The sequence below is a fragment of the Molothrus ater genome, chromosome 17, assembly GCF_012460135.2.
Source record: "Molothrus ater isolate BHLD 08-10-18 breed brown headed cowbird chromosome 17, BPBGC_Mater_1.1, whole genome shotgun sequence".
Lineage (NCBI taxonomy): Eukaryota > Metazoa > Chordata > Aves > Passeriformes > Icteridae > Molothrus > Molothrus ater.
Genome location: NC_050494.2, coordinates 3,148,477 through 3,270,372, shown reverse-complemented (window position 1 = coordinate 3,270,372; position 121,896 = coordinate 3,148,477). Strand labels below are relative to the sequence as shown.

The following is a 121,896-nucleotide window of genomic DNA, read 5'->3' as shown; positions in this document are numbered from 1 at the left end:
CTACCTTCAGACTTTACAGCTGTAGCTGATTCTCTGTTCTTTCTGTTTCTAAAGCCTGCTTTTCCAGCTTTCTGAAAATATTACCTTTACTATTTCCCACATTCCTCCACCCCACAAATCTCCCAGACTTCTCTCCAAAGCAGGGTGGGAGGGCAGGGACCTTTCTGTTGGGGGTACAGAGAGGATGGCACTGGGAACCCAGACTGGGGAGGTGTAGCAGCAACCCTGAGTGCTGGATGGAAAGATTGACTATGGCTGGGGCTTGCATTCAGGGCAGGTGCTGGGGCTGCAAAAATCTCTCTGCAGCCTCGGCTGTGTGCCCAGGCTGAAGCCACATGCCCAAAGCAGCCTCTGGTGCTGCTATTCTGGCTGTGACAGAGCCTGTGCCACATCCAGCCTGGCACAGCACTGCACAGCTGATCCTTAACCACTCCCTGCCTCAGTTTCCCCCACTACAGCAGCCCCAAGTTACTCTGGGGTGTAAGAGGTGCTGAATAGGGAATAAACATCAAACCCTGCAGCCACTGGCCCTGGTTCTCCAGGGTAGAAACCTCATTGCACTGTGGATGTCAGCAGCTAAGTGGCTTTTCCTTGAGCTGGCATGGCCCCAGAGTGTCCTGTTCTCATCTTGGGCAGCCCATGGTGGTGCTGCCAGGATGGAGGTGTGCTCCAGGCTGTACACAGCACCTCTGGGTGCTGTCTGGCTAAAATGGTGTGCAGGAAACCCAGCAACCTCTCTGTTGAGAGATTATGAACTCGGCCTAGCCACAAAACCAGCTCCCATACCAAGGTGAGGAGTTCAGGAGCAGAACGTGGAGGATCAAGCCCCAGGGTCCTTCCCCTTCCAGACAGTGTGTCTGGGAGAAGCTAAACCAGAGCTGAGTGAGAAGTTGGGATGTTCCAGCTGGAAAAGGCAGCAGCCACAGACATCCCACCAAGCAGCAGCTCTGCTGGCATGGTGGGAGGCAGGAGCAATGGGATCGAGTGCTCAGGTGCAGGAGGAACTGGCAGAGCTCTCATTCCTCAGCTCCCCACTGGAGCAGGCAGAGCAGGCTGGGAGAGCTGTGCTGCCTTCCCAAGCTGCAGGCTCTCACTCTGCCTTTGTACTCGCCTGACAATACAGGAATAAAAATAACCAGGCTGCATTTGCAGAGAGATAAAAGTGAAGTTTGCCTTTTGTGTCTGTCCGGGCAGTGGGACAGCAGCACCAATGGAGCTGTGTGGACATGACACATGGGAATTTCTGACATATCTTTTCCCACTCTGACCTTGACAGACACAATAAAAAGGGGCTTTGCAGCGTGCACAGAGCCACTCAGTCCTAGCACCAAGGTCAGTAATACAGAGCATGTCTGTGTGCACGCGTGTCCCCTGTACTAACCCGCTTCACCCTGGCAGGGTGGCTGATCCCAGAGGACAGGGGCTGGCTCTGCTGCCACAGGGGAGGGTGGGACAGACCTGGATCATGAGCATTTTTGCTGAGGATTGTGTGTTTTGCCGAGTTGTGGCTCCATCCGTGATGGTTGTGGCGTTCCAGAGCTTTTCAGGATGGCACTGCATTAGATGGATATTAAGAAGCACAGTCATAAAAGTGCTTTTCCAAGCAGCTGCCACAGCAGCCTTCTAGAAGGGTCTTCCCAGGGATAATACACCCAGCCTTGCTTTTATCTTGCTGCAGTATCACTCAGCAGAACAGCCCTGGGTCTCTGTGCAGGGCACCAGCGAGTCTGTAGAGCTGGGATGAGTTTTAGCTGAGCTTATCAAGGAAAGGGCTGTTATTGACAATCTCACCTAAAGTGGGAATGTGGATTTTGACAGCAAAGTGATTCCAGCTCACCCAGCTGGGACTTCCAATGGGGGGATGACAGCATCAGAAGGGAAAGTATCATTAATTGTCTCATTAATGTAATTTTTATCAGCTAGCATTGTTGTCCCTGTCTTCTCTCACTCCCTAAAATCAAAATCTTGTTTGGTGACCATGTCACTCGTGGTTCTCAACCCATCAGTGGGCACCTTCCCCATGCACTGACCCCTTGTCCTTCCCTCCTTTCAGTGCTCAGGTGTCTTTCACTCTTCCTCTGCTGCTGCCAAGTCTCCCTCAGATCGACAGGATGTCTCTGCTGGACATGAGCGAGTTTGGGGAGGCTGCTCCGTACCTCCGGAAAAGCTACACGGAGCAGCTGAAGCTTCAGACCATGCCGTTCGATGGTAAGAGAGAGCCCCGGGCTGCCGAGCCCACCCGGGTGTATCCCTGAGCCCAGCCCGGGTGTATCCCCGAGCCCAGCCCGGTGTGTCCCCGAGCACAGCCCAGGTGTGTCCCCGAGCCCAGCCCAGCCCAGCCCAGCCCAGGTGTGTCCCCGAGCCCAACCCAGCCCAGGTGTGTCCCTGAGCCCAGCCCAGGTGTGTCCCCGAGCCTGCCCTGCTGCCGTGGCTCTCTCCGGAGTCATCCCTGCCCCTCTCCCTGTGCTGCTCCTCAAGGCATCACAGGCACTGCAGAATTCCTTCCCCCAGCACCCTGGAGGACTCAAGTGAGAAAAGCAGGCTTTTGACTTTCCCCTGGTTTGATGAGGTGTGTGGGGAGGTGATCCTCCATCTCCCCTGACCCTGAGGGGCAGGAGTGCTGGGGGGCTGGTATCAAAGCCTTCTGCAGCTCTTTCAGTTTGGAGGTGTCCTCTCTGTCCCAGCCACCCTGCTCTTCCATGGCTTGGGATCCAGGGCCCAACTTGTTCCCTGCAGTTTGGCAGAAGAGAAGGGTTTTGCTTCCTCACACTGTCCTCTTCTCATGACAGTCTGAGTGTAGGCACACATGAGGCAGCAGATTTCTGTCAGGCTAGAAGCTGACCCCATCAAAGTAAAAAACTGCCAAACACAAAAAAGGCAAAGAAATCCCAGCTCCTATGACCAAGAACATAGGAAGGAATAATCACTGTCCTTCCACATTATCAAACTGCATTTATGTGGCTTTCCGTTGACAATTTCACATGGTCTCCTACATAACAACCTGTATTATGTTCCTTTCCTTTCCTTTCCTTCCTTTCCTTTCCTTTCCCCATGTCTCCTCCAGGAAAGAAGCGAGCTTGGATCCCAGATGAGAAAGAAGCCTATATTGAAGTGGAAATAAAAGAAAGCTCTGGTGGCAAAGTCACTGTGGAAACCAAAGATAAGGAAGTAAGCAAATACCTTTCCTTTTCCAAGGGAGAGCAAATGTGTGTGGAGGGGGATACGTGTGACAGGATCACGTCTGAAGCCATGAGCTCTTGCTGATAACCCTGATCAGTCGTGCCCCGGGGGGACACACACGGCAGTGTCAGCACACGTAGGCCAGTTCCTTGCCAAGAGTGGCACCAGTTCAGCATCTCCCACCGAGAGGTTGCTGTCACAGCCCTGTGGGACACACCGAGAGCACGGTGGGGCTGGCCAGCACAGCTCCTGCATGGGGGAGCAGCCCCAGCACAGCCCTTTGTGATGCTGAACCAGTGCCCGGCTCATCCCAGAGCCTGGAACAGGTAAGGGGCCAGCTGGCCAATTCCTGCTCCTTTTAGCCCAGATTTGCAGTGGGGTGAGCTGTTGGGAGGACAGGTAAGGGGCCAGCTGGCCAATTCCTGCTCCTTTCAGCCCAGATTTGCAGTGGGGTGAGCTGTTGGGAGGGCAGGTAAGGGGCCAGCTGGCCAATTCCTGCTCCTTTTAGCCCAGATTTGCGGTGGGGTAAGCTGTTGGGAGGACAGGTAAGGGGCCAGCTGGCCAATTCCTACTCCTTTTAGCCCAGATTTGCGGTGGGGTGAGCTGTTGGGAGGACAGGTAAGGGGCCAGCTGGCCAATTCCTGCTCCTTTTAGCCCAGATTTGCGGTGGGGTGAGCTGTTGGGAGGACAGGCTATGACGGGCAGAGAGGCTCCAGCTTTCCGCAGCAAAGCAAGCAAGGACCAGCTGGTATTTGTCAAGATAATATCCAGTGCAATTAGCTGCAAATGAGCTTAATTAATCTTCCTTTCTTCACTATGGAAGTCTCATGACCCTGCAACTTCACTGCAGAGCACACTGGTAGGAAACTGGGGGAAAAGAACAAGGACCTCAACCGGCAGTAGGTGATAGACTTTATTCTTTCTATTTCTTCTCTAGTCAGAATAGCACTAAGAAGAGTTTGTGCCTGCTAAATGTGAAAAAAGAGATATATAATTGTTTTTGAAAAGTGTCAAGGCTTTGAAAATATTTTTGTCAGAATTTTGGAAAGCAAGTAAAGAGATTTGCTCTCTCCAAAGTGAAATTTGTCATAGAGGAGTTATAAATTTTAGAAGTTTCTTCAGATGTTTAGAACACCTTCCAATTCTGAGAACAGAGCAGTTTCTAAACCCTTTTTTGCTGTTTCCTCTTGAAACTGTCTTTTTATTGATTTGTCATGGATTTACAAAATCAAAAACTATATCAGCTTTCCCTGGATAAGCATTTCCAGCAGAAAGTTTTGAAACATAAAGCCCTCCCTTATCCTTCTGTGTACCCTCCTGCTTTTAACACCTGGTGCCTTTTAACACCACGTGCTTCACCTTCACCCATAAAAAAGATAAACCTCTGAAAGATTTAATTTAGTCTTTATTAACAAGACCATTTGCTAAATCCAGCTTCTCCATCCAGGCCAGATAGGTAATGTGATATTTTCCCCGTGCTTGGTCTCATGGGATTAAATAAATCCAGTTTTAAGTGATGGAGTACAGGCTTCAGCTGTTTGCCCAAATAACCAGCGATGTCTTTGGAGCAAAGGACAGCACTGTCATGGGCTTTTAGGCTGGGAAGGAGAACAGAGGAGATGGGAGTGTCAAGCACATTTTGGGGGAATAACCTGGACCCCTCTGTCAGGCTCAGCAACAACAACCTGAGCTCAGGCTCAACCCTCTCCCTGAGGAGGGAACAAGCTGGGTGTGCTTGTCCCAGCTGGGCTTTGTGGCTGGGTGCTGCTGGGGCTGTCCTGGGCCTGCCACCCAGAACACTGGGCAGCCCTGCCAGGATGACAGCAGGCACAGGCCCCAAGGCTGTCCCCAGCACAGCACTGTCAGTGTTGTGTCCCCACCTGGCAGGTTTAGGGCAGAGGGTGCTCGGTGAGGACTGGGGTCCCTCTGACGCGTCCCCCTCCTCTGACAGACACGTGTGGTGAAGGAGGACGAGGTGCAGCCCATGAACCCGCCCAAGTTTGACATGATTGAGGACATGGCCATGCTGACACACCTCAACGAGGCCTCTGTGCTCTACAACCTGAAGCGCCGCTACTCCCACTGGATGATCTACGTAAGCCCACAGCACCCATGGGGTGGGGTGGGGGGAGGTCAGGGAGCATTGGGACACCCCTCATCTACCCGTGTTCCCCCTGCAGACCTACTCGGGGCTCTTCTGTGTCACCATCAACCCCTACAAGTGGCTGCCGGTGTACACGGCGCCCGTGGTGGCAGCCTACAAGGGCAAGCGGCGCTCGGAGGCACCTCCGCACATCTACTCCATCGCCGACAACGCCTACAACGACATGCTCCGCAGTAAGCCCTGCCTGGGGGACCCCATCCCGGCCAGCCCGGGCTCCTGGCACTCGGCAGCGCTGCCCTAACACCGGCTCCTTCTCTTGCAGACCGTGAAAACCAGTCCATGCTCATCACGTAAGTGTCCCTGCGTCTCCTCGCCCTGCCCCGAGACCCTCCGTGCTGTGCTCTGTGCCCTGTGCCCGGAGCAGCCCCCCCGGCAGTGTCCCCTCCCCATGCCGGCAGCTGTCACCCTTGCCCCGCCACCGTGCCAGGTGACAAAGCCCCGCGCGGGCCAGGCTCCCCCGCACCCCGACAGCTGCGGGAGCGCCCCGAGCCCCAGCACCCTCCGGGGGAAAGCAGAGATGGAGGCCAAGGCCGCAGCGAGACGGTGGCCGGAGGGAGAAGGGTGATGTGGGAGGGTGGAGGCCAGGTTGATTTCAAGTGACATCTAGATAAGGGCTATATAAAGGACTCTAAAGGACCCTCCGCCGCTGCCAGGAGCCAGGGACATTTTTAGCCTCGGCCATGGCCTAATTAGGAAAGGCAGGGGCTGCGGAGAGATGCTTGGCGAGTGTCCGGTGGCGGCCCCGCTCCCCGCGGCTCTTTGTGCTCCGGGATTACAATGGCACAGCAGCACTAACTATAGGGATGAGCTCAGCCCCCGGCAGCGGGCACCCTGCACCCCAGCACCGTGCCCCTGCTGCCATCCCCACCGTGCCCCAGCGAGGCCGGCCGTGCTCAGAGCCCCCGGCCTGATCCCGGACAGCTGCAGCCCCCGGGCCGCAGCTGAGCCCTGCCGGGACACACGGACAGCCCGGAGCTGCTGTGGCCCCCAAGGGACACACGGACAGCCCGGAGCTGGTGCGGCTCCCAAGGGACACACGGACAGCCCGGAGCTGCTGTGGCTCCCAAGGGACACACGGACAGCCCGGAGCTGCTGTGGCCCCCAAGGGACACACGGACAGCCCGGAGCTGCTGTGGCTCCCAAGGGACACACGGACAGCCCGGAGCTGCTGTGGCTCCGAGGGCAAACCCCAAACACAAGCACCGCTGTGGGCTGGGGGGTGAGCGAGAGCTGCAGCCTCGCCATCCTCCGAGGCTTGGCTTGTCTGGGATGGTTGTGCCTGTTCTTTGCCTCATGCCCTTATCTGTGTATTTCTGTTACTCTAAGTGGAGAATTTGTGCCTGTTCTTTGCCTCATGCCCTTATCTGTGTATTTCTGTCACTCTAAGCGGAGAATCTGGTGCTGGTAAGACTGTAAACACCAAGCGGGTCATTCAGTACTTTGCCATTGTCGCAGCCTTGGGCGACACACCGGGCAAGAAATTAGTAAGATCTTCTTTTCAAACAAGTTCTTGTTGTTTTCTTCCTTTTTTTTTTTTTTTTTTAATTTTTTTTCCCCTGCCTTCCCCTTTCTTCTTACTTTTTCTTCCTCAACTTTTTGCATTTTGGTCTGACCCACCCAGGGCTTGGCTTTTCCCTGACTTTTGAACAAGCAAGGCTTGAAATTATTCTGCTCAAGGGGAAATGGATTTTTTTTTTTTTTTTAATGTGGCTGCTCAATCCATGCAGCCTGGAAGAGGTGCTTCAGTTGTTCTCTTTCTCTTCTCTTCCTCTTTCAACACCCCAGTGATCCTCTTAAGGAACACTAAAGGGATGAAGTAAACCTTCCATTTCTCACCTTGCCTCTTTTAAGCCTTGCTTTTCAGCATTTTCTCCTTTTTTTCCCCTCCTTTTGTTGATTTTGACCCTTTTCTACCTCGTGCTTTTCTTGCTCTTGTTTTGAATCTTGCTTTTCTTTGATGCTGGTTATTTTTGAGCTGCCCTTGCAATTGCTTATTTCTTCTGGATACTTTGAGGCTCCAGCCTGCTTTCCCCTCGAGGAAGCAAACTGGTTGCTTTAGGTATCAGACAAGCAATACTTCAGCATTATTTTCTTTCCTCTCAAGTTTGAATTTAACAGTTCTTGCTTTTTGATGCATTTCTTTATTTTCTTGAGCTAATCTATTTAACAACTTTTTGGCCTCTCCTATAAAGTTTAATCCTCCGAGGTTTTTTTTTTTTTTTTCTCTTGGACTTTTTTTTTGGCACTAAATGGTCATGCCCTGCTTTTCTGACCATGCTTCTTGTGGTTCTTTCCTGGCTTTTCTGGATTTCTAAAGATAATTTTCTCTCCTTTCTCTAGGCAGCTCTTGCCACTAAAACTGGGGTAAGTGTTGTGGTCTCTTTAATGCTGAGGACAGAGTTCTGCTGCACCACAGATCTGTGATGGGGTGATGTGTGGGGCCTCCTCCTTAGGTCTGGGAGCAGCACCTGGGCAGTGTTTATTTCTCCTCTTGGCTTTGTATCTGCCTCCTTCCCACAGCTGGAAGCTTTGCTGTTTCATCTCTTTCTGCCTTTCTGACTCCAACTCTCCTTCAAGGGATAATTACTCTGGATAGAAACATTCATTTCTATCCAGAGCTGATGTCCTTGCCTGGGGGACATTTCTGAGGTGTTTGCTCCAAGGAAACCCAGCAAAGGTTCAGCCCCCGGGGCTCCCAACGCCCCAAGGGCTCAGTCACACATCCTTGGTTTCTCTGAGCCTTCAGCTGGTGCACACCCTTGCCTGGGGATGTTCATCATCACATGAGTGCCCACTGGGACAAACAGGGTGAGGCAGCTCAGGGGCTGAACCTGTGGGTCTTGGGGCTGCCCAGACCAGGCTGAATTTAGAGATAAGAGCTCAAGGGATACTCAGGTGTGTTGGTAACTGTGATGCACAGCTGCTCCCTGTCTCCTTTGCCCTTCACACAGCTGGAGCTGCAGAGGTGGGGAGCAGTTGTGGTTCCAGCATTGGAAAGAGGGTGGCTCTGAGTGGGCAGAGCCCAGAGCTGGTGATCCCCACCTGAGGAAAGCCCTGTGGATTGGAATGTGTCAGAGTATGGGCAAAGCTCTCATGAAAAGTCCTGCAGGTGTCTGTGCCACCAAACTCTGTAGCAGGTGTCAAACCCCACCCTCCTTCGTGTGGTGTAGCAGTCTCTTGCTCCTCTCCTCAAATCCTTCTCCTGCTTTACCTGCATTAGGCAGAGGGTGTCTCTTTATCTTTGAGCAGAGAAACACACAGCAGGAAAACAAGGTTAGGAGAGGATTCATCTTGGGGCTTGCTCAGGAGAGCCCCAGTATTCCCAGCAGATCATTCCAGCTGGCACTTGTGGTGTATTCCCATCACACTGGGACCCTGCAATGCTGTCGGTGTAGGGACCTTGTTTCACAAAGTGCTGTTTATGTGAGCTCTCCTAGACTTTGGTTTGGTGGAAGAGGAAATGCCTGATGCCAGAGAGCCTGAAATGATTCAGCCTGTTGTGACAACACGAGCTTGCTCTTGGTTTACATAGTGTAGCTCCTAAGAAAGGGGGCAAGGACTGCTGTGTGCAGAGGGGACAGCAGCCTGGGGCTGGTGCCAGCTCTGTGGCCCTCTCCTCACCAGTTTGGGTGAGGAGAAGGCCTCAGAGGGCACTGCTGCAAACCCCAGCTGTGCTGATAAATGGAGATGCCTCGGGGGCAGCAGGTCCCAGGCACAGCTGAGGAGAGCAGCAAGCAGCCCCTGGCCCTGCTCCTGCTCTTGGTGACAGGTCCCCTCTGGCTGTGTGACACACCCTTTGCTTTTGTTCCCCAGGGCACCCTCGAGGATCAAATCATCGAGGCTAACCCAGCCATGGAGGCTTTTGGCAATGCCAAAACCATAAGAAACGACAACTCCTCGCGTTTTGTGAGTGGGGCAGGGAGCTGTGGCTGCTGGCTGGGCTGCATGCACAGTGGGTGGCACTGTGGCCTTGTGCCCTGGGAGCCACAGGCACGTGGCAGGGAGCAGGGGCTGCTTCCCAGTGGCACTGGACCACCGGAGTTTTTCTGGTTTTTCAGGGCAGCAAATGGTGGCCAGCACGAATGGCCCTGGTGTCACAGCCTGTGACATCCCAAGGCTCAGAGGGACACTGAGCACAGCCTGGGGTGCTCTGGGACAGACAAGTGTGTCCCTTCCAGGAAGCAGCACCGTTTTTGCTGAGCCCAGCCTGGCTCTGCTGTGCCTGGAGGGCAGGGAGGCACTGCTGGGGGAGACCCTGAGCCCAGCACGGAGCAGGGGCTGCAGGCAGGCTCTGTGTCACAGAATGGTTCAGTGGTAAGAATAGACCTGAGGACAGGGGTTTATCTGCTGTCAGTGAAATTTCTGCCTGCCTGGTATTTAAACCCTCGGGCAATGCTCTTTGAGCTTCTTCACATTACAAAGCAGAGAGCTTCACCCCTTTAGAGAGTTCAGTAAATTGCCTGGCATCAGCAGAAGCTCAAGAAGTGGGAAATGAATTCAGTTTCTAGGGGCTGTTCAGAGCTGTAGCTCTGAAGGCAAGCCCAGCACTTACCTCCTGTGGGTGTTTTCAGGGCAAGTTCATCCGGATCCACTTTGGTCCCTCAGGGAAATTGGCCTCTGCAGACATTGACATCTGTGAGTAGCTGCCCTGGGGAGGGAATTCATCCCACCAATTTGTGCTCAGCTCTGGGAAGGGACAAGCCCTGCTCTGATCCCTCTGCTCTACTTCATTCTAGATCTTCTGGAAAAATCCAGAGTGATTTTCCAGCAACCCAAAGAGCGGAGCTACCACATCTTCTACCAGATCCTGTCTGGGAAGAAACCAGAGCTGCAAGGTAAGGCAGCCAAAGGTGCAGCACAGCCCTTAGAGCAGGATGGCCTGAAAGCAGCCTCAGAGTGCTCTGTTGTCAGCCTTGGGGTCCACAGGAATGAGCAGACCCAGCTCACCATGCAGGTTCTGCCCTTGGATGCTTTGCTAGCAGTGCAGGATCATGGGAGTGGTGGAATTTAGGGTGGAAGGGATTTCAAGAGGCCATCTAGCCCAGCCTCCATTGTCCTCACAGGCTGAGAAGCCAGACTAAAGCCCTTTCTGCCACTGTGTAGGAGCAGAGGTCACTCAGGGTCTATCTGCAAGGTGGGATTGTGCTTTGCAAAGCTGCCTTGCACAGAGTCCTCGTGGGGCTGTGGGTACAGCACTGACCTCAGCGTGTGCAGGCTGCACATTTACTCATTTTGGGATGGAGGGAAGTGTTGTGCAGCCTCTCAGCCAGTGAGATGACCTGTTCCAGGTGAGCTGGGACACAGCTGCCCAGCTCTCTCTGGGCACTGGTGTAGATGTGATCCTCAGGACAGCTCCACCTGATCTGAGTTTGTGCTGGGGCAGCTCTGAGCAGCCTCCTGGTGCCACATCCCACTCAGGAAGCCTTTCCCCACGCTGAAGGATGGCTGGCACAGCCCCTGGGGTGGTCAGCTCTTGGCTGAGGGCTCCTGAGCTTGGTGCTGAACAGCACCTTATTAGGCAGGTCTGAGGGAGCAGTAATCTTATCTGGAGTCACAAGGGCATGGTGGCCACTTCTAAATCAGTCTGCAGCCAGGCCATGTCCCAAGATAGCAAGCAGGAGGCAAGCACAGAAGAGGTGGACCCACGTGTGGACCTGCCTGTGCTGCAAGAGGCCGTTCCTCCCCCAGCTGGTGAGGCTGGGGAAGCCTTCCTGCTCCATCTGTGTGCAGGGCTGTCCCTCTGTCCAGGCACGTCCCTGCCAGGCTGGCCTCACCCTCTGCATGTCCTCCCCCTGCAGATATGCTGCTGCTGTCCCTCAACCCCTACGACTACCACTTCTGCTCCCAGGGGGTGACAACGGTGGACAACCTGGATGACGGCGAGGAGCTCATGGCCACTGATGTATGTGCACAGCCCTAGGGCCTGGGGAGGGCACAGCCTTCCTCTGGGCAGCTCTGGGGCTGTGCTCTGCCTTCCCTCTTGAAATCAGTTGGGATTTCCCTCTGTGTGTCCCTGTTTAAATCCGTTGGGATTTCCCTATGGATCATTGGTGGCTGTTGGGAGCCTCCAGGAAGGGGCAGAGCGACTCTGATCTGCACCAACAGTCCTCATCCAGGCAGGGAAGGGAGAGTCATTCCCTGCATCAGGAAGGGCCTGAGGCACATGGGCACTTCCCATAGTGCCCATAAAAAAGAAGATCCTAGAATCATTACATTTGGAAAAGACCCCCAAGACCATAGAGTCCAACCTGATTTATCCCCACCCTGACACCCAGCCCAGAGCACTGAGTGCCATGTCCAGCCCTTCCTTGGACACCTCCAGGGATGGGGACTCCAGCCCTGCCCTGGACAGCCCCTGCCAATGCCTGACAACTCTTTCTGTGAGGAAATTCCTCCTGATGTCCAACCTGAACCAGCTTGAGGCCGTTCCTTCCCAGTCCTGTCCCTGTTCCCTGGGAGCAGAGCTTGACCCCCCTGGCTGCCCCCTCCTGTCAGGGAGCTGTAGAGATCAGTCAGGTCTCCTCCTGAGCCCTCAGCTTGGAGCACCTCCTCCTTGTGGATGCTGAGCCAGTCGTTTGCCTTTCAAATGGGTCTTGTGGGAGCTGGAGCCACATTCAAACGCCATGGACAGGCTTCCTTGGTTAGGTGCCCAGCAGAGAGGGCACCCTGCCCAGCCCCAGGACAGGGAGGGTACCTTAGGAGATAGTGGGAGGAGGAACCAACCCTCACCTCAGCGTGGTGAATTTGTTCTGTCTCTACTGCTTTGTGTCTCCTCAGCACGCCATGGACATCCTGGGCTTCAGCAGCGATGAGAAATACGGCTCCTATAAAATAGTGGGGGCCATCATGCACTTTGGGAACATGAAATTCAAGCAAAAGCAGCGGGAAGAGCAGGCAGAGGCTGATGGCACTGAAAGTGAGTGGGGCTCTGGGCTCCAGTGCAGGAGCAATGGGGGTAGGACGGTCAGGACAGACAGACACGAGAGATCTCTGCAGCCAGGGCTGGAACTTGGGGTTATTGCAAAGGGCCTGGGGGCAGGGCCCTGCTGGGAGCTGCCAAACACAGCTCAGAGCAGGACTGAGAGAAGTGAAAAGGGTGGGAAAGAGAAAGAAGGCAAGAGAGTGGTGAAGAGGATGAGAGAGCGAGGAAGAGTAAAAGAGAGTGAGGTTCCCATTACAATACAATAAATCTTCTGTGTTGAATATTCTCATTCTCACTAACCAATCTAGTACAAGATACAAATCCTACAGCATTTCCATACAGCCTATAAGAATCATTACATCACCATCCTGTGCTACATTTTAAACCCTAAAAACTCCTCTTTGGGCCCCTTCTGCCCAGCCAGTGGGGTCTGCTCTGAGCCTTGGGCCTGTCTGCAAGCAGAGGGTGTTGTTCCATCAAAAGGGGATCACCTTCAGCTGGCCACACCATTGTTTTCCAGTTGTTCAGTAACTGAGGGATCTCAAAGCTGCTTTCATTTCAATCTCACTTATAGTTTCCATATTCTCAAAATCTTTTGCCAGATAATCATATTGATAAGGCTTTCCTGTTTCATCTTCCCCAACACTCCAGAGCTGCCCAGATTGGGGTAACTCCCCCTGCCTGGCCTGTGGAGGTCAGGGACCCTGATCCCCTGATCCCTCACTGACTTAGGCCCTGTGGGGGTGCTCCAAGGGCTTGGCCTTGAGCAGGAATATTTGGGACAATCTCTCTGCAAGGTGGCCTCATCTGCATCAGACTTGTCTCAGCAGCATCCCAGGGTGTCACAGCCCTGCTGGGCTTCATCTTGTGCAGTCTCCTCCTGCTCTTCACCTCCTGCACTTCAATGGACAGCGTTCTAGCCAGGCTGGAGCGGGACCTGCTCAGCTCACAGCCTCCTGAAGAGCTGTTAGAGTAGGACACAATCACTGTCCAACACTTTCCCTGGTTTGTTGCTCAGCAAAATCCAGTGCAATGCACAGATCTAAGAACAGACAGAGTGCAGAGCAAACCTGAAGGGAGAGGGTGACTTTCCAGCACATGGGAGAGTGAGAAGGGGGAGCTCTGGCATGTACTCTGAAGGTTGCAGCAGGGATCCAGCAGAAATGATCACCTGGATCAGTCTTTGTCACGTTAACATTCATGAAGGAAAAGTTCTCTGTGCCTCAGGAGTGGCAACACAGCCTTTAGCTGCTACCTGGTCATTAATGAAGGTTTTGATAAGGCACTGATTTCCCTGCAGAGGTGATTTGCTAGCTACAATCTGCTATCAGGAGTTTATGAAAGACAAGCACCTCTCTTCTGGTCAATTCAAATCTGCTGTGTGGAAATTCAAACCTCCACTGGAAAATGCATAGAGAATCCCAGATCAATAAGGCTAAAACCTGATAAGCACCTGATAAGGTGCAGCAGGCCTCCAAACAGTAACTTCTCAGTCAGAAAGTTAAACTTTAAAGCATCATAGACTATCCAAGATGGAAAATCACATTAGACACTGGAGGAGGTGGAAAAAACAGTGTGGTTAGCACTGATCATCACAGGAGCAGGTCATTTTTTATTTTGGTTCCTTTCCCCCTTCCCAGACCCTCCTTGCAGGCTCCTCATGCCTTTGTGCTGCCTTCCAGGTGCTGACAAAGCTGCCTATCTCATGGGAATCAGCTCAGCTGAACTCATCAAGGGGCTGCTCCATCCTCGTGTCAAAGTGGGCAATGAGTACGTGACCAAAGGGCAGAACGTGGAGCAGGTGAGTGACAGGACAGCAGGACACTGGGCTGCCACTGGTGCTTCAGTTCACTGTCTTGGGTGTAGGAGGAGATCCAGAGCAGCAGGAGAAGGTGAATCCACAGTTCTTGGCTTTTAAGAGCAGGGGAAATGGGTGGCAGAGCTGGCTGATAGCTTTGCACAGTAACCAAGGCTGGAGATTGAATCTGGTGTCTTTGAAATGCAGGTTGGATCCCAGCCAGAGCAGGTCCAGGTACTGTGGATCTGCTTCAGAGACAGTCACACTCTTGAGAAGAGTTCAGCCCTGAAAATTAGAAAACTCTGGATATCTAAACACTCATCTGAGTTGATCTTGTAGAAGACTCAAATGCTCCAAACACGTGTCTTGTCAGATTCCAGCCACACCCCAGCTGGGAACCCAGACCTGGCCTGAGTAGTGCAAGCCAGTCCTTGAGCAAAGTTCAGGAGGAACTTAGCAGCTGGTGTCCTATCCAAAGTGGGCTGTAGGCACAAGGCTTCTGAAAATGTCATTTTAAACTGAATTTATATCCTAAGACCTTGGAGGCAAGATAGGCCTGGTAGGCAGGAACACACTTGTGTGGAATGCAAAACAATTTTGGAGCTTGTGCTATAACCATAAACTCCTTGGATGTGTCTGTCCATCCTTTGTGTGCCAGGAGGAGCTCTCTGTCAGCCTGTGGCTCCTGCAGGAGCAGGGAGAAGCTCACTTGTGGTGGTTTGCACAGGGGTCCAGGATGAGGGAAGAGACGAGAATGTTGACTCTATGTTTCAGAAGGCTGATTCATTATTTTATGATATATATTATAGTAAAACTATACTAAAAGAATAGAAGAAGGCATTTCATCAGAAGGCTAGTAATGAATAGAAAAGAATGCAATGATAATAAAATCTTGTGACTGACCAGAGAGTCTGAGACAGCTGACTGTGATTGGCCATTAATTATAAACAATCACAGGAGATCAATCACAGATCCACCTGTTGCATTCCACAGCAGCAGATAATCATTGTTTACATTTAAGGAAAGGATTTTTCATAACCATGTGTGCTCTGGGCTTTGCTTTGCAGGTGCTGTACGCTGTGGGGGCCCTGGCTAAAGCCACCTATGACCGCATGTTCAAGTGGCTGGTGGCCCGCATCAACAAGACCCTGGACACCAAGCTGGCCAGGCAGTTCTTCATTGGGGTGCTGGACATTGCAGGCTTTGAGATCTTTGATGTGAGTTCTGCAGGCCCCTGCAGTGGGTTCAGGGAGTTCAGTCCCCTGGGGTTTGAGAGCTCCTCTAAGAAGGTGCTGGCCTTGATGAGAAGAGGGGCTCTTGTCTGGATTGATGTATCTGGAGCGAGCAGGAATGATTGAACACTGCTGTGGGCACATCTCTAGTGATTGCTGGCTACCTGCTGTGGCAGCCACACAGCTGAGCCTGGCAGGATTCACCCTTCAGACCCAGGCAAAGCACAAGAGTGAATCCCTGCCTGTCACTATAGGACACGAAATAACACGAAGTGCACACACAGCTCTCCCAGGGTGAAAAGAGCACTTTTAATTTCTGACTCCAACATTTATAGATTTCCAAAAGTGACAGTGGATTGGAGGGTGACAGTGCCACCTCCCCAATGACACCGGACAAACCAACAGTCCATCAAATTTCTCCTCCTCCAGAAAAGAATGCAAAACAATGAGTTATTTACAGAAAGTGTGTGAGAAAGTTCATTAGAAGAATGTAAACATCAGAAGGCTTAGAAAATCTTAAAAAAACAGGGTGACACCTTCCCTTCTGGAGCTTCTCCTTTTGACTCACATCTGCTTTTTTCTTGCAGTTCAACAGCTTTGAGCAGCTGTGCATTAACTTCACCAATGAGAAACTGCAACAGTTCTTCAACCACCACATGTTTGTCCTGGAGCAGGAGGAATACAAGAAGGAAGGCATTGAATGGGTCTTCATTGACTTTGGCCTGGACCTGCAGGCCTGCATTGACCTGATTGAGAAGGTAGAGTGTGAGGCAGGGCACAGAAATGGTACTGCTGGGGGACAGTTTGTTTGCAAAGGCTGCAACAGAGAGGTGCTCTGCTACCAAAATTTAATTATTCCCTTCCAGGTCAGTGGCAAGTGCCCAACATTTTTTTCCCAATACTTACAGCTCAGAGCCTCCAGCCCCTTGAGATCTTTTCCACACAAATTTTGACTTTATGAAAACATGGAAATTCTGTTTCTACCCACTGGGGAGCCACAAAACCTGGTGCAGCCTTTTCCTCCAGAGAGCAATCATCTCTTCCCCTTTCTTCCTACCCACTTACAGCCCATCAGTGCCTCTTGAGCATTCACTGATTCAGAGCAGCTTGTAGAAAATATTTCCACCATTGCATGAAAGAAACCCTTTTTAATTTTTTTTGAAAAGGAGCAATCCTGGAGAGGATCCCTCCTTCTCAACAATCTGTTGGACTAGGGCAAACTGCCATGTCTTGCAGGCCTGGCCAGTCCCACATGGAGGTCAGGTGCAGCCTGGAATATGCCAATGACAGCCTGCCCCCATGGCCAGTGTCTTGCACCTGGGCTAGGATGGGATCTCCCCAGCATCCCTGTTTTGGGATGGGACGTGGCAACACCGAGCTCAGTCCTCTTGATCCCCCCTCTCCCTGCAGCCCATGGGAATCCTGTCCATCCTGGAAGAGGAGTGCATGTTCCCCAAAGCCTCTGACATGACCTTCAAGTCCAAGCTCTACGACAACCACATTGGGAAGTCGCCCAACTTCCAGAAGCCGCGGCCGGACAAGAAGCGCAAGTACGAGGCGCACTTTGAGGTGGTGCACTACGCTGGTGTGGTACGTCCCCAACAGCTCCTCCCAGCCCCCACAGCTCCCCCTGGGCAGGGACAGGGCTGGCCTGACCTTTCCTGTCCTGGGACAGGTGCCATACAACATCGTGGGGTGGCTGGACAAGAACAAGGACCCCCTGAACGAGACAGTGGTGTCCGTCTTCCAGAAATCCCAGAACAAGCTCCTGGCCTCCCTCTATGAGAACTATGTGGGCTCTGCTTCAGGTGAGGAACCCCCCCACCCTGTTTTTTACCTCAGTCCTCTTCTCTTCTCTTCTCTTCTCTTCTCTTCTCTTCTCTTCTCTTCTCTTCTCTTCTCTTCTCTTCTCTTCTCTTCTCTTCTCTTCTCTTCTCTTCTCTTCTCTTCTCTTCTCTTCTCTTCTCTTCTCTTCTCTTCTCTTCTCTTCTCTTCTCTTCTCTTCTCTTCTCTTCTCTTCTCTTCTCTCCTCTCCTCTCCTCTCCTCTCCTCTCCTCTCCTCTCCTCTCCTCTCCTCTCCTCTCCTCTCCTCTCCTCTCCTCTCCTCTCCTCTCCTCTCCTCTCCTCTCCTCTCCTCTCCTCTCCTCTCCTCTCCTCTCCTCTCCTCTCCTCTCCTCTCCTCTCCTCTCCTCTCCTCTCCTCTCCTCTCCTCTCCTCTCCTCTCCTCTCCTCTCCTCTCCTCTCCTCTCCTCTCCTCTCCTCTCCTCTCCTCTCCTCTCCTCTCCTCTCCTCTCCTCTCCTCTCCTCTCCTCTCCTCTCCTCTCCTCTCCTCTCCTCTCCTCTCCTCTCCTCTCCTCCCAGATGTTGGTGCAGCATCCCTGTCCCCAGCAGCCCAGGCAAAGGGAAAATCCACACTGATCCCTAAAATCCAAGTTGGTGGGTGCTGGTTTAAGGGCTTGTGTGGGGTAGTAGGGTTGTTGTGGTGGCCCTGTGACTTTGGGAGTGTGAAGGGGTGTCTTGCTACCAGGAGCTGAGGAGCAACACCCAGAGCTGGGTGCTGTGGGAGGTGGCTGCTGGGTGTTTGTGGTGGTCAGTGTCTTTGTTTTGCAGCAGGGCACAATCACCTCTGCTTTAGAGACAGCAAGGGCTGTGGGAATTTTAGGGGTGTTTGGGGATGCCCCTGAGTCCTTCAAGGCAGGCAGATGTTTTTCCTGATGTAAGTAATCAATATTTCAACCCAACAGAGGAACCTCACAAGCCAGGGACCAAGGAGAAACGTAAGAAGGCAGCTTCCTTCCAAACAGTGTCACAGCTGCACAAGGTGAGAGCCAGTCCCTCATCCAGGGCCATGAGGGGAACCTGCTGAGGGTCCCACCAGCAGTCACACTTCCCTGCCAAGACTTGGTTTCTTGCATTTCCTGGGCCCTGAAGGAGCGTGAGAGCTCCTGAGGGACACCACCAGACCAAAGCCCCCAACTCCCTGTCACCCCTGGCCAAGGGGGCTGTGCCTGGCAGAGTCCCAGCCCTGTCCCCATGCTCCCAGGGCAGGACAGGAGGCTCCAGGCTGGCAGAGCTCCCTTCCCCTGGAGCTGGGCTCGTGCTGCTCCTGCCCTCGTGATGCTTGTGGCAGCTCCTCCACCTCTGAGAGAGAGGCAGTTAAGACTTGTAGTGATGTTTAGATAATTAATTCCATGAACATCACTTTAAGTCTGTGCTACTTCTCTCCTCATTCCTGTCAGCTGGAAGGACAGAAGACAATGGAGCAGGATCTTGCAGGTCTCTGGGCAGGCAGCTCCCTGTGCTGGGGGGTGACCTGGCCCATTTGACAGCTCAGGATGTCACACAGCTCCATCCCATACTCACCACTGGGGTTACTGGTCCAGCCCAGAGCTCAACAACTGGAAAGCAGCACAGAGGGTTGTGTCCTGCCATGACAGCCTTGTGACAGGGCAAAGGTCACAGCCCTGAGGCTGCCAGAGCTCCAGGAGTTTGGAGAGCACTCCCAGGCATAGAGGGGGTTGTTGGGGTGTCTGTGCAGGGCCTGGAGCTGGACTGGATGATCTTTGTGGGTTCCTTCCAACTCTGGATATTCTGTGATTCGTTGCCAAGGTGCTTGCAGAAGGCAGCTCCTGTTGAGGGAAAAGTGTGACTTTCTTCCTTTTGGATAAGTCACAGGCCTTGGGGAAAGGTGTCTGTGGTGAGGAGGTGCCCCATGGTGATGTGGAGCTCTTCCCTGAGCATGTCCTGGACAGGCTGAGCCTGTACAAGCAGGGGAAGGCAGCTGGAAAGATCAAGGGTAGAGCTGCCTTGGAGAGAAAAGGAGGAGCAGTCTGGCACAGCAGTTCCTCTGCCACAGCCAAAGGGGGTGAAGCAGTGTGGAAGTGCAGGGAAATCCTGCACATCCTGACATTCTCTGTCTGCAGCCAGTGTGGACACCAGCACTGGAACTGCAGGGTGCTGAGCACAGAGCTCTGTTCCAGGAATATGCTCAGTCCTGTGTCCCTGGCTCTCCCCTGCAGCAAAACTTTACCTACAAATGCTTGGGAAGCATCTGGCACTGCAAAATTCTGTAGCACAGCAAAACCTGCCAGTGCCATCTGGCCTGTGTGCCAGCCCAGCCCCCTCTGCCATGGGGACAGTGTCCCACCCTGGCAGGAGGCTCTGACCCTGCCCCAGGTGGGGATGTCCCTGCCAGGATAGCAGGAGGAAATTCCCTTTCTCCTGCCATAAGGGGCTCTCAGGGTCTGCTCCCTCCCTGCCTGTGGGGGAAAGGAGCTGGAGAGACAGAGAAGCATTGCAGGGAAGCAGAGCTGTCCCCTCACCCTGCGTGTGCCCCTGCAGGAGAACCTCAACAAGCTGATGACCAACCTGCGCTCCACCCAGCCCCACTTCGTGCGCTGCATCATCCCCAACGAGACAAAGACCCCAGGTATGGGACAGCTCAGGGGGCTGGGGATGTCTGGGAACTGGCAGGGATCCTTGCACCCACCCTCTCCCCAGCCCTCTTCATACTGCACTGAGCCCTGACCCCAGTGCTGAAACTCCTGTGAGCCAGATCAATCTCCTCTGCTGGGGAGAATGAGCTTTGCCAGGCTCCCATTTTGGGTGTGCAGCCTGGCACTTGGCATGAATGCACACCCAAAATGGGATGCACAGCAGGCAGGGATGAGTCTTCCAGGCCGAGTTCCACCATGCAAGGCCCAGGCTGCAGCGCTGGTGCTCAGCACACACCTGCAGGACAGGCCAACAGCCATGTTCAAACCACAGGATGTTCCCAGGGTTCACACCCAGGCTGCAGCTGCATTTCCTCTGTCTTCTTGGGCTGAGCACGTGCTCTGTGTGTGTCCTGCCCCTCAGGAGCCATGGATTCCTTCCTGGTGCTGCACCAGCTGCGCTGCAATGGAGTCCTGGAAGGGATCCGCATCTGCCGCAAGGGCTTCCCCAACAGGATCCTCTACGCAGAGTTCAAGCAGCGGTAACGCCCTCCTCTTCCTCACCCAGCACGTGTTTCCAGGGCAGACAGACTTGTCCTGGCTCTGAGCTGCTCCCCAGCTTGTGCAGAGCTGCTGTGACCCCCCAGTGCCCGTCCAGTTTGGGATAGCTCTGCTGCTGGCTCTGGGGTGCCAGGCCTGGAGAGTTTGGGATGGGATCTGGGTGTTTGAGGTGCTGCTGCAGGGGGAAGGTGGCAAGGCTCATGTCACTCTTGTGCTGAGAAAAACACAGGAACAGGCAGGAGGCAGTGTTGTAGAAAGAGTGTCTTGGTTTGGAAAGCCAGGTGTGTCTGCTAAGGAAGGCAGGAGCCTCCCCTGAAATGGAAAATGCAAACCCTCCCCCCCCCCCCCGAATTGCTATCAATTTTAAATTAAGGGGCTCTCAGGCAAAAATATGGGAGCAGGAAATAACAGTTCTTTAATAGGGAAGAAAAAAAATAAAAAGGTAAAATAAACAATGCAGTAAACTAAACCAACACTGCCAGAGTCAGAACCCAGCCTGACACCCTGTGGGTCAGGCTGGTGGCAGCAGAACCATTGGAATTGTGGCTCAGCCCTCCTGCAGTGTCAGGGCTGGTTCTGCTGGAGCAAGGGGATCCTGTAGAGAAGGATGGATTCTTCCTCTGAAGATCCAGTGGAAGAAGAACTGCTGTTCCTCTGGGGAATCCAGTGCAGAAGCTGTGCTGGTGTCTCAAAACCTCTGGATTATATCTGGGTAGGAATGCTTGGCTCCTCCCTCTGGGCTCACATCTCCCAATGGGATGCTGTAGTTCTTATCAGCCATGCAGGGACATTCCATAGCTGTTATCAGCAGGTGTCCCCCTGAGGGAGGAGTGATTGTGGTCACTCAAAGAGAGAGATAAGGCAAACTGCCCACTTGACAAAAGATAATCTGCCATACAGATGGTGATAGAATACATCTTGCCTTGCAATCGGGAACAAAGAGCAAAGAAGGTTTTATTCAAGAAAATCTGGTGGTTTTTATAGAGTGAGACAATAGATTTTATTTGATTGGCTAACTAATAAAAACATCTTCCTCACACACTGTTTTTGAGAAGAACAGACAGATGAAGTAGAAAAACACCACCTGCAGATTATTTATACTTAAAAAGTTATCACATCTTTACAACTTCCTAAAAATTCTCACAAGCTGCTGTGAGAAACACTTGCTGTTTCTCTGTCCCATGGCATCCACAGGCTCAGGCTTCTCTGATCCTGGCTCACATTTCTCTCTGCCCTTGGGATGGATCCTCAGGGTTCTCACCTCAGGGTCCCATCCATGCTGCCTAATGAGGACAGTGGTGTCCTGGCACAGTCTCCCTGATGTTCAGGGACTAAAATCTGCCAGGGTTCCCTGGTGCCTGCAATCCTGTGCCCTGGAGCAGCTGGTTCACACCCAGCTCCAGCCTGTGGTGCAGCCCCATGGCCCCAGTGGGCACTGGCATGCCTGGGGCTCTGGGGTGATGCTGGTGCTGCAGTCCTCTTGCATGGCCTCCCTCTGCTTTCCCCACAGCTACCGTATCCTCAATCCAGCAGCCATTCCAGAAGACAAGTTTGTGGACAGCAGGAAGGCCACAGAGAAGCTGCTGAGCTCCCTGGAACTGGACCATGCCCAGTACAAGTTTGGTCACACCAAGGTGAGAGAGGGCAGCTGATCCTTGGCAGGGAGAAGTTTCCCCTGCTGTTACTCTCTGTGCCTGGCCACAGCCCTGCTGCAGCCCTGCACTCTGCAGGGTCTGTGTGGCCCTTGAAGGGACTCAGGAGGGCAGAGGAAGGTGCAGGCTGGGAAGAGAAAGAGCAGCTCTGAGCAGGTCACTGCTGCCTGACCTCGTCCCACCCAAACATCATCTTGTCCCTGCTGGGGAGATGATGTGCTCAGGGCAGGTCTGGTTCCTGTGCCATGTGTGGGGGCAGCTCCATGTTTCCCTAGCAGGCTGTGTTACTCTGTCCTTCTGCTGGTGACTCCACTCTCTTGCCCACAGGTGTTTTTCAAGGCTGGTTTGCTGGGCTTGCTGGAGGAGATGCGAGATGAACGTCTGGCCAAGGTCCTGACAATGCTCCAGGCCAGGATCCGGGGGTACCTCATGCGTGTGGAGTATCAGAAGATCATCAGCAGGAGGTAGAGGTGTGGGGGCAAAAGGCAGAACTTTGTGTCTCCTTGTCTCTTCTGCACATGTCTGTGGGTTTGATCTGTGGGGTTTGCCTGTGTCTGGCATCCTGAGGGATGGAGACAAACCTGGAAGAGGTCTGGCATGGCCCTGGTAGGGAGGATCTAGGTGTGGGAGCCTCTGGTTTGCACTGGAAGATTCAGAGGGAGGCAGAGTGAGGAGAGCTGAGATCCAAGGCACCCCACCCAGCCCAGCAGGGCCAGTACAGTGTGCAGACAGTGTCCCATTCATTCACCATTCTGCCATTTGTCCAGCTGGTGGAGAATGGAGCCAAATCCAGGCCTGCAGAAGCCAGGATGGGACATGGGGAATGTCCACCCCTGATGATGCTGTGCTTGTATTCCCCCAGGGACGCCCTCTACACCATCCAGTGGAACATCCGTGCCTTCAACGCTGTCAAGAACTGGTCCTGGATGAAGCTGTTCTTCAAGATCAAGCCTTTACTCAAGTCTGCTCAGACTGAGAAGGAAATGTCCAACCTGAAGGAGGAATTCCAGAAGCTGAAGGAGGCTCTGGAGAAGTCTGAGGCTAAGAGGAAGGAGCTGGAAGAGAAGCAAGTCTCCATGATCCAGGAGAAGCACGACCTGGCTCTGCAGCTGCAGGCAGTGAGTGCCTCACCCTCTCTCTGGGGTGTTAAGACAGTGCAGGATCCATGGGTAAAAGTAGGAGCAGAATATCCTAGAACCCTCCTTCAGCCTCTTGCAGTTCTGAAGCTCCCTCATTGTCACAATCTGTCTGAAACACAACCTAAGACTGCAGAACTGAAGTACCATCCCATGCTGGGGCTGCCACAGGGATTTGTGATCCCCTGGCTCTAGGAAGGGTGCTCTCCTCACAGGGTGGTGGGAGGGGATGGCAATGTTTTCTTGCCAAATTTTCTGCTGGTTTTTTTTTTTTTTTTTTTTTTGTCCTTCCTCTGGAAACACTGAGCTGCTCTTTGGCCCTGGTTAGTGAGTGGTTGAACCTTGATGACAGGCACTGACTGGAGCTGTACCTTTTGTACACCTGAGCACCTCAGGCTTGCTCTGCCCCTTCCACAAGGAGAAGGGCAGGACAGCAGGGCTGAGAGCAGAGTGCTGGGGCAGAGGGAGAGCACTGCTCTCCTGTGCCTCTCCCAGGAGCAGGACAACCTGGCAGATGCAGAGGAGCGCTGTGACCTGCTCATCAAGTCCAAGATCCAGCTGGAGGCCAAGGTGAAGGAGCTGCTGGAGCGTGTGGAGGATGAGGAGGAGATAAGCTCAGAGCTCACCGCCAAGAAGCGCAAGCTGGAGGATGAGTGTGCAGAGCTGAAGAAGGACATTGATGACCTGGAGATCACACTGGCCAAGGTGGAGAAGGAGAAACACGCCACAGAGAACAAGGTAACCAAGCACCCTGCAGGGGCCAGCCTCAGTGCCTGTGGGGACACCAGAGGAGCATCTGGGATAAGGCTGCTGGTGTGGGGAAACTGGGGCAGGGCAGAGGAAAAGGGGAGTGTGAGAGGGAAAAACCCCTCTGTGTCCTGCCTCATTGCCCAGAGGGCTGTAGGCAGATGGTTCTGTGCTGTGGCAAGTGATCTGAGGCATGGAAAACCCACCTGGTGGGGCCAGCCTGACTGAGGGAAGAGGAGCTGGCTGCTGGTGGGGAGCAGAGCTGGTGTTGCCCATGGATGGACTCCTGCCTTGCCAGGGTCAGGCTGCTGGAGCAGCTTTGCACCTCCCTCTGAGATGCTCTCTACTTTTGTCCTCACTGATGCAGGTTAAAAACCTGATTGAGGAGATGGCTGGTCTGGATGAGATCATTGCCAAGCTGACAAAGGAGAAGAAAGCCCTGCAGGAGGCCCATCAGCAGGCCCTGGATGACCTACAGGCTGAAGAGGACAAGGTCAACACACTGACCAAAGCCAAGGTCAAACTGGAGCAGCAAGTGGATGATGTGAGTCACAGGCCAGTGAGAATAAAGCAAGAGAGGTTTGAGTCACATCTCCAGGAGAGCCCAAAGGCTGTCCCTGAGTGGCATCTGGAGTGTGGGATTGTTACAAGATCCCCCTTTAATATGACCAGTTGATGAATAATCCCATTGACAAACTACCCCCAAAACAAGAGGTGGTGTAGAGCACCTCATGGAGAGCAGTCCTGGGCTGAGGGAGTGGGACTGGAGACCAGCTGGGAAACACCTCTGGCCTCCAGGGGATTGCTGAAGTTCCCACAGCAGTGGACATGGGTAAGGGGAGGCTACAGAAGGTCCTTTCCCTCCTTACCCCACCTCCCTTGGTTCTCCAGCTGGAAAGTTCTCTTGAGCAAGAAAAGAAGGTCCGCATGGACCTGGAGAGAGCCAAGAGGAAGCTTGAAGGAGACCTGAAGCTGTCACAAGAGTCTGTCATGGATCTGGAGAATGACAAACAGCAGCTGGATGAGAAGCTCAAGAAGTGAGTGTGTGACAGGTGCCTGGGCTCTGGGCACCTCTAAAGCCAGCAGATTTAGTGTGGTCTCTGCAGGGGCAGCTGGGCTGTGGCTGTGTCATCCTCCTCTGGGCACTGCTGTGTGACCAGCCCAGGCACAGTGAGGGCTTGGATTTCCTGGGCACTTTGCAGAGAGGCTGAGGAACTTATGACAGGCTCACAGACCAGGGCTCACAGACCTTCCTTTGTCCATGGGGCTGGACAGGAGGGACCTACCTGGCAGGATCCAGCACACTGCTGGGCCTCAGCTGCAAGCACAGCCTTCAGTCGTGTCCCATTCTCACTGGGGAACTGGAAAACACCTTGGGACCTCAGAGGGAAACCCTCAGAACCAGCTCTCTGCCAATTTGGCTACTTGAGCCCTTCCTGTGAGCCTTCCATGAGCTGCTGCTTATCCCTTCAGTCCCTTTCCATTGTAGGCTTGTTCATCCTCTACCCTGTAGAGTGCAGGGAAATTTAGGAGCCAGAAGGACCTGTCAGGACAGTGTTTGTCTGATCAGAGGCTCTGTCTGTACAGGAAAGACTTTGAGATGAGTCAGCTGAACTCAAGGATTGAAGATGGGCAAGTGATGGAGGCCCAGCTGCAGAAGAAGATCAAGGAGGTCCAGGTATGGTGGGAAGAACTGTTCTTACATCCTGGGAGTCCATAATTTCCATCAAATGTGATGTGCAGGGGAATCTGCATGAGCCAGTCCCTCTCTGAGCACAGGGGCATCCCCTTGGAAAAAGCTGGCATGAGTAGCAGGAGCCAAGCCCTCTGCCAAAATGTGGTGGGTTGAAAATTAAAGAATGAGCTATTGAGGTGAACACTATCACCAGCCTGAGGAACAGCTTCCAGGATGTAGTTCCTTGTCCAAAATAAAACCTTTAATCCAGTAACCAAACTCTGAAAATCCAAATCTAGGTCACTGGGCTTCTTCCTATCAGAGACAGGTCCCCAGAATCATGAAAGTTCCCATAAACAGAAGCTAATGCCAGCTGGATCCTGATGGCAGGGACAGAGGAGAGCAGGAGCTCCAAACATGCTACCAAGGAGCACCTGCCTTCCAAAACAGCCCAAGACTGGTGGCTTTTTGCCTCCCATCATCATCAGAGATGCTCTCCACTGCGGAGAGCAGAGATGCTGTATAGGAATGGGGAGTGACAAAACTGTCCTTTGTCTCCTAAAAAGGGAAAAAAGCCCAGAAGTTTCTCTCCTCAATTAGGTAAAAAGACACCTCATAGGACCTGGGGACCTTCACCTCAAACTTAAGGATGGCCAATTGGACAGGAGCCAAAAAGTCCTGCCTGGGCAATTTACTAGAAAAAGAAGTGAACAAAGAAACCAATTGCTTTTGTGGGGTGTTTCACCAGGGGCAAGAACCTCTTGCACCTGGCTCGGTTTTTCTCTGTAAAGAGTTTTGTTATTTTGCCTTTTATTAAAACTTTTCTGTTTCCAACACTGCCACAGAAGCCATCCTGCTGATTTTATGCCTCCAAAGCTAGCTGAGCTATCTTGGGTGTGATATAAATCTCCAAGATATAAATCTCCAGCATTGATCTATGGTCTCTTCGAGCTAGACAAGACCTAGCTGGAAGAGACCATGTATCAATGCTGGAGCTTCACCCAGATCTTGGAGCACCTGCCCTTTTCTGTGTGTGCAGGCACGCGTGGAGGAGCTGGAGGAGGAGCTGGAGGCCGAGCGAGCCGCCAGGGCCAAGGTGGAGAAGCAGCGGGCAGAGGCGTCGCGGGAGCTGGAGGAGCTGAGCGAGCGGCTGGAGGAGGCGGGCGGCAGCACGGCCACGCAGCTGGAGCTCAACAAGAAGAGGGAGGCCGAGTTCCTGAAGCTGAGGAGGGACCTGGAGGAGGCCACGCTGCAGCACGAGGCCACGGCGGCCGCGCTGAGGAAGAAGCACGCGGACAGCGTGGCCGAGCTGAGCGAGCGCATCGACGGCCTGCAGCGCGTCAAGCAGAAACTGGAGAAGGAGAAGAGCGAGATGAAGATGGAGATTGATGATCTGTCCTCCAATGTTGAGTACATCACCAAGAGCAAGGTGGGTCCTTGTGAAAAACGCCCATCACTTGGTTTTAAAATTTTAAAAGTTTCATAGTAATAAAATGGTTATAAAAATGTCAGAACCCAGGAAATTCCTCTGACTGCCCTAGAAGACTCGAGACCCTGCCAAGAGGCTCAGAGACCTTGGCACAGAGCCCAAGACCCCTGTGCCTTTGATCTGGACCCATGGAAAAAACAATTACCAACCTTTATATGAGAAGTCAAGAAAGTTTAAGTAGAATAATAGTTAGTTTGTCACGAGGTGAAAAACAGATTTTTGAGGTTTTTAGAATGGGGGCTCAGGGTCCCAAGATGGAAGAATTTACGTGTGCCTTGTCCTTTTTCCTTCTTCTTCCTAGTCTTCATCTTCTAGGTGATATTGGCACTTTTAGATTGGTTTAGAGTAGAAACTCACTGTCTAACATAAGTGATAGGTATTAAGAAGTTATTGTAAATAGTGTACACGTAGTTTTTAGTATAAAAAGATAACACTGCCCCAAGGATGGGCAGTGTGCATCAACCTGATCTGCTAGACAGACCTTGGTGGGTTGGAGAAAGAATTTTATAGATAAGAAACAATAAACAGCCTTGAGAACAAGAACAGAAGATTTCTGACTCCTTCTTTGACTGCCAGGCTGAGAAAAGAGACTTTCTAACGCATCTCAAGGTCACTCTGACCAGCAGAGATTCCGAGATAAAAATAGCAATATAATTAGAGTAATAAAAATTTTGGACAATTTGGATTAGGACAATATGAGACAACAGAAACAAAGAGTTACAGGCAGTCCGAGTACCTTTTGCTGGGCAACATAAGCGTGAAAAAGGACCCATGTTAACAGAGGATTAACCCTTAAAAGCAACAGCCTGTTGCATATTCATACACCTCATAGATGATGCATGAATTCCATTCAAACACAGGATTCTGTCTGGTCAGTGTCAGCTTCTTCCTCTGAATCCTAATGGCATCTTCATGGCTGAGTGAGGCAAGAAGTTCATTTCTTCTGATAATGGGGCAATAAATTCTCTTTCTCTGAAAGATTTAGATGTCCTGTGGCTGCTGTCTCAGTGCAAGTCCTTTCTTTAGAAAAGAAGTATCCTACATAGCATAGTTTCTATTTTAACCTTATGTTATAACCTAAAACTATATTTAACACACTACTTAAGAAAATTAAAACAGCATAACTTTCTAACACATATAATATTCATTTTAATATTTGCAAAAAGCCAATCATAAAATACACATTTTTCACAGTCCTGGTTCTCCAGGGGGCTGGTTGGTCTCTCCTGTGGACACCAGTGCAGCTGGGTGCTGTAGTGGTGTTCACAGGGGTCCCAGGACGAGGGAAGAGATGAGAATGTTGACTCCATGTTTCAGAAGGCTGATTTATTATTTTATGATATATATTATATTAAAAGAAAATGATGTATTAAACTATACTAAAAGAATAGACGAAAGGATTTAATCAGAAGGCTTGAAAGGAATAGAAAGGAATGATAACAAAAGCTCATAACTCTCAGAGAGTCCGAGCCAGCTGACTGTGATTGGCCATTAATTAGAAACACCAACATGGACCTGTTGCATTCCACAGCAGCAGATAATAATTATTTACATTTTGTTTCTGAGGCCTCTCAGCTTCTCAGGAGAAAAAATCCTACCAAAAGGATTTTTCATAAAATATGTCTGTGACAGGGCGCAGTGTGACCAGCGCAGCCTTGTCCATTGGGTGGTGTCACTGTGCCATGACCAAGCCCTTGTAGCTTGTCCCTATGTCACTACAGGATGCTTTAGTTGTCCTAGTCAAGTCTGGAGGCTCTGGGCAGGCATTTCCTGGGCAGCTTGGCTGCAGTGAGCCACTGTTAGCTTGGCAGCGAGCTCTGGCAGGCTCCTGCTCTCTGCCTTGCCTGCCCATAGGACGTGCCTGGCAGGGCAGGGTATCCCAGGCTGGGAGATGTTGCTCTGTGCAGAGCTGAACTCAGCCAGGCTGTGCTTGGTGCCCGCAGGCCAACGCAGAGAAGCTGTGCCGCACCTACGAGGACCAGCTGAACGAGGCCAAGGCCAGAGTGGATGAGCTGCAGCGGCAGCTGACGGACGTGAACGCGCAGCGGGGCCGGCTGCAGACCGAGAACGGTGAGCGGGCACAAAGCAGGGGCACCCGGCTGCCTCAGAGTGCTCTGAGCCTGGCTGTGAGCGGGGTTCAGCCAGGCAGGCTGTCCTCTGTGACCGTGCTCACAGGGGTCGAGGATGAGGGAAGAGACGAGGATCTGACTCCATGGTTCAGAAGGCTGATTTATTATTTTATGATATATATTATATTAAAACTATACTAAAAGAATAGAAGAAAGGATTTCATCAGAAGGCTAGCTAAGAATAGAAAAAGAAGGAATGATAACAAAGGCTTGTGGCTCAGACAGAGAGTCCGAGCCAGCTGACTGTGATTGGCCATTAATTAAAAACAACCCCATGAGACCAATCCCAGATGCACCTGTTGCATTCCACAGCAGCAGATAACCATTGGTTACATTTTGTTCCTGAGGCCTCTCAGCTTCTCAGGAGGAAAAATCCTAAGGAAAGGATTTTTCATAAAAGATGGCTGTGACAGTCCTCCTCCTCCATGGAGGGAAGAGCTTGGTGTGCCTCAGGAGGGATTCCTCGCTGGCATCCTTTGTCTTTAACTGGGTGCACCTCTGCCCAGCTTGCCCTGGTGGGGGGACAGCTGGAGGCCACAGGCTCTGGGGGAGTGTGGGCTAGTGCAGATTGCAGCCCTACAGTCCTGAAGTAGCAGTTTTGGCTGTGTTTGAACCCAGGGGAGCTTACCCGGCTGCTGGAGGAGAAGGAGTCCTTCATCAACCAGCTGAGCCGGGGCAAGGTCTCGTTCACACAGAGCATTGAGGAACTCAAGAGGCAGCTGGAGGAAGAGACCAAGGTGAGGTTTCAGGGCATGGCCAGTCTCTGAGGGACACTGTGGCAGTGCCCCTTGGACTGGGGAGGTGGGACATACCCTGCACACAGGGCAGCTCTTCACCTGGGAGGAACAGCAGTTCCCTGCTGCTGCTCCCAGTCCTGGTGCCATGGCCTGTGTCCTGGAGCCCAGAATCAGCAGCTCCTCTCTCTTCCTCAGGGCAAGAATGCCCTGGCCCATGCCCTGCAGGCCTCGCGGCACGACTGTGACCTGCTGCGGGAGCAGTACGAGGAGGAGGGGGAGGCCAAGAGCGAGCTCCAGAGGAACTTGTCCAAAGCCAATGCTGAGGTGGCCCAGTGGAGAACCAAGTACGAGACTGATGCCATCCAGAGGACTGAGGAGCTGGAGGAAGCCAAGTAAGTCCCATGGCACAAGTCAGGTCCTTGTAGGTGGTGACTTTCTGTTCAGCAGTGGGGCTCTCACAGACCTGGGGTGACACAGAACGCTCCTATTGTAAAATTAGAATTAGGGCACCTCTGATGAAGGAAGAGAAAATTGTGCATTTGACTCTATGTTTTTAGAAGGTCAATTTATTACTTTATTATACTATAGAATTCTATATTACATTACATTACATCTAAACATACATATAATTCTATATTACATTACATCTAAATAGAATATCTATTTTATATTACATTACATTACGTCTGCTAAGTACTCAACTCTATTTTACTGCACAGCATCTCATGACTGTCAGCTGACAGTCCCAACACACACACACACACACGTGTGGTGTTTGTGAGGTCCCTAGGATGAGGTGAGAGATGAGAATGTGTCTCCATGTTCTCAGAAGGCTGATTTATTATTTTATGATAGATATTACATTACATTACATTACATTATGCTATATTATGCTATACTAAAACTATACTAAAGAAAGAGAAAGGATACACAAGAAGGCTTAACGGGAACGAATAATAAAAACTCATCACTCCTCAGAGCCTTGACACAGCTGGACCATGATTGGTCATTAAATTAAAACAATTCACATGTTTGGATGAACAATTTCCAGACCACATTCCAGAGCAGCAAAACATGGAGAAGCTGAGGCTTCTCATCTTCCCAGGAGAAGAAATCCTGGCAAAGGGATTTTTCAGAAAATATGACAGTGACACGCATGGATTTAATTGGTCAGTGAATTAAAACACTTACACGAGGATCTAATTACTAATTCCCTCAGGTAAACAATCTTTCACAAGGTTGTTCACAATTCTACTTGTGAACAACACAGGCACAGCAAATAAGAACTGTTTTTCTTTTCTCTGAGCTTCAGAGAACACGAATCTCAGAATATCTTTGGGGAGTTGTGCCTTACATTTCTCTATGAGGAGAAATGTGGCGACACCTGCCTGGATGGGAGGCTGTGGGGTGGGATGGCAGCAGGCAGGAGCGCTCACCCCGGGGCCATGGCAGGAAGAAGTTGGCCACACGGCTGCAGGAGGCAGAGGAGGCCATGGAGGCCGCCCACGCCAAGTGCTCCTCTCTGGAGAAGACCAAGCACCGCCTGCAGACCGAGATCGAGGACCTGTCGGTGGAGCTGGAGCGCGCCAACTCGGCCTGTGCCGCCCTGGACAAGAAGCAGAGGAACTTTGACAGGATCCTGGCAGAGTGGAGGCAGAAGCACGAGGAGAGCCAGGTGGAGCTGGAGGCGTCGCAGAAGGAGGCGCGCAGCCTGAGCACGGAGCTCTTCAAGCTCAAGAACGCCTACGAGGAGTCCCTGGACAACCTGGAGACCCTTAAGAGGGAGAACAAGAACCTGCAGGGTAGGACTGGGCTCAGACACCCCCAGGCTCCTGCCGTGTCCTCAGACACGTGGGATTGGGTCCCTTGTTGGCCAGGAGAGGCCTTGCTGCTCAGCCCATCCCCTGCAGGGATGCAGCTGCCCTGCTGGGATGCCAGTGTGTGTCCTGCCCTTGTGCTGGGCACACTCTGGGAGGACTGGCAGAGCCACTGCTCCTGTCCCCAGATGACTCCTGTTCCCAAATGGTGCTGCCAAGTGCCATGATGCTGCCTTGGGGGTGTTGCTGTTGGACAGACAGCTCTCCCCAGGTCCCTAATGCCTCTTCTGTGCTCTCTCCCAGACTGCAGACATGTTCCCAAGCACAGCCTTGGCTGCTCTTTGAGGGTCTGAGGGACATCAGCTGAGCCTGGGCAGGGGGATGGGGACATCACTTGTACAGGGCTGATCCCACAAACTCCTTCCTGACAAAACTCCTTCTGTCCCTGGCAGAGGAAATTGCTGATTTGACTGACCAGATCAGTCTGGGAGGCAAAACCATCCATGAGCTGGAGAAGGTGAAGAAAGTGCTGGAGAGTGAGAAGAGTGACATCCAGGCAGCTCTGGAGGAGGCTGAGGTGAGTCCTTGTTTCCCCTATGTTCCTGCTGCCCTCAGGAGCCACTGGCCCACCCTGGAGCTCTGGTTGTATGGGGTGACAGTCCTTAGCCAGGCTGTGACCCCTGGCAATCCCATTCATGGGGGTCCTGCAACCACTGCAGGCCCTGGGGTGGCTCCACCTGCTCTGCCCCCCATAGCAATGGGCTGGGGGACAAAGCCAGGGTGCGATGGGTGGCCAGGGGAGCCCCATTCCCAGGAACCACCTTCCCATGGCTGAGCTGTCTCTAGGGAGCCCTGGAGCATGAGGAGAGCAAGACCCTGCGCATCCAGCTGGAGCTGAACCAGATCAAGGCTGAGATGGACAGGAAGCTGGCGGAGAAGGACGAGGAGTTTGAGAACCTGAGGTGTGTGGGGTGAGGGGACAGTCTGGGACGTGGCTGCAGGGGCAGAGCTGGCACTGTGGCCCTGGCAGGGCTGGGTGTCCCCAGGGGATGTGGCTGCAGGGGCAGAGCTGGCACCGTGGCCCTGGCAGGGCTGGGTGTCCCCAGGGGATGTGGCTGCAGGGGCAGGGCTGGGTGTCCCCAGGGGACGTGGCTGATGCATGGCCTGTCCTGCAGGCGGAACCACCAGCGCGCCATGGACTCCATGCAGGCCTCGCTGGATGCTGAGGCCCGGGCCAAGAACGAGGCTGTGAGGCTGAGGAAGAAGATGGAGGGGGACCTGAACGAGATGGAGATCCAGCTGAACCACGCCAACCGCCAGGCTGCCGAGTTCCAGAAGCTGGGCCGCCAGCTCCAGGCCCAGATCAAGGTTGGGACAGACTCGGTGCCGTCCCTGCTGCCAGCCCGGCTCCTGGCTGTCCCCAGTGACCCCACGCTGCCCCACAGGACCTGCAGATGGAGCTGGATGACACCCAGCGCCACAATGATGACCTGAAGGAGCAGGTGGGTGCCCTGGAGCGCCGCAGCAACCTGCTGGTGGCAGAGGTGGAGGAGCTGCGGGCGGCGCTGGAGCAGGCCGAGAGGAGCAGGAAGCTGGCAGAGCAGGAGCTGCTGGAGAGCACCGAGAGGGTCACCCTGCTCCACTCCCAGGTGAGGAGGCGCTGCCAAGTCCTCTGTCTGCACTGGTGAGTCTGTCCAGCCGTGGTGAGTGACCAGCCCTGGTCACACTGCACCTGCTCTCTGTGCAGAACATGGGTCTGATCAACCAGAAGAAGAAGCTGGAGGCAGATGTCTCCCAGCTGAGCGGCGAGGTGGAGGACGCGGTGCAGGAGTGTCGCAACGCCGAGGAGAAGGCAAAGAAGGCCATCACAGATGTAAGAGAGTGGTGGGGACTGCTGGTGGGTGTCACACCTCCACTGAGCCCTGGTCTGGCAGGGCTGCCTGGCCCTGAGGTGATGTCCCCCTGCTCTTGGTCTTGCAGGCTGCCATGATGGCAGAGGAGCTGAAGAAGGAGCAGGACACAAGCGCACACCTGGAGCGCATGAAGAAGAACATGGAGCAGACCATCAAGGACCTGCAGATGCGGCTGGACGAGGCAGAGCAGATTGCCCTCAAGGGGGGCAAGAAGCAGATCCAGAAGCTGGAGGCCAGGGTGAGACAGTAGGGGCAGATCCCTGGCTGTGTTCTTCAGGAGCCAACTCCTGGGGCTGCCCCAGTCCCTGTGGCACCAGACTCTGCCCCATGCCTCTGAGGACAGGTGGTGCCTCTGGAGGACCAGGGGACAGTCCTCAAGCTCTGCCAGGCTGGGCCCTGCTCAGGATGGTTTTAGCCTCTACTGTGGCTTCTCTGAGCTGGGAAAGTGGCTTGGCTTTAGCTGGGCTGGCACTGGTGCTTGGGAGCCAAGTGCTGAGCCAGTCTGTGTCCCCTGCAGGTGCGGGAGCTGGAGGGAGAGCTGGATGGGGAGCAGAAGAAGATGGCAGAGGCCCAGAAGGGCATTCGCAAGTACGAGCGCAGGATCAAGGAGCTGAGCTACCAGGTACAGCAGCTCTGGACACAGGTGCAGCCCTGGTCCAGCAGCACCTGGCACAATCCTCTCTGCTTGGCCTCATGTTATCCCAGAACCCACCCACAAAGCCCAGCCCAGCCTGGGCTGCTTCTGGGCTCCATGTGGGCAATGACAACTGCACAAGCTTCTCCCTGTCACAACTGGATCCTTCTGCCCATTTCCCTGCACCTCCTGAACTGGCTGATGCGACACAAGGGGGGACCAAGGGACAGGTGCTGTGACACCAGGCTGGGTTGGTGGGGCAGGTTGATGCTGTGTTTGTCACCTGGCAACACTGGGACTCTGATAAAGGTGGAGGTGAGGGGCTGCTGGGGTCTGGCTAAGGGAGCTGGGGCACTTGCAGGCTGAGGAAGACCGGAAGAACCTGGCTCGGATGCAGGACCTGATTGACAAGCTGCAGAGCAAGGTCAAGAGCTACAAGCGCCAGTTTGAGGAGGCAGTAAGTGCCCGTCACTGCTCTGGGACAGGGGACAGGGCTGTCCCTCCCTGGGACTGCCTCCATGGCTGCAATGTCCCTGCTGTCCCCTGTGCCCCATGCACCCTCCCCTCCTCTCCCCCTCCCCAGGAGCAGCAGGCCAACTCCAACCTGGTGAAGTACCGCAAGGTGCAGCACGAGCTGGACGACGCCGAGGAACGCGCCGACATCGCCGAGAGCCAGGTCAACAAACTGCGTGCCCGCAGCAGGGACGTGGTCATGTCCAAGGTGGGCACCCCTGGAATGGGAGTGTGGGGAGCTGGGCACGGCTCCTGCCAGCCCTGGAGCCACAGCCACGCCCAGCTGTGGCACTGCTGCCTCACCTCCCACTGATGCTGGGGCTGAAGGGTGGCAGAGTGCTCTGTGCCTCTGGATCCCTCCTCTCACCAAAGCCCTTTGGGGATTTTTTCCAGCATTAAGAGCCTGGCTGTCCTGTCCTGTCCTGTCCCAGCTGCTGCTGTAGTTTGGAGGTGAGTGGCTGCAACAGTCACTATCAGCTTTGCATTGCAGAAATAAATGTAGATTACCAGGACTGGCTCTGTTGTGTGTCACAGGGGAACCAGGGCCTGGCCTCTGCCCCTGGGGTCTTGGGGAGCATCTTCACAGGGAGACACAGGCAGGAGAGAAGCTCAGTCCTCTCTCTCCCAGCTCTATGGCCCTGGCTTGGGGTGGGTTTTGGGAAAAGAGCCCTTTCCTCATCCTTCCCCACCAGAACACATCTCTACCTGCACGGGAGCAGAGCTGAGGCATGAGGCACACCAGACCTCAGCCACTACTGCTGAGAACGTAACACCCCCTACTACAGCCCTGGAGGGGGTTATGGCTTTGGCAAAGGCACTGGAAAGAAAAGACACCTCCACTCATTTCTTTAAAATAGATTTCTTTAATAGTTTCCATTTAATATGATTATTTGCAGTTAGCAAATCGGCATTAATCAGGGCAGCACGAACCTCAGCAATCCACGGGGACAGTGCACACTTCCAGAGGTATTTGTTAGTGCCAGGGGTCCCACCTCCCTCCCAGCCCACCTCCATGGGTCTGGTCCCTCTCACCATGAGGTTGTTGTGGCATCTGGCACGGACAGACATCCCAAAGGAACGTGGCCCCAGCTGGGATTTGCCTGTCACCCTCTGTGCACTGGGGCAGAGCCTTTTCCCTGGAGCCCAGCACGCTCCACCCCTGGAGGAGCTGCCCAGGGTTTCTGCCCTGTGCCCTTCTCTGCCCAGTCAGCCCAAAAGCAAAGCCCAGCCTGTGCACCCAGGCCTGGGTGGACCCCCAGAGATGGTGTAGGCTCAGCTCAGCTTCCCCCAGGCCCATGGGCAAGGCCAGAGGCAGCTGGGCCCCAAACTGTCTTTAAAACACAGGGGAGTGAGACTGCAGGGTTACAGCAGCAGTCAGTGGATGCACCCATTAACTACACTGTGGAAAAGGCATCCCTTAACTTAAAAGCCTTTTAATTTGAAGCATTTATTTTAAGTGTACATCTATTACAGTTAAGAAGAAGCAAAGATACACCAAAAACACAAATACCCAAGAACAAAAAAAGTACAGATGAGAAAGAAATGAGCTGAGGGGAGGGAGGGGCAGGGTGGGGGTGACCTGGTGAGGAACAGAGGTGAAGCTGCCATGGCAAGAAGCTCCCCAGGGTACCCTCACCAGAGCAGGGTGCAGCTCCCAGGGAGGGGACACCAGGAACCTCAGGAGTTGCTGCAAGGCTCCAGCTTTATGCACAAGCTCAGCAGCTCTGACCAGCCTGTGAGCCCACAGCAGGACACTGAGGAGTAGGAGAAGAGAAAGGAGAAGGGAGATGCTCAGAGATAAGTCCTACTCCTGGGGCTGGAGCCTCCTTCACTCCTCCAGCCCCAGCACAGGGAGCCTCAGGGTGGGTTTCATGCTGCTGGCAACAATGAGACGAAAGGCTGCAGCTCTGGGACATCCTCATCCCTCTGGAGCCTGGACAGAGCCAAAGTCATCTCGTCAAATAAATTAGAAAATGTTAAAAAAATTCAGATGTGGTTTCAAAACTGATTTCTTTTAGCTCTAGCTGCAAGACATGTTTCTGACTTAAATGTAGTGGCTTAAGTATAGTGTATCTCGTTCCTGGGTATTGGAATGTGTTGGAGCAACATGGTGTTGGTGAGCAGGCAGGGCACATGCAGGTTTGGCAATCAAGACTGCCAAAACCCCATTCCCCCTTCCCAACATATCCTACAAAGTTACTTTCAACCAGGAGTGTTTATTCCCAGCATTTAACACATTCTGATTAAAACAGATCCAGGAAAAAACGGACATCTCCAGTAAATATTGCACTTTCAAGATTAATGTATGTGTTGATAGTAGGGGCTGAAAGCAGAGACTGACATAAGACTTCCAGGCATAGCAGGTTAACATCAAGAGCAATGGTCCTGAAAAGGATTTTAAAACCAGATTAGTTACCCAAGAAGGGACAAGCCACAAGTTTAAAAAATTAGTACATTTTAATGCTAGTGCTCCATGAAAAAGCCAACCCCTGTTGCAATTCCACCACTGCTGAAATGTCTCTGTTCTCCAGCACTGCAAACGCCTCCGGATGGGAAGGATGTGCAGGAAGGACAGCAGGAGCAGAGGTTCTCTCCTAATGCACAGATAGATTTAGTACCAAATGATCCAAAAGGCGATGGTAAAGAGGTGACTGGAGCTGGGGCTCTCAGGAATTAAAAGCACACACACGCACACACACTCATGCTCTAACCAAGCCCAAAGCCCTGATTCCAAAGCCCGGCGGAAGAGTTAACACCTGCAGGGAGTCCTCGTGGTGGCTTTGCACGTGGCTGGTGGTGGGGTCCTGCTCAGATGGGCTCCTTGGACCTCACACTTGGAGGGCAATTGCTGTGCTTTTCAACTTGCTTGTCCTGGCAGCCCTGAGAGAGCCACACCTCAACGGGCACATGCAGAGAAGAGAACCCTCATGTCAGCAAAACCCGTTCTGCCAGCCCTGCCGGACTGGGAGAGAGGGAAAAAAAAATAATACAGGCTGGTTTGTGCAGGTGATTAATTTTATCCCAGAACAACTGGAAGATACATCCCTGAATGTGTTGCCCAGAGAGCTGTCCGAGTCTCAGAGGTCAGAGCTGGGGGCTGGCAGGGGCGGGACGACGCTCCGCAGCTCCGAGCTGCACACACACACTACACAGCGTATCCCTGAAAATCCCCGCGCTGAGAGGGACCCTCCGAGCTGCCCATCAGAAGCTGGAGGTGGGAATTACTCCTCGGAGAAGTCTCTGTCAATGTCCATGTACGCCTCGTCGATGTAGCTGACTATGGCACAGGGGGACGTCCGGTCCGGACTGAGCAGTATCGAAACAGTCTCTTTCCAGTAGGTAAAACTAATACAGGAGCTCTGTGGGCACAGATAACAGGGGGGTCAGACAGCAGGGAACACCTCCCAAAGCTGAAAGTCACTCCCTGTTCAGCCTGAGCTGCCCAGCCCCACAGTGTGACCAACACTTTGGGCTCCCCACTCTGCCCTCCCTCCCTGGGTGTTGAAGAGCTGCACTCTCTACACTCTCCAGATACAGACAAGGACCCCCAGTGCCTCTGGCAGCTGCTAAGAGGAGCACAGGGTCACCCCAGCCTGCCTGGGCCAGTACACCCATAATCCAAACTTGTCCTCTGCTGTCCAGTCCAAACACACAAACTGGGACCCTGTGGTGCCGCAGATAAGCCAATGCTGGAAGTAGCTCCTGCTCCTGAGAGCACAAAAACCAACACACTCCCTGCTCACACCCCTTCCTCATTATTCCCTCAGAGCCAAAGGGCCACCCCAGCAGCCCAACATCAGACATGTGTCCCCCACATAACTGGACACTTGGTTATTCCTACCCACCAGGACCCAGGACAAGCCAGCTCTGGCACAGAAACCTGCAGGCTGCTCCCTTGGCTTCCAGCAGCTCCATCAGATAATCTTGCTGCACTGTTTGCAACACCAGGAAGAGGGAACAGTCTGGCTAAGGTGCTAACTACTCTGGGAACTGCATTCTGTCCTGCCTCCCCCTCCCTGGCCATCCTGCCAGCCCTGCCTCTCCACCCCACTCAGCACTGGCAAGTCTCACTTCTGTGTGCTGCAGCCAGGACCTCAGGCTCTGTTTCTGGGGAAGCTCAGCATGTGCCTCGTGGCAGCCTGAGCTGTGAAAAGCACCACAGAGCTACACTGGGGGCAGAACTTCCTTCCTTCTTTCCCTTCCCAAGCTCCCATTTTTGCCAGGGGACTGGCAGACAGGTGTTGCTGTGATCAGCTGCTGCCATACTAAGAGGGTCACATACATTTTCTAAGCAGGTGCTGTCTTTATCCTTGTTGAGGTAATGCTGCTGCCAGAATCGCAGGAGGCTGTGGAAGTTGTTCAGGATGAAGCCAGGGTATTTTTCTGTGTATTCCATCTGTTGCAAGGTGCGCAGATAAAAAGGGAGTTTTTCTTTCCTTCGGGCCAGCATTAGGATAACTAAACTCGTGTTCAAACAACTCACATTTTCCTGGAAGTAAAAATGACACAGCAAAAAAAAAATCTAAATACCAAGACAGCTGTTGTATACATGTTGCTATAAAACAAGCCTGTGGAAAGCACACAGTGGAAGTGTTCTTGCAAGGAAAAAGGGATTTGGGTGTCCTCCAGGGAAAGGAGGCTCAGCCCTGCTCACCACTGCAGTCCCAGTCAGGCAAGTGCAAGGTCCCTGGCAGCTCTTTACCTGTGTGAGTGTCTGTACATGGATAATGTTGATGAGACGGAAGAGGAAGGACATTCTCATGGACATCTGGGACATGTAGGACAAGAGGCGGCACTCGGACAGCACCTCTGCAACTGCAGCAAGAGGAGAAACACAACCACCAGGTGTTAGAGTGTCACAGACACATTTATGAAAAATCTTTTCATTAAGATTTTTTCTCCTCAGAAGCTGAGAGGTCTCAGAGGAAAAGAAAAACAATAATTATCTGCTGCTGTGGAATGCAACAGGTGCATCTGGGATTGGTCTCATGTGGTTGTTCTTAATTAATGGCCAATCACAGTCCAGCTTATCTCAGACTGTCTGGCCAATCACAAGATTTTATTATCATTTCCATTCCTTTCAAGCCTTCTGATGAAATCCTTTCTTCTATTCTTTTAATATACTTTTAATATATCATTTTCTTTTAATATAATATATATCATAAAATAATAAATCAGCCTTCTGAAACATGGAGTCAAGATTCTCATCTCTTCTCTCGTCCTGGGACCCCTGCAAACACCACCACATTATAGCAGCTTCTTTGAGCCAGGTCTCATAAGCTCTTGGAGGTCTATAACACACCCAAGATAGCTCAGCTACCTTTAGAGGCATAAAAATCAGGAGGATGGCTTCTGTTACAGTGCTGGAAACAAAAAGGTTTAATAAAAGGCAAAATAACAAACAGAGAAAGATTGAGCTAGGTGCAGGAGGTCTTTGCTCCTGGTGAAACACCCCACAAAAGCCATTGGTTTCTTTGTTCACTTCTTTTTCTAGCAAATTGCCCAGGCAGGACTTTTTGGCTCCTGTCCAATTGGCCATCCTTAAGTTTGAGGGGAAGTCCCCCAGGTCCTATGAGGTGGCTTTTCACCTCATTGAGGAGAGAAACTTCTGGGCTTCTTTCCTTTTTGAGGGGACAAAGAATACTTTTGTCACTCTGTCAGCAGGAGGCACACTCCTATATCCAGGGGCTGCAGGTTCAGACACATTGATCCAAGCACCAAGGGCAGTAAGAACTGGTGCTCAAACTTTCAGGGGTGTCAAAGCCCAGATTTACATTAACCATCATCAGCACTGAACACCCCCCAGTCCCACCCCACTGCTTCCTGCTCACCTTTAGCATCAGACTGATTCTCAAAGCGGTCCAGGGACAGCGTGATGCAGCGAACCAGCATGTTTGAGTCCACCAGAGAGCTGTTGATCTGATTTAAAAATATCTGGAACTGAACAGAAACACTTTTTAGTGTTGAATTTCAAAGATCTAAATATACTCAGGGTCATTACCTTTTGTTATCTCTAACAAGGTAAGAGGAGACACTGCTCCCAACTCTGCCTCACCCCACCCAAGCCAACACTGGCACTGAGGGCTGACAAAAGGATCACTTAAAAACACTATGGAATGGAAAAATGCCATCCTGACATCCCTAAAATCTCTTTTGAAGCTATGGCACTCCAATGAAAGTGAGATTTCATACACTAATTGTTCTGAAAGAGGGGGAATTCCTGCAGCTCCATATTTTCCTGAACTAATTTTGTACAAGCACACAGCACTAGGGAGGAACACAGTGAGGGAGTCACACAGAATGAGAGCTAACCCCAGCCAGAGATCAATAAACAGGAAACACAGAGGAAATATAAAGACATTCTCTAGAATGTTTGAGTTCATTTACTAGAGAAAAACCCTCAAAATAAATACAGCTTTCTTTTAAATACATTTATACATCCCTTCTCCAAAGCCTACCAGACCTAACAGCAATGAGAGAAAAATTACAGCAACAAAAGCAAGAGTATAAGGCCATTCAGAACCCACCCACCAGCTGATGTTAAATGTCCAAAGTGCACAAGAGCACGAAACCACTTTGTATAGAGCTGCCCAATGATGTGCAGCTCAATTTTATAGTTAATTACATAAGCCACAGCTTCTTAAAGTGTCTCTAAATTCAAATAACATGAAATATCTACATCTGTTTGCAGTATCAAGTATTTTAAGCCTTATTCATGAAGGAATTCCAACTGCAAGCTCCAGTAAATGTTTTTTGGAGCTGTCTCAATGTCCACAACTATTACTAAACCACAAATCTGGCAACTGCACAGGAAATGTTCTGCTACCCTTGAGCCTGACCTTAGGCCTGCCTGATCATGGAACAGGGCAATGTTTGCTGACCAGCTCAGCACTCACTGTCTCAGGACAGCTGGAGCACTGCTGAAAACACCGAGGGGCTTTGGCAACTCAGCCCTTAATGTTTATTGTGCCCCAAGCTCTGAAACCACACCAAACCCAAATGAATCCAAGTTTTAGTGCTATGTTTGGTTATAAAAGGGTGTAATTTGAGCCAAAGGGGGCAGCTCTTACAAATATTTACCTTCTCATCTGTATTGATGTATTTGTTGAACCTCTTGAATGCATCAATATTGAATTTCATCAGCTCTCCCAGAAGGTCAAAGTAACTCTGAAGCACATCCCGTGACTTGCACTCACTATCAACAATGCAGTAGAGAATATGCTGGCAGGGAAGGAAAACATGTTAGTGCCATAGCTTAGACCAAGCCAGCAGCACAACACAGACTCTGATTTAATCAATATTTAAAGCATTTATCTGCAAGTTCTTGGGTGACTGAATGCCACAGCACCAAACTAAAGACAACAATTCAGATGAGTATCCTGTTAAAATGAGTTCCCAGTGATGCAGGTTACACAAGTGGCCACACCTGGCTGCCACAAGCAGAATTCACAGGTATTTTCTGTAAGTGTTCCCAGTATTTGTCACAGTTACACAGGAATAAGGGGCAGTTTTTCATTTGTTATTATTATTGCTGCATCCATTGTGATTTCTCCAGTAAACTGCGATCCTGACTTATCTCCCTGAGTGTTAATTCCCCCACTACTGCAGGGGGCAGCTTGAGTGGCCTTCACCTCTCTGCTAAGCCCATCATAATATTTAACACTACATTTTTATCCTCTTTTGGTTCACTGCAGATAAATCCTTCTTGATTGCTATGGAGGATGCCTGACATAAATTTACTTACCTCCAGGAGCCCTCTCTTGAGGAGGAACATCTGGTCTGCATAGGAGGTGGTGCCTCGCAGAAAACTTTCAACTGCCCTTGCTTGCCAAAACCTGAGAAAAATAAGAAAGGAGGTGTTAGTTTTGGGGCAAGGGAAGTGCTTGATCACAACTGCAATTTAAATCCAGTTTCCTGAACTGTTTCACTCCATTCTGAAGCTGGAGTCAGACCTGTTGGTCCTGCAGAAAATCACTGGCTGTGATTTCTTCACATCTGCACTGCCACCACAGCACAACAAAGCCAGAACTTTCCACTGCCTATTCTCCAACATTCTCAGCAGCTCTAAGCTGGACAAAACCAAAGCTACATCCCAGGGGTCTCAAACACTTCCTCAGAGGCAAAGTGAACCCACCTGAAGGAGGATTCTGCTGGCTCCTTCTTCATGACCTGAAGCAGTCTGGTCAGCAAACCTCTCTTCCCATCACAGACAAGGCTCCTGCAGCAGGTGAGAAATCACAGCTGAGTGGAAGGGCTGGGCAAGCACTGAGCACTGAATTCAGTCACTGCTCCAGAGCTTTTGATGATCCAATCTCAGTATTGAAGTACACAGTACAAATATTGTGCTAGTTCTACCAGCAGAGGAGTTCTCCTCACTGCCATTGGTAAATACCTGCAATATCTGCAACATGACTTCCAAATAAGTCCAAAATAAAAACTTACTCTCCAAATTTTAATAATTTCAGAAATACCAATTCACACCTTGTGTGAATCAAGAAAAAAATACTACATTTGAGCTTAGGAATGAAAGAAACCCCCTTTTCCCCCTCAAAAAATGTAAAGGGAAGTCTAAATTCCATTTAGGTGGCAGAGCAGATATGGAAAGCTGTGTGCTACATTAGGCTGTACAACTGCAATTTTACTTGTATTAAACAGCACCTTCAGTGGAGCATCCACCTGCATCAAATTCATTCAGAAGTAATGCCATGATCTCATGTATCAAGAAAAGCAACTTGAAAACTAAATGCTAGGGGTGAAAAAAAACTTCTTCCCAATTAGACACAGTATTATGATAATGACTGTAATCTAGAAATCCTCTTAGAGATTCCCTTTTGGAGTGAGGTAAATCTGCTCTGTGCAGACCAAGTTCCTGCTGATACCCTGGGAGTACTCTGACAAAATAAATTCTGCAAACAACCTTCCATCTGCTGAGCTTTATAACACCAGAATCATGTATTAAAGAGATTATTAGATCAAAACAGTCCATCTAACAGATACTCAAATGCAAGAGAAGAGATTGTCTAAGTGGTTTAACATGTTAATCTAATTTAGCTTATTCAGGTTATTAGCTGCTGTTAAAATATTCTCGGCAGACACTTGGATGTGTTCATGCAGCCTGGAAATGGACATTTATGTGTGCACACACTGCTCCTGAATGCCAGAACTAAGCTTTAATAGCAATTAAATGATTTGAGGGATGACAGTTTATTTTCCATGTCTGTCTGCAATGCCCAACCTGAGGAAGGTCAGACAGGCAGACCCAGCACATCACAGTGAAGTCTGAGCCATGAACTCAACCCCCTTTTCTTAGGGCTTTAAAGCTCCTTTTGTTTTTAAAGCACCTTATTCTGAGCACAAGCCCACCTGAGATTTGCTAATGACCATCAACATCCCACAAGCCTGGACACCTCCCACTGAAAGGAGTCACTGAAATGGAAGTGTAGTGGACACACAGAGGTCAAACACAACAGCTGATGTCAAACTTACACTGGGAGTGCTTCCCAAACTCTTAAATTGTGACCAACACCCTCATTCCCCTCTCACCTGTCAGTGTTGACCACTGCATCCACTTCAGGGATGTTGGCTTTGTGGGAGATTGCACTCAGCTCATTCAGCTCCTGGCTGTTCAAAAGGAGATACTTGTTCCTAAAGCAAGACAGTGGGGAGGAGGAGAGAAAAGCAGGATGAATTCAAGAGGCAAAAATGCAATTTCATGAAAAGCAGAGCCACAGGACTGCAAGGGCTGCAGGACTGGGCAAGCTGCTTTCTCCTGGCTACTCTTCACAGCATTGCCACTCTGCTCCCTGTAGCAGGCCAGCCAGCTGCAGCTTGGGAAAACCTCCTCCAAAATTTACCAAATGCCACTTCCAACACTGACCAGCTTTGAGATGATGGTTCTTTGCTGACTTGTTTGGGATCTTATGGTTTGTAAGTATTTTCTTCTGGATAATGCTAATTTTAAAAAAAAAATCTAGACCAACATTTGCTGAATTTCAGACCAAAATTAGTATAAAATAGCAAACCTTTTCACTATTTCCTGAAGTTTTCCTCCACCCTATAGTGACTGCTCTTTTTAAGTAATAAATCTCTTTCTAAGTAAGAAAGCAGAAACTGCAAAAAAGGATTAAGTCATCCTGGTATTTTATTATCTGAACAAACTCTACCCTGGAAATATTTAAATATATCATGAAAAGTAAAGATCCAAATAAAAATGGATATAAATCCCAGGAACGTACATAAATTCTTTATCAAATACTGAACTTTTCATAATGAAAATAAATTATTTTGTCTGTGAAGAATAAATCTGACAGAGTAGAAATGTAGTGTAGTCCAGGGGCCCCCTTTGCCCACAGTGTGCTCCCTGAGAGTCTCTCTGCTTGCAAGTGTTCGAAATCAGACAGCAAAGATTCCTTTTCAGCAAAGCTCAGGGGGCAGAGGATGCAGTGATGAGTGTGAGGTTCCTTGTTTCCAACACTCTCATCAGGTTAGTGCTCACTGAGGCTCTTGTGTAAAGCTTCCTTTGATGTGGACTGACCAGGTTTCTGCAATGAGAACAGAGTCCTTCTCTCCCTACAATGAACAGCTCTGCAAGTCTGGTTTGGACATAATTTCACTGAATGAACATCAGCATACAAGTACTTTGCTCTCAGCTTGTCCTCAGTTAACTCAGCTTATCTGTGATTTCATAGAAAGTTCATGTAATTATTTCAACCCCCCAAACAGATTCCACTTGTTCCAATGCTACACCTGGGAGCTGTTTTCTGCTCAAACAAGCCTGAGATCTTTGCAGCAGCCAATTAAGTAGTAACATCACCTGTAGAGATTTTATTGGAAAACCTGGAGTGATTCCCAGGCAAATAATATCTTGCATGAAGGATTTACAACAGGTCAGCATTCCCTCTCTATGTTCAGCCTCCTGCATTCTCCAAGTTAATATTCCACAATCCAAAAGGCTGATGTTTGAAATCCATCCAACAGGACTAAAATCCTGCACAAAAATACCAGTCTGGCTCTAGGAATGAGCAGCACCTCAAGTGCACCCTGCCTCTAACACAGGAGTTTGTAAGGAAGGGACACCATCTCCCAGGACTGATGGAATGCAGGATGCAATTCTACAAGTCTCAAACACCTCTGTACCAGCAGCACAGCATTAAATATTAAATAACCCCAAGCAAACTGCACCACCCCTCTAATTATTCCAGCACACCCAAGTTTTCCTAAGGATTTATTTTGAAGGCAGACAGGAGATTTCTTTGTATTTCCCTGGCTCACTGTCAGCTCTCAGTAAAAGGCAAAAAAAGAAGAAAGCTGCCTCCTTATTCCTTCAGCCAGAAAGTGTTAACTCATCCTGTACATGTTGCAGCTCATCTCAACACAAGACAAAATGGGCTGGGTTGAACCCACATATTATGGGTTTAATATGGTTAAACCCATATTCAGACATATTCAGACATGCCCACCACAGAGCACATTCTTAGGCTGTTACAGCAAGAGCTGAAAGGAACATGAAGTTTAGGGACAGCACAACATTCCCTTCACATGGAGCCTGCCCTGTGCCCAGGACACCTGGAAGCACAGCCAGGCAAACAGCACCAAGTCACAACCCACCACAGCTTCTCATACTCACTCATGGTGGTCACTGAAGCTCTGAAGAAGCCTCAAGAATTGTATCTTTAAAGTAATGTCCTAAAAGAGACAAGAAAGGTAAAAAAAATATCATTTCTTTAGTATTTTTGGCTATCATTAGTTATCAAGCAGGCATGAAACAGCTGAATGGAAAACCTTTCCAAATCAACCCCCTTTGGACAGCAGAGCAAATGACTTGCACAAATGGAGAGGCTGCACTTCCCAAAATAGAAGTGGAGATTGCCTCCAAGTCTATGCACATAACAGGTAATTCCTTCTCACTGCAAAGGCAAAAAAGCTTAGAATTGTACTGATCAATTCAGAATATCTAGGTTTGGAAAGACCACACAAACCCAACCCCTAAAGGTGACTGTGGCACAATTTGTACTCTGTGCCTCTCCTAGGTAGCTTTTCTTTGAATTTTGGTTGTCTTCTACCTCTGGCCTCCAGGCTCAGAAATTTACTCCTTTCTCAGTTCCCAAAATGGATGTGTTCCTTCAAATGAACAAACAAACCAGGAGAGAGGGGAGAGGCTAAACTGGCCCTGCTGCATTGCTAACAGGAGCCAAGGATAGACTTCAATGAAATCAATAATCCCCCAAAATCTGAGTGCTACAGCATCTCAAGTCACTGATGATACAAACACCCAGTTACTCAGCACAGCTCCTCAGAACTGTGTGCCAGGATGAAAATCCCCTGCAGAACTGCAGAGGTTGCTCACCGGGCTGCAATCACAGTTCTGGTTGTGTCCGTGCAGAACCAAGGCTGAGGCCGAGTGCTTCCTCCAGATGAGTTTGTCAAACAGGTTATTGAGGCCAGGAATGAGTCTGAACTCTGCTATCATTTTATGAACCTGGGGAACAAGAGAGGTATAAACATGTCTGCTCCAGCCTAAACACAGATTTAATGTAGTCTGCAAACAGAAGGGCTCAGTGATGTCATCCTCTGCCAAAAGGATGTGAATTCTTGTCTCAAACAGCAAGTGTTTGTGTTAACCACAGTGCAGCAGCTTCCATTTGTGGATGTGGATAGAAAACATCCACACTGGATATCACTGGATAGAAAACAAGTTTAACCCAAGCACTGATTTTGGGATAAAGCTCTTCACCAGGACTCCACTTAACCACTGCATCTCTGGAAGCTGCTTTGGGCATCAGGACATCACTTCCAGCACACTGAAAATGCACTTTACACCAAACAGCTGAGCTGGGGATATTCTGCAGCCACTCAAGCCCCTAAGTGTCTTTGTCCTTTGCAGACACACAGCTGCTGCTCAGGCAGGCCTCTGATGGCAAAAAAAAAAACCCCATCAATATTGGTTTTGTTCATCAAAACACCTGAGCAGAGTCCAGCAGTAACACAACCACACCACTCTACTCCTTCAGGTTAAAGAGAAGCTAAACTTTAGAGAAAAAAAATGTCATATTGCTCAGGTTCATTTATCAGTCTGCCTGGTACATATCTTTAATTCATATAAAAAAGCTAATAATTTTGGTGTGAACACCTGTTCAATACCTTCAGTCCAAGCTGGGATACTTTTGATGTAAGAAATTTAAAAGATGAGGAGTAAGGGAAAGTGGGATTCTTATTAGATGTAGACCTAGTATAAACATTATTCCTTGAGATGTGGTTTCAAATGAAAACCACATGACTGGAATGTGCAACATTTTGCAAAAATTAAGTGCCCAAGTAATGGACATATTCCTTAAAATTAACAAACAAAATCACTTAAAAATACCCCAGGTTGCCCCAAGATCCAGAACTGTAACCAGCAGCATTTCAAGCAGATCAATCTACTTTGTTCTATTTACTCAAACACCCGAATGAATCAAAATATCTGAAGCTGATGCTGTTTTACAGGTTTTGGTTCTAGTTTGCAGCACAGCTGATGGCTTTTTGCACTCCTCTTGGCTGTAGCCACCAGCTATCCCACCTTTATGGAAATCAGAAATTTATGCTGGGCACCTCAAATACACACCTGAGGAGCATCCAGCTCCTTCCCACCCACACTGCCCTGACAGATTGCTGAGCTTGGAGTCCTCTGGTGCTTCATTGTTTGGAAACTCTCTTGGACAGGAATCTCTCTGAACAAAGTGTTCCCTGTAGTGCCCCTATCCCTCCATGGCACAGGCACAACAGGAGGAAGCCAAGAGCCTCAACCCTCACTAAAGGAACAGCTCTGTACACTCAGTTTTAACTCCTCAATCTGCTCCTTTCCAAATGCCTCAGATTTCAAATCTGGGCTGTTTAGTTTGCTCAGCTCTGAATTCTCACCTGACCAAGCTCCTCAGTCATGTCACTGCCTCTGCATCACTCTCTCCCAGAGCCCAAACTCATTACAATGACTCTCCCTGAGGATGCCAAGACAATCCCTGCTCTATATTCAACTTTCAAGCTACTTTGGCTTTTTCCTGCTGCCATCCAGCTTCACAGAAATTGCTCCGTTGCTTTCTCAAGACTAAAACTGTCTCTGCTAAACTGAGTTTGTGTGTGTGCAGTGTGGCTCCTGACAGCAGGAACAAGGAAATCAGCTGATGGCTCTTCACCACAACACAGACATGCAGGACAGCCTAGAAAAATACATAAGGAGAGTAATTTAGGGTGTGACCATAATGACAAGGCAGCAAAGGCCCAGAGTTGCAGAGAAACACCACTTATTCCCAAGGGTGAGGTCATCCCCAACATGGCAACAGGAGGAGTTAAGTCACTGCTACCAGAGTTCTCCATTTATGCAAATTAGCCAGCAATCAAGTTTAAACCAAACATTCAGAGATTCATTTGGGGACAGGTTGAGTTTGGGAGGCTGCACCTTGCTTCAAGCAAATGCCAGACCATTATGTCAATGATTACAGCAAACTGAAGCAGGTTTGTGATGCCCTTAATAAAATTCAATGCAAAATGAATCCAATCTTAAACCAGCAAGTCCTTTGGCTGCTCAGACTGGTACAACAAATCCTGTGCTTTTATTCCTTCCCAGAAAAGAGACCAAAAAGCAGCTGAGATGCTTGTCTGAGGGTGCTGCTGCACCTGCTGTGCCTGCACTCCAGAGCTTCCCATGGAGAACAGCTCAGCTCCAGGCCCTCCTGTGCCTGGCTCTCAGGAAGGGCAGGGGATTCACATCTGCCACACAAGTCTTATGCAGATTAAGGAATGAAGGCAGTAGCATGTGTTTTAAAGGCAGAGGATTTCACAAATCAAAACAAAAATAAAAAAATGAAGCACAACAAAATGAAGGACAACCCCCCCAACCAACTCCCCCAAAAACAAACAAACAAAAACCAAAACAAAACTCTAAAACAAACAAACAAACAAACAAAATTCCCTAGTTCTGGACAAGAAGTGTTTGGGAATGCAATGACTCAAATCCTTCAAGAATTCAACTCCAGTCCTGAATCAATCCTGGGAAGAAGTGAACTGCAGGCCACCTTTATCCTTAGTTTCCCCATCTGCATGGGGGCAGAAATAGCAGATGAAGGATAAGGGTTGTTTTCCCAGGAAATTAAAATATAAATTCATCTTCAGCAGCAGATTTTTTGCCTTGTCACATTTGACAGGAACACACCACAAGTGACCTAGGGCGGGGAGGAATCCAGCACATTCAGCTGCAGCAGGATGAGTGTGAGTGCAGGCTGCAAGCTGTTTCTGCAGAATCTCTAAACCTGCATTCTTGTAGGGAACTCAGGCAGGGATGAATTATCTACCTTGATACAATGGAAAATAAAAAGTCCTCTAATAGATCCATGTTCTGCTAGTTTCAGTTATGTTTTGGGCTTTGTTTACATTTTATTTCATGCCTAACAGGAACAGCACTTCTAAAAGGAATGACAACATGATTAGGAGTTGTTTATGGTTTCTGCAAGAATTACTGGTTCTCTCTGCTTCTTCTTATGCAGAATCTGCTTCTTTTAATGCCAAGTGTCTGCTTAGAGTCACAAAATCCCAGGATGGCTTGGGATGGAAGGGATGTTAAAGCCCTGCCATGGGCAGGGACACCTTCCACCAGACCAGGCTGCTCCAAACCCCAGCCTTGAACACTTGCAGAGATGGGAGGTCCTCAAGCTCTGCTGCAGGTTTGGAGGGAACAGGTGAGCTATGTTTGGGACTGAGCTGCAACTGCACCTGTATTCAGATTAAGAGATTTAGGAGATTGCCCTGGGGGGTGTTTGTGACTGATACCCTGGGAGGTTACTACCAGAGAACAGAATACTGCAGATAAATGTGCCCCAACCCCCTGCTCACAACACAGCCTCTCCTGCCTAACATAACAGCCTTTCTTTTGGCCCTCCCAGTGTCCAGGACATCTGAATGCCCCTGCTATGCCAAGCTCTGCTGAGCTGAGCAGACTGCCAAAGCTGGAAGCCTGTCAAAACCTCACCAAGGACTGTTTTGGTTTTCCCTTCACAACCTGCTTTTGACCTATTTAAATCAAACCACAGCCAAGCTGCAGTGACTGGTTCTTCATAAGCCTGTGTGAGGCAGGGAACATTTTTTTTTTTTTTTCATTTTAAAAGGAAGAAAGGCAAAGGAACAGATGAGTGGGATTTGCAGGCAGTGGCCAGTGCTGACAGCACTGAAGTGCACCTTCCCAGCTGGGAGTTGAACACTTTGCCAAGTCATGGCAATATGCTGCAAAAATCATCCAGAGCATTGCCAAAAGTGAAAGCAGCCAAAGAAGGGTAAGGCCTGAAGGGGCTCCATCCAAAGTGGGCACCAGGAGGGGGGAGAACTCCTGACATCACCCAGGTAGCCACACACTTCCTGCATCCCTCCTGCACCAGCGCAGTGTGTGGGCAGCCCTGCCCCAGCTGCTCCCAGTGAAATGCTGCCTGGTTTCTGGGCAGGGCTGCCAGGATGGGACTGCCCAGCTTTGCAGCTTGAGCTCTGCCCTGGCATTTCTGTGCCCATGATCTCACTCATGAGCACTCAGGTTTAAAGAGACACCAAGTGTGAGTGTGGGCATCCACTGGGGCTCACCTGATTCCTCTGCCTGCCCATGAGCAGCACACAGAGAACATAGAGCACCTCCAGCTTGTACATGATCTCGTGCATGATCTTCATGGACTGGGGCAGCTGTGTCCTTGTGGAGGTGTTGGCCAGTCCACTCTCATCTGAAGACTCTGAAAAAGATGGCAAAGATGTGACTCTGAGGCAGCTTCAACAGGAAATGATTTGTTACAGTTGTTGCTTTTACATTGAACACTGCAGATGCAGGAACAGCACACATCTGCTGGAATTTTCTTCTTAACTCAAAATAATAATGTACAGCAAATAACCAATTTGAATTACATGCTAGAGAAAAATATATATATAGCTGAAATCTTTTTCCATAACAAACTAAATGGCAGCATCTCCTTAAAATAAGTAGGCTCACCTAAATGAATTAATAGACTACTGCACCAGGGCATGGCAGAAAGGTAATAAAAGTAGATGGGAGATTATCAGAAGCACTTACTATTAAATCTATTTTCATTTTATACCTCACTACCAGTATTCTTAGGTCACAGTTAAATAAATTTCATAACCTTAGAGAGAATTACCCTGCTAAGAGCTGAAACAGGAGTGTGAAGTACTTTGAGTTCTACCAGACATACACTGCATTTTTGTCATCCCAAAGGGTGAAGAAACAAACCACACACATGCTCCAAAGCATTTTCCTAAGGTTGTATTAACAGTTCCACTGGAAGAATTTTTTTTTTCCATTAACTTCTTTAATTTAGCTGGAACTACCTTTCCTTTTTAAAGAAGGGACCACTTGCTTGGTATGATGCATTTGAACCCAAAGTCATTTGCCAAAGTTTTAGAGTAAAATGCTGGTGAAGCCACTCACCTCAGGAGGGTTGTTTTAATCACTCCAGAGGAATTTAGGGCTGAGGATGCACAGCCCTTCAGTGTTAGCTAGGCATGCAAAGGGCACACACTGCTGGAGGGTCTCTCCTTTAGCTAATTTTAATTCAGTAAAAAAGTCAGTGCTACATGAGAACAAAACAGCAGTCAGACCTAAATGTTGATATGTGAGTCCTCCATGGAAGGAAAGTGGAATCAGGAAAAGATGACAGAAAAAGCAACACCTGACAAACCCTGAGCAAGGCTGAGACATGCCTCAGCTGCTGGTGGGTGGAGGGATGCAAGCCAGGTACCTGTACTGCTCTGCTCTGCCTCTTCATTGGCCACTCTCATCAGTGCATCCAGCACCAGGGCATTGTCCAGCCAGGTGTACCACTCCTCCAGCTCCTGCAGGAAGCTGGAAGTCCCTGTTGTTTCAGACACTTTCCTTGTGGCCAGTTTGCACAACCGCTCGATGAAGCCTGGAATATTCAGAAGTGTAGCTGAAAATAATAAAGAGAAAGAATTTGATTACAGTGTAAGATCACCAGCACATCTGCTTGAGGAATACAGAAGTATTTGTTAAAAAGAGCTGGTTAAAAAGATCTGAAGATGGAAGAACTCAGCACATTCTTCTGTTAAGGACTGGAAGAGAGCATCCATACCCCAGAACAATTCAGGGCTGCTCTCCAGTCTTATCAAGGAACTGATCTGGCTGAAAACCAAGCTGGCAGAAATAAAGCAGCAGCCTTTGGATGGGGCCAGCTCCACCTCCCCTTTCCTCCTTCATTTTCCCTCCTGTGTTGTTGGTCTGTAGTGACTGAACTGGCTCCCTGCAGCAGCAGAGAGGAAAGCTGACAGCTTTTCAAGTAAAAGGTTCCTGAATTAGCTCCTCATGGAGCAAAATAGGAGAACACACCACAGCAGCCCCAGGTGTGAGGGTTTTAACTGTGGAGCTGCACCCTCAAAAAGAGCAGTGCAAGGACAGGAGTCACTGCTCTGCAAATGTTTGGGGAGATGCAGTTTGCCTTCAAGAATAATTTAATGACAGGACCTGTTTATTAAAGATACATGGCTAAAGCTTCACCTCCCACTTGCAGGGGCAAGGAGAAAAGGACAAAGATTTTGGCCATGAACATTACATGAAAGAGTTGCATCTCTGAATGAATAAGCTCTCTGATAAAATTTTAAAAATAGAATATACTGTACAGCCTTTGAATCAGTCTCTGATTGTGCCCATAAAAAAAAGATTAGCTAAACATTTGCTTGGCATGGGCCTATGCAAATATCTGCTTCAGAAGCCGAAAAGCTTTTCAGCACAGCAAGAGCTGAAAACAGCACAATCTACATCTGATGGTACTTTACCTTTTTCAATTCCTACTCATCCTTCTAGGCAAGACTTCTGCACCTGAGAAGTACTCAGCACAATAAGGAAAGCTGAACTGTGCCCAAAGTTAAGGCTGAGACCAGCCCCACAGATTTCCAAGGCTGGTTTGGTAACACTGGGCAACACAATTAATATTAAACACACTTCTCTTTTTGATAAAGACAAGACATCCTGTTCAGGACAATATCAGATAAAATCAGAGAAGGAACTGCTCCAACAGCAACCACACTGCAGACAGCTTTAGCTCAAGAATTCATATTTTATGGAGGACACAGAATTATTGAGAGCTGCTGGAGGGAAGTCCATGGACGTGGCTAAGGCACAGAAAACAAATCCAATTATTTTAAGCCACTCAGAGAGTGCTGAAATGACAGCAATTAACCCACCTAATTAGCAACACCACATGAAACCAAATGCTACACAGTTTCACCAACAGGAAACATTATTTTCAGGAAACAATCTGAGGGGAGTTAATCAAGAAAAATGCTTTGTAAGACACAACACTTTCAGTATCTTTCAGAAACATAACACTGTGTGACATTGAGAAGAGGAAAACTTTATACATTGCTGAGATTATTCTAATTTGTTCACAACACAACAATTACCTTGATTAATTTCAGCTCGGGAAGGGCCCAAGTTTTTTTTCTGCTGGGCATTTTTGGCCAGAAGTGTGTGCTTGTCATCACTGCCCGTGTCCAGCTCCGAGATGGTGACAGCCAGGATCCTGCAGAAGTTGGCCAGCTGCTGCTGGTCAAAGCTGGACACCAGGCTGGCCAGGTTGGGAATATCATCCAGCTGGATCATTTCCTGGAGGACACAACAGCAGCTCAGTCACATGGGATGGTCAGCAAGTGAACACAGGCAGATCCTCCCTGGGGAGCTCTCTGGGTTATTCCAGTAAAGCAAAGGAGAAGCAGCTGGGATTTACAACAGCTGTCAGGTTTAGCAATTCCAAAAGGACAGATATCCATATTTTAAATACTATTTTTATATTTACAAAAAAATCTGGGGGCCTTTTTTTAACTAAAAAACTCACAAAACCACAACCTGATTTAAAACATAAATTATGTTTAGGTATTAGAAGTTTCAATTTTGTTTTCCAATCCTGTCTTTTCTTCAAAACTCACAGATAAGAACTTCTAAATTATTTCTCAGTCTTTTTATCAGAAGTTCTTTTTAATAAAAAAGATGTTGAAAACAGCTTTCAAAAGAAATTGTTGAGATAAACTGAGCTTGTTTCCTATTTCAGGAAACACATCAACCTCAATCTTATTCTAAATAATAAAGTATTAGGTTACAGACTCCTGGCCTTCTCCACAAAATGCACACAGGCTCCTTCCAATCAAGGTTTTCCCAAGGTTACACCTCGAGTGTTTTACTTGCATCACACCAGGGCACTGAGCTGCAATGATGCTGGTAAATAAGTTCAATAACCAGGTTTGTGCAGGAGATTTAAGTGCCCTGTGTCCCCAGCCTACAACTTCTCAGAGAGGTGACAAACACCCAGGAACACACAGGAAAGCTCCCAGATATGAGGAAGACAAGTGAAGTATGTCAAATACAATCAGCAGGCAAGGATGAAAACTGAATTTATATGAAGTTCATTTTCTTTGTCTGTAACATGGGCTATTCTTTAATGACTCAGACCATGGGGACACAGCTGCCACCATTCTCTGAACTGGGTAAAAGCACTACAAGTATGACACCACAGGAGTAGCTTGGCTTCTTTATGAGAAGTGATTGAAGTTAATTACCAGTGTGAACAGGCAGGTTTCAAATAAGCTACAAGAAGTGAGAATGGCAGCTTTGAGGACTATCCTCAGGAACTCTTCAAAGAAACAGCTCTCTTTCCTCCACTGGGCTGAAATGCCATAAAAAAGATATGAAGAAAGCAGTAACTAACCTTTTTAACTCCCAGGATATCTTCAATGAGTGTTGCAGTTTGTAGGAATGTCTTTTTGTTTGTCATCAGTGTAAACAGGAACAACACAAAGTCATTTCTCTCTGCCAGCCGCCTTGTGACTCCTTCTGTCTGGAAATGAGCACACACAGGCCCAGTGAGAGCCCACCCTGAGCAGCCACACAGCACATCACAGCCAGGACAGCCCTACAGGTGATGTGGTGCTGAGCCAGCTGCTCCTGAAACCAGGGAATGTGTTTATGGGAACAAAAAACCATCTCCAGTCCTGGTTTGGAGTCAATGTGGTGCAGCTTGAGAGGCTTCACCTCAAGGCAGCTGTTTCCTTGTCTGAATCCAAAGCCAACCCTGCCTGCCTGGGCACACACCACAGGGGCTGGGCTCTGCTTTGCATACAAACTGTGACCAGCTCCATGCCATGGTCTGCACACGCAGCAGCTCCTAAAGCCTCAGTGTGGGAACCCAGGACATCCCTCTGGCAGTCCAGGATGGCCAGGAGCCTGCCAGGGGGCTCAGAGACCCTGGCACAGAGCCCAGAACACCTGTGGGTTTGATTATGACCCATGGAGTAAATCATCAACCTTATATGAAGACCAGCAAGCCACAACAATTTAGATAGAATAATAGTGAAGTTATCATGGGGTGGAAAAGTAGATTTTGGGGTTTTTGGTATGGGGATCCAGGAGGCAAGATGGAGGGAACTGGGCATGTCCAGCCTTTCTTCTTCTTCTTGGCCTCCATCTTCTGCTGGGATGGGGGCACTTTGGGATTGGTTTAGAGTAGAAGCTCACTGTCTAACACAGGTGATGGGTATTGGGAAGTTATTGTAAATATTGTACAGGTAGTTTTTAGTATAAAGACATAACCCTGCCCTGGGAGCAGGCAGAGTGCCTGGAACTGCCCTGCTGGATGGACCTTGGCAGGGCAGGAAAAAGAATTTTATAGATAAGATACAATAAACAACCTTGAGACTGAGAAATGAAGAGCCCTGACTCCTTCAAGCGCCAGGCTGGGAAAAGAGACTTTCCAATGCATCTTGGGGTCACTGTGACAAGCTAAAGATCCCAACACCTCAGCACTGCTGTCTGAGCAATCCAGATGGAGCACTGGCCTAAAAGAACGGGGTGATGAACCCCAAAGTCAGATTGAGGCATGGAAAACAAGTTTAAGGCTGCCTTTCATGCTCTGAGCTCTGCTGAGAGCACAGCCAGGCTTTCCTGGAACTCACAGCTGCATCCTCACTGCTTGCAAAGCTGTGCTTTACCCATTAGACACATTCCCAGTGCTCACAGAACCAGACTGGCAAAGATAATTCCCCAATATTTACAGATAAGCATAAAACCAGCTAATATTGCCCACAGACCATTTCTGTGATCCTGGACACTGCTCCTCCAATCCCTGCAGTAATACCAAAGTGAATTAAAACAGAGCAGCTAGTCTAGAAATTACAAACTTTGTTTTTTAGCTTATCATGCTATTCTCAGTTTGCAAAAGTTGCATTACCTGCAGTTAAAAACATAAATCATCCAAGCCAAGGAAAAAAGTGTTCCCTCTCTTCCCTGTCCCATGTGTACACAGACCCTTATCAGTGAGACATGATCCAGTAAGACTCCAACTCTGGAGATTAGACTGATGTTTTTGGAAGAGCTCCAAGCCACTAACTGGTTCTTTTTTCAATTTTTGTTAAACAATGTTCCCTAGGCTCTGGCATAATGAGGTGTGTGATGAAGTAAACAATCCTGAGGATGTTTCCTGTATGCATAATCTGAGGCCTTTGCTTTTAGCTTCAGGATTTTAATGACAAGGTATTTCCAGAGGCCCTTAACCCAGCACCTTCCTTTGCACTGATCTGCCATGACTGGACTGAACTGAACTAAAATCCAGCACATGGAGTTGCAGGATCAAATTCAAAACCCTTTGCCAGCCCCAATTCTGAACAAGAGCAGCTGTGGCTGGGATTAACAGGCATCCAGTCTCAGCTTCAGATTTTAAACTGCAACATTAACAAAGGCTGGCACAGCTTTCCTATGGAAACACAGAGACAGAAAGATCAAACAAGGGAACTCAAGCTTGACAATGCAGGTCAGAAAACAAATTATTTGAGCAACACATCAGATGCTGTATTTAAGTGAAAGAATTTTTATGCAAAGCTTCAGAGGAAGTTTAAATTACACTTAAAGGAGTCTGTTTGTTATCTTATCAAGTAACACATGTAAAAAGAGACCAGAAGAGTCGTACTTACACATATACAGGTGTTGTACAGTATGCTTAAACAGTCCTTGATGAGGTCATCACTTACTGCAAAGGAGAGAGCAGACAGTCAGCAGCCATTCCCTGCCAAGGAACACCCCTGCCATGGGAGGGACATGGAGAGCTATGGGATGGGTGACAACTCCAGGCTGCCAGCTCTGAGCACACATGCAAATGCCTTATGGGATAGAAGCCACAAGAAACACTCTACACCCGACCTGTTCACATGTTAAATTATTTTTGTATGGGGAAAAAAAAGTCAGTTCATGCAGTTTTCTCCACTGGAAACTCATGCTTGTTTTGTCAGCACCTGGACTTCATAGAAAAACTTCCAATCTGCTTTGCCAGAGCATTTTAATATTTAAAATATGTTTTCAGTACAGACCTTCAATTGCCTAAAGCTCCAGTTCAAGTCACTTCACCTTTGAAGTTCCCTGGCTAGCAGGCACAGGGTGCACCATGACATTCCCTTCCCTCAGCAGGGCTCAGTGAAGCAGCAGAATCCCAAAGAGGGGAAATGAAAACACTGCAGCCAAGCTGTTCCAGCAGGAAAGCTGAGCTGAAGTCACTGCACCCCCAGTCCTTACAGCAATGTGGAAATGAGCAGTCATGTAACAAAAAGTGTGCTGCTTTCCTGAGCTACTCATCTTACAATCTCTGCAGCTCCCATTACATAACCAATGTTTTGTGGCTTATTATTAATAACTTTTCACTGTAGCTGTAGCCACAGGAACAAGAAGAGTTTCCAGTGATTGCAGATTTAGTGCTTTGAGTCAAGTGTGTTGTGCTGAGTGCGTGAAGCTCCAGAACTGTGCCAGAAACAGGTGACTCTCCCAAATGCCAGCACGAATGAGAACCAGGGAGAACAAAGAAACAGTGATTCACTCCTAAATGAATCAACAGGAAATTGCTGGGATGGAAAGAGAATAACAGAAAAATAGAACAATTTCTGTCTGAAGCAGAACCATCAAGCAAAACTGGGGAAAAGAAAGAGATAAAGCACCTATTTACTTACTTTTCTGCTTCTTTTTCTGTGTAATAAGAGTTGGTCTCATGAGAATTTCTACTAAAAGCTGTAAAAATAAGACAAGGAATTAAGGGAATGATCACTGAGATACAAATAACCAATTAATTTGCCAATGACAAAGCCAAACCTGTTTCTGCTTAAGTCACAGAGATGAATAATGAAGGCTCTACAATCAAACCCCCACTGGTGTCAAAATCATATTGACAAATTATAGCTGCATTTACCCTGAAGAAACAGTAAGAGCTGTACAAAATAATCTCCCACTGGCAAGTTTTAAAGAATTTGAGCTTGCAAGGAATGTAATTTCACATGCCTCCAGATAACATCAAGGATGGTGAGCACACATCTCTTAAAATAAGGAACCTTTAGCAATAATCTGCAAAAGATGCAAATTTTGCAAAGGCTTTTTCCTAAATCTTGCTGGGCTTCAAAAACATTTCATGTCCAGACAGAATTTAGCAGCTCCAGATTTTATCTGAGCACCAAAAAGCCACTGCTTGTGTACAGGATCCTGTATGTATATTTACATATATATTTCTGTTTAAGGAATGTAACAATTAGCTTTCCAAGACCAGGACTGTGGTTCTGACTGATGTAGAACTGATCTTTAGTTGTTCCAGTGTGTACCACTGGTTTAGCTTAAAACATTTGAAAAAACAGCACTTTATTTAAAAATGAAAGTTGGCAAACAAGGAACTGATGACTTCTGCAAGAACTACTGCAAATGCTGCTGGTTTTAAAATTCAGTTTAAAATTGCTGACAGCAATGCAGGCATCACACAGTCAGTGCCAACTCACAGGATATTTAGGAGTTTACAACTTGATCTATTTGTCCCATCTTCTTTTAATGAGCTATTGATCCAGACACAGAGGAAACCACCTTGACATCACTGGAGGCTACATTAAAAGCACTGACAAATAAATAAATAATAGGCAGCTTTTAAGAGGAATATGCATTTTTAGCAATATTTGTAGTAGTAGCTGTAGCATTAATAGGGTAGAGAAAAATGACTGCAGTAATACAGATCTCATACTAATGGCTTGTGTTTTAGAAGGAGAATGCACATCTCAAAGTTTGAGGTTTATGCTTTAATTCTTGGGGTTTCTGCCTCTCACCAGAGGCAGAAGGAGCAGAAAGGGAATGATGAGATTGTGTTTCTTGGGATGGGGTTACATTCAGGTATAAAATCTATGAGGTTTGTGTATTTGCACTCTGAGGTCTTTACTTTACATGAATTCATATAAAGGGAGGAGCCACCGAGCTGGTTTTGTTCTTCCTCAATGTAAAGGCTGTCAGAATCCAACAATATTTTAACTCTCACACATTGTAGCCTAGGGAGTACACTGCAAACTGAGTGTCCTTCAGAGTTACTCATGTTCCACAGCTCAAAATATTGCAACATAAATCAGCGCATGGCACACACAGCACCAGCAGATCAAACTTCTTCCCTTTCAAATCCTAGAGCAGGATTTTTAAAAATACACAGCACTGGCTTCCATCACTGCCTTTAATCACATGAAACCCACCTCTATTCAAATCTCTGACCATACCACCAGGTCATTACAGTGGATCTGCTATTAACCATCTCCAGCCCAAGGGAGATGCCAAGCAAGCCCCAACCAACCAAGCCAGAAACTTGTCCCCAAAACACACAGATTCTGTGCACTGTGTTAAAATCATTTATACAAAAGTACCACTATTTCCCTTTAAAAACAAGGGAAATTTAAATATTTTCACAGTGTTCTCATTTGCTTGGGTAGCTGAAGGCTTTTGCCCTCAACTGACAGCAGCAACTAAACCAGTGCTCATTTCAAAACATAAACAGCAGCTTTAAGTAAAAGCAAGCTTTACTTGTGTAAAAAATAAAATAACAAAAATGTTATTTCTGTTACAAAGACAAAACAACAAAAAATAAATGTGACAAAAAGTAAATAGCAAAATCTCTTTAGTTAAACGAAATAAAAAGAGAGTATCAATTAGTTTACTGGAAAATACAAACAATACATTTCTAATGAAAGCCAAGCCAGAGTCAGGCACCATAAAACAGAGCAAATGGGTATTTGGGCAATGTAGAATTAAAGCAAATAAACAAAATGATGAATTGCCAGAATGTCCACAGAAACCTCCAGTTCTGCTTAAAAACTCTGCCAGAGATGAAGCAATAAACACAGACAACCTGGTTAAGACAGAGCCCTGGTGTGCTTTAACTGCCACAGATCCCCCAGTGTTAAGTGAAAATCTCACTGCCCCAATGCCAACTGTGTTATTTTATCTCACAACCAGGAATCATTTGAAACTGTCTTCATTTAGAACTAAAGGTCTAATCTTTTCTAAGGTAAAAAAAGACTGACTAATGAAACAGCCAGGTGTTCTGTATCATATAAGAACAAAACACCTCACTTTGGATGTAACACCTTGAAAAATACACCCTTTTCCAATTGTGATTAACAGAAAGTGGCACAATTCTAATGCTTGACATTAAATTGGTAAAGTCATTCTGTAGCTTGCATTCAGAAGCTTCAAAGACCTCTCTGAAGAGATTTTTCAGTGGGATGATTATCATGCAGATCTTTTAATACTGAAAAACCACACTTACATCGACTCCTCCAAACAAATCAAATGTGTATGTGTTTGGGAAACTGGACTCTTGAGCAGCTTTTCTGTCTTCTGTGACATAAACCATGGCTTCCATCGAGAGAAGTGGAGAAATTTCCTGCAGGTAGGAGAAAAATAAAGAGATGGTTCAAAAAGAAAACTGTTCATCACTAGAAACACAGTTATCTCTCACTATCTGTGTAATCCCACTGACTAATCATCACCTGCATCCCCAGCTCTTACTTACCAGCCAATTCTTGACAGATACCATCATGCAGACAACAGCGTAAGAAATTAATACAGTATGATCACAGTAGACTTTAAAGAAAGCCACAACAAAATTCTCTGAATTAGGAAGAAGGGTGCAGGCAGTACCTTTAGGATGCTTTGGCACTGGGAGAAGTCACTGTTTGGGTGGCTGTGCTCATACAGCTTCTGCAAGAGCAAGGGGATCCCATTCCATTTTGCCTGTTTATCTCTCTCCTTCAACAAGGCCTCTGTGATCTGCAAAGAAAAAAAGAGTATGATTCCCATGTGGCCAGTGCTTCATCACTAGGAAAATAGCCTTATCACCTTCCTGGAAAAAGAGCTCACAAAATCCAGTGTCACCCTGATTTTTCAAGATTTTCTAAGCCTTCTGATGTTCACATTCTTGTAGCAAAGTTTCTCACACACTTTCTGTAAATAACTCATTGTTTTGCATTCTTTTCTAGAGGAGGAGAAATCTGATGGACTGTTGGTTTGTCCAGTGTCATTGGAGAGGTGGCACTGTCACCCTCCAATCCACTGGCACTTTTGGAAATCTAGAAATGTTGGAGTCAGAAAATAAATTTCCCTTTTTCCCACCTTGAGAGCAGCAGTGTGTGTCGTGTTGTCTTGTGACAACCCAGTACCTCTTTCCATGCAGCAATTTATGCAGGACAGGTAGCTGCAGAATTTTACAGTTGAAAAGTATCTTAAGCAGCACAGAGCTTAAAGCAGATGTCACTTAGAGTGCATAATCTCATTCTGTATTTTTATATTGATTGTGTATTTTAAAATGGCAACACATTCGTCTCTAAACAATTCCATTAGCAGAGCTCAATTGACAGGTCAGTGAAGGAGGAAATGGGTGCCCTGACACTATCTCAAATTACACTGGTCTGAGGTGTAGAATGCTGAGGATGGGAAGGCTTCATTACTTGATGCATTCAGCTAGAAAGGAGAATTTCCTCAGCCAAGTCCCTGAAGTCATTGGTCACAGCAATGACCTAAACCACAAAGGTTTACAAGCAGGAACATATCAAAGAGAGAAAATTCCCTCTGTAGTCTTGGGCTGGTTGTAAAAGGAGATCACCAACTAAATCAGCAAAACAACAATGCTGGCATTATCCTGAGAAACAGGCTGCAACCACAAAAAAGAACACTTGGCATTTGCTACTACAGCTGTCCAAACTGTTTTCAATGTTCCTCCTTTTTCCCTAAAGTAAAAAAAAAAAGAAAAAAAAAATCTTAATATTCCTCACTGTGTTTAACACCTAAAAAAAAAAGTAGCAGCACAAGACTAAAATATTCTCCTTAAAATCCACAAAAGATGCTTTGAAGTCTGAATATTTCCAGGTTAATGCCAGATGTGTCAAGAGGAGCTTAGGACATTCAATTAAAAACCACCATCCAGACAATGCTGCCCAAACTTGAACTCCTTTCCTCTCTGATACACCAACCCCAATACAGGGACTTATCCTTGTACACAGGAGAAAGTAAAGCAGAAAACAATTCCAGCAGGATTTTTGCCTGGGTTTACAAATGTTTTATGTGCCCTCCTAATAAAAACAAAATAAAGAAAACCCCAATCCTCTGGTCAGTATCCCAAGGCAAACCTTAGAAAACAGAATGTCCTGAGCTGGGAGGGACCCCCAGGATCACCCATGGCAGCCCCAGCCCTGCCCAGACCCCCCAACAGCCCCAGCCTGGGCATCCCTGGCAGCTCCTGGAGCTCTGGCAGCCTCGGGGCCGTGCCCATTCCCAGCACCCTCTGGGGAAGAGCCTTTCCCTGGTGTCCAGCCTGAGCCTCCCCTGACACATCTGTGGGTTGGCTCCTACTCCCAGGATAAACCCCTAAGCTGCTCTCATTCTGCACCTTTCTGGGCTTAAGTGACATTTCCCTCCCAGCTTCTTAATCCCACTTATTCTTGCAGCCAAGACATGGTTCTCAGACACAGCTCAGTGCACAATTCCAAAGGGCCATTCAATTCCTGATTAGACAATTATATGCAAATATACTCCAACTCCTGGCAGAATTTAACCCTTTGCTCTCTTGTTACACAGGAAGACCAGAAAACTGATTCCAGCTGAGAACTCAGCCTGGCAATGTAGCTAATGTGGGTCCTCATTCTTTTTGTAAGATTCCCAAGCACTCAGGACTCTTTTCCTGATGAAATGCCTCAATTTTTAGGTAAATAAGAACTTCAAATAAATAAGAACTTCAAGGGTCTTGAAGTACCAAGTTTTCTAGCTACAAACAGTGATTGAAGCAGCATAAGCACGCCTGGGACATAAAATTCTCTCCAGTTTTTAACTTTTCCCTGCTTTCTGAATCAGAGGAATCAACCAGCACTGCTGGAGAATGACACACTTTCCTTCTGAGCAGGAGAAATAGCAGAGGATCAAACCAGAAAGCCAAAATCACTTCTCATCATCTGGGCTCTGGGTCAGCTACTTGGAAGTCACAGATTCCATTTCCCCTTGAGAAACCAAGCACAGAATGAGCCAAAGGAGCTGTGCCACTGCCCCATCCCAGGTGTGGGAGGAGGACAAACCCACAGGCAGTGGGAGGAACAGGATTCATTGCTGGGCAAAATGCACAGAACACACAGCAAAACGCCAGGGAAAGAGTCCAACTCTCCAGCTCCAGCTGATGTGGAAGATACCAGAGGCAGGGATGACGTGCACAGGCTGCCATCACAGGTTCCAGCAGCACAGAGCAGAATTCAGCACTTAAATGCCCTCAGGAAAGGCCAAAAGCCTTTAATTAACATTAAAACCTTGTGCTGGGTTTAACACCACACTCTTAATCACATGTATGCTTCTTGGTTTGGGGCAGGATCCATCTGAGCCATCTCCACTCCCATTTCTGTACTAGCAGGGCTTCCTCTCCCTGCCCCAGGCTCTGAGAGGCAGCCACAGGAAACTTTCAGAACTGAAATTCTCAAAGAGTGAAGCAAATGTTTCCTTGCTCTCATCATCTTTTATCTGCTTTCAAAAGAAAAAAAAAATTAAAAAAAGGTTTTCTTTCTCTTGATTTAACACATCTTTGGTTTCACTGCAAGCTCTGGCTTGTGGTCCCTGCTCTGTATTTGAGGCTACCCTGGCTCTGGATATTTCCATTGTGGCCGGGTGGTATTTGCCAACGCAAAGATTTTTGGATTCTGGGAAGGGATTAAAATTCAATCAGACTTTGTGGAGCTGTCTTTCTTCACAGCCATTTTGGTTAAAAACTGCATCTCCTGTTTTCCATAACAGCAGCTAGTCAATGCTTTTCATTTATAAGCAAAAATGGTTTTCTTTTTGGGGAAATTTTATTGAATAGTCATGAAAATCAGCACTGGGTCTTTTGGGCCTCCTTTCCTCTGTGGAATTTTTTGGTCTCGTTCAAGCACAAAATGCAATCCAACACTGACCTCCTTCATTCACTCAAAAGCTCTGGATAAAATACCTGAAATCTTGCAACAAAACTTGAGAAGTTAGGTATCATCTAGCAAGAAGTAGAGGCTGTAGCAGCCCAGCTGGAAGAGGTATCCATGAAAAGCCAGGATCTCCCCAAGTGCTGGCAGCTGGGTTTGGAATTGTCATGCCTTACTGGTGCTAGGACACCACAGAGTAAGGATCACTTCTGAGAAAACAAGAGCAGCAGCACAAACTTCTGTAAGAGCCAGGTACAGCAAACCAAAGTGGTACAAACACCAGGACTGCACAGAGTCCCTTCCCAGACTGCTGCAACACACCCCAGTTGTGGCTCACAAGCAGAGAAACCCAAGGCCAGCACACTGGGGCTCTCCAGAGTGCTTCTGCTCCAGGCTGATCCCTGAAAACACAGTGGCACACACCCCAGCTCATGCAGAGCTCCCAGCTATGTCCCAGTCCAAAGCTGTCTGTACAATCCTGGTTTCCCACCTGTGCTGTCCTGAACGCTGCTCCCCAGCCTGGGGCTCCCCACCTCAGCAGGACCATCCATGTCCCCCCCTGCCATGAAGGCCTTTGCTGGAAGGGCAATCACAGACCTTGGAGAGGACTGAAATTCAGAGATTAAAAATGTGTCACCAGCCCACCCATGCCTGCAAGGGAGAAGAGACTGAGTGGTTTTCTCTTTAAAGACTCCTAAGGAACTGGAGCTCAGGATTTCCCAGGAGATTACTCAAAGACTGATAACTACCATGGGAACACTTTCCAACTACACAGTTTAAGTAACTTCTGTGCATCATTTTCCTTGACAGTATACAAAGGGCTGAAAAAAGACACTGCACACAACTTGAAGTATTTAGTTTAAATTTCTTTCTAATCCTACTGTCTTTTAAATCTTTTCAAAAATGAAAGAATAAGAAGCACACAATGTCCCATCTTGGAAGGACACAAGGACTGGCAAGCCCAGCCCCTGGCCCTGCCCAGACACCCCAACAGCCCCACCCTGGGCATCCCTGGCAGCCTCAGGGCCCTGCCCATTCCCTGGGGAGCCTGGGCACCCTCTGGGGGAGGAACCTTTTCCTAATATCCAGCCTAAACCTCCCCTGATGGCATTGATTTGCATGATAGTCAATAATTATGAATTATACCTGCATCTTCATGAAGTTATACATTAATATTTGCCTACATCCACCCCTTGATCAGTCTAGTCTCCCTTTTACTTGTCCCCTCCTCTGTGCTCATCCTCCAGGCACAGGAACAGCTCTTCCCCCCTGCTCTGTGTCCATGCCCTGGCTCAGCATTGCCAAAACATTTCTTACTGCCCTGAGATCTCTTGGAGATAAAGTTGCTCCCAAATCCTTCCCCTTCCAGAGGGGATTCTCCTGCCCACCTCTGTTGCCACACTGTGACAATTTTCCTTGCCCTACAAAGCAAACTTCTGATTTTCCTAAGCTTGCCTCCACCCCAGTGCTGAGCTGTGGTCAGTGACACTGCTCTGTGTCTTCCCAAAACTGCTGACCACCAGCAGTGGTGACAGCAGCAGAAATACCAGGAGCTAATCCTCCCTTTGCTCTCCAGGGCAGGGCAAACACTCTCCTGATAAAATTGTGTCTCTATTTCACATTTTACCCTTCAAACACACTACACTGTCTTGCTGAGTGCTTGCTACAGGAGGGTGTTTGCTGTCATCTTTCAGAAAGCAAAAGCAGTGATTCAGGTGTCCAGGCATCCTTCACAGCACTGAAGGGTTCCTGCTGTGACAGACTGCACAGCTATGACACATCACTTACAAGGCTTTGTTAATTTAATTTCTCATTGCAACCATACATGAACACTGGAAGTGCTTTTAAAAAAAGCAGAATTTCCATTCCTGGGATTTTCCATGACTTCTGAAGTATCTATTCAAATGTCTTGAAAGTTTAAAAGGAAACAGGCACAAGATTATGGATCTTGACAAAGAGATGCAAGTACATACTCTCTATGTATTCTTAATAAAATTGAAGCCTTTGCATATCCTTTCCTTCAAGCCTTTAAAGCTGTACCTTTAAAAAATACAGGAAACTAAAATTTGTGCAATTAAATGTTTAATTTTCCTCTGAACAGTAATAACTTAGGAAGTCATCTCTGACAGACTGTCAGGAGAATGATTATTCAGGATTTTGGGGAGTGCCCCACCATTCCAGCTCTGCATTGCATTTTCCTTTCCAGTTGCTAACAGCCATCCATCAGCCTGGCTGAGCTGTCTCCTTCCTCACACAACTTTTCCCACAAAAGCCTGTAACCAAGGCAAATGACCCTGCAAGTTTTGGTTTGAACACAACAGCTTTACAGGAACACAGCTGCTGGCCCATGCAGCAATTCTGGAAAGAATTCCAAGGGAGAAGCTGAGCACTGCAGCCCTGCAGCTCCAGGGCAGAGCACACTGTGGTCAGTCACAACTGAGCTCTGATCAAACCCAGGGCAGAGCCCCACAAATATTATTCCTGAAAGGAAACTCTGCTGGGGGAAGTCCATGTAAGTAAGAGCACTTATGTCCAGCCTCTCTCAGCTCCTTGATTCTTCAAGTGCAGATCAGGATTCCCTTAGCTGGATTCCCTGTTGCTCCATCCCTGCATGCGGCCCCCATCCCTTTCCTGCCAACCCAAAAGCCAGGCATGAACCCAGGGACACATTGTCCTAGGATAAAACATGCCAGAGCTTCCAGCCAGGCCTAACCATTCCCACAGCTCTGAGACTACAGCTCTGCTCACCAGAACTGGAAGAAGACAAGGAACAGGTCCTCCTGAATCTCCAATCCCCACAGGACAATTCCAACACAGACCTTTAATAGCAGCAGCTCACCAAATCCACTACAGGATCTACCAGATCAGAACAGAGCTACTAATATTTGCTTTGCTGACCTTCCTCTCAGAGAAAAAAAAATTCAACTAATAGCTATAATTATATTAAAATTCTATTAATTTCTCAGTTACCACTTTTCCTTGGAACTTCCTAAGTTTCTTTGTTTCATTTTGAAAGGAAACAAACTCTGTAGGGCTATCTAAGAAAAAGCAGAGGGATAGGGAGCATCACATCTACATTTCTTCTCACTCATTTTCAGCCACACAAAAAAAATCAGACACCAACACAGTTTAAATCCAACACAGCCACTTTTTGAGCATTTCTAGTGCATGACAGAGCTCTGGTCTTGTTACATAACAAAAGCACGTCCAGGCTTTCCAACACTCCCTCACTGTCCTCCCCTGAAGAGGCCTAAGCCTGCTAACACCCACACAATTAGAGCTACTCAAGTGGATTATTTTCACGTGAATGTTGTTTTGTTGGTGCTCTTGTAAGGAGGAAACAAAAAACTGACTCAGAACCAAAATCTTCTCTCAGGGTTAGGAAGCTACTCCTGCTGATAACCTGCAATGGCAGGAGGTGAAATCTGGATGTCTGAGGATGAAAATGTTTTCTTTCCACAGAGCTTTTTTTTTTACATTGGATAGGGATTATCCTGCTAAAGGAAGTGTCTGCTCCTAGGGATAGCAAAGCATGAAATACAGCTGGAAAAATGGATTCCTTTTTTCCATTCTGATTGTTTCAGCTAAGCCCTGGCAATCCTATGAGGGTGAGAGCAGTGCTGACACCCAGCTCTTGGGACTGCAGCAGGAGCACCTTAGTTTGCCAACAAATCCCTGGTTAGTCCATTTTTCCACTGCTCTGTGCACAGGGATTCCCAGAGCTGCACCTAAATACCTTCTGGTTTCATGCCATATCCATGCTGGTCACAGCTGCCTTGCAGCAGATGAAGTCTGCACCTTCCTGCTAAGCAGATTTGAGCTGGATCAGCTGAGCCAGAGTGTTCTTGGCTTTCAAGGAACAGCAGCACAAACTTGTCCCAGAGCCTGTGATCCATGGCACAGCTGTGCCCCAAGAAGGACAACACACCAGGCCCCTCACAACCAATATTCCTCCTTGTTAGAAATGGGTCACTTCTGGAGAGCTCGTCTGGCCCCTGGTTCAGCAGCACCTGCAAAGGCCCCTTGCACTGCCTGTGTGCTCAGGGCAGGGCAAATCCTGATCCAAGGTTATGCAATCTGATAGCAACACTGAGGCTTGTGTGCAGGGCAGCAGCTGATGCCAGCAATATGGATAAAATGGATACAGGAACAAATCATGGCAGTATCTACTGAAATCTGCTTTAGCTAATCAACTTCTTATCACAGAATCATTTAGATTGGAAAAGACCTCCAAGACCAGGAGTCTAACCTGTGATTTATCCCCACCCTGTCACCCAGCCCAGAGCACTGAGTGCCATCCTGTTGTTTCTTGGGATCTCCAGGGATGGGGACTCCACCATCTCCCAATGCCTGAACGATCCTTCAGAGGAAGAAACTCCTCCTGCTGTCCAAGCTGCCTGATCCATCCTTTCCATGGGGAAATTCCTCCCCTGGCCCAGCCTGAGGCCGTTCCCTCTCCTCTTGTCCCTCTGGAGCACAGCCCAGCCCTCACCTGGCTGTCCCCTCCTGTCAGGAGTTGTGCAGAGCCAGAAGTTCCTTCTGAGCCTCCTTTTCTCCAGGCTGAGCCCCTTTCCCAGCTCCCTCAGCCACTCCTCATGATTCTCCAGCTCTGTTGCCCTTCTCTGAATAATTTATTATTAATAATAAAGCAAGACACCAACTGGCAAGGAAGCCAAGGGCTCTGGGTAGGTGAGCACAGCAGGAACACACAGGGATCCAGATTTCAGAGCCTCAGCTGACCTCGAAAATGCCAGATATTCAGGGGGCTGTTGCTGTCAGAAATGCTTCTATGTCCTGTAAGATCAGAATGATGAACTTTTACATGCAGGCCTCAAAACAAGTGATCCTTCCCAGCTCACAGCTAAGCCCCTGCTTTCCTCATACAAAAATGGATCTTGAGATCACCTAAGAATAGCACACAAAGCTTTGTTCAGGGCTAAATGCCACTGCTGCCCATGGCAGGCACCCCAGTCTCCCTGAATTAACATCTTGAGAAGGGTTTCCCCTCCCTACAGGACACCAGCAGTGCAGTCCAGGCAGCACGTGACCCAAAAATTCCTTCCAAAACACAGCTAGGAAATGCTTCAAGGACACTCTCATGACTTGCTCTACACCCCAACACAGCAACCTGACCTGCTCTCAGGCTCTGCAGGAACCAATCAGTTGAGAAATGTAAGCAAGGGCTCCCACGCTGCCACTGAGGAGTCAACTGCAGGAAAACTGGGAATGTTTCGATAAAAAATAGAATTAAAAAAAAAAAGAAAGCAGCCAAAACTGCCTTGTGCTTCTCTAAAAGTTACATCAAAGTGTTTTATATTTAGATTGTCTACAAACAAAAAACTGATCTGAGGTAAAAGTAAAGAGACACAGAATTCATAAAGTTCAAAATCATTCAGGGAGTTATTTCCCCTGCCTGAGCTTAAGTGAATCATAGAATGGTTTGGGTTGGGAGGAACCTTAAAACTCATCCAGTCCCACACCCCTGCCATGGCAGGGACACCTTCCACTGTGCCAGGCTGCTCCATCCAGCCTGGCCTGGGACATTCCCAGGGATCCAGGGGCAGCCCCAGCTGCTCTGGGCACCCTGTGCCAGGGCCTGCCCACCCTCACAAGGAAGAATTTCTTCCCAATATCCCATCTAACCCTGCCCTCTGTCAATTTGAAATCATTACCCCTTGTCCTGTCACTCCATGCTCTTACACAAAATCATTTAAATGATTTAAAATACCCTCCTATAGCATTTATGAAGCTCTATGTGTCGAAGCTTTAACTCTCAGGGCAGCACAAGGATGCCAAAATTTTTCAAGCAAAACCAACCCAAACCCCAGAAACAAAAACCCCACCTCAATTTTGGGCATTATAAGGAGGATGCAACCAGCAGAGGTTTTCTTGATTGCTGTAAAAGCTTAAAAGCCCAAATTGAAAACAGTAGCACTGCATTTTTTTGAGCAAACCAAAGCCCAGAGGTGGAAGCACCATCCTACAGACACCAGAGGTGCATAAGGTTGGTGCAGGTTTACCTGACTGAAATTGCAGTGGCTGAGGAGGTGCATGAAAGGGAGAGTGCAGAGGTGGACAGGTAAGGCAGTGAGACAAAGTTTGTCCACGTGCTGTAGGAAATCCACTCCTAAATCAATCCCAAGAGTCAATACAGGCTTATATTGATGCAAATGACTGGCTCTTCTTAAGGATTAACCAAACTAATAGCTGTAATAATAGCTGTAACTAATAGCTGTAGCTGAGGAAGCAGCAAAATAAAGACAAAATAGCCGTAAAAAAAAAAAAAATCTGCTCTTTTAGCTCTCTGCTACAGAACAAGGCATGGGCATTCATAATGAATATGATGCCTTAGGATTGGAGCTTTTCTATTTTCCATCTATTTGTAACCCTGCAGTTCTGTAGTGTACAACTCTAAACCCCACACTCAGTGGGAGCTGCTGCTCTCCCAGTTTGGGCAGACACAACGATTCCTCTCCAGGCCTGGCAGTCAAGGACACCTCACTGCCTCAGGGCCCAGAGATGGAAACAAAAGGGAGTTGGGGGAGCAAACTTGGGGTCAATGACTTCATTACCTGAGCTGTAATTGCAAGATTAACCCCCAATATGCAAATGGACCCAATTTATAAAAGTGGGAAAAACCCAAACCCATGACCTGTGGTCCATTTTATGGGTGGACCTGGGGGGCTTTGTCTGCCCAAAATGTACCTGAAGGCACTTCAATAAATGTAACTGCTTTCTATTCCCTAATTTTGTCTGGCCTCTGTTTTTAGGTAGTCCTGAAAAGGCATCAAACAAATCTTCTCTTAATAATTGCTCAGAATCCTTGTTTATCAAGAAAAATGCTGTTGTCTGCACTAGTAAATCAGAGAAATGCCATTTTTTATTCCATCTGACCTCTCTTAACATACTTCAGCTCAATAAATCAGCACCTGAATGCAAGTTCTGTATCTCACGTTTCATTTTCCAAGTCTTTGCACCATTTTGCATTTAACCTGCAAGAAAAATGCCAATTATTCTCCATAAAAAGAAATTAATAGTCCACTATTCTTGAGCAGTTTTTCCTAAAAAAAGTATCAGCACACGACAGGCACCGGCCCGGGGTAAGGAACTGATTTCATTCCTTGGTATTTCCCAGCATCATCAACAGGGAAATATGACAAATAAAAAACAGACCTGGAACAGTTTCTCATAAAACCACCTGCGTTACAGAGCTAAAATGTCTCCTAAGCCCTAATACCACGAGGCTGCCTTTGTGCAGGAAATACGTTTAAATTTCGATGCTGCATTGTTACAGTCCCAGGCACAGCTTCCTTTCTTTGCAGGAAGGCCACACCGACCGAAGAGGCGGAGAACGGCTGGGCAAACGCCTGTGCTGCTCCTCGGGGCTCCCCGAGCTGGCCGAGGCCGGCGAGGCGGCGCACGGAGCCCGAAGGCACCGGGGCACAACCCGCGGAGCTCCGGAGCGCCGAGCCCGGCCTGGGAGCGGCCGTTTTACCCGAGCAGGCCCCGCCAGGCCAGCCGGGCTCTCTCCGGCCGCGCAGGAGGCGCTGCACGCCCGGCCCCAAACCCCAGAGCCCCCCCAAGCCCCGCGGCCTCCCCGCTTCGCCCGCCCGGCCCAGCTGCCACGGGCGGCCCGCACTCGTTACCTGCGCCCCGCGGGTCAGCCCGCGGCCGCTGAGCTGCCCGTGCCGCAGCTGTGCCAAGATGTTGGTGGTGGCGGCGCGGGTCCCGCCGGTGCCGGTGCAGCCGGAGCCGGGCCCCGTGCCGGCCCCCGCCACGGCCGCCATGGCCTCCGCGCTGGGGACACAAACAGCGAGCCCTCCCCTCGGCCCGCTCGGCCGAGTGCGCAGCCGCGGGACGCGCCAACATGGCGGCCGGAAGGGGCGCCCGCCGTGTGGGAGGGAGCGAGGGGAGCCGCGGCCTGTCCGCGCTGCCGCTTCCCCGTGTGATGTGCGGTGTGAGATAATTCGTGCTTATAGGAAATAGATGTGAAATAAGGTTGTAAATAAAATTGTGTGCGTAACAAAAATCGAAAAGCCTAAGACCACTGACATTCAGGAGACAGATTGGCACATCGAAATTGCGAAACTCCAGATGGCAGCAAGGAAAGAAAGTTTAATTAGCAAACGAAAGGACGTGGCCGGTGCGGAGATGGGCCTTTCCCGGGCTATCCAGGGAACACCCAACAGCGATGAACACTTGATAAGTGTGAAAAATGCGTATTTTATGATTGGCTTTTCGCAAATATTCAAATGAATATTATATGTGTTGTGTTAGAAAGTAATGCTGTATTAATTCTCTTAAGTAGTGTGTTAAATACAGTTTTAGGTTATAAAAATCGTTAAAATAGAAACTATGCTATGTAGGATACTTCTTTTCTAAAGAAAGGACTTGCAGCGAAATAGCAGCCACAGGGCACCTCAGTCTTTCAGAGAAAAAGAATTTATTGCTGCATCATCAGAAGAAACGAACTTCTTCCCACCTCGAAGGCGCTGTTAGGATTCAGAGGAAGAAGTTGACGATGACCAGACAGAATTCTGTGTTTGAATGGAATTTATGCATAATGATGAAGTGTATGAATATGCAACAGGCTGTTGCTTTTAAGGGTTAATCTTTTGTTAACCCGTCTCCTTTTTCGGGCTCCTGCTGCCCAGAAAAGGTACCCAGACGTCCGTAACTCTTTGTCTCTATTGTCTCATATTGTCCTAAATCAAAGTGTCCAAATTATTATTACTCTAATTGTATTACTATTTTTATAAGCATTTTATTACTATCAAACTTTTAATATTTTAAAAACAAGTGATTGGCGTTTTTTACAATAAGTATCTTCAATCAAGATAACCAGAGTTGTCAGGAACATACATCTGAACACTGGATTCCCCTAACTGGACATCAACACTCCCAGAAACAGCATTGTCACAGAGAACAGAGACTTCATGCATATGCAGAGTAACAAAAGAATAGGGACACTCTGCTTCAGGCAGAAAAAACTGTATAAAACAGCCCCACAGGAGAGGCATTTGTGGACAGAGGGGTCCAAGGTTCACCCAGCACTGATCCAGGCTCCATGCTGTCTCTTGGACTGTGGCTATCGAGGACCGTATTTTCAATCACGAAATAAAATCGATTTTTTATTAATTTTAAAAAACTATTTATTATTATTTTTATAAATTATTAAATTGGCTTTATCGATTTTTACCTATAACACCCGTGGCTCTGCCTCCAGCTCCATTTCCATCCTGATGCCTTTATTTCTCTCAGCGAGGCCCAGCCACACCCTTTTCTGTTTAAGGAAAAGCTCACTGAGGACACCAATCAGTTTGTTTTGGTTAAAATAAAGGCTTTGTGAGATGGAACAGCACTGGAACAAGGAACAGTTGAGGCTGTTCTGTGTTGTTCTGAGTCACCCAGCCCACAGCACTAATCTGAGATTAGCTCAGTTGGTCATAATACCCAAGTTTCAGTTCCTGTCTGGGCCACTGACTTGGAGTTGGACTCCATCATCTGTCTGGGTGCCTTCCTACTTAGACAAATCTGAGAATCTAATCAAGATCCATCTAATTACCCACAGTAGCCATGCACAGATGAGTTCTCTCAGCTCCAACTGTGCTGAGGAACAACCTTATCTTCCCAGCCTACAGCTCCTTGGTTCTGCTGCTGGAAGTTCTTGGATGGGGGTACTAAAATGCCCTGGTCAGGAGAGATCTAACAAGATGGAGATCTGCACCCCTGTCCCATTATTTTCCTCCACCTCACAGCTGGGACAATGCTGAGTTTCAGGACCTGACCCAGCACTGAGCAAAGCTGTGGGAGAAGGCCTGGAGTTTGTTTTCTGCAGATTAAACAATGAAGAGCATGTGAGATGTGAACAGCTAGAAAATAAAAAGATAACCTCTGGTGACAACAGGGAGCCACTAACAAGAGCTTCATCGTTGTCCAGCAATGCTTGGTTTTGGGTGCTCCTCTCTCAGAAGGGCTGCAAGGGCTGTGTCAATGCAGAATTCCTGCATTATCCCAACTGCCATGGGAAAGAAGGACACAACCAAAAGCTCTGTAGCTTACCAGTCCTTTCAATATGCCTGTCCAGCACTGCAAGTGTCTCTTACCATAGCTCATTCACAACTGCAACAGGTTTTCTACCCCGAAGGGTAAAATGCAAACTTTATTTAACTTTACAGCACTAGTTCAGGTCAAAACAACAACAAAAATTACTTTCTCAAGGCAACCACACAGCAGCACAGAGTGGGCACTGGTCCAGCTGTATTTAAGTATTTCCCTGCTCACAGGGATTTATTTCTCCTGTACCTCTAGCCCACTCAAATAATTGCTCCAGACTCTTCACTTTCCAGCAGGCTTGAAGAAACTCCATCACTTTTCTGCCACTCTTTTTGTTTTTCCTTTAGAAAGAAAGCCTCTTGGTCACACCAATTCCTCCTTTCCTGGTCACTGCACACAGATGTTGCAAAGACACCAATAAGGTATTGAAAGGTTTGGATATGTGAATCAGCTGAACACTGAGAGGTTCATGAACATCTGCTCAGCTACCTGCAGCACCAAGGCACAGCTGCAGTTTCAGCCTGGGCTCAGCCCTCCTTCCACCCAAGCCTTGTGCATGGCTCGTGTTCAGCTCAGCTGGGGCACCCTGGGGTGGCTGCACTGAGGTACAGTGAAATACCAAAGTGGGGGGCCAAAGGGAAGTTAGAAAGAGGAAGGAAATGGGGAAATAGGAGAGATAAGCTAGCTACACTGTGGAATCAACCTAACATTTTCTAGTCCACCCTCCCGCTCAGTTTTTTGTCCAGATATTACCTGGACATTCACAAAAGTGGTTTTCAGGCAGGAGGTACTGACCCACACTGATCTGAAACAGAGGGACTGAGCACTTCCCCATGTTCCAAGTGCTCCTCTCCCCCCACACCATCCTTCATCCCCAACAATGTAGTTTTGCACCTTCAACTCAAAATAAATAGGTTTTCTCCACTGGCCAGCAATGTTTCAACATGAACTACATGTTTATAAAGTGGCCAGAGATAAAAGATGGAGCACACAGAGTTGTAGTGAAGCTACAGTAATTCCTGCTTTTCCCCTTATGACAAGAAAGTCAGGCTCATTTTTATAGAACAAAGTAAGCTAGTATCTTTCTGTAAGCCTCTAAAACTCACAAAATGCAATGAAGAAGGTACATTTAACATGTAGACCTTTCTTTTTCTGGACACCTGTTTGATATTCAGGCAACCAACTGCTTTGAGATCAGCAGCTCGACAGCATTAACAGCTGGTATCTGAGTCATGGCTTAGAAAGGAGCAGTAGCAGAATTTAAAGGGAAGTTGTTTCACTTCATAACAGAATTCACATTGTGAGGTACCACACTTTCCATTATGAAACTATAAAAATATATTCCCAGAATCTGAAATGAGTTCAATAATTTAAAATGATGATGCAAAGAGGATCAGGTGTTATCTAGGAAAACCTGTCCCAGTACTGCAAGCTTGGAGTTAAAGGATTGACTGGGGCAGCTCAGGAGGGAGTGTGAGCTTTTCTTAGAGTTTCTCTTCTCTCTAGCTTTCTCTGAAGAGGCATCTTGGGAGTCTTTAGCATTTTCCCCTTCACCATGGTCAGGAGCTCTTTTTAAAGTGAATTTCTTGGTTTTCTTCCGTGAGTAGAATTCCCTCATCAAGTCCTCCACCTCCCACTGCTCCTCTCTGCGCTTCCTACAGCAGTGCAGGGCAGCAGGGTCGATGGGATGAGCCTCAGTGTTGAAGATGTACCCTCCAGCATTCAGGACACACTCCCCATAGGGTGTGACCACCACATCAAAGTCTGAGCCATCATTGTGGATGAAGTTGTCTGGGTCAAAGAGCAGGTACAGGTATTTGATTGTTTCAGCCAAGAAGAAGGATTCCATGCGGTTATCCAGCCTGTGGTCCCTCAAGTCTTTGATCTACAAGAGAACAAACAGAGTGGGTTACAGTTACATTGAATTCAGTAAGTTATGAATTTAGGGAGAAAAATAAAACCAACTTGGAATTCATTTCAGTTAAACAGCACAGTATGACATCAACTCACCCTGTATCTGATCATAGAATGGCTTGGGTTAGAAGACACCTTAAAGCTCATCCCACTCTACCCCCTGCCATGGCAGGGACACCTTCCACTGTCCCAGGCTGCTCCAAGCCCTGTCCTGGCCTTGGGCACTGCCAGGGATCCAGGGGCAGCCCCAGCTGCTCTGGGCACCCTGTGCCAGGGCCTCAGCACCCCCAGAGTGAAGAATCTCTTCCTAACACTTAAACTTGCCCTCAGTTCAGTCTGGGCAAGGAGAAGAGATTTCCTTCATTTCCCCAGTGAAGAAAAAAAAAAATCATAAGGCTTTTACCTACTTACAATATTTTTAAGGAGTGTTTTGTAAAATAGAGCTTGATAGCATGCTTGAAATCCTCTATTAAATAACTTTATATAAATCACTCATTGCACTCTGGTGTGTTTGACCAGATTTTCAAGGCATGGTGGGAAGGCAGAATCACACACCTGACAGGAGGAGCTGCACGAGAGTCCTCCTGCTCAGCTGCAACACCTACTAGAAATGCAGGAGAAGCTTCTGGTGCTTTCCCCTCTTTTGGGCTCTGGGGCAACAGCCCATGATAGAATTTGGCCCACTGTGACCAGCAATTATCAGAGCAGCTTCACAGAGAAATACAAGGGGCTTGTTGGAAAAAAGTCATGTTTTGCCCAAAATGATTGCATGAATCAATGACAAAATATCACTCATGAGAACACCTTCTGAAAGCTGATTTTTAGCAGCCCTTCAGGTGCAATGGCAGATGATTTAGCACTCACAGTTGCAAAGCCACAGTCCACCTTGCTGATTTTCTCTATGGACTCCACAGCATCTCTCCCCAGCTCCAGCAGTGTGGGGTCTCTCGTGGCACGGTACAGATACATTGCACTCTCAATCAGCTCTGCAAAACACCCAAACATTGCCAGCACAAAGATTATCCAACCATCCACACAGAGAAGATGAGCTATTCCTTGAACTAATTTAAAAATACTTCAGCATAATCAGGCGAACAGCCTGGCTTGCCTGGCTCCAAACACAGATTTTCCTTTTCCTAACGATGTGCTACAAAGAAATTCCCCCTAACTAGCTCAGGTAAGAGTGACTAATGCTCCCTCCCACATTCAGTGAGTGGGAGAGATGCAGGAGACAAAAAGAATAATACTCAGTTGTCAAAGTTAAAAAAACCTGCTTTTGGAAAGGATTACAAACAAGAAATTCAATCCTCAAAATACAGTTTTTAAACAATAGAGTGGAAATACTCTATACAGACAACATAGGCACCATGCTGTGTTGACTTACTAAAGGAACAGGTCTTTATACTTAAACACCTTTGATAGTTAGGGCTGATGAGTATTTTTGGTAGATTTGTCCAGTGTGGATGTCACCTGAACACTCAGACCAAAAGGAAGTTCATTATTCTCATTTACATTTATAGACCCACTAATCAGGTTAATGGTTTTTTTTTTTGTCAGAGTTGTAAAAAATGAGAAAAAAAGAGAGATAATTTCCTTACAGTATCACTGACAACACAGAATCCCTCCTAGATGCAGAACTGGAACAGTCTATTCACACTCACTTTCATTTCCTAAATTTAAAGGACACAAGCAGTCCCTTTAACATTTCACATCACTGAAGCACCCCATGCCAGACAATCTAACACTTAAACATGTCAACTTCCATACTGTGAACAAAATTCATTACCAGGCCACCTTTCTACACTAACACTATGGTTTGCTTCCTGTTTCCTTCCTGTCTTTGTGAGTGGGGGAAAACAAAACGTGCAGCTTTAACTCTGGAAATCCCAGCTCAAATCCTGGCAGGAACTGAGTCAGAGCAAAACTGGGGAGGAAACTGTGGTACTGCTAACATTTGATCTCCCAACCAGAGCTAAAGCAGGAGTTCATGTCCCTTTAAATTTCAGTTTTTTTACCAGGCCTGAGTGGATATCCTTCCCTCTTGTCCACTGTGTATCCCTGGGGAATGTTGTAGAACTCAGGCAGGCCCCCAAACTGCTTCCAGACCGTGTAATAGTTGAGGAAGGTGCGCATGGCATTGTCCACATCCCCAATCAGGCTCTGGAGACAGGAAACAGCAAAGAAACATGGGAGTGAAAAAACCAGCACAGGAATTGATGCAATAGCACTGCTCTAGGCAAAGAAATACCCAGGGACAGAAATGGCTATTTCTGCAGGTTTGAGTGGGGTAACTGATACTGGGCATGATGCCTTCAGAACAGGTAAGAATTAAAAGCTGCTTTTCTGGTGGATTACATTCCCACACCTGAAATAATATGAAGACTGATTTTTTTTTAAAGAAGGCTATGTTTCTTCAGTCAAATATTTAGTAAATCACAGCATCCAATCTCTTAGTAGGGGAATAAAGTCTCAGTCCAAACAAGAAGACTGATAAGAGAGCAAAGCTCTTGATGGGAAAATATTCACACAAAAGAAACATTTGTCAGGTGATAGAAAAAGAGGTGTGAGTTTCTTTTCCCTCACATTCCCATTTGGATTATGGGACCACTGTCAGTGGAGGTTGCTCCCATCATGCTGAATGGGAGACTGTAGATAAAATCAACATTTTCTTCAACATCATCTTCTATAGGCTCAGGCTATTGCAGATTTCACCAGAGAACAAACCAAAGTTTTAAACCTGCACAGATGAGGGTTATATTTGTAACTTTTTCCTGGAAGACCAGCCCCTGACAGATGAAGAGAATCACCAGATGCTGCTGGTGTGACAGGTCTTACCTGCAGGCCTGGCCAATAGGCCTCCAGGGACTGGAACACAGGCATAGACACTGTTCCTTTGTACATCTGAACCCACAGGTACCAGTCATCAAACTTGGTGTAATTCTTGATAGCTTTGTTATATTCTGTAAAGAAACAGATGGGTAGGTAAGCCATCTGTAACAAAAAGAAAGCAAAAAAAAAAAAAGCTTATTTTTAAGAATGAGAGAAGCCCCTTTTTCACTTGAGCCATGTTCAATGACTTCTCAGGATGCTCACTTTGGTAACTCTGTTATCACAGACTGTTCAAAAGAATTAGAGCAAAGCCTTCAGAACAGTCTTGAATGTGCCCCATTGGATCCTTCATCTCCTCCTTCCCACAGAAAACAACCACTCACCTAAAAACATGGACATCAGCTCCTTGTCCTGCAGGAGGATGGCTCCTTTAACCAGGTACTCAAAGTAGGAGTCCACCCCTGCCCCAATCCCAGCATCCTGGGCCACCCACTTGGCAGTGATCACATCAATGTGGTTCCCCACCTGGAAGGGGTGAAGGACAAGGAAAGAGGGGTTTAAAGTGACACAAGAAATCCTGGTCCTTTTTCCAGACCATCAGTTTCACAGATAACAATGGCCATTCCAACCAGCATTTTCTCCATTACAGGACACATTGATCAGCATCAAAGAAATACAAACTGTAGGAAATAAAACTGTTATGTTTATAAGCAAACTGTAGAAAATACAATTTTCATGCTGATAATGTATTTTATATATCTAATAAACATTTTATGCTTCCAGTATCAACGCTTCACTGGCCGAAACAACACTTTATAATGCTACTGTAAAAATGCACAATTTCAACATGAAATGTCTGGTCCTAATTCTGATCTTACAAATGAGTAGAGAAGGATGGAGAGGTGCAGATACAGAGGCCAAGAATGTCAAAGGCACAAGAGCTGCCATGTTAATATTTAAATATATGCTGGCACTCTTCAGCCTGTGAACAAACCCAGCTGATGGAGAATTAAATACACAATCTTGTCTTTTTTTAGCAAACATGAAAAAAAGCCAGCAATGATTAAGGATTTGGGGTATAAATCAAAAATAAACAAATCCCAAAGCAAACAAAGGGAAACATTTCTTCGTGGCAATAAACACAGGGTATAAATAGATCTGTTTCAGTTCACATATGCAACACCAACACTTCACAGAGGTTAAAAAGGCAGCAATAGAAAAGAGCAGGAGACAGTGAACACAGAGATAATATTCCTAGCTCTGGGTATTCCTGAACCCCAGAGCTGTACAGGCTGGTAATATCTCAGTGCACTTTACACTTGTTCTCTTCCCTAGGCCTTTGTCCCACCAGGATTCAGACAGACCTTTCACTTAATCTGCTCCAGCTGCTGTCACAAGAGCTGCAGCACCCAGCAGTTGGCATTTGTCTCCCAGCCACATCTGGTGTGGGCCAGAACAATGGGATAATGTTGGGCTGCTGCAGTGAAGCAGGGATGTGGATGCTGCAGGTGTTCAGCAACAATGGCAAACACGAGCCTTCAGCCCCTTTAGGAGCACTGTGGTTATTGATCCAACTCTACCTCCTCTCTGTTGATGCTTTTTCATGCCTAGAATTGCATCCACAAAGCTACAGAAGAAGCAGCCCAGCACATCCTGAGTGCATTGCTCACTCACCAGCCCAATATCCGAGCGATTTTTCCACAGTGCCTTCAAAGCCTTCCTGGCAACATCCTCAAATACTGGGTCACCAGTGAGGTGGCTTAAGGTGGCAAACTCCACTATAAAGGTGCCAATTCCAGCAGTACAGGTGACTGGGGTCTCCCCAGGGTTTACTCCATGCAGCAGGTTCACTGTGCCATAGGGCATCCCAGTTGGGGTCTGGAAAGCTGAAACACAGGATTTTGGGGTCACAGAGATGCTCAGTGCTGTGTTTAACAGACTCTCAAGCAAACATGTGCCTCACGTGCCACTGCACATGGGCAGGATGGGGGGGCTGGAGTAACTGCAGAGAACAAAATGAGAACTTGAGTGTGATCCTGGGAAGGTCAGAGAGGGTATGCCAAGGTACACACTTGTCACCATGATATTTTCTGAAAAATCCCTTCACCAGGATTTCTTCTCCCGGGAAGCTGAGAAACCTCAGAAAAGAATGAAAACAATAATTATCTGATTGTTTTGGGATGTGGTCTGGAGATGATCATTTACCAAAGGGTGCATCTTTGATTGGTTCCATGTGAATTGTTTTTAATGAATGACCAATCACCATCAGCTGTGTCAGACTCTGAGGAGTCAGTGATGAGTTTTCATTATCATTCTTGTAAAGCCTTCTGATGTATCCTTTCTCTGATAGTTTTAGTATACAAAATTATATATAAAAATATAAAATATAATATAGAAACATATAAAATATATAAAAATATAAAATAGAATATATAAAAATATAAAGTAGAGAAAATATAGACTATAGAAAAATATATATAATATAGAAAAAAATAAATTACATAAGGAAACACATAAGGAAACACATAAGGAAACACATAAGGAAACACATAAGGAAACACATAAGGAAACACATAAGGAAACACATAAGGAAACACATAAGATATATAATATAACAGTCTTCTGAGAACATGGAGTCAAATTCTCATCTCTCACCACGTCCTAGGGACCTCCCAACACCACAGTACACACAGTCCTGGGAAGGTCCTGGGGATCTCTTCCACCTTGCCAGAGCAACAGATTGCATCCCCACATTTTTTTACAGCACAAGCAAGGTGGTGACTGAACACACTGGCCAGCAGAGTGCAAACAGTGAGGCTGTGATCACCCCCTGGGTGCACACAAGGGAACAGTGCCATGCCACAAGGGCACACAGCCCAACTGCAGCCCACAAAGAGCACATGAGGCAGCTTCTTCTTGTCTTTACAAGCTGCTGTCTCTCAGCCTTTATTTATTATTTATATTAAATATATCTCCCCTCAACAAGCAACAAGCACACTGATGTGTTAGGCACACACAGCACTTGGCATGCACACAAACAACAACGTCTTCCTTACAAATGAACCTCGAGCACTGAGCTTGGAGCTCAGGGAGCACAGGACTGGTTTTTGAGCTGGCTCATCCAGCAGTGCATCTCCCCCCACAGGCAGCAGGCAGCTCCTGATGCCCAGCACAGTGACACACAGCAGACAGGGGCTCACCTGGCAGCAGTTTGCGAGCTGCTTCCTCAGCCATCCTCAGGAGAGGTCCTGAGCACGGCCAGCCTGCTTCCACTTCAAGCCCAGCCTTCCTGGAGAGCAGGTGAGCAGAGAGGAGCCCTCCCACCACTGCAAGGACACAGCAGAACCCATTACACCATGTGGGGAGGAAGGAGTTTAGAGAAGAGTGATTTGTTTCTTGCTGCTTGTTTGCAGGGCAGCAGAAAGGTGTGGAGGGACAGGACAAGGGGTGATGGCTTTAAACTGCCAGAGGGCAGGGTTAGATGGGATATTGGGAAGAAATTCTCCCTGGGAGGGTGAGGAGGCCCTGGCACAGGGTGCCCAGAGCAGCTGTGGCTGCCCCTGGATCCCTGGCAGTGCCCAAGGCCAGGCTGGACAGGGCTTGGAGCAGCCTGGGACAGTGGAGATGTCCCTGCCATGGCAGGGGTGGAATGATGATCTTTAAGGTCCTTTCCACCCAAACCATACTCAGATTCTATGATTTCTAGGAGGAGTCAAGAATTTCCATGTGACAGCAGCTGTGAGTCATTAGCTATATTTAGCTACTACTTATATAGCTAATACAGCTACATTAGCTAATATTAGTTATTTCACAGGCTTGCCTATGGTCACATAACAACCACAGAGAAATTCTACTGCTGTAAAAATTGGCACAGCAATATTTGGCAGGACAAACAACAAAAGCATAACTAACAGTTATAATAAACACTGTTTTTTTTAAATAAATATAATAAAACACTGTTTTTAAAAACGACAGTGTTATTTAGCTAGATGGCACTGAGCAGTCAGGCATTCAAGGTACAAGACTCCAAAAGCCTTTGTGATTTTGAAGAAAAAAAAAAATCCCAGAAATTGATAATCTCTACTCCAAAGTAGCACACAAAAGACAACAGGATAAAATCTGTATGCTTGCAGTGAAAAATATACTTATTCCAAAGCTGAAAACCTCACACCAGAATACTGAAAGTGCCACATCTACTTCTGCTTGTGTTGAGACAGGAAGCAAAAAGGGACGTGCAAAGACTGAAAGGAAGTGATGTTTGTTTGGGGTTTTTCTCTCTGTTTATGGGTCATCTTACTCTGCACCCCAAATCCCCTCTGACCACCTCCTCTGAGATTTGCACAGGAAGGAAACCCAACACAGGCCCCCCAGAAAACCCCAGCTCACCTCTAATGTTTGTTTCAAAGACAGATGCATTGACATCAATATCGAAGTCCACCCCCTCCTGCAGCACACTGACAACTCGCTGGAACTCGGAAACATTTCCCAAAATCTGCAGGGAAACAGAGAATCAGGCTTAGAGTCCATGGAAAAACAAAGAGCAGCTCAATATTTGGGGCTGATTTTAGTTGGTTTTACTATTTGAAGACAACATTAACTACAGATATTACTGTGAAAAATGTGTATTTTATGATTGGCTTTTTGCAAATATTCAAATGAATATTATATGTGTTGTGTTAGAAAGTAATGCTGTATTAATTCTCTTAAGTAGTGTGTTAAATATAGTTTTAGGTTATAACAAAATGTTAAAATAGAAACTATGCTATGTAGGATACTTTTTTTAAAGAAAGGATGTGCCAGTGAGATAGCAGCCACAGGACACCTGAGTCTTTCAGAGAAAGAATTTATTGCCCTCTTATCAGAAGAAACTAACTTCTTCCCACCTTGAAGGTGCTGTTAGGATTTGGAGGAAGAAGTTGATGATGACAGAATCCTGTATTTGAATGGAATTTATGCATCATGGATGAGGCGTATGAATATGCAACAGGCTGCTGTTTTTAAGGGTTAATCCTTTGTGAACGTGGATCCTTTTTTGTCTCATATTGTCCTAATCCAAATTGTCCAAATTATTATTACTTTAATTGTATTACTAGTCTTATAGCCATTTTATTACTTATAAACTTTTAAAATTTTAAAAACAAGTGATTGGCGTTTTTCACATTACTAAAAATCTGACAGTTCCATCTTTCAAAAATCTTTTTTCACACACTTTAGATCTTTACACCAGAGGCTGTCAGGAAAGGGGCGCTCTGCCACCCCCCCGAGGGGTGATGCAAAGGGAAATGGAAAGTTCTCAGGTCAATGAATAACTGGCTTTTGGCACCACCACATAAAATCCAGGTGTACAGGTGGCACGCAGAGGCCTTGAGCAGGCTGCGGGCACTCAGGGCTGGCTCCTACTCACCAGCAGCGTGTCCAGAGCGTCGATCAGGGTCAGGGAGAAGCTGCGGAAGAGAGAAGCGAGGTGAGACCCGGCGGAGGGGGGCGGCCCATCCCCACCCCGCCCCGGGACCGGCCCTTACCTGCCCCACGTGTCCTGCCCGTCGCACGTCAGCGGCCGCAGCTCGTCGTAAGGGAAGGCGCTCTCCAGGTAGTGCTCGTAGGCGTGGTAGAACATGGCCCGCACCCGCTCCCTGCGGCACAAGCAGGCGCGCTCAGCCCGGGCCCGCCTGGGCCCCGCACCGCCCGCTCCGTACTCACCGGTAGGAAGCCACGTCCAGCCCGCGGGCGGCCGCGCCGCTGCCCGCCGGGAGCCGCAGCGCCAGGAGGAACAGCAGCGGGCCGAGGAAACGCCGCATGGCCGTGCCGGGAGCTCGCATGGCTGCGTCCCTCACCGAGCCCCGCACCGGGAGCCGCGTCCCGCACCGGGAGCCGCGTCCCGCACCGAGCCCCGCACCGGGAGCCGCGTCCCGCACCGAGCCCCTCACCGGGACGCGCCTCCCGCTCCTCCCGAGCGCCCGCACGGCCGCCTCAACCCTAGCCCCGCCCCTTCTCCCACTCCAGCCAATGGAAGAGGTCTCCGCTTCTCTCCGCCGCCGCCTCCAGCCAATGGGAGCGGCGAGCGCTCGACGCACGCGCTGGCGGAAGCGCTCCGCAAGGCGGGGCCGCATCCGGGGCGGTGCGGGACGGGACGGGAGTGGCGAACGGAGCCGGGATGCTCTGGTGGATTTTGGGGTGTCGCTGCCTCCTCGGCTGGGATGTGGGGCCCTCACTGCGGGAATTATCACCGGGACTGCTCGCAGAGAAGCAGGAGGTTCCTGCGGTACCTCTCCGGAGGCTGGAACTTGCCGTTGTGATGGCAAAAGGAGCTGAGCGGGCAGGGCAGGGCAGCGCTTTAGGTGCTGCTGTCAAGCCCCAAAATAAGGATGGCGACCTCTGTGATGCTCCCATTGAAATGAGGTGGTGGCACTGGGAAGGGGCTGGTCCCAGTGGTGCCTGGCACCGCTGCTGTGCAGTTCCTGCCGGGCGCTGGGGCCGGGATGTGTGTGAGGATATGTGCGAGGCAGCTGGGGCACTGCTGGCCTGTAGGCATCTCCCGAGAAACCTTCCTCACGCTGTTTCTGCCTGAAATTCAAACCCAGTGATGCAGCAGGAGCTGCTTTGGAAACCTGATACTTTAGGTTTTAAGTTTTTCTGTTCTGTTTTGGTGTGCAGCTTTTAGCTTTATATTAATGTTACTGGGGTCTTTTCACAAAACAATCCTATCCCAGCTGGAGACTCAAGGACAATCGCTGCAAACTTCAGGCCCAAAGCATCAACAATGTGAGAAGAGGAGGGTGGGCAAGCAAGCAAGGAGGATGAAACTTCATCATTGGAAGCTATTGATTGGACAGTTCACTCCTACATGCAAATGGACTAAAACTTATCAAAATGAGAGATCTCATGGCCAAGCTCTCTTTTGCTTCCATCTTGGAGCCATCCAGGTACTGCCAGGGTGTGGCCTTTGAAGGCACCTCAATAAATCTCCACTTTGTTCCTCTGAACTCCATCCAGCCTCTGTTCCAGCTGCTCAAGGCATCACTCTTGATGCTACACCTCCATGTCCATGGTGGAGTGCTTGGAACTGAGTGATCTCTGGGGTACTTCCCAATGCAAATCATTCCATGAGTCTGTAGCTGCTGTGAGATGACAGTGTTGGGTTGTGTCCCTTCCTCTTCTGCCAGCAAAGTGATTTAGTTTTGATTGTGATATGTTGCACCTCTGCCATCTGAAGGGTTAATTCATCACTTATTTCTGCTCTCCCTGCCTGGGTCACCCCCTCCTCATTTATGGGCATAGATGGGAAGAACAGCATGGATTTGGTGTGGATCAATGCAAGTCTAGAGATGCAGGTAGAGGGAGAGCCCAGCCAATGGTTCTGATGTTGAAATTCACCGTGCTGGTTAAACTGCAGGGTGCCAAAATCAGTGTGAGTGTGAAGGGAGGGCAGGCTGGGGACCATTCCTGGTGTGAGCCACAGCTCACCATGCAATCCCAGAACAGGGTGGGTTGGGACATTAAAGCCCATCTCTTCCCACCCCCTGCCATGGCAGGGACACCCTCCACTGTCCCAGACTGCTCCAAGCTGGCCTTGGGCACTTCCAGGGGTGACACATCTGGTATCCATGGCTTCTCTGGGAGGTTATGGGCAGCCCCAGGGGGTCAGTGCCCTCCCAGGGAGCCAGGCTGCTTCAGTCCCTGTGTCTTGGATCCACCTGAGATCTGCCTGAGACAGGGAACAGCCCATTGGAAGCTCAGTTCCATTGCAGGAGGGTAGCACCACTTCAGGACTGTGCAGGGATTCAGGCACTGGTTTGATGCCTCAAGGAGCTGGAACAGAGGCTGGATGGAGTTCAGAGCAAGAAAGTGGAGATTTATTGAATGGCCTTCAAAGGCCACACCCTGGCAGTACCTGGATGGCTCCAAGATGGCAGCAAAGCAGCAAAGAGAGCTTGGCCATGAGATCTCACATTTTGATAAGTTTTAGTCCATTTGTATACAGGAGTTCACTGTCCAATCAATAGCTTCAAATGATGAAGTTTCATCCTCCTTGCTTGCTTGCCCACCCTCCTCACATTGTTGATGCTTTGGGCCTGAAGTTTGCAGAGATTGTCCTTGAGTCTCCAGCTGGGATAGGATTGTTTGTGAAAAGATCCCAGTAACGTTAATATAAAGCTGAAAGCTGCACACCAAAACAGAACAGAAAAACTTAAAACAAAAGGTATCAGTTTATCCCCATCCCATTCCTATAGGATTGTTTTGTCTTCACCACCCTGTGAAAAGATCCCAGTAACATTTCAGATAAAGCTAAAAGCTGCACACCAAAACAAAACAGAAAAACTTAAAGCCCAAGGTATCAAGAGGGGCTGGCTGTTGATATTCTTTAAGAAAACAACCCAGTTTACCCCTCTGCTCCTCCCAGCCTGGGGCCATCCCACTAGGTGTCAGTGCACACCCAGATACCAGCACGATAGCCCAGACAAAAATCCACCGAGTAATTTTCAACATACTGTTCATTTGCTGCAGCTGTAATTTGGGTTTCTGGGGCCATTTATCATAAAAGTATCTGCTTGCTGATGCCATGGCTCAAGGCTGTGGGAGTATCTTGCTGTATTCCTGGGAGAATCAAACAATTGGAGCTGATTTCACTAAAAGCTGTCACAGTACATTACTGGAATGCTTTTTAATAAAGTTCATTTTCCAGACTCAGATTTAACAGTGTTGTAGAGCACTGCTGTTTGCTGTATACTGGATCAGTAATTTCCCTATCAAAGTCAGTAACTCAATTCTCAAAGTTGACTGCAATCCTTATGAAACAGATGTGAGAAAAGCAGGACTGGACAGAGCCAGAGCCGTGCAGGGTGACCCTCCTGGCATCAGAGGGAGGAGCAGTGTCCCCATCCTGGCATCAGGGAGAGCCAGGAAGGTGGGAATGCTCTCCATGGAGGAGGTGGGCTCAGGAGGCAACGTCCCAGGTGCTAATTGCACTAATTAAACACCAAAAGAGAGGGTGAACAGAGGGTGTTGTAAGTGGGACTGAATCCAGGGATTGATGAGCAAGAAACCAACAGCTGGCAGAGCCAGCTGGATCAAAACTGGTTGGGAAAAACTTTAAAAAGCTGGGTTTGGTGCAGTGGTGATCACCCTCCTTACCATTTCTTTAGGCAGCCAAGCAGCCTGTGGGTGGTTTTGGGGGGCAGATGGACCTGTCTCCTCCCAGGCACCTCCTGAGAGCCACAGGCTGATTACAAACCCCTCCTGCTTGTGGCCACCACAAACCCCACAACAGAGGGCTGAGGAAAGTCTGGGGGAAGCCAGGGGGCTGGAGGGGACAGCACTGTGCTCAGCATGTCACACAGCCCCAGGGTGTTGGAGAAACAGCAGCTCCCATGGCATGGAAATCACCTGTGTGTTCATTAATAAGTAGAGCTGGTGGGCTGGAGATTATTTGGAGGCAGGGATGGCTTTGGGGTATATTTTGGGAGATATTAATGTGGTTTGCACATAATATCGTACAAGTTACATAGGCTGGGCTGCGATAAATCAAAGAAGATGCAGGGAGTGCTGCTTCCAAATGGACAGAGCACGTTGCTAAAATATTTAGGCTGCATCAGAGTTAAATGCTGCTTCAGATGCCCCATTCCAGGCTTTCTGTCTTTATGGAAAGGCTACTGGCAAAATCATCTGAACTTTGGTTTGGACATAGGAGAGGCTGCAATTACAGGGGTGTTTACCACTGGTTTATGGCCTCTTTAGGCTGAGGACATGTTTACTACTTGCTATTACCATAAGTGGTGCTGTTGCCCTGCTTGCAATTTTGATACCCATTAAGATGGAAACTGTATGTAAATCAGGATCCCTCATTATTATTTATATTTCATGGTGGGATGTAGGAGTTTGTCTGCCATGAGAAGAACTGTAAACAGGGGGTTTATGAACACTGAACACTGTTGCTAAGGTGGTTCTCTTGAAATAATTTTCCTTTGCAGCCGAACATCAATTCTTAATTTTAGTAGCACACGTAGCAGGATGGAAATGATGATTGATTTTTCTCCAAGTGCTGTGGGCTGCTTAAGTTGAGATTTCACTATAAAAGACTAGACATTTCCAATTGCTTTTTATAAGTTCAGAATTGATTTTATTTGTTTAGTGCCTGACTAACATAATAAAGGAGAAAAATGTAGTTGGACAGGAAACACAGCAAAGTGATGGGCTGCCTGGTTTCTGGCCTTCCTTTAGGTGATGTGATTTGAAGCCATGCTCGTGCTCTGGGTCTCTCTCAAACTGGGTCATACAGAAGTTTTTGCACTGTGTTCACAAAGAACTGTGGCTCTGTGTAGATTTTGAGTGTTTTGTGCCAATCTGGCTTGCTGTTGGGGTCTTGACAAGCGAGGAAACAAAAATAAAACTGAGTTAGCATCAGTGTGTCTTAGTTTTTAAAATGGGGACTCGTGTCACCCACATTACCTGACATCAGTAAAGTCCAAAACTGCCCTGATTGCATGAATGAGGCTTCATTTTCTTTATCCAAGATAGGATTTTCCCATGGGTAATGTCACTTTGATATTTTTGCCTGGCAGATTTGGAGGTGTTCAGGTGAGTTGTGCCTGTAGGCAGAGAGGGGACAGGCAGAATTTCTGTGACATAAATCCATCATGTCCCCACAGCCAAGGGACAAGTCCTCAGGGGAGACGTGAGGGTCTGTCTGCCCTCAGCTCCTTGCACCAAGATGGTCAGGAGCGTCTGCACAGGCTCCTACTGCATAATTTGCTTTTCTTGGTGGGCTTGCAAAGAAAAAAAAATGGACAAGAATGATTAATTAGCCTTACACATAGTGGGAAAGGAGTGGGAAGTTTGGTTAGTGGCTCCAGCTCAGCCAGAATTTGGACTCTGAAGTTCAAAATGGTTGTGTTGGGGAGAACCCCTCACCTTTTACATGAGCACAAGAAGGGCTGAGTTTGGATAGAAAGGCTGACGTTGATAAGAAGGGCTGAATTTGGATAGAAGGGCTGAGTTTACAGCTGGAGAGAAGCAATGAGAAGAAATTCCCATGGCTCTCTGGAAACACAGGTGGCAGAGACATTTTATCCCCTGGTTTATCTGTCATGTAAAACAAATTCACTGCAGCTTGTCAGGGAGCAGGGGTCTCCTGCTGCTAGGTAAAGGGCAGGGCAGGGCAGGGTGGGTTTGTTTCTCTGCTGCAGACAAGGGCTGTGTGCAGGAGGGTCTGACTCCACACTGTTTTGTGTTTGGTGGGAATGTCCCAATGAAGGGAGGAATGATGAATCTGACTCCATGTTCTCAGAAGGCTCATTTATTGCTTTATGATACTATATTATATTAAAGAATACTGTATTGTACTAAAGAACACAGAAAGGATACTCACTGAATGCTAAAAAGATAAGAATGAAAACTGGTGACTCTCTCCAGAGTCCTGGCACAGCCTGGCCCTGATTGGCCAAAGAGTGAAAACAACTCCCAGCAGAATGCAATGGAACAATCACCTGTGGGTGAACAATCTCCAAACACATTCCACATGTAAGCACAACACAGGAGAAGCAAATGAGATCAGAATTGTTTTCCTTTTCTCTGAGGCTTCTCAGCTTCCCAGGAGAAAAACCCTGGGCTGAAGGGATTTTTTCAAAGAATGTGAATGCCACAACACTGGGCTGCAGGACTGGGGGACTGGGGGAGGCAATTTGGAGCTGCTGGGAGATGTCCCTGGTGTTTGGGAAAAGGGAGTTTTGTCCTGAGGTTTTGAGGAGGGACAGGGGAGGAAGAGGGACACTACCAGCAGCCACTGTGGGACAGTCTGGGCTCGGGCTGGGGTTTCCACAGGAGCCCAGGAAGTGCCATTGTTCTGTGGTGTGGTATGAACAGCACAGAGATGCAGCAGAGCACATCTGGAGGAGGCACTTCTCCAGCATTCACCTTGGGTTTGCTGTGGAATTCACATTCTCTGAAAAAAATCCCTTTGCTCAGGGTTTTTCTCCTGGGAAGCTGAGAAGCCTCAGAGAAAAGGAAAACAATTCTGATCTCATTTGCTTCTCCTGTGTTGTGCTCACATGGGGAATGTGTTTGGAGATTGTTCACCCACAGGTGATTGTTCCATTGCATTCTGCTGGGAGTTGTTTTCACTCTTTGGCCAATCAGGGCCAAGCTGTGTCAGGACTCTGGAGAGAGTCACCAGTTTTCATTATTATCTTTTTAGCATTCAGTAAGTATCCTTGCTGTGTTCTTTAGTATAGTACAGTATTCTTTAATATAATATAGTATCATAAAGTAATAAATGAGCCTTCTGAGAACATGGAGTCAGATTCATCATTCCTCCTGCCACAAGAGTCCCTGCAAATACAATAGAAATGGGTGCCCTATGGGGCTTGGGAAGGAGGTGGTTTGGAGGAAGGCAGAGGAGAGGGGAGCCCCAGCCCAGCTGGTTTTGGTGACATCTCCCATGGGGACACCTGCTCAGCTGGGCTGGCTCACAGGAGCTCTGCACAGGAGCCAGAGCCACCTGAGGAGCACCAGTGCCTGGTCCTGGCAGGATCTGGGTGGGATCCATGTGCTGGCCATGCCTCACTCCTCCCTGCAAGAGATGTGATGATCTGGGCAATGAAATACAGCCCAAATGCAGCCCAGGGTCTGTGCCGTCTCTGTCCTTCATCAACTGGCTGTGAGAGAATTCCCAGCTGAGTTTTCTGCAGTGAACATCTGCTTTTTTTGTCCATGGTGCTGGCACTCAGTGCCTTCAAAATTTCCATCCCCTTTCTGCACTCACACACTGCATAACCTCCTCCTCCTGGTGAGGTCCTGGCCTCCTTTCCTGGGGATCTTCATAAAGGCATTTTCAATGTCTCATCCATGTTTGATGAGAAGCATTCCAGCAGCAAGCTGATATCCTTAAAAGCTTCACTCTGCAGGTGAGGAGGTGGCTCCTGACCCTGTCCTTCCTGCCACTCATTCTCACAGAGCTGTTCTTCCCTCCTGTGGTGTGGAAGGAGATGGTGGGGACCTCCTCTCCTCTCCTCTCCTCCCCTCCCAGGAAAAAGCCCATTCTGCTGCTGGCTGCAAGCACAGGAATGCCCACAGTGCTGCAGCTGACACAGCTGCCAACATTAAAATAATTTTAAAGGAAATCTGTGTGTCTTTACTTGTAAGGTGTCCAGTAGTGTCTGTGTCATGAGAGGACAGTTTTCATGGCAGTTCTGCTGCTGCTGTCTGAATACTCAAATGTCAGTGGGCTGGAGGGCTCCTTGTTCTCTTATTTGAAGATGATATTTATTTTTATGATATTTATTTTTTTTTCTCTGCTGATTTTATTTAGAGCCTTGAAGGCGAGTGCTGGCTCGTTTTCATGCCAGACAAAATGTGTTTTGAAGCATCTGTCCCCTCTCCAGCTATGGAGCTCCTGTGAGGCAGTGAGGTGACATGGTGGCAGTGGGTTCCAAAGGACAGGCTCCCAGATGGGGAAATGACAGGCTGGCAGTGCAAAACTCCCTGCAGTGACCTCCCTAAAACAGGTTCCTGTTGATCAGTGTGCCAGGAGAGCTCCTGAAGGTTGCTGCCCACCCTGGGAGCAGGGACAAAGCCAACTCCTGAACCCAACTCTTTGTTTTTTTACTGGTGTGGAAATAAGAAACCAGCAGTGATAAAAGGGACTTAGCCACTAACCATGGCACCATTATCTGCAGCTCAGAGTGAGTAGAGGATGCCATGGACAGGATGCTACAGGATCTTCTTTGATCTTTCCTACAGTGTTTTGAGGATAAAATGCATTTATAATTTGTATATAGTGCATTTATATTATAATTTATCACTGATCAGCTGTAGCCTCACAAGTCCCCATTCCAGCCTGTGTCACACCTGCCTTTCCAAGCCAAACATCTCAGGGCTGTGGCTTGTGCATCTCAACTTTTCAGTTGTGATTTCTCGTAAATTGGAGAAGCACCAACAGGCAAGCAACAATAACAAGGTACCACCCTACCACAACCATGCTCTGCAACTTTGGGACCAAGTTTCATAGGATGCTTGCCAAGTCTGAGTTGAATTTTGCTCATTTTGAGACCCGGTTGATTGGGCTCATTTCCTGTCTTTTCTACTTTCTTGGTTTTTTGTTTGTTTTTTTTTCGGTGGGGTTTTTTTGTTGGTTTTTTTTTTTTTTTGTGGTGTAACACAGCTCAGTGAAGGTTAACAATAGAAATGGGTTAAAAGTTTATGGGACCATGCTTGGGTGTTTAAAGGCATCTTGGAGAACATCTTCATGTACCATTCACTCAAAAATATAGTGAATCAAGTGAAATGTAGTTAAAATTCAGATGATGCTTATCTATGTTTTAATCTATTTTGTGGGTAATACCTTGTACCAACACACACTTTCTGAATTTTTGCACATGTATACAGCTGAAAGAGCTGCTTTCATAGCTGAAAGGGAAAAATATGACCTTTCAGAAATTGTGGAACTTCCCTCTGCTCTCTGAAAATAGAAAAAAAAAATCCAATGAAAAACACTCTGAGAGATTTATTTTGCAGATTATGGAGAAATCTTTTAACCTGCAGTCAAGGAAAACTCAAAGTATCATCTTCAAGGGTCCTCACTAGTCTGTGCAGCAGAAGATAAATGATCCCTGTGTTAGGTTTGAGGGCCCAGCAGGACACAGTGATCAGGATATAGGCTGCAAAATTACAAGGTTCTAAAACTTTTGAGCTCTGCCTGTTTTCCTCCTTGTTTCAGAGACTTGAAGAGTCCAAGATCTTTTCAAACTTCATTTTTCTTAGTGACAGCTGAGATCTTTAACTGGATGGCATCACCTGGGCTGAGATAGAATCACAGAATTATGAAATATCTTAAGCTGGGAGGGACCCATAGGATCATCCAACTCAGCTGGACCCCAACAACCCCACCCTGGGCACCCCTGGCAGTGCTCTCCAAACACTCCTGGAGCTCTGGCAGCCTTGGGGCTGTGCCCATTCCCTGGGGAGCCCGGGCAGTGCCAGCACCCTCTGGGGAAGAGCCTTTCCCTGATCTCCACCTAATCACACAGCTTCATGCCAGTCCCTTGGATCCTGTCACTGGATTCAGGAAAAAAAAAAAAAAAAAACCACAAAAAACCCTCAAAAAACCAAAACTCCTGGCAGCCACTGGTGCTTGGCCAAAGCAGTGGAAGTTTATGGTACGTCAGTGACTCCTCTAGGAATCAAATTGTCTTGAAATTTTAAACAACGTTGGGATGGCACCAGAGCATCATGGACAGGCCTGCACTGCCTGGTGTGGGGCCTGTGGGGTGGACAGCAGCCCAGTCTGAGGTCTGCCATGTCCCATGGGATTGATCACCTCACAGGTGCTGCAGCAGTGGCTTTTTGGGCTCTGCTGGTTTGTCCCAGCAGCAGCCGTGCTGCCGGCAGAGGAGCAGCGGGGTGAGCGGCCAGCTCATCTCACAACTGCTGTCACTGCTGTGGGGATGGGAAACGCCAGCACTGCCACCAAGATCAGAGGTGCCTGTGCTCCTGGGGAGGGTGAGGAGCAGCCAGCCCGCTCTGCAGGCTGCCTGTGGGTACAAACACGTTCCCACTGCGCTGCGGCGGAAACCTGCCTTGTTCAAGTTTCTCATGAGACAAGACTCATCCTTCCCAGCCAGGCTGGCTCTTGCCTTCTCAGCTGTGCTGGCTCCTGTTCCAGACCCACTTGGGAGCTGATGTTCCCTTGTCAGAACTCAGTGCATCCCTCTGGGTGTCCAGAGTTGTTGGAGCCCCTGCCAGGGGGCTCAGAGACCCTGGCACATGGCCCAGAACACCTGGGGATTTGATTATGACCTGTGGAGCAAATTACCAGCTTTGTATGAAGACCTGAAAGCCACAGAAGTTTAAGTAGCGTAATGATAAAATTATCATTAGGTGAAAAAGTAGATTTTGGGGTTTTTAGAATAGGGGTCTTGGGGACAAGATGCAGGGACCTGGGTGTGTCCAGCCTTTCTTCTTCTTCTTCTCTACCTCCATCTTCTGCTGTGATGTTGGCACTTTGGGATTGGTTTAGAGTAGAAGCTCACTGTCTAACATAGGTGATAGGTATTGGAAGTCATTGTGAATATGTTATAGGTAGTTCGTAGTATAAACAGATAACACCACCCTGAGGGCAGGCAGAGTGCCTCTGTCTGTCCTGCTGAGCAGACCTCGGCTGGGCAGGAGAAAAATTTTTATAGATAAGATACAATAAACAACTCTGAGACTGAGAACTGAAGAACTCCAACTCATTCTTCAAACGTGCGGGCCAAAACAGAGACTGTTCACGTGTCTGGGGGCTGCAATAACCGGCAAACTCTCGAGATTCCCTGTGTGGTGTTTCCCTGGGAGGCTCACTCCCATCCACCCCTCATTGAAATGAGTCTCCCGTCCCCACTCACCACTCCCCAGCTGTATAACTAAGGAGGATAAATGCTCATTTGTTAGCTCCTGCCTGCGTTTTTCCCCACCTCAGGGGCAGGGATGGATGTACAGCCAGAGTAGGACGTGGACACCATGTGTCTCCTGGCTGGGATGCTGGTGCAGGCTCTTCTCCATAAGAATAGCCATGCAGTGCCTATGCCTGAGTGATTTGGAGGCTGCTGACCTACCCAGTAACTGTCCAGGTGGGGAACCCCTACAGCTCAGCCAGGAGAAGGGTTTCTCCATAGCTCCATGAAGACTTTTTCCCTTCCATTCTTTGTCTTGAGTCTTAGAATGCCAGAATGGTTTGGGTTGAAGGGACTTTAAAGCCTATCTGATTCCACCCCTTGCCTTGGGCAGGGACACCTTCAGCTGTCCCAGGCTGCTCCCAGCCCTGTCCAGCCTGGCCTTGGGCACTGCCAGGGATCCAGGGGCAGCCACAGCTGCTCTGGGCACCCTGTGCCAGGGCTTCAGCACCCTCACAGGGAAGAATTTCTTCCTGAAATCCCATCCAACCCTGCCCTCTGGCAGTGGGAAGACATCACCCCTTGTGCTCTCCAGCACAACAAGAACTTTTCCTGCACTGCTGCAGCCTGACACTGGGAAATGCAGTCATACATCAAAGCCAGCAAATAGGGAATTAAAAATGAGGTTTTAAAAAGGCTCCTGAGGAAACAAAGCTTCCAAATCTTGTATAACCCCTCTTGTCCAGGTTGGCAGCAGCAAGTGAGCTTTGGATCCTTTGACCACCAATTTTAAGGTGTAAAACATAAGATGTATTACAAAATCATCATGATGTAGTGCCCCTTTCTTTGGGAAGACTTTGTAAGGGTTTGGAGCCTGGGAACAGATGGCCATTTTTCTGTGGGGATAATGAGCCCAAAATCTGGCTGTACCAAAAACCTTTGGAGAAATCTCATCTAGAAAACACCCCAAATGGAAGTCAGGGGTTGTTTTGCATCTCCCATTTACCCAAGGCTGGGAAATGGATTCCCCTGCATGCACCTTGGCTTATTCCCAAGTACTGGGGGAGCTGGGCTGCAGTGAGGAAGAGGAAATAGGAAGGCATAAGACAAAGATCTCAAACCACTGGAAGTGGATATTCCTATCACTGGAAGTGTCCAAGGCCAGGTTAGACGGGGCTGGGAGCAACCTGGGATAGTGAAAGGTGTCCCTGCCATGGCAGGGGGTTGGAACAAGATGGTCTGGAAAGTTCCTTCCAACCCCAACCATTCTGTGATTCTTGTGAGGAGCTGGGGCTGGGCAGCTGGGAAATCACCTGGTGCAGGGAGCTGCAGTTGGGCTGGGCAGCTGGGTTTGGTGAGACCCACAGCTTCCTTGGCAGAGCTCTGTAAAGTTTCCATGCCTAATTAATCACATGAGCATGATGATAATGACAAAGGAAATAATTACTTCTTAAGAAACTCATCTCCTCTCAGCCCAGGGCCCGTGTGTGCAGCAGAGAGGAGTTTGCAAGTCCGGAGCGTGGGAGGGCGTCGAGGCTGCCAGAACTCAGGTCATGTGTGCCAGGTGTGAGTGCAGGGGAGCTGCAGCAGCCAGGCCTGGGAGCTGCAGGTTCAACAAGGTCATTCAGAAGTCACCTGAGATTGGCAAAACCCTGTGAGCACTGCAAGGTGCTAAGGCAGCTCTTGGTTATGTGGCTAATTCTAAATCACCCTCAGGTCAGCCTGTGACAACCTGGTGAGCACCCAAAATCAGCAGAGTTTGACCATGAACACCATTGCTAAGCCCTTAGTGAGACAGCAGCTTCAGAGAGCTGATCTGTGCCTGGCTGCTGTATAAGCAATGACTTTGCTTCCTATGTGTCTATCTCAGCCCACCATTAGCATTTAAAATAATTCCTTACCGATAGGAAACAAAATACAGCTTTGAAAAAAAAAATCCATCCTGGTGATGGGCTTTGTTTTGCATTTCTTTGTGACAAAAGTGATTAAACTGCTAAATCACAGCTGCTTTTCTCGTAAAAAAGACAAAGCATCTTTCAATCCCTCCATCATTTCAAGAGCTGCAGAAAGCTCTAGGTAAATGGGAGTGATTTGATCTATCTTGGCTTTATCACTGCATCTCCTACACCCACAGGCTCCCAGGCAGGGTGTATTTGCTGTCTCATGGCCTAAAAGCTTCCCGTGTTACTCATAACTTAAACACCGAGAGAGAGATAAGGGATTGGGTTTGGTTTGTTTCCTTTCAGAAGAAATGAACATTAATAAATATCTCATTACCAGAAAGTGTCATAGTGAAAGTACAGCGCTTTCTCCCGTTCCATAGTCGGCTCTTTAATTTTCACCATGGTTAAAGAGCAGCATGAAAACCCTGAAAAATGATCCCAGTCACACTCAGCTGAGTTTTCAATAACTGCTGGATCAGATAGGGCCGAGCTGCTATCGTGGGAGATGATCAGATATGGAGCAGCAACTGCTGCAGACTTTGCTCAGCACAAATTATTCCCTCCTAATGTCCACTGAAAGGTGAAAATCTGCTGTAGCAGCAGCCATGATCTCCGGTATTTCAGAAAACTACTCAGGCCCTGAGGTTGGTGGCAAGGAGCCCTGGTCCTGCTTTGAGCCATTTCCCATTACATTTCCTGTCACAACCATTGCTCCAGAGAGAGCTGCTGGAGAGGGTCTCCTCCACCAGCTTGTTTCAAGGAGAGGTGGATGTTGATGCCCCAAAAGCATGGGCTGGCTGTGGAGGTGTCCAGAGGATCTGCTGCACTGGAGGGCAGTGGTGGAGGCCCAGGCTGATCTCTGGCCAGCAGGTCCATGGCTGTCTCCAAGGTGGAGACAACCACCTCTGCTGTGAAGGATGGCTGAAAAGGACACCAAGGACACCAAGAAAGGGGGCTCAGGAATCATGGAATGAGAATATCCTGAGTTGGAAGGGTGTGACCATGTTCACAGGGGTCTTAGGATGAGGGAAGAGATGAGGATCTGACTCCATGTTTCAGAAGGCTTGATTTATTATTTTATGATATATATTATATTAAAACTATACTAAAAGAATAGAAGAAAGGATTTCCTCAGAAGGCTACCTAAGAATGGCAAAAGAAAGAATGAATAACAAAGGCTTGTGTCTCAGACAGAGAGTCTGAGCCAGCTGACTGTGATTGGCCATTAATTAGAAACAACCCCATGAGACCAATCCCAGATGCCCCTGTTGCATTCCACAGCAGCAGATAACCATTGGTTACATTTTGTTCCTGAGACTTCTCAGCTTCTCAGGAGGAAAAATCCTAAGGAAAGGATTTCTCATAAAAGACATCTGTGACAGAAGGGACCCACACAGATCATCAAATCCAACTCAATGAATGTCCAGTTCCAAATGAAGCTCTAAGAGTCAGAAAGAGAGGAGAGCATCAAGCTGAGATGGAGCAGTGGGAAAGGAGCTGTGGGTCAGGACTGTCCCCAGGCAGAGGATGGAGAAGACCCCCAGCAAGAAAACTTTCTGTATCCTTCAGCCATGCTTGGGACACTCTGCATCCATTCCCTGGAGTGGAGAATGGGCAATGGAATCATTGCTAAAATCACCCCACAGAGCCTCAAAAATGGCTTGAGCCAAAGAGACAGCACAGCCTGTCCTGGCTAACCCCAGCAGATCCACAGCTGATTGGAAAAAGCAGAGAGCTGCCATGGAGTGTGTGCTTCTGTGCACTGCTCCCCATCAGGGACAATCCCTGCCTCCCAAATCCCACCAGCAGCTCTGGGCTGGTTCTGGTTCTGGTGGTGGGAGTGATTCAATGCCTGGGTTTGCAAATGCTTTTGGGCAAATTGTGTCCTCCAGCAGCACAAGGACAGGGAAATGAATAATAACACACAGCCAGGAGTGGGGAATAGAGAGGGAAGCTTGGAAAATGGGTGAGAGAGCAGAAAAAGGTCAGAAAGCTGAGAGGTCCAACTCCTGAAACTGGTAGAAGGGAAAGATCTCATGGCTTTTGGGCCAGTCTTCAGACAAGAGTCCAGATTTTAGAACATGTAGGATTGGAAATACTGTGGTTTATTTGCTACAAATGATTTACAAGGCCCTTCAGTGGGAAATAAATTTCACAGGACAATGCCTCCAGGGAAAATAATATGTGTTTGGATGGGTGATTCATCATTCTGCATTAAGTCCATAAGCTCAGCTGACATCGAGGTATACCTGATAATCTCTTATCTAAATAATTTCCCCTTGAAATCCTCCATCTGTGCAGCTTTGTGCTGCTGATGGGAGGATAAACTGCTGGGCCAAAACTTCTGCTGGGAAAACTGGCCTTGTAGTGGCATGGTCAAGATGGGGAGATGCTGAATCCTGCCCAGAAGACCCCACACCATGTTGGGTTGTGTGAAGGCACCAATGGTCCCAGGCAGCTCCAGAGAAGTGGTGGAGGGTAGGGGTGGAGAGCTGCTCTGCTTTATTTAATGTGGGTCCCTCTAAACCTTCTGAGAATGTCCCACCTGGTCTTATCTTGGCTCCTGACCAGTACCAGAAGAAGGCTAAGAGCAGAGCTTTCATCTAGCTTGGCCAGCCTGGAATTGCCTTCATGCTGAGACATTTCACCAGAATTCTCCAAATCTCTTCCTTGCTGCTCCCAGTTTGGGTCACCTTCATCAGCCACCCTGGGATGAGCTCAGGCCCCAGTGCTGAGCTCCCAGAACATCTTCCATTGTTATGATGCTCAAAACATGAAACAAACCCCAATCCTTCCACAGTCTCCTCAAACTCCATTTTTTTGCCTTCCTCTCAGCATCCCCTTTTTTCCTGCTGTTGCAAGCACAGGGGTTTCTCCACCACGGGGCTCCAGGGGCTGTTTTTTGGTGCAACACAGATGATGTGTAGATCATCATCACTGCATGCTGTGTGTTGGGGCAGGACAGCTCCATGGGATGGGGGTAGAGTTTGGGATGTTTGTTGTGGGTCTGCACATGGGTCCTACAGCACCTTCCCATCCTTGCTTTCACAGCTGTGCTGCAAACCAGGGGCCCCTGTGGGGAATTGTGACCAACCTGCCACTGAGGCCTGCTGGTGGCACCTGCTGTGCCAGGCTGATGGGAGGCCTGTGCTGCTGAATTCACCAAATTAGTCACTAATTATAGCAGCCACCCACAGTGTCCCCAGCAGCCGAGGATCTGTGAAGGTCATGAACCCCATGATTCAGCCGGGAATCCCGTGTAACTCTGTGAAATAACAGGAAATACAATACAGCTAACAGGCCCCAATGAGTGGCAGCCATGGCTGGTTGTGCCCATAGCACTCCCTGCCTCTCTCTCTGCCATGGGAACGGGCTGGGATGGCACCCAGAAGGGTAAATGCTCTACAGCTGCCTCTCTCCTGGATCCAGGTGCTGGGTTTGCCTCCTTTTCTGGCTGGCAGGGAGAGCTGAGCCCCACAGCAGCTGCCCCACAGCTCCCAGTGCCCCTCTGCCAGCCCTGAGAGGTGGAGAGGACTTGTGCAGCAAACATCCAGCCCAAATGACACCTCCAGAACTGGAGAGGAGGAGGAGGAGACTGAATGCATGGTGCCCATCCCTCTGTCTCACACACACACGGGGTGTCCCACAGCCCCATCCACGCTGGAGCAGCTCCTGGATGGAGAGCTGGGAGCAGCTTCCCGTGGTGCTGCTGGCTGGGTTCTTTCCACTGGCACAGCCTGCAGTGAACAATCACTGGAGCCTTTCAGATGTGGGTATTTTGTTTTCCTCCTGTTTCTCCATGGGAAAAGCTGTGAGCAGAGCCCTCCCCCAGGAGCTTTGGTGTGTCAGGAGGAAGGGGCTCACAGCCCAGGAGCCCATCCAAGTGTCTGCATGGCCTGGTAGGGAGCAGGGATGGGTCTTTTCCCCTGCAACAGCTCTAGCACAGGTGGTGGGCACAAAAGCCATGTCTGGCTCTGTTTTGGGCAGGTTTTTGTGCCCCTAAGCCACCTCATGATCTTCATCACCCACATCCATGGAGCTGCTCAGCCCTGACTCTTTCCACCTCATCCTCTCGAAGCTTCTCCCACCTCCTCCTGGCACCCCCAAGCTGTTTCCTCCCTCATTTTCCCCTCTCTGACTCCTCAAAGCCCATCTCAGTTCCCTCCATGCTCCCTGCCCCTCGCCCAGCCCCTGTGGCTGCAGGATTATCTCTCCATCAATGTGCAGTTCAGCAAACCCAGAGCATTTTGGAAGGGCTGAAGGGATCTGTGAATTTGCTTTGAATATAGCAACGTATTTTGGCTAAAGGGAACAAGAGAACATTTTGAAAATGTCAAAATATTTTGTTTAGGCATTTTTTGAACAAAATGTTTCACTTGCTAGTTGACAAAAAAAGAAAAGAGAAGGAAAAAAAATCAGTTCAAAATCTCCAAAACAAAATCTTCCCACTTTTATTTTGAGATGGCACCTGCCTGGGAGAACACAAACTACAAAGGCACAAAAACCATTTCCAATGGTAAATAATGTCCTGGCACCCAAGGGAGTTTCTTCAGTGGAAGTCAAAATGTTTCAAAGGGAGTCAAAACATTCCCTGATTTTATTTTTTCCCTATTTCACTTAGGTGGGGGGGAAAAAACCCCTGTCCTTGCTGGATCAAGAACTTGTGTTCATTTTTATGTTGGCTACTAAGCAGAAATATTTACAGCAACAAATTGATAGGTCAGGTCTGCTTCTTGTGCTAGAGAGGGAATTAATGCTGGGATCAGGTTATCCTGGTGATCCTTCCTCTCTGCCCCTCTACTTTGGCTTCTCAACCTGTAGAATGAAGGGTTCAGAGAAAATTTTTTTTCTCCATGTTTTTCCAAGTTCGCTCCAACCCCTGCCCTGGAGATTCTGGAGCTGTTTCTGAAGGGAGCCTGAAATTCCTTTGTGTTTTTCAGATCCTTTCTTATTTCACAGAATCCCAGACTGGTTTGGGTTGGGCAGGAACAGTTTTAACTGGACCAGGTTGCTCAGAGTCACGTCCAACCCAACCTTGAATATTCCCAGGGATGGATCATCCACAGCTTCTCTGAGCAACCAGGTACATTTCCTGATGGATCTCTCTGTCTGTCCTTGTCCTCCTGTCCTCTCCTCCCCAGTGGTGGGATAAAGGCCTGGGGTCATGATCCAGCTCCCCCTGCCCAGCACTGGGGCATTGAGCTGCTGCTGAAAACAACACACATCCCATTTTCTGCCTCTTTTCCATGTGCTCCAGCCATGCCAGCTGCCTGTTTGTCTTTCTGTGAGTCCCCCACAGCTTTTACAGCTGATGAATAATTTCAAGTAAACTTGCCCAAAGACTCGAAGGTGGGAAGTTCCTACCAGGACTCAAACTGGGAGTGGGGAGAACCAACTGGGAATGGGTGAGCTTGTGGTGTTTTGCCTCCTGGTGGCACCTCCAAGGCTTGGGTGACTCTTCTGGTCCTTCTAACCATGAGCTGTAATATGAAATGCACCATTGAAATAAAACTCCTGAATGACAAGTATTTTTGGTTAAACAAATATATGAGGAGGGGCTGAGGGAGCTGGAAAGGGGCTCAGCCTGGAGAAAAGGAGGCTCAGGGGGGACCTTGTGGCTCTGCACAGCTCCTGACAGGAGGGGACAGCCAGATGAGGGCTGGGCTCTGCTCCCCGGTGTGGCATTCACATTTTCTGGAAAAATCCCTTTGCCCAGGATTTTCTCCTGGGAAGCTGAGAAGCCTCAGAGAAAAGGAAAACAATTCTGATCTCATTTGCTTCTCCTGTGTTGTGCTCACATGGGGAATGTGTTTGGAGATTGTTCACCCACAGGTGATTGTTCCATTGCATTCTGCTGGGAGTTGTTTTCACTCTTTGGCCAATCAGGGCCAAGCTGTGTCAGGACTCTGGAGAGAGTCACCAGTTTTCATTATTATCTTTTTAGCATTCAGTGAGTAGCCTTTCTGTGTTCTTTAGTATAGTATAGTATTCTTTAATATAATATAGTATTATAAAGTAATAAATGAGCCTTCTGAGAACATGGAGTCAGATTCATCATTCCTCCCTGCCACGGGGGTCCCTACAAATACAATACCCAGGGAACAAGGGATTGGGTGAGAGGAAACAGCGTCAAACTTGGAGAGGTTTCCATTGGAGATGAGGACAAATTTCTGCACAGAAAGGGTTGGCAAGCACTGGAGGAGGCTGCTCTGGGCAGTGGTGGAGTCCCCATCCCTGCAGGGATTGAAAAGCCCTGTGGATATGGCCCTTGGGGACATGGATTGGTGGTGGCCTTGGCATGCTGGGGGAATGGTTGGACTGGAGGATCTTAGAGGCCTTTCCAACCTGAATGATTCCATGATTCTGTGACAATCTGAGCCTTCCAGTAAATCCCACAGCCCTCCTTGCACAGTGCCCTGGTGGGGTGGTGGGAAGGAGACCTTTGTGTCGAGCTGAGCAACATCTGAGTTTGCCAGTGCATATTTTCACAGTGAGAATTACCAACATTTTGATCAACATTTATTAGTCATCAGATAATAGATACCCACAGATTTTTATCTGCTGTCTCTTGTGGGCTTTTAGGAGGTTTGCAGCAGTTTTGCAGATCACTGTCTGATGTATCACCTGGGACCAATGTTTTTCTTATAGCTGAAGCTCCTGAAGCTCCACTTATGCCAAAAATTCATGTATACAGTAAGAAAAAGTTCTTCCAGTGGAGCTTGGTGAAAGTTTTTGTACTCTGAGGTGGGGAATTTTTCAGTTCATCTGAAGTGCAGCTGGTTTGTGAACCATACACCACAAAGATTCAGGTTTTATTCTGCATCACCTTTATGTCCTGGTGTTCACAGGGAAAAGAATAAAGTGATGTGGATTTAGTTTAAAGGAAGACAATCAGAGAAAACCTAAAGGATCCATAAGTGTGAGAAATGTTAATGTGTGTATACCTCTAAGCAACTTTCCTTTCCTTTCCTTTCCTTTCCTTTCCTTTCCTTTCCTTTCCTTTCCTTTCCTTTCCTTTCCTTTCCTTTCCTTTCCTTTCCTTTCCTTTCCTTTCCTTTCCTTTCCTTTCCTTTCCTTTCCTTTCCTTTCCTTTCCTTTCCTTTTTTCTATCATCTTGCAGTCAGTAAATATTCCTTTTCCCCTGCCTAGCAGATGAGGTGGCTGTTTGACAGCTTCTGTGATTCCTCAGTCCATGAGTGGCTCATTTCCCCCCTGTGGGAGCTGCCCCACGTTAAGCTGCCTGTGGATCACATGGCAAAATTGCATTTATGGCCAGAGCAGCCTGGAGATGTAAGGACCAGCAGTGTTTTGGGGCTGTCTGTGGCCATTTCCTCACTCACTCAAGGGTGGTGGATCTGATATTTTTGCCCTGGTGCTCTGCAGAGCTGCCCCAGCAGCTCCACCTGGGCTCTGCCAGGAGACCCATCCCAGCTGGGCACTTCCCAGTGCAGGAAACTGGGGCAGGTCAGATGGGTGCTGAAGGTGGCAGCTGCCCAGGGAGGGGGCTGGGGGTGGAAAAAATGTATTTGAACATGTGGCACCTTTCTGATGCACCAGGATCTGGAAAGGAAGAGGAATGAAGGATGAGATCCCCTTGGGAAGGAGGCAATCCTTGGAGGTTGAACAGGAGGGCAGGAGCTAATGAAGGAGCTCAGTAGAGCACAGGGCAGTGCTGGGGGGCTCTTGCCCTCATCCTGGCTCTCCAGGAGCTCCTGTGTCCTGGCCCAGGGATTGAATGCCTTAAAGGACCATCTCCATTAACAAATAGAACCAGCATCAGTGCTGGATCCATCAGCAGAGAGAGCTCTCTGGAGGCTGCACTAGAAGACTTTAGTGGTCCCTTTTAAACCAAATCATCCTTCCAGCCCTGAGATGGGGCTGTGTCAGCTGCTGGGCAATCAGATTCCCCACAGCTGGATCTCAGGAGTTTCTTGCTCCCCAGTGAGCCTCAGGGGCAGCTTCCCCTGCTCCCCCCAGCTGGGAGCAGCAGGAGGTTCTGCAGGCAGGGTGGGAGCTGGCTGTGCTGCCTTAGATCTGCCAGTGAACCAAGCAAATCTACTCATGTGCTACTGATTTCAGCAGAAACAAGTCCAGGCCTCTGATTGTCCCTTGGAGCCCAGCCCAGGAAGTCCTTGCTCCTCAGGCTCCCACTTTTGGGATCTGTTTGGTCAGACACCTCTGATGCACCAAATGGTCCCACCTTCCCTGTGTGCCCAAACCAGCTTTTCTCCGTCCTGAATTTTCACAGAGGAGCTGGTTTTCATCTCAAAGTCTCAAGATTATTTTTTCCCCCAGTTTTGTCACTCTCCTCTCTGGATTCCAGCCCATGTGGGCCCAGAAGGAGCCATCAGTCAATGTGTAGTGACCATAGATTCCCCAAAGCACCACCCAGCCCCAGAGTTCTGCTGGATTTTAATTCCATGTCTCAACTTTGCTTCACAGGGAACTGGTTTGATTCTGCCAGAAAGGGACAATACAGAAACTCATGGAGTTTGAGATGAGAGAGAAATCGAGTGCAAGGCAGCACTGGGGTTAGGTATGACATCCACAGAATAACAGCTCATGTAGATGTGTGTATATATAAATACATGGGCAAATAGATATGTATTTGTGAGTATAGAAATACATGAAAAAACCAGACATACAGAAAGCATGAACAGACATACACAAGAGTGGGTATATATATTTTATTTTGCTTTATTTTATTTTATTTTATTTTATTTTATTTTATTTTATTTTATTTTATTTTATTTTATTTTATTTTATTTTATTTTCAGAACTGATATAATCTGTGCTGTCCCCATTGCTGTGAGAGCTCCGGAGTTGCCATCCCACAGGATTTGCCTGTGCCCACTAGAGGCCAGTGTGCGCCTTGAATTAAGATGCCAGTGCACTAATTAATCCCCAGCCATCGGGAGGACCGTGCTTCCCGCGGGATAAAGCCCTGTTGCACAGGAGATGGTGGCCAGGGCAGGGCAGGTGGCTGTCCCCACAGGGATGGGTAAACTCTTCCAGCTGTGAGCACTGTGTGATCCTGGAAAAGCCTGGGAAATCCTGCTCTGCTGCCATGGCTCGAGCATGGGACCTGCTCAGATCCTTTCTGCAGCCCTGCAGAGCCAGGCAGGAGCATCCTCTGGGTGTCCTTGGGAACAACTGGGACGCTGTGGTGGCAGAGCAGGTCCCACGGTTTGCTGTGCCTGTGCCACTGCCACCTGCACACCAGGCTGGCCCAGAGCCCTGGGCTGGAGCTGGGCAATAAACCCACCCTGGCTGCAAACAGCACGGTGTGCATGGCCCTGTGTGCAAACCCAGGGCACTGGGAATGTTTCTGTGTCTGCTCTGGGGTGCCCTGACCCCCAGGGCAGCACTGACTTTGACCCTCATCCATGGAGAAAGTTTCCTAAACTCCAGAATAGACTGGAACCCACAAAAGTGTGAAATAGATTGTAGAGAGCAGTGCAGGTGTGTCACTTGGTGAGAAATTGAGGGTTTGGGATTTTTAGTGTGTTGTGGATGGAAGCAAGATGGAGGGCACAGGGTGTCATCCTGGGTTTCTTCTTCATGCTGCTTCTTCCTTCTTCTTCTTGGGTTTGGGTGGCATTTTGTAATTGGGCAGAAAAGTCCCCATTGTGGGCTCTGTGGGATCAGTTATTGGGTTAAAAGGGAAAATAATCCAGGTGTCAGCTCTTAATTGGATAGTTTAGTCTTAAAAGACCTTGTACCAAGAGATTGTTGGCCATTTTTGTGGTGCTTTTCCAGCGTGCTGAGCCTGGTGTGGGCAGCGTGCAAAACTCTAGATAAGATAACAATAAACAAGAACCTGAAGACCAGAAAGATCCAGTGCATCTCTCTTTCCTGACACAGAACCACCCCAGGAGGGTCTCCCCTGACAGGGGAGCCCCCAGGGAGGGCCCAGCCTGAGGCTCAGAGATTGGGAAACCAACGACTGGAATCCCAACAGCCCTGAACAGTGAAACCAGCTCCTGAGGAGAAAGGGAAGCCCATTGCAGGCTTGGTTGAACTGAAGATGGAGTGTTTCATGTTGTTCCACACAAGTTTTCACCTCAATGTGGGCAGCAGCAGCAAATTGAGACTCCATTCTCCAAACGAGGTCGTCCTGAGGCGATAACAGCAGAGCCTTTGGTTAGTGCACGTCAAAGTGAAACATGCAGCTTTTAAACTCTGGCCCAAAATCAGTGCATTTAGCCCCAATTTGCCCGTCCCAGACCCATCTGGGGTGCCTCTACCAGGGGGAGGAGGGCACAGAGGGGATGGGCAGGGAGGGTGGCACTGGTGTGAGTGGGGCTGAAGGGCAGCGAGGGGGGAGTGATTGCTGTGTGAGCTCCTCGATAGTGCAGCTGCATTTTGGGAACTCTTCACCTACAGTTGGTGGTTTTTAAAACCTTGTTTATTGCTTGGCTGCCTTTATCTTTAGGAGACAGAAGATGAGACCAGAGTTGCTCCTGTGGGTAACAGCTTCTGTCTTTGGTCAGCATGGGGGAAACTGGGATGTCCAGGAGTACAACCTCATGCTCTGTTAACAGCACAAATCCAAATGCTCAGTCCTAAGTCCCTTTTACACATTTTCCCCCCAATGGAGCACAAATAAAGACAAGAAACAAAAGCAAGGTGATATTTTCTCAAGAATCCTTCCAAAATGTATTCTTTCTGCCTCTTGCATTCCCATTCCCAGCTTGGATGAGCTGAGATTTACTTCAGCATGACCTGAGTGATGTTAAAGTCCCAGGAATGACCCCAAGGATTGGGATGGAGGGTCCATCTCAGTGCTCAGAGGCAGACACCAAAAAAGCAAGAATGGAACATGTGTACATCCTACCTCATGTTGACCTTCCTTCTGTCCTCAGGTCAGGGGAGTTCTGCTTGCTTAAAAATGGGCATTTTCCCCTTGCCCCATGCCCCAGGGCAGAGAAGACCAAAAATTTGGTATTGCTCAGTCCCAGCACCCTGAGGCAGGATGCCCTTGAGGGACTGGGATCAGAGGAAAAGCCAAAACATAAAACAAAACCAAATTATTGCTTTTTACAGATAATCCACATGAGCAAAACCTCCACATGGAGGATTTGGGGTCACTGTGTCAGGGCCAGAGCAAGTGAGGAGCAGCCCTGAGGAGAAACAACATCATTAGACCCTGTTTGCTGTCAGCCCCACAGCCCAAAGCCCAGCCTGAGCTTTAGAGGGGTCTGATGGAGGGTGAGGATTCTGGGGCTGCACCCATTCCCCAGCCAGGAGTGTCTCAAAGGAGTGCAGCCACTCAGGGGTTAAGCAGGATCCTCTCTCCATGCACAGCTTTCCTGCCAGCCTGCTGAAATCCACTAACAGAATTAGCAATTTGGAAATTTGTGCGCTGTGCTATGTAGGGGGAAGGAAAAAAATTTAAAAAAAGGAAAGAAAAGCACAAAATGTATTTAATCTCTCATTTCAGAGTTGCATTTGACATCTAAGTTAAATAAAATGTTCCTGAGGTCATTAAAAAGCAGAAGTAGTACAAGATTTGGGTTTACCATAGTTTCAGAATGAATCAGGTTTCTCAACTTGTTTTAATCTCTGTATAATTGCTTTTCTGTATATGGTAACCTTTAGAAAATGAGTTTAATAATTAGTCATCTCTAACTAGTTAAGGACAACATCCTGCCCTCAATTCAGTTTTATTTTCAACAAAAAAACCAATGCCAAAGTAAATTCTTCACTATGGTTGGAAACAGAGATTCAGGCTACATGTTCAGCAGGTGAAACAGCTTGCATTAAGTTTGGAAGTTCAGCAATTCCCATCTTGATGGCTTTTCACTCTCCCTCTCCAAGAAAAATGGGAAGAGAAGAGGAAAATATGAAGCAGCAGCATCAACCATGGCTGGTGCCTAGGCCCTGCCCCTCCTGGGCACAGAGCCCCAGCACAGGGCAAGGAGAGGGTTTGACAGGATGGGAAAGGGACCCCATGGCTGGAACCTGCTTTTCCCAGGATGGCAGCCTGGGCAGAACCCAGGATGTTTCCAGCTCCTTTGGGCCCATTGCTGGTGCCTGTCTGGAGATCAGCACAGCTGGCTCATGCTCAGGGCCCTCCTCCTGTTCTCACCACATCTCCCCCTTTCCCTCAGCACTTCCCTCCCTTCTATCAGAGTCTCATCCCCTTCTCTCTCCCCATCCCACTTCAGACCACCATGCAGCTGTGGATCTCTCCCATGTTTTTCGATTCCCAGTGCCCACAGCCCATCCTCCCTGGTGGGTCCATCTCCTCCAGGTGCTTCAGCACTGTCACTCTGTCCCCTCAGGAGACAGAGCTGTAATATCCCAGCACTGCCACCCATCAGCTATCCCCCTCCTCCTCCCTCTCAATTTCTGGCAGTCTGCTGCAAATCTGGACCACAGGTTTCCCTCACTATCCTCCTGCAGACTCTCTGTCTCCATCACACTGGGAAAGGCACTGCAAATACATTCCTCTCCATTGCCTTGTGTTTAATTTAGTTTAAATTTCTAAAGGTGTGGACCTGCCACCATTTCCCTGGAGGGATTACTCCAGAACCTGTTACATCTCACTCTGGGAAATTACTCAAGCTTCCTGCTGCCCACCTTACATTCCCATTTCATCTCATTACGACAAAACCTCTGGCTGGTTTTGTAGGAGCTCCTGGTTTGCTGACCTGGTCCTTCCTGCTACAGCCAGTGGTTTCCATGGTGCACAGGGTGATGGCAAATGCTCCTGGCTTGGAGTGGCCCTTCTGGCCACCCTGTTCCCCTGGAGGGACAATGCTGTCACCCTGTACCCCTGGAGGGACAATGCTGCTGTCCTGTACCCCTGGAGGGACAATGCTGCCATCCTGTTCCCCATGGAGGGACAATGCTGCTGTCCTGTACCCCTGGAGGGACAATGCTGCCATCCTGTTCCTCCTGGAGGGACAATGCTGCTGTCCTGTACCCCTGGAGGGTCAATGCTGCTGTCCTGTACCCCTGGAGGGACAATGCTGCCGCCCTGTTCCCCTGGAGGGACAATGCTGCCGTCCTGTTCCCCCTGGAGGGACAATGCTGCAGTCCTGTACCCCTGGAGGGTCAATGCTGCTGTCCTGTACCCCTGGAGGGACAATGCTGCCGCCCTGTTCCCCTGGAGGGACAATGCTGCAATCCTGTACCCCTGGAGGGACAATGCTGCTGTCCTGTATCCCATGGAGGGACAATGCTGTCACCCTGTACCCCTGGAGGGTCAATGCTGCTGTCCTGTACCCCATGGAGGGACAATGCTGCTGTCCTGTATCCCATGGAGGGACAATGCTGCTGTCCTGTACCCCTGGAGGGACAATGCTGCTGTCCTGTACCCCATGGAGGGTCAATGCTGCCACCCTGTACCCCTGGAGGGACAATGCTGCTGTCCTGTATCCCATGGAGGGACAATGCTGCTGTCCTGTACCCCTGGAGGGACAATGCTGCCACCCTGTACCCCTGGAGGGACAATGCTGCCATCCTGTACCCCTGGAGGGACAATGCTGCCACCCTGTTCACCTGTGTCTGCAGAAAGGGTTAACCCACCCTGTGAGCTCCAGGTTCCTGATGCAGCTCCCAGCCCTGGAGCGCTCCCTGGAGCCAGTGCAAAGCTCCCACCAGGGGTAATCAGCTGTAATCCCATAAATGTGCTAATATTTGGATCAGGAGCACTCAGTGCTGAAACGTCCCTCGAAGACGGCTGGGAGTGTGTTTTGCTAAAGCAAACTGCAATTACATGTAGGATCTTCAATTTAGCTTGACATGTTGCCTCTAGAATGAAGAGATGTGTTGTGTTCTGGGCTCTGCAGCACAGGCAGTGTCTCTGACCCTCTCTTGTCTCCTCTGGAGCACCCCCAGCCCCTCTCCTGGGCTGCCTGGCCAGAACTGAGCTGAGGGCAGCAGGGTGGAGCTGCTGGTGCAGCTGTTTCTGTCACAGCAGGGACCATTGTCCAGCACTGACCAAGGAAATGAAACCAGAGCTTGAGTGGGGACCAGAGCAAACCCAGGAGCAAAGGCCAGCTGGGAACAGGCACCTCAGTGCAGGAGCCAGGGCAAGCAGCTCCCCAGAACACAGAGACAGCTCCAGGCTGGAGCACTGGGATGAGGGAGCTTTCCCCGAGCTGAGAGCTCACCTAGGATTGGATTTGCTTTTCCCTGTCGTCATGGAATAAAGGTATAATTAACACATCCTATCTGTTGTCCATGCAGAGGTGAGGGTCTCCTCCCTCTTTTTAGGGAAGAGCAACAGACTGCAGGCAAGATGATGAACTGATGGCTTTTGCTGCCATCAGAAAGCTGATTTTGGCTCAGAAATGTGAGACGAGCTGATAACTCCTGGTGAAGTAGCAGGCAAGTCCCTGCCCAGTCCCACACACCGATATTCACAGTTGCCTTTTTGCCCCACCTTCCCCTCTCCCTTTCCTGCTGCAGTTCTCAGCTTTCACAGTGCAGGAGGCCACGAAGTTTCTCATCAGTCCACTGTGATACTGGACTTTGGAAACAGCCATGCCAGAAGTAAAGGTGCCCTTGGGCTCATAGCAAGGAGCAGAGTCCTCAATGGGCCAATCAAAACTTCCTCATCCTGTCAGTCCAGGTTACTTGCAGGAATATTTCTGTTGCCAAAGTTTTCTGTGATATTTTTTCAAACCACTCCTAGCTCAGGCCAGTTTTTGACCACACTCCTACCCCATGGACCTCATACACAGCACCCACCACACATGGGGGGCAGGTGTTCTGCAGATCCTGGACCACCCATTCAAATATTCTCACTGGAAGATAAAAAGAAAGCAAGAATTTGTGAATAAAGTGCCTTAAGACAGAAATCTAAGGTGCCTCAGAGTGTCAAGAGGGAGTGGGTCTCCCATAGGCCCCACTGCATCCATGAGGAATTCTCAGCTATCCCATCTCTGTGGTAGAACATATCTGTGCTTAGATATCCAGTTGGTCCCTGGGTTTCTGCAGCTCCAGGGCTCCTCCAGAGCTGCAGTGCTGTGTGTTTGTACAGACCTCAAAGATAGAGCAGCTCTGGGTTTTTACAGGGAATTCAAGCAATGGGAATGCTGATACCTGGAAGAGCTGATGGCTGGCAGCAGGAGTTGTCTGGGCTGCTTGGTGTGAAACATGTTTTCAGGTCCAGGGTGAGTGTTGAACATGAGGAAGAACAAAAGCACTCCAGGAAAAGAGGCAAACACCTCCCCAGCAGGGCAGCACTGCAGCGTGGCTGGGTCTGGATCACACGAGCCCTGCTGCTCCAGAGAACGCTGGGTAACTCAGTGATCTCTGTCCAACACGGGCTTCCCACCAATCAGGGCTGAAAGCACTCACTGCTTGGTGCCCGTGGTGCTCTGTACCTGCTCATGTCTAACTGGTTCCTAAGGCAGCACCTGCTCCTCTTCTGGAGGTCTGGTGGCACAGCCACTGCCTGAGAGCACCACACGTCCCTGGGCTGTCAGACATCTGCTGCCACAGCCCCCTTCCATGTCATTCCAGTGTTTTACATCACTCTGCTCAGCAAGCCCCAAAGGCACCTGGATGTGGAGGGTCCAGCTGTCCCACCTGGTGGCAGAATCACCGTGGGCTTGGATGGCCTGTGTGACTGGTGGGGAAGGAGGTGTGGGAGGGCGAGGCATGTGAGAAACAACTGCTCACTTTGAAAATTTAAAAAATCGAAAAATAATTTTAAAATTGACAAAAATACAACAAAGGACTATGTAAGGAAAATTCTGCAGCTCTGGGGACTGCCCTCATGCATACCACATGGCCAGCTCATCTTCAAGATGGATGCTCAGTCTTTTATACCCCTGGGGGTTGCATCAGCCAGCCCTGGCCCCTCCCAAGGTCTGTCAGCCAGCTCTTCTTTGCCATTTATCATTGGAGACTGCTTTCTTGTAACTGGATTGGAGATCAGGTGTTGCCATGCCGCACCCCTAAGCACCAAGCTTGTCCATTCCCAACTGCCCCATGCAAGGGGCACATGTGCAGCCTTCTTTGTACCTGTCCTAGACAACCCCGCTGTGTGATGGTAACAATATAGGGGGGGAAAAGGGAACTATGGGGAGAGCAGAGGACATCTAAAGTACAGTAACAAAACTGTCACAGACATCTTTTATGAAAAATCCTTTCCTTAGGATTTTTCCTCCTGAGAAGCTGAGAGACCTCAGGAACAAAATGTAACCAATGGTTATCTGCTGCTGTGGAATGCAACAGGTGCATCTGGGATTGGTCTCATGTGGTTGTTTCTAATTAATGGCCAATCACAGCCCAGCTGGCTCAGACTCTCTGTCTGAGCCACAAGCCTTTGTTTTCATTCCTTCTTTTTCTATTCTTAGCTAGCCTTCTGATGAAATCCTTTCTTCTATTATTTTAGTATAGTTTTAATATAATATATATCATAAAATAATAAATCAGCCTCCTGAAACATGGAGTCAACATTCTCATCTCTTCCCTCATCCTCGGACCCCTGTGAACACCGTCACACGTAACTATACATCATTAAAGCTTTTCTTAATATTCACACAATAGTTATCTTTTAATTGCCAGAGCCAATCATCTCATTATCCATCTATACCAGGCAGGAATGGCACTGTCCTTGGCCTGTTGTCACTCTGTCATGTCTAAATAAATGCTGACAAGCTCCAAGCAGTGGCCCAGAGGAATTCACCAAACTCAGCATCTAAATAAGGAAACACTGGACTTGGGAAGCTTGTTCATGGTGTGTGTGTGGAAGCAACGTCAGCACAAGAAGGTCCCTTCCCCCTCCCTTCCTTGTTTGCTTTCACTTCACTCCTGAGCAAATGAAGACAACAGCTGTGTTATTTAACAGTGTGTGTTTTACTACCAACGAAGAATGGGCCTTTAAAACAGGCAAAATGCTCTGTGCCCTTCCAGGGAAATGTGGAATTGCAGGTTTGGCCAGGATGACCCAAACAGTAAAAGTGCAGCTGGAACATTTAAAACAGAGTTGGTGGCAAGGATGGTTGGGTTTGGCTGGACTAACTGGAATGGTGATCAAAGGGACAATTATGGTGCTTTAGGAGCTGAGCCATTTGCCACATATTATTACAATGACAAACCTTAAGGATTGTTGGATATTCAAAGACAGGGTCCAACATAAAAAAAAATAAAATCTTTTAAATTAAAAAATGAAGAAATTGCTACTATTTTTCCAAAGGTCACTCAGATGATATCATAACCATTGCTTCCCAATGAAAACCTTGGATGAAAACCTTGGATGGCATCCAGGAGCAGAGGTTATCTGGTGCTGATCAAAGGAAATGAGAGCAGCTCTGGGGGCCAAATCTGAGCTGACCTGGAAACAGCCACCATGGGCACCAGAAGAGATGAAACCACATCTGTGTGGATGCACAACTCCACACCTGCTCAGCCAAAATATTTCCCCTGTTCTCAGCTGAGAGAACATTTACCTCTTGGAGCTGCCTTGACCCCAAAGCTAGCACAGGCAAACGTTGAGTCTGGGGAAAAGAAGAGAGAGTTGAATATTCATGCTGCAGTTGTGAGGAAAGTTGTGTGGAGAATTACTCTGACATGAATGACACAACACATCCAGCATCTTGTCTGAAGCACTCAGCAAGGAAGCTTGAGCGTGCAAGGCATTTTGAAAACCTAAATGGGAACGTTTGCATCAGCTCAGGTGGCAGTCAAAGGAGAGCTGATGCATCTTTGGGGTTAGTTTGATGCAAATGGGCACTTGAGAAGAAATGTGATGGTTGGTTAGCCAAAGGCAGCAGTAATGTGTGCTAAAAAGGCCATTGTATTGATTGAAACCCATCTAGAAAACATCAGGCTGATGTAAAACATGAGTAATCAGCACAAGCTAAAGGCTATTTCATGGAGCACACCAGCATGTGTTTGTGAGCACCCTTCATTAATAAATCAATGGAATGTTCCTGCTGGCAGAGGGTTAGCTCTGGGGAGCTGCTGCAGGAGGTGGCTCTGTCACAGAGGAAGTGGCTGTGCCCCCAAAGGGCTGGTGACTGCTCAAGGACACCGAGGGAGAGCGACCACTGGTCATAGAGGAGATGGTGCTGGGACAAGAAGCCACAGGGAGGGATCTGCCTGCAGCCCAGGGCTCACTCAGGACCAGCAGGCAGCTCCTGGGCTGGGCTGGAGAGCCCTGCACGCCACCAGTGGGAAGGAAGTTGGGTTTCACAGAGCACATCCCTCACTCTTGTTCTGTATCCATTGTAAAGGAGATCTGGAGTGACTCTTACAGACACCTGCAATCCACAGACAGTCAGAGAGATGCTGTGGCTGATGGGAGCCAGAAATGTAGAAGATTCTGGCAGAAGCTGCAGGTCAGAGTGAGCTGTGATGTGGCCCTTAAAAAGCCATATTTTCTGATAAATGACTGAATTTTCTCTGCCTCCATCCTCTGCTCCCTCAACACTTCAGCTGCTGGGTACCTGATGGACTCAGACATTTCTGTCTATGGGACTTTCTGCACATCCTGGGGACCACGTCCCTGACTCCTGAAGGACAGGGGCCCTTCCTCTCTCTCATTCTGGGACCACACAAACCCCTTGGGCTGCTTCACCAGAACTGACAAGGTGGATCTGTCCTGAGTCAGCTGTGGGGTGCAGAGCCCCTGTGCTGATGCACACCCCATGTGAAATATTTTGCATGAGGAGCACCCCTGCTGCAGCTACTCTGCATTTTTGTGATCCTGGAGCTGAAATTTTGGTCTCCTCCAGCCTTCAGAACTGACCTGGAGTTCTGACTTCCCCCATGGTCTCTTTCTCACTACATGATTTGTGTAAAATCCAGCATTGCTGTCCACAGCTGGTTTTGGAAGGAGATGAACGAGTGATTGGTACAGCTTCTTCCCCAGGGGCATGGCGCACCAATTCATGGATCTTTTCCTCTCAGAGCTGGAAGCAGGACCAGACAATGTCAGAAATAAAGGTGGTTTCTGGCTACCCTCCCCTCCCCAACACCCACCACATGCAGAACAAGGCACCTTTCAAGCATTTTCTGAGCTGCTGAGGAGCTCCTGTCCTGGCAGCGTTTTTAGCTACCACATCCTTGCACTCCTGCCCTTCTCAGCCTGCAAACATGAGCTAAAATATGCACTGGTGTGAACTGCAGATGCAGATTCCTGGTCCCAGCCTGCATCTCCTGGCTGCTCCAAGGCTGGGAGCAGCCTGTGCTGTGTCTCTCTCGGTGGTGTGAGACCGACCTAAATGGCTTTGGGATCTTGGGAATATTGCCGTGCTGTAGGCTTCTCAAGCTTCCACCCTCCTGATCCTAATTCAGGCTGATGGCCCTGTCAGCACCAGGGGCTGTGACAACAGCTGACTCTGACGTGGCCCTGGGGTGTCACCGTGCCTGGGTGTGTGCTGGGGCAGGGGTGTCACAGCTGCCTGTGACAGTGATGCTGCAGGACACGGGGTCACCGTGGCAAGATGGCCATGGGCTGGGATGGCTCCTGGGCAGGGGCAGGAGGGATGAGATGGCTCCTGGGTGTTATGAGTAGAAAAGTTGCCCATTTTTTAAAAGGTTGCAGAGTTCACAGGTTGGGGCAGTTGCTGGCAGGGTGGAGTTCTAACTGTTTGTTGCTGTAATCACCTGTTGTTAATAGTTTTTTGTTAATTACCTGTTGTTGATGGTTGGGAATTCCCCTTTTTGTAGAGTGGCACCCTGCTGCTTCCTGGAGGATGGCACCTGAAACAGTGAAGAGGAGGGGACATCGGAGTGGGCATGCAAATGAAGAAACCCCTCACCAAACCTAGCAAAAACCCTAAAACAACGAGCCAACAGGGAATTGAGGGATGTCTAGACATGAGGAACAGAATCCAGAGTCTGCTAAGACCCTTTATACCCCTCACCCTAACCTAAAGCTGTCGGCTGGAAAGAGGACCTCGAATGTCAAACCAAAAAACTGGGAATCTCCTGGTGCCCTCATGAGGATGGAAGCCCCAGCTCTGCCCACAGACCAGCAGACAAAGCTGTGCTTCTTTCTCATCCTCCGTGCCACTCCTGGGAGCAGCAGCGGCATGAGTGTGACCTGTTGGTTCTCCCCACCCGAGCTGATCACTTTCAATAAAGGCATTAAAAAGGAGAAAGATCTCCTGCCCTATTTATTTCACTGGGCAGGGACAGGAGGGATGTGGTGGCTCTGACACTGATGCAGGAGTTGAGTGGTGCCACTGCGGTGCCAAGCGTGTCTGTCATCCATGGTGGGGAAGCAATGCAGGTACCAGGGTTGGAAGGAACAGCCTCCTCCATCCCAGAATCACAAAATGGTTTGGAAGGGACCTTAAAGCCCATCTCCTTAAAGCCCATCTCATTCCACCCCCCTGCCATGGGCAGGGCCACCTTCCACCACAGCAGGATGCTCAGAGCTCCATCCTCCCTGGCCTTGAGCTCTTATGGCTGTGATCTCCCTGGGTTTGCAATGTAAAGCTTGACTTTCCTAAGGATCTTAGAAATCAATGTATAAATCAATGTATAAATCCCAAATTCACTCTGGTGCTCATGGCTTCACACCTCTGTGGTGAGCAAACCACAAGACTCGTGTTTGAGCAGCATGTGGAAGCACAGAATGGCCTGGGTTGGAAGGGACCTTAAAGATCATCTCATTCCAAACTCTGTTTTTCTGACATTTCAGAAATAAAATAGTTTTGTGGGGCATTTTTTGGGAAAAACTTGCTGTTCAGTTGCACATATAATGCTTCTTGCAGAGACCACCAAAAACAAGATACTAAAAAATGAAGCAGACTATTCTTGGCCCTTTCCCTCCTTCCACAATCAATTCATGCAGGAAAATTGAGGTTTTACTTCAAGAACTATGCATTTTTAATGGATTTTATTTACATAATTTTTCTGTCTAATAAGATGGGTTTTAAATGCATTAACTGCAGCATAGTTCTCTCAGACCTTTGGAGAAAAGAAACTACAATAAAGATGCTTGTCTTCTAATATTCTGGGTTTCAGGCAAAAAATTATACTATGAGATAGGAATGCTTAAAAAAACCATAGTTTCACTGAACAAGAAAATTCAGTTAGAAGAGAAAAAAAAAACTGTATTGGAAAACATCTATTTGCCCACAAAATAATGTAAAAATAATGAGTCCATATTCCTCTTTGATGTGTGTGGCACATGCTCCTTTAAGGAGAAATTCTGTATTTCAGAGATAGTGTGCATATCGTGGAATGAAACGGTTGTTATGGCAACAACTCTCAAAAGCAAGTACTTAACTGAGAAATGTGTTCCACACAGCCATAGAAAAATGAAAACATGAAAACAGAGACAGGAAGAATGGACAAACAGAAGCAGTATGAGATGGCAAAGCCATTTCTGATTTTCAGGCGCGCAGAGAAGCAGCACTGAACCAGCTTTGGGGGATTTTTTATTTTAATTTTAAAGCCTAAGTTTAAAGCTGCATCCGTTCCTGGAAGGTTTAATATGTCTTTTATTTGATGTTGGTGATCCAATAATTAAGAAGTGCCCTATCATATTAGCCCACTCTTGTTGCTGTGGACCAAAGAAGGAGATGGTGTTTATTGGCTGCTGTGCTCAAACACACACCCAGCCTGGGGCACAGGGAGCCAGCTCTCCAGGGAATCTGCTCCTCCAGGATCCCTGGCATGGCTGGATGCACTCTCCTGTGGCTCAGAGCTGTGTCTTTGGGACCTGGAAGTCAGAGGAGGGTCCTGACCATCTTCTCTCTACCCCCTCTGGTACCCGAAGGAGCCTACAAGAAAGATGGAGAAAGTATTCACACGAGCCTGGAGTGCCAGGATGAGGGGGAATGGCTTCAAACTGGCAGGGAGAACATTTAGATTAGAGATGAGAAGGAAATTCCTCCCTGTGAGGGTGGGCAGGCCCTGGCACAGGGTGCCCAGAGCAGCTGTGGCTGCCCCTGGATCCCTGGCAGTGCCCAAGGCCAGGCTGGACAGGGCTGGGAGCAGCCTGGGACAGTGGAAGGTGTCCCTGCCCAGGGCAGGGGTGGAATGGGATGAGCTTTAATATCCCTTCCAACCCAACCCATTCCATGATTCCCAGATTCTCTGACCTCCAGCCTGGTCCATGCAGGCCCAGCCACCTCCCAAAGCCCCGTGGGACAGAGCAGCACTGGCTGCCCTGGCATTGCTGGTGTCTTCTCCCACCACAGCCACATCATCTGGACACCAGACCTCTTCCCATCCTACAGAGAAAACCCCTCTGGTATTTTTCTTCCTGGAGAAATGGCATTCCTGACCCCAGTCCTCTCATGGGGTTAGCCAGGACAAGCCAGGCAGAGGTTGTTGTGGCCAGACCGTGTTTGTGTTGGGATCCATTTCCACATTTCTAGTCTGGCAACCCAGGCTCCTTCAGCCCTGGCAATAACTCCTAACTTCATCATCTCCCCCATTTCATAAGATTTTTTTGCATGGAGATCCCCAGGCAGGCCCCTGAGCAGCTCCTTTTGGCTCTGCTCTCCTGGCTGGTAACTTCATTCTGCACAGCTGGACCCACATCCCCTTTGTAACTCCTGTAACTCTTTCCACAGAGACTCTGGGAAGAATCTCTATTGAAAGACTGATTTCCCATCAGGCTCTGTATGCAATATTTTGTTTAAACCTAGACAGATTAGCTCCTCTGCTCCTCTCTATTTTCCTATTAAAATGATATTAAATTAGTTTTATGTGCTCTACTTTTGATAAAACTTCCCTGATTTTTTTTTCCATCTCATTTTGTATTTGCCTCCATGTCCTCAGAGATCCATGTCTCAGGAAAATTTTCTAAGGTGAATGGAAGGGCCTGAAACCAAAAAGTGAAGCAGCAAAGTAAAAAATAAATGATTTTAAAAAGTCAAATATTTGACGTAACCCAAACTGATCTTCCCAATTTCTTTAAGTACTCTATTCCACACTGGTATGGGAGTGCCTACAGAGGTGACAGAGCCATGGAAACTGGCTCAGGGGCAGAGTGAGAGCTGCTGGAGGTTTCACTCTGCAGTCAAGGCGGGCTCGAGGCATCCCCAGGTGGGTGCTGCAGCTCAGCTTCCTTCCCTCCACATCCACATCCGCCCTTCTTTTCCCCACATGACAGCTTCTTCCTGGCAGGAAACAAACGTGCTGGAAGCCTGAGTTCACCTGAGTGAGTGGTGGGGTGGCTCTGCCCAGCCTGGCTCTGGCTTTGCCAGACCCAGCTGGGTGTGGGACTGTTGTATTTGCAGGCAGGAATGATGAATCTGACTCCATCTGCTCAGAAGGCTCATTTATTACTTTATAATACTATATTATATTAAAGAATACTATACTATAATAAAGAATACAGAAAGGATACTCACTGAATGCTAAAAAGATAATAATGAAAACTGGTGACTCTCGCCAGAGTCCTGACACAGCTGGGCCCTGATTGGCCAAAGAGTGAAAACAACTCCCAGCAGAATGCAATGGAACAATCACCTGTGGGTAAACAATCTCCAAACACATTCCCCATGTGAGCACAACACAGGAGAAGCAAATGAGATCAGAATTGTTTTCCTTTTCTCTGAGGCTTCTCAGCTTCCCAGGAGAAAAACCCTGAGCAAAGGGATTTTTCCAGAGAATGTGAATGGCACATGGGATGGTCTGGATGGAATCCTGCTCAGGCTGTGCCTGGACCCTGTGCTGGGACTGCCCACACTGAGGCACTCAGAGCTGTCACTGCTGGGTGTCACCCCCTGTTTAGCAGTGCCAGGTGTTCCTGGAGCTGCTCACACCTCACGAGATCCTCCACCAGGAGGACAAACAGCAAAAAGCCTGGGACAACGTGGGGGTGGCACCTGGCTGC

General features: G+C 48.4%; 3 protein-coding genes across 3 annotated transcripts; 1 reads left to right on the top strand and 2 right to left on the bottom strand.

Moving 5' to 3' along the window:
- The first annotated feature begins 2,111 nt into the window (after positions 1 to 2,111).
- On the top strand, positions 2,112 to 35,175 carry MYH7B (myosin heavy chain 7B). The gene is made up of 42 exons (XM_036395861.1): positions 2,112 to 2,208; positions 3,065 to 3,168; positions 5,132 to 5,275; positions 5,361 to 5,517; positions 5,607 to 5,634; positions 6,732 to 6,828; positions 7,685 to 7,708; positions 9,158 to 9,250; positions 9,916 to 9,979; positions 10,081 to 10,179; positions 11,143 to 11,246; positions 12,122 to 12,260; positions 13,949 to 14,067; positions 15,132 to 15,281; positions 15,884 to 16,054; positions 16,707 to 16,886; positions 16,972 to 17,104; positions 18,041 to 18,117; positions 19,638 to 19,725; positions 20,154 to 20,271; positions 21,801 to 21,924; positions 22,270 to 22,406; positions 22,805 to 23,060; positions 23,574 to 23,816; positions 24,193 to 24,369; positions 24,717 to 24,862; positions 25,413 to 25,503; positions 26,540 to 26,929; positions 28,933 to 29,059; positions 29,737 to 29,855; positions 30,051 to 30,247; positions 31,308 to 31,657; positions 32,125 to 32,249; positions 32,519 to 32,634; positions 32,848 to 33,040; positions 33,118 to 33,321; positions 33,420 to 33,545; positions 33,653 to 33,823; positions 34,103 to 34,207; positions 34,581 to 34,676; positions 34,803 to 34,940; positions 35,164 to 35,175. The coding sequence occupies exons 1-42, from the start codon at positions 2,112 to 2,114 to the stop codon at positions 35,173 to 35,175; spliced, it is 5,829 nt and encodes a 1,942-aa protein (XP_036251754.1).
- A 400-nt stretch (positions 35,176 to 35,575) lies between these two features.
- On the bottom strand, positions 35,576 to 72,847 carry TRPC4AP (transient receptor potential cation channel subfamily C member 4 associated protein). Its single transcript, XM_036395574.2, has 19 exons — positions 72,667 to 72,847; positions 61,734 to 61,862; positions 61,360 to 61,476; positions 58,751 to 58,808; positions 57,728 to 57,783; positions 55,471 to 55,599; positions 54,173 to 54,374; positions 52,495 to 52,683; positions 51,332 to 51,474; positions 47,079 to 47,210; positions 46,359 to 46,417; positions 44,276 to 44,377; positions 42,867 to 42,950; positions 42,477 to 42,567; positions 41,813 to 41,953; positions 40,564 to 40,672; positions 39,435 to 39,547; positions 39,015 to 39,221; positions 35,576 to 38,091 (listed from the first exon to the last, which is right to left on the bottom strand). Exons 1-19 carry the CDS (start codon positions 72,805 to 72,807, stop codon positions 37,954 to 37,956), a joined length of 2,340 nt encoding a protein of 779 aa, XP_036251467.1. The 5' UTR covers positions 72,808 to 72,847; the 3' UTR covers positions 35,576 to 37,953.
- Positions 72,848 to 75,152: 2,305 nt separating this feature from the next.
- EDEM2 (ER degradation enhancing alpha-mannosidase like protein 2) lies at positions 75,153 to 85,675 on the bottom strand. The gene is made up of 11 exons (XM_036395814.2): positions 85,520 to 85,675; positions 85,342 to 85,452; positions 85,224 to 85,263; positions 84,206 to 84,311; positions 83,020 to 83,145; positions 81,494 to 81,705; positions 80,203 to 80,344; positions 79,826 to 79,950; positions 79,006 to 79,150; positions 77,855 to 77,976; positions 75,153 to 76,961 (listed from the first exon to the last, which is right to left on the bottom strand). The coding sequence occupies exons 1-11, from the start codon at positions 85,636 to 85,638 to the stop codon at positions 76,470 to 76,472; spliced, it is 1,740 nt and encodes a 579-aa protein (XP_036251707.1). The 5' UTR covers positions 85,639 to 85,675; the 3' UTR covers positions 75,153 to 76,469.
- Positions 85,676 to 121,896: the final 36,221 nt, after the last annotated feature.

Coding starts and splice junctions, on each gene's coding strand:
- EDEM2 (XM_036395814.2), bottom strand. CDS start 85,638: ATGCGAGCTCCCGGCACGGCCATGCGGCGTTTCCTCGGCCCGCTGCTG. Junction 79,151..79,825: donor CCTATTGGCCAGGCCTGCAG/GTAAGACCTGTC, acceptor TCCTGTCTCCAG/AGCCTGATTGGGGATGTGGA. Junction 77,977..79,005: donor AGGATATCCACTCAGGCCTG/GTAAAAAAACTG, acceptor GGTGTTTTGCAG/AGCTGATTGAGAGTGCAATG.
- MYH7B (XM_036395861.1), top strand. CDS start 2,112: ATGTCTCTGCTGGACATGAGCGAGTTTGGGGAGGCTGCTCCGTACCTC. Junction 29,060..29,736: donor CCGGCTGCAGACCGAGAACG/GTGAGCGGGCAC, acceptor GTTTGAACCCAG/GGGAGCTTACCCGGCTGCTG. Junction 32,250..32,518: donor CAGCTCTGGAGGAGGCTGAG/GTGAGTCCTTGT, acceptor AGCTGTCTCTAG/GGAGCCCTGGAGCATGAGGA.
- TRPC4AP (XM_036395574.2), bottom strand. CDS start 72,807: ATGGCGGCCGTGGCGGGGGCCGGCACGGGGCCCGGCTCCGGCTGCACC. Junction 47,211..51,331: donor TGGGCAGGCAGAGGAATCAG/GTGAGCCCCAGT, acceptor CTTGTTCCCCAG/GTTCATAAAATGATAGCAGA. Junction 46,418..47,078: donor AGAACTGTGATTGCAGCCCG/GTGAGCAACCTC, acceptor TGTCTCTTTTAG/GACATTACTTTAAAGATACA.